Source organism: Lagopus muta, chromosome Z, assembly GCF_023343835.1.
Source record: "Lagopus muta isolate bLagMut1 chromosome Z, bLagMut1 primary, whole genome shotgun sequence".
Lineage (NCBI taxonomy): Eukaryota > Metazoa > Chordata > Aves > Galliformes > Phasianidae > Lagopus > Lagopus muta.
In genome coordinates this window covers 14650657-14794835 of record NC_064472.1, presented here as the reverse complement: position 1 = coordinate 14794835, position 144179 = coordinate 14650657, and the positions used below count along the sequence as shown (strand labels likewise).

At 40.0% G+C, this 144179-nt stretch overlaps 5 protein-coding genes across 13 annotated transcripts; 4 read left to right on the top strand and 1 right to left on the bottom strand.

Annotated features, from left to right (window-relative positions):
- Positions 1–33126: 33126 nt before the first annotated feature.
- NNT (nicotinamide nucleotide transhydrogenase) lies at positions 33127–76892 on the bottom strand. 6 transcript variants are annotated; one of them, XM_048932316.1, is made up of 22 exons: positions 76788–76892; positions 75786–75980; positions 69578–69807; positions 67526–67743; positions 67061–67148; positions 66283–66371; positions 62206–62393; positions 61516–61649; positions 59644–59835; positions 58349–58502; positions 57294–57455; positions 56341–56451; positions 55793–55938; positions 54922–55117; positions 53090–53323; positions 51055–51215; positions 50452–50631; positions 45027–45186; positions 44174–44255; positions 36044–36162; positions 35748–35863; positions 33127–34949 (listed from the first exon to the last, which is right to left on the bottom strand). In XM_048932316.1, the coding sequence occupies exons 2-22, from the start codon at positions 75934–75936 to the stop codon at positions 34800–34802; spliced, it is 3261 nt and encodes a 1086-aa protein (XP_048788273.1). In that variant the 5' UTR covers positions 75937–75980; positions 76788–76892; the 3' UTR covers positions 33127–34799. The 6 variants fall into 6 exon arrangements, with proteins under 6 accessions (XP_048788273.1, XP_048788274.1, XP_048788272.1 ...); XM_048932317.1 differs by having other exon boundaries at positions 76745–76829; XM_048932315.1 differs by lacking the exon at positions 76788–76892 and adding an exon at positions 76652–76751.
- On the top strand, positions 75935–76969 carry LOC125687018 (uncharacterized). Its single transcript, XM_048931736.1, has 2 exons — positions 75935–76032; positions 76291–76969. Exons 1-2 carry the CDS (start codon positions 75935–75937, stop codon positions 76967–76969), a joined length of 777 nt encoding a protein of 258 aa, XP_048787693.1.
- A 2388-nt stretch (positions 76970–79357) lies between these two features.
- PAIP1 (poly(A) binding protein interacting protein 1) lies at positions 79358–99445 on the top strand. Its single transcript, XM_048932320.1, has 11 exons — positions 79358–79702; positions 80780–80955; positions 83889–84077; positions 86606–86718; positions 88518–88629; positions 89882–90007; positions 91373–91479; positions 92528–92645; positions 92773–92827; positions 93452–93545; positions 97952–99445. The coding sequence occupies exons 1-11, from the start codon at positions 79477–79479 to the stop codon at positions 98043–98045; spliced, it is 1410 nt and encodes a 469-aa protein (XP_048788277.1). The 5' UTR covers positions 79358–79476; the 3' UTR covers positions 98046–99445.
- A 3854-nt stretch (positions 99446–103299) lies between these two features.
- Positions 103300–116458, top strand: CZH5orf34 (chromosome Z C5orf34 homolog). 2 transcript variants are annotated; one of them, XM_048932319.1, is made up of 12 exons: positions 103305–103872; positions 104122–104211; positions 106808–107451; positions 108406–108507; positions 109743–109866; positions 111453–111544; positions 111749–111818; positions 112109–112279; positions 113285–113373; positions 114134–114226; positions 115026–115066; positions 115778–116458. In XM_048932319.1, the coding sequence occupies exons 1-12, from the start codon at positions 103678–103680 to the stop codon at positions 115960–115962; spliced, it is 1896 nt and encodes a 631-aa protein (XP_048788276.1). In that variant the 5' UTR covers positions 103305–103677; the 3' UTR covers positions 115963–116458. The 2 variants fall into 2 exon arrangements, 1 of the variants encoding a protein (XP_048788276.1); XR_007374047.1 differs by lacking the exon at positions 113285–113373 and having other exon boundaries at positions 103300–103872; positions 115778–115849.
- Positions 116459–116552: 94 nt separating this feature from the next.
- On the top strand, positions 116553–131128 carry TMEM267 (transmembrane protein 267). 3 transcript variants are annotated; one of them, XM_048932321.1, is made up of 5 exons: positions 116553–116660; positions 117112–117222; positions 118279–118405; positions 120387–120771; positions 127401–131128. In XM_048932321.1, the coding sequence occupies exons 4-5, from the start codon at positions 120448–120450 to the stop codon at positions 127734–127736; spliced, it is 660 nt and encodes a 219-aa protein (XP_048788278.1). In that variant the 5' UTR covers positions 116553–116660; positions 117112–117222; positions 118279–118405; positions 120387–120447; the 3' UTR covers positions 127737–131128. The 3 variants fall into 3 exon arrangements, with proteins under 3 accessions (XP_048788278.1, XP_048788280.1, XP_048788279.1); XM_048932323.1 differs by lacking the exon at positions 116553–116660 and adding an exon at positions 116752–116874; XM_048932322.1 differs by lacking the exon at positions 116553–116660 and having other exon boundaries at positions 116881–117222.
- The last annotated feature ends 13051 nt before the right edge of the window (positions 131129–144179 follow it).

Here is a 144179-nt window from a genome sequence, read left to right as displayed (position 1 = left end):
TAATAAGGCAAAGGCTTTCCAGACACTCAAATCAAAGAAGAATGCAAATCCCTTGGGCAGTTAAAAGATATATCCAGGCTGGGGGAGGGGCTGGGGCAGGGAAATGTGTTTTCAGTAACAGGAGTAAGCTTCCAAAACCATTATTAGCTGTAAGCTGTATTTTCAGATTTTTAGTTCTCACCGAGGTCACAGGGGAGAGCACAGCTGCTATTCATAGCCTTTTTGGTTCCTTTTGCACTCTAGGGGAGAGAGAGAGAGAGAAAGAGAGAAGCACAGAGGAAGAGAAGGTATTGAGTACAAAGTAGATTCCTACCCATTGTTTGATTTTTCACAATTGACACATACAAACGTGCTTTATTAATCATCATTTGAGTGATGCTTTATGCCTAATCAAGATAGAATCCAATTTTTTCAGTGTGGGGGAGACACTGCCAAGGCTCAAGAGCATGGGCTGAGTGGGGAAAGGGCAGGGTGCACTTAGACACACTGCACTGGAAGGTTACTCGACACAGGCCACCTAACAGGAGTGACACTGCTGGAGTTAAACCTGAGCATCCTAGCTCAGCTATCTCTTTCCTACACCATAAGATAACCCTCGATTAATGCAATTAAGCTTTTGGCAGTAGAGAGGGCATTTGAAAAGCAGAATGTATACCCATATGGACAATACAATTTTATTGTAACACAAGATTTAAAGATTTTTAGGAGATTAATTCAAAGATTAATGGTTTTATGCGGGCCTGTCCAACCCAATGTGGCCCAGCCCATGAGCATCAATTAAGCATGTGCTGTGAACCCCACATGGGCTAAAACCAGGTCATGGGTCACAGCGCAGTGCCAGTTCAAGTTATGGCAAATGAGTTTATAGAATTTAATACATTGGCTAAACACCATCCTGCAAACAGTGAAAAATATGCAGCTGTGCTTTCTGTTGTGATAAAGGAATTTGAGAACAGGTTTCAAGATTGCAAAAAAATCAACAACTTTTTTGTGTATTTGTGACTCCATTTCCAGACAACATAAATATACAACCTGCAAATTTTCAAATGGAATGTAATGAGTTGCAGTGAAATTTTCAACTCAAAAATGTGATCATGTCTCTTTCCCAGAATTTATAAGCCATCTCTTAACACAGAGAAATACCCTTCAAGTCACAGTCACGTGTTATTCATGTCATTGGTTTTGGCTGTACATACATTTGGGAGCAACTGTTGTTGGGGTGAAGTACAGGATGAGTAAAATTTTATCAAAAATATCTGACAAACACCTTGAGAGCTCAGTAAGAATGGCTGCTACTGCCATTGATTTTTAAGAGAGATGATTTTTCAATGAGGCATCAGATGAAAATGTCTTAATTAAAGGCATGATTTGGAAGTAGAATAAACAAGGAATCTGAAGATTTATGAGTGATGGATTCAGTAATATTCTATACCAGCTGCTGGGAAGGTCTACAAAAACAGTTTTCCACTGTTCAATGCACAGAAAACCAGCAGATATCACTCAAAGAGAAATACAAGCAGTGCTGTACATTTACACAGCTCACAGACTACCCTGGTCCATCTGCCTGGAGCTTCAGTGATAGCTACCAACAAGAGAAACGATACCATAGCAACACTTGTTTTCAGCATAAGCTTGCTGAAGACGTGATTTCTCCTGCTCTGGAAGAACTCCGTAGGAAGATGCAAAGCCAGTTATTCTACTTAAAAATCACATTATAACATAAAGCAGTAAATGTCATAATTGATAGCAAATGATTTCCACAGATGTGAACAGCAATGTGAGCAAAGACAGAAGCCCGCAGTTCTCAGTGACATTGTATGTTTACTAATTTATGTTTACCTCCTATGGACACTGACAGGTTTTCATCTACAGGACAGGTATTCTTTCATTCTACATGGCCTCTTTAAGTTACACCGCTGCTGTCCATTTCTCTGCTTTGCTTGATAACGAGTTTGCAAACAAAAACTCTTTTTGGTCTTTTTTTCAACACACTATGCATTTTTCTCTTTCATCTCTGGATGTCTCTAAAGAAATTGAATGAGCATGGCAAAGAAAATCAGTAGAGCATAATATGGCCATTAGTGTATCAACTGTAGTGTGCGGGTTTATGAACCTGTCACTCACAGATCAGACTAGACATGTTTCTCTCATCAAAGGCTTCAAAGTCAAGCCTGAATACTCAACTGATTTTCCCAAGATGGGATTCTCCTACTCTCAAAACAAACATGTCATTTATGTCTATGCTGGAGAACCCTCTCATATAATGCCACATCAAGTATAATTAGTTGCATTATTGAATCCAACTGCTCCAGCATCAAATTCTCTGCAAGTTCCAGTGTGGCTGACTTGCTGCCTTAATTTGCTCACAAAAGATATTAAGGCATCATTTCTGTATGTACTAGGACTGCTCTGAGTTCATTTACAGTTCCAGTGAACTGTAATCTAGTGCAGACAAATGGCTTAGAGCATTAAACGGAACGCTGCATTCCCAGGTTGTTTACTATACCGCTTTTGGTGAGTCAATTAACATTTTAAATAATCTTTCTTCTGAACTTAATATTTTTATATTAAGTTTATATTTATATTAATCATCTTGTGAAGTTCAGTTAGTACTTGTTTTCTGGCTTACATAACAAGTTATGTTGAAATGCAAATAACTATCACACCTATTAAAGTCCCTTCTGCATGATACAAAATCTCCATAATGGAAATTTTTTAGGTACTTCTGCTATTCTGTCAATAGAGCATAGACTCCTTGCAAACAGTTGAAGTGCCAGCATGATGAACCTTCCTGAACACAGATTCCATGTTTAAAAATGTGACAACAATTATTTATTTTAGTTCACTGGTAATTAAAGACACAGAAAAGCCTTTCATTAATTAGTATACAAATAAAATTTTTGCTAGTAAGGTTCAAAATTTGTTTTTCTCCAACACAGATGAATGTCAGTAAACAGTTTTGATCCTGCTTTGTACTTCTGGGTTTGTAGTCCTCCACAAAGTTAGAATGAAGGATGAAGCCAGTGGGTTATTTGTCATTATAAGGTGAATGTGTGTGTAAGATATTGAGTTTAGAGCAAAGGTAAGGAAGGAAATTTTCACATCAGTTACAACAGAAATGGGTGTACTTTAATGTCTGTGAGTGTAGATCAGTGCTTACTAACTTCTTGCTTCTTTGCTGGGCTAAGAGGGCAAGGAAACTCTGAGAACTCTGAGCATTGCAGATGTAGGTGTTTATTGGACCTAAGAATCAGAATGAAACCATATTTTTGTTCTGATCTGTTCACTCGTAGTGTTGTGAGTTCCAAGGATTTCACCAAGAATATTCCACCACATGATTTTTCTTGAAAGCTCTGTTTATGAACAACCAACCACAGTTATCTACTTTTAGGCAGAAGTGTACAATATTTACCTGAAACAATCAACTTGCACTGGCATCATAAAGCTGAGGCAGACAGGATCTCCCTCTATAGGCCCCCAAAGACATTTTCTTTTACCCTTTGATGACAAGGGGATCCTGGAGTAATGTCCTTAGAGTTAAAATGAAGCCACAGGTTAGGTGGCCTGCATACCAAATGAAGTTTATGGTGGTTTAAGGATGCATATACATCATGTCTAGAATGCAAAAGGCAAAAGTGTGGTACATTTTATGACTTGCCTCACCATGATTTTGAAACCAACCTCTAGACATTTTAAGTTTGATTACTGAGTACCTAGAAGAACTGTATATGCTCTCAAAAAAATATTCTGGCTCTCAAGTTCATCACATCATGTCTTTCTGCCTAAATGAAGCCCAAGCACCTTCCTTCTCTTGAAGGCATTAAAGGAAAGCCTGCAAGAGACTGTAGGAGAGACTTGTGAGAACAGAAAGTGTTGCAAACTTTGGGCTTTTAAGCTGAAGAGGGATTTTATGATCTTGAATGAGCTGTAGCTATTGATGTTTACAGCTTGTGCTGTGTGAAGAAGCAAACTGGGTTAAACACAGAGGATTTTTCTTTATAGCATCAGTGTTACTATGGGTTGTAGTGCTGCCATGTGGCCAAGTGAATGTTCTTTTTACAAGTATGCACATACGCAAATAAATGCATGTGATGCTTCGGAAAAAATGAAAGCAGTGATTTTACCTCCTTATAAAAATGTCACTGAGCTCACAGGTGCATTCCAACCCCTTCTGAGAGTGTTTCTGCCACTCAGTACCTTCTCAGTGCCAACAACTATGTGTACTACCTACCTTAGTTGTAAAGTACTATATCAGAAAGGTCTACAGTCTCCTCCTTCTGTGATGATAAAAATGCACTGGAGCTAGACCATCTGGCATTATCAAGCAGAAAAACTGAAGAGACACACTGCCCTGAGGTATACTGGAATCCTTCTTTCCTGAAATGCCATGCTGAGGGCTGCACCAGAGACAGAGAACTGTAACACAGTGAAAGGCGCACAGTCTGTTGCAACTTCATTATAAAATATTTTCTGACCAGTTCTTTTATTTTTGTGTTTATGAAATCTTCTCACCAATAGTCTTGAACATCACAGTGAATGGCAATGTTTAGAAAAAAAAATCAGTGTACTAGGAACCTTGAAAGGAATTTGGAACATACTGTTTACTGGATGTTAGCAGCTACTTGAAATTGAACTTTTTCTGTGTGTATACATTACCATCCTCCAATCCCACAGGAATTATACACAAATATCCAGCTCCAGTGATGGAAAACATGACAGGCTGCATTTGGCAAGGATTTTTCATCCAGAACTGACATCCCTGCCAGGAGGTTTCAAAGCTTATGTGGCATTGTTCATATGGCACCTACCCTTCTGCAAAACATCAGTGTGGCTTAAAAAGTTTCCCGATTACATCACTCCTTTTCATTTTGTTACCATCAAAGAAAAGCTCCCTCATAGAGGGAAAAAGGTAGGACTGTTTGTCTCAGTCATATTAAATATGTGACACAGCCTCTAGTCCTAATTCCAACAGATTTATTAGCAAAACCTTGTAGCAGATTAAATGTGAGCAAGAATGGCCCAACACAGTGATTTTGGACTTCTTCTATTTCTGTATCTTCCACAGTTCTGCAGAAGAGGTAGGCCTCCCGTATATCAAACATACGAGGAGCAAAACCTTGATTTCATTGGCTGTACCTCATGGATTCCTCATAGAAAACCGCTGTCTTAAATTGCTAAATCACAGAGCTTGGCCTGTGCAGCTTCTGCCTCTATGAAAGCAGCAAGCTGGTCCTCTGCCCATGATCTGGCTCAACATGCCTTTGCAGGTAGCTTTTTGCAAAATTTATCACAAGATAAAGGAAAAAATGCTTTCTGTTCAAAATGAGATATTTACTTATATGGCAGTACAGTCAGAGTACTTCATTCTGTAAACATACATGCACTGTGCTTGCATTACAGTTTGCATGTAGTACTCATTTAAAAGAGATATTTTCAACAGTGGAGAACAGGAGAGCAAAGGAATAGCTTTTCTGACATGTTCAGGAATGTAAGAGCAGTGGTGTAGGAGCACAACAGAAATGTTTACACAGAAAGAAACAAGTCTTACAAGGAGTGGTGCAAAGCAAGAGGCTTGCATCTGCATTCTAAACACCCTACAGCCCATGGGTGACCCATGCTGCAGCAGAGACCCCTCTAAGGAATTGCTGCCCACAGTGACCCACTACTGAAGGACAGCAGCATGCCAGCAGGCCAGCAGCCCATCCCATATAAGGGACACTCCCTGTCAGGCTGTGGCCCACAGGTGAACCAAACCTGAGCAGGGACACACCTGAGTGACTGCTGCCCACAGTTATCAGAAGTTAACTGGATATAAAACACACACATTCTCATAACAGAGCAGTTTTGCTTATGATGGATGCTTAGATGCTCTTACCAATAGGATGTTCTTCTACAGACCAGCAACACCCTGATTTCTCCCTGTGGAAGTGTTTATTTGTACCAAGTAATATTGACCAGAACCTGCCATGCCTGTCTCCCTTCAGGTGCCCCAGCCAATGGTTTTCTTAACTACTGAAACACAAAACGTCATAAAAAGCTCATTGGTAGGTCAAGTCTAAAGCTACACAGGTACTGCAAAATACTCATTATCATGCAGGAATAGGAGTTATATTTGGTAGTAAAGAATTGCAGCCCAATATAAAAAGAAATAAATAATTAAATAGGCATGGATATTATTAAACACAGAGTTAGGTGATTGTGTTACAGGTAAGGCTCTAGCATTTCATTTTTCTTTCAGTACAGCTAGTAGTAAAACATGCTTTTACATCAATAGAAGCTGAATGGAGCCATTAAGTGGAGCTGAACTGTTAGGCCATGTGGCCTCTCTCCATGTAGTTTTCTTCATGTTGCAGGTATTTGTTTCTGTTTTGTGTTTGTATTTACATTTTCTTGGCCCTTTTAGTGCCTGAAGGAGCCATTTATAAGTGCTCATAACACAGTAACCCACAAAATTACAGCCCTATAAATTATTCCCTCTGGCATTAAAAGCCTGGGAAAATACAAACACAGACAGACTTAGAACTTTCATTTAACAAAATTCAGGCCATATTGGTGATAGGGGAAAAAAAAAAGCCATAATTTCCAAAGCTGGGATACTACTTTGAAATATAGTTAATTTTTACCTACTTTTCTTATAAAGAGACATCATTTGGGGAAAAGATTCACCAATACAATAGACAACAAGGCCTTCACTATTACTTTATTTGTCCAAACTATTATTTTACTAAACTGGAAAAATGTTTTTTTTTTTGCAAAAAAAAACGGTGAATATTACTAAATGACACTATACTTAGTTCACTACATCATTTACAAAGCAAAACACTCAAAAACCAGAAAATTAATAACGGACATGTGAAACTTACACTTGCCACACAAATAAAAGGACAAAACACTGACATCTTTTTCAGTGCTTAGCTAGAATATCACTCTCATTCATGTACTTTTTTTTCAGAGCTTCTCTGAGACAAGGACTTCCTATTTTTAATCAATGGAAAACCAAGGCGTGAAGTAACAGATTGGGAAATAATTTTGCAGATCCAATGGAGGCACAGGATGACTCTAGATTTTATGCCAAAGTCTCTGCATGACATCAGTCTGTATTTTCAGCCCATAAGAGCGCAAGCAAGAGTTCTTAAGTTCTACATGCAGGTTTCTGGAAGCAGAATACATGTAGCTCACCATAAGTAAACCACTATTACACAACAGTTCAGAAAAGTCATAGGCCCTATCCACATTCTTGCCACATAATCTTGGAATTCTCACAGTCAGTTTACACAACATCAACTATATTTTGATGCTGTAGTAAAAACAAAGGTAATGTTGACCCAAAGCATTCTGCCACACCAATGAGCGTAGGAAAAACTTTGTCGCCAAACTCAGACATGTGGCTAGACACTCCCTACTCATAATGAGAAACAAGAAGCCACAAGGAAAACTGAGAGCAAGGCAGGAAAGCTATGACAAATTGGCTGATAGACTGCCAGTTGTTTTGACTGTAACTTCTCAGAAGTTTCCTAATGTGTTCTACCCTACATAGCTTGTGAGATTCGGAAAGATCCCCCCAAAAAGGTGGTATGGCCCTAAAAAGACTCCATTTTAAGCTCTAGGCAAATTATTTTAATTTCCTCACAAGAAGATTTGGACTAGAGATGTAATTGCAGAACAGTTCAAACTAATGTTTGCAAGAAGACAAATGTTTCCATGTTAATCCTAGAAACAATAACAACAAGAGAATGCCTTTGTCAGTTGTTTCCAAATGTTTTTTTGACCTCTTAGTCGTAGTGATTATGAATTTCAGATGGGTGTATTGGATGCCAAATATATTAACTCAAATAATCAGTGCACTGGGGACCCACCTCTCTGGGATACAGAATTCATCAGTAGAATGTACTACAGGACCTGATTTTGGCATGCATTGGTATGAAATCAAGCCCATGGGAAAGAATCTTAGAATTCGCCTTAGGTACATTTATGGACTACATCCTAGTTATATATTATTTTTCTGGATGCAGTACTGCTGTCATAGGATTTCAGGAAGCTTTTCTCTTTTCTCTGAAATAGATGAAAAATAGGTGAGAAACCACATTTTTCACTACAGTGAGCTACTGAAGATGTTTTACATCTGCTGGAGAGGTATATAAAACTGTTTGTCCACCTGCATTTACAGGAACTCTCTGCTAGGTAATATGACGAGTTTAAGTGTCCATTAAGAGCTCCAACTTACATCTGTGGTGAAAGAAGGCCCAGAAGAATAAGGAAAAGATATATCATGATTTCTCAGAAAGGAGTCTTTGGGCTGATCAGGGAGAGAACAGGCTGCTAAAGACCAGCTGTCCACTGAACGCACTTCTCTGCTAAAGCATTGTGCTCTTTTATCTGAGGTATCATTTAGTGTTTTTTCCAGCAAGTACTGAGAAATTGTTCCTGCCAGAAGAAAATTTTCCTAAATACAGAGAGCCCTCAATTAAATCCTTCTAGTTGTTTTAGTTATATTCACAGAGCCCAAAGCCAACAGGCCACATGCAGAGCAACCTATGCAGCCCCTTCCCCATTCACCCATGCAACAGAGTAGTAACAACTGGGACAAGCTCTCCTCCTTCATCCCCTCAGAGAAAGTGTGTGTTGGTTTTGGCTGCAGACAGGAGCTACATAGATAATTTTAACAGTGCCTAGGTCCTTTATCTTACTAATACAGCGATAGATACTTAGCACAAACTTGGACTAAACGAAGGCAAAACAGATCATTTCAAAACACTGATGCTTATGAGGGCACTACTGTTCCATTTATAAGGAGTGAGATAATCACCCTACCCATCCTGGAAGGTAGGACCAAAAGACCAGACTGTCTTTAAAATCTTTTTCTGAGTCCAAAGCGAAATTCTTTCCAGGTCATATTTTTTTTAACAGCAGGAGAAATTCACTATTTTAAAACTCAAGTATTTGCATTCATTGAAGTGAAATGTTATGGGCATCATAAATTTTACAACTTCACTACATAAAAACTTATTTTCATACTGAGTGCAGACTGTGCCCAAGTGTCAAGTATAAATTTTAATGAATATTTTTATAAAATCAGTTGTTTCAGCAGGTACAGCGTATCAGCATTTGAGAGTTGAGTTAATTTTTATTTGCAAGTATGTGTTCAGTAAAATTCACAGAAATGAGATGTGATTTACTGCAGATTGTAGACTGACAGTTTTAAACACCGCTTTCATCACAGAGGTTCCATAAAGAAATAAGTCAACAGTTGTTTGAAATTTCAAAACTGCAGATTATTAATTTTAAACTTTTGCAGAAAAGTTAAACGATACATAGGGCAAGTAATAAATTAAAATACTGACTTCAAAATTTCTCAGAATAGACTTCCATTGATTGTCTTTGAAATGAAATTATCAGTCAAGTACAACAACCTATTTGGTGTTATGCAAGACCATCCAGAATATTTAATTGTAGCCTTCCAGATTATAACATGTATAGTATTTCTCACTGACTACTTCTATGTTCTTTGATTTTTAATAGAAATCCTAAAAGCTATGTAAGTGTAATTTCAATGGATTATGGGGAGAGTTTGTGGGTTCACTACAACAGATATGAATTAAATCTGGCACCTGGATGTGGTCCTAGGCAACCAGCTTAGACATCCCTACTCAAGTAAGGGGTTGGACCATATTTTCTCCAGAGATCTCTTCCAGCCTCAACCATTCAATGATTCCGTGATTTAGTTTCTATAAAATAAAAACTTGAAAACAATTCACTCTCTGAGGAGACTTCAGTCAAAATACTGGATATTCTCGTGCTACTCGGATTCCTACAGGGAACTAGATCACCAAAGCAGAAGGCAACAAAATAGCAGTGCTTTGCTGAAAGAATGCATGCAAAAATAGTTGATTTATCTCCAGAAAGTGAGCTTCATTTAGGTTTTATAACAGCAGAGACACAATTTTAAACTTCTAACTTGAGCTTTTTTGATTTTTAGCAGGATTTTCATTGGCAGCATGAACATGAGCTTCAGTTCTACATCCAGCCAAAACTTGTATGGCTCATCATTCTAGGACACCTAAGGCAATCTACAGCAAACAGTGCACATGAGCGAATTGTGAGAATTGTGTTTGCCTACCTGTGCTGTCAGTTCTTCAGACACTTGCACAATAATGCTTGGCCTTTCATTCCTGTCCTTTGTAGAAAAACTAACTTTGGCCTTCCAACTTTTGGCAGTCATAAATTAAATGGTATTCAAAAGAGATTCATTGAATACTCTTAACACTAATGTGGGCTCTTCAATAGTCTTCTGGAGCCCTGTGTCAGCTGGCTACAGGAAAGAGGTAAGTATACATACTGCACGTGCTAGCTCTCTAGACCAGTACCAAGGCTTTAGAGAAAATTACTCTTGAAGACTGTTCTTAGAAAATGGTCTGTTTTAATTTAAAATGTATTACATATGACCATACCAATTTAAACAACTGGTTCCCATGTCCACATATAAATCTAAGATGATACTGTCTTTAATTCATAGCTGTAGTTCTACTAAGAAAGACAACAACTTCGTACAGAAACCTGAAACCAGTTATTGCCTAAATTTAATAAATATATAATTTAATTTGCCATTGAGAAGTTGTCAGTGCCAGAATACTAGCAATACAAAAAGAGTTCCAATCTCTTCAGAACTCTTTTTTTTCTTATATTTTTACATGTTGCATATATTTACATATCTACTTTCTTTCTCTTTTCCTCTCAATTTTCCTTACCATTCTCTTTCTATTGTCTGTCCCATTCCTTCTCTGTTCTTCTCAGCTTAAGTACCCAGAGATCATGCTAAGTTGGAAAGGATCAAGACTCTATGCAGAGCAAGATAAGAGTTAAGTCATGTATTGAAAACCACTTTCCAGATGCTTCTTGAATGCTGATAGATTTTGCGATGTATCTCAAGGCCTCTGGGAAGCTTGTTCTGGTGTTCGGCCCCCTTGCAGTGTAGGGATTTTCTTAACATCCAGTCTGAACTTCTCTTAGAATAATAGAGTCATAGAACTGCTCAGTTGGAAAAGACCTTAAAGATCATCAAGTCCATCCACAACCTAGCCATACTACGTAACTCTAACAACCCTTCTCTAAATCATGTCCCTGAGCACCACATCCAAACAGATTTTAAACACATTCTGGGATGGTGACTCAGCCACCTCCCTGGGGAGCCTATTCCAGTGCTTAACAGCTCTTTCTTTAAAGAAGCTTTTCCTGATATCCAATCTAAGTCTCCCTTAGCTCAACTTGTAGCTATTTCCCCTCATCATGGCACCTATCAAACAATGAGAAGAGACCAGCCCCTCTCTCACTGCAGCCACCTTTCAGGCATTTGAAGATATTTGAATATTGAATATATTCAGGCATTTGAAGGTATTTGAAGAGAGCAGTAAGGTGTAGGAGTTGCCTCAGTACCGAGCCGTGGGGCACCACTCGTGACCAGCCACCAACTGGATTTAACTCCATTGACCATAATTCTTTGGGCTTGGCCATCCAGCCAGTGTTTAACCCACCAGAGCATATGCCCATTCAAACCATGGGCTGCCAGCATGGTCACCAGCATTACCACTGGTCACCAGCATCTCCTCTCCCCTCATATACATACCTACAGTATTACACCACCCCAAGCGCAGAATCTGATATTTGTTCTTGTTACATTTCTTATGACTTGTGAGTGCCCAGAGCTCAATCTATCAAGTTCTCTCTGTAGGGCCTCTCTAACCTCAATGCAACTAACAGCTCCTCTTAGTGTGGTATCATCCACAGACTTACTTATTTGCACTCAATGCCCGTGTACTCGTCATTGATTTAAAAACAAAAACAAACAACAACAACAACAAAAATGCCCTAAAATTGTGCCCTGGAGAACACCACTGGCTACATACCTGATGTTACCACATTTACCACAATTTGAATCCAATTCTTCAGTCAGTTGTTTAGCCACTGCATTATATTCACATTTACCTGTATTTTCGGCATTTTGTCCAGAATGATACTGTGAGAGAAACCATCAAAAGTTTTGCCAAAGTAAAAAAAAAAAAACCCTCATGTCCACTGCCTTCACTCAATAGACAGGTAAATTGTATGACAACATTATTTATTTAGTTAAGCTATTTCATTTAGTAAGTTATTTAGTTAATAAGTTATGACTTCCTTCATGAAACAGTATTGGATTTGAGCAATGACTTCATTGTCTTTCAAGTGTTTTTCAATTACTTCCAGAGTAATCTTCTCCATAATTTTAGCATGCACCAAATTGAGGAAAAAAAGTCCCATAATTACTAGGGTCATCTTTCTTTTCCTTCCTGAAAGTTAGATTTAACATTTCTAGCTTATAGTCAACTGAGATATCTCCATATTAAAACAAAAAACACACACACACAAAAACTGTAGATACATTAATGAGAGATATCTTGCAATAACACTGGGATGAACTCCATCAGCTTATGTGCATTCAGCTGCAGTAGTAAATTCCACAAGTCCAGTGTCAAATGTCAGCTTATCACTCACTCCATTACAGTCCTTTAGTCCAGGATTCTGATGGCTCCAGGGTCTGCCAGTGCTACTAAAGATAGAGACGAAAAGGACATTAATATCTCTGATTTATCTTCATCCCTATTTGTGAGGTGACAAATCTCAGCACTCTCCTCTTGCTGTTAACTTACTTTAAACAGATTTTTTTGTTATCTAAATGGTCTAGTGATCATAGGACAAAGGGGAATGACTTTAAACTAAAAGATGGAAAATTTAGATTAGATCTCAGAAACAAATTCTTTATTCAGAGACTAGTGAGGCACCGGAACAGGTTGCCCAAAGAAGTAGTGGATTTCCACATCCACAGAGTTGTTCAAGGCCATGTTGGGTGGGATCCTGGGCAGCCCTGTCCGTAGCAGTGGGGTCTGTTCCAACATGTGACCAATATTATTTACCTGGACTTGAGCAAGGCCTTTGACATGGTCCCCAACCACATCCTTATCTCCAAATTGGAGGGATGTGGATTTGATGGGTGGACCACTGGATGGATAAGAAATTGGTTGTGAGGCCACAGACGGAGGGTGGTCATCAATGGCTCCATGTCCAGGTGGAGGCCGGTAACGAGCGACGTCCCCCAGGGGTCTGTCTTGGGACCGGTGCTCTTCAACATCTTCATCAATGACATCAATGTAGGAATCGAGTGCACCCTCAGCAAGTTTGCTGACAACACCAAGCTGAGTGGTGCAGTTGACACAGTGGAAGGAAGGGATGCCATTCAGAGGGACCTCAACAGGCTAGAAAGGTGGGCCCGGGTGAACCTGATGAGGTTCAATACAGCCGAGTGCAGAGTTTTGCACTTGGGCTGGAGGAATCCCAGGCATCCATACAAACTGGAAGGAGCAGTCCTTGAGAGCAGCCCTGCAGAGAAGGACCTGGGGGTCCTGATGGATGAAAAGCTTAACATGAGCCGGCACTGTGCTCTTGCAGCTCGGAAAGCAAATGGGATCCTGGGCTCCATCAGAAGAGGGGTGGCCAGCAGGGACAGGGAGGTGATTGTCCCCCTCTACTCTGCCCTCTTGAGGCCCCATCTGGAGTACTGCATTCAGGTCTGGAGCCCCCAGTATATGAAAGACAGGGAGCTGTTGGAGAGGGTCCAGAGGAGGGCCATGAAGATGATCAGGGGACTGGAGCACCTCCCGTTTGAAGACAGGCTGAGGGAGCTGGGCTTGTTCAGCCTGAAGAAAAGAAGGCTGCAGGGTGACCTCTTTGCAGCCTTTCAGTACCTAAAGGGAGCCTACAAACAGGAGGGGAATCAACTTTTTGAAAGGGTTGATTACAGCAGGACAAGGGGAAATGGTTTTAAGTTGAGGGAGGGAAGATTTAGGCTGGATGTCAGGGGGAAGTTCTTTACAGAGAGAGTGGTGAGGTGCTGGAACAGGCTGCAGAGAGGTTGTGATGTTCCATCCCTGGAGATGTTCAAGGCCAGATTGGATGGGGCCCTTAGGCAGCCTGGTCTAGTATTAAATGTGGAGGTTGGTAGCCCTGCCTGTGGCAGAGGGGTTGGAGATTCATGATCCTTGAGATTCCTTCCAACCCTGGCCATTCTGTGATTCTGTGATTCTATAATTGTTCCATAGTACAAGCCATCTGCAAGCACTGTGCAGTCCAGCACCATATTCACATTCAGCACTGCCCTTTCCCCTTGTCTATCTCTCCTGCCTATCTCTCCTGAAGGCCTTTTAACTGTCCATCACAGCACAGCAGTCACGAGGATCTTCTTGCCAAGTCTCAGTTATGTCAATGAATCTATGGCTCTGATACTGAGTCATAGCATCTCATTTCCCTTGTTTTCTCCTCATTCTGCATTTTTCATTCCCTACAACTGGAAAGACAGAAGATAATACTACTTGATTCCTTTACCCATCCCCCAAGGACATGAAATCTCTTCTGATCACCCTACAACTGCTCATCACTATTTCATCACTTATCACATGGAAAATCAAGAGCAGATAATAATCTGGGATCCATACAAGGCCAGGAATTTTCCTGGTACTTAACCCAAGTGCCAAGGGATCTGTAAAGTTCTCTAGAATGCAGGTCTGGTTAGCAGACCAGACCTTCTTTCTCCTCTCAGAAAGGAGTTACTTGCAGCAATAACCTGCATTTTTTTCTTCATTGAAGTGGTTATGATACTAATGCTTAGCTAACCTGACTGTGCTGACTCCTTTTGCATAAATGGATCATCATCTACCTCATCATGTAAAACCTCATAGTTGTTGTGTAAGAGCTAAGTGTGCAAGGAGAAGTAGCTTCTTCTGCTGTCCTGAGCCTACTGTTTCCATTCATTTCTATCCTGGTGGAGAGGGAGAACAGATCTCCCATATCATCTGCTATGGCTAGCTGACATTTCTGTTCCAGTGCAAGCAGAGTATGGTTTCACAGTCAGTCAGTCTCCTTGGACATCTGATGCTCATGAACTTTTCCAATTCTTCCTGAGATCAGCCTCCAAATCAGCATTTCTTTGCCTGGCCACATGTCCTTCCTACTGCACCTCAGTCACCACCAGTGACCAGGGTGGCCTGCATGTTCCCTTGAGAGTTCTGTCAGGTCCCAGCAGATGATAATGCAGCAGGGGATAGAGAGGACACAGCCTTCCTTTGAGTGGTCACCACTGTCTGAGCTCACTGGGGAGGCTCATGACTAAAATCAGAGGTACAAGGGTTTAGCACCCATCACGTGTCCCCAGTATCTCACGTGCCCCATGCTCTCCTCAGATGGCCTGAGATGCAGCTGGTGCTAACTTCTGTCAGCTGGAACCTGCATTGGCACAGCTAGAACTGCCAGACACCCGCCCATCTCTCCCACACCACTGGGGTGCTGAGGCCCAAAAGCCCCTTCAGACACCTCTCAGCACCTCATCAGCCCAGAGCTGCTCTCCACACACAGAGCCCCTGCAAGGCCCAAGCTGGCTTTTGGGCTGCATTCCTGCCAGTAAGAGCATAAACAGTCTCCTGGTTGTACTTCAAGGGAACAAGGTTAACTGTGCTCAAAATAGACAACATGCAGAACATGAATGAGCTCACTGCCAGAGATGTTAGTTTAGTATCTGTAAGCTGAAGACTGTAGTACCAACCTCTTGCCATTGTACCACATCCAGTCCCCATACAGGCTTAATCTTTTACTTTAGTAGCAAGATGCCTCTTGCTAATTATTTCATTTCCATGGAAACCCATTTTATTATACACTTTTGAACTGCCCTTGAAAAGAATAATGCCATAAGGACCTGCAGTGAATCCTGGTAGTGCTTTCTCTGCAGAAATCACATCCAAACCTCCTACGTCGAGACTTCAGACTTCAGCAATAGTCATCATCTGTGATGATAACGAAGTATTCAGGGCACTTAGCAAACTGCACAATGTTCCACAAGAGAAGACACAGCTCTTGGCCCCCTTACCCTAGCCAGTCTGCTTTGTATCTACCTGACATCCTTTATTTGCATGCACTCTCCTTTATGCACTGTTTAAATATACAATAAGGTTGCTGCTTTTGCAGAAATATAAATATACAACAGGAGAGTAGGTAATCTCAGCTTCAGCTCTTTATTCATTTGCACACACTGGATCACTTTAGGATTTCAGATCAGCAGCTGAGGGGGCATTTTAAAAAGAGCCTTTAGTCTTTCATTTATGATGATTCATAAAAGAAAGTAATATCTTTCTTAGGGCTTCATTTTAACAGTCCCTTGAGATTTTAACCAAACACTTATATGAATCAATGTGCAAAGTTTTACTCAGGGGTGCTATTGCATTGTTCCAGCTAAATTTTGAGGGGTTCTTGGCTTTCTTCCACTGTCAGGAAGAGTTGTTTCCAAAATCGCCATATATTAGAGCAATATCTTCAGAAAGTACAAATACAGGCAAAGAGGTGAACACCTCTTTGTCTTTTTAAAGGTCTTCTATGGAGTAAGTGAAAGGTAACCCAGCCTCTGTCATCATGCCTGGTCTGCAACTTCCTGCAAGCAGCCTTATTGATCTGTATGTCATGGCTCCCCGGAGAGCTGATGGTGTGCATGGGAACCCTCCTGTTATGTAACACATCATGACACCAGAATCATGGACGGCAATGAATCGCTGTGGTGTTATGCAATGTACACTACTGTCCTTGAATCGGGGCTCCCTTATGATGGTCAGCGCTTCCCAGCATTTGGTTTTAGTGCCTGCTGTACTATCAGTCTGCTGGTAACTAAATAATTTAGAACAGTTTATACTGACTCCAAGGACAGCTGTTGAGGAGAAAATTCCGTATTTCAAGCCAAATATGGAGTTCATGGCTTAGCTCAGGCGTTGGACAGAACCCAAGAATTTGTTAGGTTTTTTCCCCTTTGCTCTGAATTGTCCAACATCCCCCCTGCCTCCTCCTCCACGCAAAAAAGCCCTCAACAATAAAAAAAAATTAAAGCACATCCAGAGCACTTACTATATGCTGACATGCTCTTAAAGGGGCAGTGTCTAAATAACTTCGGTGTGCATTCTGGGTTTAATAAAGCTTTTTAAACAGAATGTAAATTTAATACAAATTTTAAGATGTTTTTAAACTGTCTTGGTGAAAAGAGCAGTTCATATGTTAAGAGGCCCCTAATGCCGTTGCGCTTCTAAGAAATGTCTCACTCTATAAAAGCTAATGATTGAAATCAAACAGATTTTTACCAATTCTGACACACCGGCCTGCTCTTATTGCCTGAGCAGATTTCACTTTTAACATTTTACATTAATCACTCAGTGCACAGGTATTAGTTTTTATTACAGCACATACAGCCCAGTAATCAATATCCCTTTAAAGCAAAATACGTGTTTCGTCTAACACTTAAGTTACAGTTGGTAATGAAAACAATAGTATATCTTCCATTTCTACTAGCCAAAAGTCTATCTGCTTTTCCTATCGCCATCCACAACAAATGCTTCAAGAGTATTTCAAAATAGGAAACATTAACTAAATTCTGTAAAATAAAAAGCTGAAATATGTTCATAAAGTGACACTTTGTTACAAGAATGTTTTGATTTGATTTTACAAATCCCATTTTATACATTTAGTTTCTATGAGGTTGTATCTTGCTTCTAAAGCATAGGACAACATTAAAAAAATCGTTACAAATTCTACATGGTGTTCAGAAAACACAGTTCATCAGAATAACAATATGCTCTTCCTACCTAACACCTGACAAGTGTTCTGCAAATTACATCTCACCTGTCACAAATACAATGTCAAAAAAAAAAATGCCACCAGACTTTCGTAAATGATACATCATTCCCAGTAGGAGAGGAAATGCTTTGCAACAAAAGATTTTTGAAAACAGATTTTTAAATTAAAAGGTATTGTCAATAGCAAAAACCAATCTGTAGCTGATAGCCTCCAAGGCAAGGGTGATTCAAAGCAAGTAATGCTTAATCCCAGTGATATGTAAAGTATTTTAAAGATTTGCAATTGGGAGTATCTGTGCAGTTATGAATTTCAGTAATGCTGTTTTGTTTTATTAGGAATTCTTGGTGGAGACGATGCACCTGTGTGATGTTAGTCCAAAAATAACAGCTTGTGACCACTTGCTGGGGGCCAAGGCATATCTTTCTGAGAGGATGGGTTACAGAGGGCCTGAGGTGCTTTCCTTGGTCATCTGCTGGCATCTCAGAATCTGCCTTTAGCACCTACTGCAGACAAACAAATTGGCAGGAAATGAACACTGGGCCTTTAGATGACCAGTGGTAAACAAACTCCCTGCCTGGAGCTCTGCACAGCAGAGTATTAAAAAAAGAGGAGTTGCAGTCCTATAGAGTCCTAGTGCAAAACACAAAGGTCACAGCATGTGGAAGCCCTCTCCACTGCTGCACTACACCTGAGTTATTTGGACAAATGGCTAAGGGTTAGATCTCCAAGGATTTTTATGTCACTGAATCCAGCCTACCTCTGAATGGATTTATGCTTACAGGCACGTGCACGGCCAGAAAATATTCAAAACCTGGACTCGTTCCAGATTGGCGTATCTCCATTCAAGTCACTTGAGAGGTTTCACTCTTTCTCACAGTTAGCATTATAGATGCTTTGTGGTGTCAAATCAGTTTGGGAAATCTCCAGATGCAGTCAACAGAAAGAATAAATGCCATTACAGCACCATACTTACAAAAGGAGAAAATACAGTTCCTTCCTCTCAGCTCTGAGCATCCATCCCTTTTCTATAAGTTTATGCCAGTTAACAGTTTAAGAATAATTAAAAGCAAAACAAAAGCATAAGAAGCTATGGAGGGCCTGTATAATCTGAGAAGAAAGGCTCAGATTTTTATGTCAAAAAAGCAGTCTCTCATGAGATTAGACACAGTGTTTTGGAGCAGTCAAGTGATCTACTTTGGATGGACTTGGACTGCTTTGGAATTTGGTTCTCTGTTACTAGCTCTACATCTCTAAATGATGGACAGCAGAAGAAAGACTCCAGACCAGATGTTGTGAAATACTAAGCAGTGCTTTTGGCCATTATAGCAGAGGATGATCCATAACCTTGAGCACACTCCTACCTCCATGTTTTTCTGGTAACCCCCAGATATCCCGCCAAGCTATAAGAATTACTGAAGAGGTATTATAAACCCCATTCAGGAGCTGAAGGATGTAGCATTTTTGTCTGACTGATTGATTTTTTGCTCTGTTTTGGTTTTTCCATTGCAGAGGGTTTAAAGAAGATTATATTCAATGAATCCAGTGGTGGGTAGTAAGAGAATTCTTGGCACAAGTGAAACTTGCTTTTAGTGCAGTATGCTTCTAAACACTGTTATATGGGTACTCAAAAGATTTTAAGACATTTCACTTCATGGACCTGATGGTCCCACAATCACATCAAGCCTGATCTCCTAGTTCCTGTTCTCATCTCCTCTTCTAATACCAATGCAATAAAACTTTTCCTCTGACAAGACTTGCACCGCTCCTGTTTAGTCAAGTACTTTTCATAATGTCTGTGGGTTATCACCTAATAGTGCTTTGGCTTGCATAAGCACGGGACCATGATAAAAAGGTCACAGCTTGCATATGAGGGAAAAGAAAAACATGTAAGTGTTACTGCAGTTTTTCTAAAGTGAAGTTCTGGAAAAATTCATGTAAACTGTGCAGAGCTGTAATGTGAAAGGGGACATTTGTTTCTTCAGAAGGAATTATTATGGTGCAAGAACTGTCTTGGCAGATACACAGAACATATTTGCCCAGTGTGTAAATAACTTTTTCTTCTATAAAACTTCAAGTGAATAAGTAACTTTTTGAAAGGCAAAAAAATCCATCCCTTTACCTTCTCTACTGATACACATACCTGTTCCTTTAAAAAAAAAAAAAAAAAAAAAAAAAAGAGAGCATGGGAGAAAAAGGGAGAAAAAGCAGCTTTTTAATCCTACCTTTTGACCTTAGTGGTTTTGTTTGGTTTACTGATCAGCACAAGTTTCAAATGTCAAACCAAACAGTATTGCTCATGAAAAGAAATCTGTTGGCAAAGGTGACTCCCCTATTGAGGTCACATTCTAGAGTTCGAAGTATGGGAAAATTGATAGTTTTTCCCCATTTTCCTAAGAGATTAGTCATATAAATATTTTCTAATTGCAGAAAACACTACACATGACTTTGTCCATTGAAATGTATTCATTTGAGTGTCTATTGCGCAGTTTCTCTAGATGGAATGCTTTCCTTTCCCAAATTGCGTGCAAATGGGTCCATCCTTATTGGCTGACCTAGGGAGGAATGAAACCTTTCCAAACCATTGCAGCTGACAGAAATTCCTCTTGAGCTCAATACATGGGGGTTTGTGCTCTTGGAGGTGCTGCATGAAAATCTAGCATTATGTGCAGATCAGCCATGAACTTTTCATCCTTACGCAGTAGCATGCTGACCATGTTAACACTGAACATTAATGCCAAGCTGAAGCTCTTAGTTGGACCAGCTCTGTTGAGACCAGAGTCACTGTTTTCTGCTGGAAAGGGATCTTTAAGACAAACTGCACACAGTGACTGCGCGATTCTCTTATACAGTAAGCTATGGCTATGTCACCAGCCTTAATCATTGCAAGACTTAGAGAGAGGTTGCTCTGACTCTAGGTACAGATTTTTTCCAGTTTAATGTGGAGCGTATCCACAGAACCTAGAGCTTTAGCATAGAACATAAGTGTGCCCACTGTTACACCATAAGTCACCCTGCATTTTGACACAACTCAGAGAAAAAGTCACATCTTTTTGCTTATATTCTTTAGACTATCCACACTATTTCACCTAGATTTTTTTCTCTCTATTTACTTTTTGAGTTGTCAGTTGCAAAACTGCATTATTTTCTGTACAAGAAAGGAAAAAAGATTTAATTCTTATACTTTAAATCTTATCAGGATTTAAAATATACAGACCCATGTTTTCAAAGGATTGAACAAAACAAAACGAAATGACTTTTTTCTCATTTCTCATCAAAATTCATTTTAAATGGATTTTAACATCCAGCAGGTTGGAACTACTTAGTGTTTTTTCATGATTACCAAGCAGGTTCATCCTATACTTTAAAAGAATTAATGAATATATCACCCTGCAGAACACTAATGCATGCATTATTCATTCTGCTTCAGCTTGTTTGAAATGTTTGCTTGAAGAGGAACTCTAGTAGGTACTGTTTCATTTCATCACTTACAGTGCCTGCAACCAGACTGCAGTAAAATTTACAACACTGGGCTCTTGTATGATTAATATACTACTGCCCTAAGAATCTGCTGTACGTTCAGTACCATTACACACATGGGTCTCTGTTGGATACCACTCTTCATGACTTCACATATCATGAATTTAAAGCTAGTAAATGTTTCCTTAAAGCATGTTTTTAATAGCAAATATCAGACATAGGAGGCATTCTATGAGACAGTAGAAAAGCTCCTTTAGAAGAAATGGATAGAACTCTACCTAAGAAAGCAGCCAAAAATTAATCTGGTCATGTCAGCTCATCTGCAGTTTAGACCTAGGTGCCTCAAGCACAAAAAGACCCAGAGGACTTCTTTGCCTCAGTCTCTACCAGCAAGACTGGCCTTCAGGAATCCCATGTTCCAGAGGCCAGGCTGAGAGCCTGGAGCAAGGAAGATGTATCAGGTCAGGGAATGCTTGAGGAAACTGAACATTCTTAAGTCCATGAGCCCTGACAGGATGCACCCATGACCGCTGAGGAATCTGGCAGACATGATTGCAAAACCACTATCTTTTCTCAATCATGACAAGAGGGAGAAGTGTCCCAAGTCTGGAGTAAAGGAAATGACACACCTATCTTCAAGAAGGATAAGAAGGAGAAGCCTGGGAGCTACTGGACAATCAGGCTCCAATCAACAGCTAGTCGTGAAAACTGTTTCCAGGCACATAAAGGGAAAACAGTCATCAGGACTCATCATCGTGAGTTCACCAGGGGAAAGCTATGCCTCATCAACACAATAGACTTCTATAGTGAAATAATCCACCTGATGGTTGAACAGGGAACAGTGGACATTGTCTTCCTAACTTCAGTAAGGTTTTGACACTTCTTCCCATAAGATCCTCACAGGGAAGCTACTGAAGCATGGGTTAGATGAGTGGATAGGTGGACTGAAAACTAGGTGAACAACTGGGCCCAGAGAATAGTGGTCAATAATGAAAAGTCTAGTTGGAGGCCAGTACCACAGAGTACCGCAAGGGTCAAATTATTACAGTGCTATTTTACATATTCATTAATGATCTGGATGATGGGGCTGAGTACACTCTCAGTAAATTCATGGATGACACACAATGGGGGGAGTGGTTGACTCAGAAAAGGGCCATACTGCCATCCAGAGGAATGTGGATGTGGCCTGCTTTAGCAGAGTGGTTGGGTTGGGTGACCTCCCAACGTCCATTTCAACTTCACCTGTCCTGTGATTCTGTCACTCCAAATAGAGAAGGCAAATAAGAAACCAGCATGTGAAGCCATTATACATGCCACTGCCTAGCACTTCTTCTCAAATATAAAATAAAATGTATATCAAATACTAGTGGAGTCATAATGGAAAGTGATGAATTGTGAATGTGGCTTCCTCTGAAAAATGGGATGGAGGTCTAGCATATGCACACTTATCTTCATTAACAGCCACAGGGAAAAGAACAGTCACCTTCTTTCTACAGATTCCATTAGAACATTCGAAATTTCATGCTATGTCTCCTAGAAGAAAATTTTGCCCAGGGGCATAACAAGTTAATGGTGAATTCTTTATTTCTTTGTATTTTTCCATTCATCCCTTGTGCGATTACAAGAGTTGCATTCATATTTTTAATTAGAATATTCAGTGCCAGAAAGCAGTTACACTTCATAAGACAAAATGTTTTAGTTCTTATAACCTGTAGCACAGACCTTTAAGGGCATCATTTACGAAATTTGTCCAATAGGTTTAACTATTAAAATAAAATTAGCAAAGGTATGTACCATACACTGTTTGAATTGTATGTAATTAAGCCTAAACAAGCTTAGTTGTCTCCTCAATATCTTATATTGTCTTATAATAATCAGACTGAGGCACCCTGTCCTGATTGAAAATTAATGCTGTATACAGTAATTAAAGACTGGGACTGAAAACCTCGTTATAGAGTTTTAAGATACAACAAAACTGAATATATTTATTTATTTATTTATTTATTTAAAATATGTGATCAAAAAGCAGACATGAAATACTTGCATTGACTGAAAGAACCTTGGAACAAGATGAGAAGAAGTCTGCAGATTTGGTAAGTCATTCACCTCAGTGAGAGCAGATGCTTGACACCATATCATCCAGTGACTTCTGCCTGAGTCTGAATAGAAGATGACACCAAATTACGGGGGAGGAGAGAGTGGGAGAACTAGAAGGAAAAAATATTATTTCATTTTTAAATCCACTAATGAGATACCACTTCAAAAGCTAAAAAATTTTTATAGAACACTAAATAAATGTTAAAGATATTAATTAACCATAAATAAATGAAATATATGGACTTCTCTAACACCTTTAACATGGTTTCCCATAACATCCTTCCCTCCAAATTGGAAAGATACAGATTTGACTGGTGGACCATTCAAGGGATGACGAATTTGCAAGATTCTATCCAGAGCTCAGAAAACGGCTCAGTGTCTGGATGGAGATCAGTAATGAATGGTGTACCTCAGGGGTCAGTACTGGGAATTATGCTCTTTAATATCTTCATCAATTACACTGAATGTGGGTTTGAGTGCACCATCAGCAAGTCTGTGGATGACACCAAGCTGTGGTGTGCAGTCAACACTCCCAAGGGATGGGATGCCATCCAGAGGGACCGAGACAGGTTTGAGCAGTGGGCCGAGGTGAATCTCATGAGGTTCAACAGATCAAGTGCAAGATCTTGCATCTGGGTTGTGGCAACTACCACTACCAACAGAAGCTGGGGGATGTAAAAATGGAACACAGCCCCGATGGAAAGGACTTGGGGTACCAGTGGATGGCAAGCTGATTGTGAGCCAGCAAATTGCCCTTACAGCCCAGAAAGCCAAATGTATCCTGGGCTGCATCAAAAGAAGCACGGCCAGCAAGTCAAGGGAAGTGACCTTGCCCCTCTACTCTACTCTGGTGAGACCTCACGTGGAGTACTGCATCCAGATGTGGAGTCCTCAGTACAGGAGATACATAGACCTGTTGGAGCGTGTCCAGAGCCACAAAAATGATCCAAGGGATGGAACACCTCCCCTGCAAGAATGGGCTGAGAGCTGGGGCTGTTCAGCCTGGAGAAGAGAAGGCTCCGAGGTGACCTGAGGGTGGACCTGAGAGTATCTAAAGAGAGGCTGTAAGAAAGGAGGGGACAGACACTTTAGCAGGGTCAGCTGTGACAGGACAAGGGAAATGGTTTCAAACTAAACTATGATAAATATCATTGCAATTCACAAACATATTAAAAATGTATTTACATACTTTGCACAGACTCCACAACTGATGTCTTTACATCATAAGTCCCAGGGAAATGGTATGTAGATGCAAAACTAAAAATGCTGTTTGTTAGAGTGGACACATAAAAACTTCTATTTTTCAGAATCAAATACTGAGAATTTAGTGGGATATAGCAAGATGTCTTTTTATTCTGATCAAGAACATTTGGTTGAAATGAATTCAGTGTTCATTTTTGTGAAGGAAGACTTTCAATTTTTTTTCCCCACATGATCAATGAAGAAAATTCTGTTCTGTTTTGTTTTTGTCATTGTTGTTGCTTTTTCTTGATGCATATTAAAAAAAAAAAAAAAAAAAAAAATCCACCTCTTTATGGATGGGAAAAATCTACACAAAATGAATTCATTAAAAGAGGTACAACTCACTTCACCGAAACCAAGATGTCACTGCATCCTGAATACCAGCAAAATTTTAAAAGCAGACAATTACACCTAAACAGAAAACACTGCAGTTGAACAGAACATTCTGACACTATAGAAAGCCTGTCTTACTAATATTGGAACTATAATAATAGTGATATTAAAATCATAAACTAGGAATACTTGATAAACATATATTGTAGCTTATATTATCTGTTTATATAGTTATTATATATTATTCATAGATTTATAAAAATAATTTTATTTTGTTATTTTAGATATTTACCAGAAAGATTAAAAATTAGCCAGGAATGGAAAAGAAGTGATGGGACATTTCTGTTAACTCAGTCTTGTGGTGCAAGTCAGTGCTAACATAACAGCAGGGATCAGCACGGCAGTGGCAGGAATGGGACCTTCCTGTTGACTGTCTCATTACAGGAAAAGCCAACATCTACACCCTGCTTTAAGCATGGCGTAACCCAGGCAATAGCCAGCTACAAGCATCTTGCACTCCAAGATAACGAGATGCTATTAAAAAAACAAAAAGCACAAAGAAAATAATAATAATTTAAAAACTATATATCTGCAATTTGTGCTCATCTAGACAGCATGTCAGCAGGCACACACTTTTTTGACATCGGAATAACTCCTTACATGTGTATATGTGGAAGAAGTGACATCTAGTGGCTGCTACAGCCAATTACTATTCAGCTCTCGAGCCTATACCTTTTCTGCCAGGTGTTCCATCATCTCAATCTTTCTCCTTTCCTTCTTCTGTTCCCCACTTAATCCAAGTGCCCATAGCAAGTCAACCAGCTTTTCTGTCTGAAGATGATTCCTTCAGGACAAAAATCAGATGGGAGAATTATACAAGGATTAGGACTGTAGATGGGAAACCCACATCTCACTTAACTGAAAAAATTGATGTTTAGGCTTGCAGTAGCATTTGGTCACAGAGCCATTTATGATAAAGTTTATCCTAATTCTCAGAAAAGCAAAATTAAATCTGACTTTCCAAAGGTATTCTAACTAAATTTTTTACCTGACTTCGGTATACATTAAAACTCAAAATGCTGTACAGAGTACTCTCAAAAATCTCAAGTTGCTGCAGGAAGTAGATATATTTATTTATTTTCCAACAAAAATCCCAACAATACACTACTAGGGCTAAGAAAAGGAACTCAGAAGTGTTATATATTTTGCCTGAGGAAAAATTGTATAAATATCCAACATCTCAAGGTATTTTTATACGTATAGACTGCTTTCAAATTCATTTTCATTAGCTCAAAAAGCAAGTATTTTCATACTAAATGGCTCTGCATAGATAATGTTAAATAAGGACCTAGAAAATCTCCCCCTTAATCTGCTTGATTGGAACATTTCTCAAAATAACATCACATGGGCAGAATGTATACACCAGGAAGGACTGAGCTGGGCAGATCTCCAACCTGGTAACTCTGGAATGAACCCAGGAAAATGGGATCCTACAGCAGACTCAGCAGTAAGGCCTGGTCACAGTAACAGGGTCTTCCCACCACTTGCCGCTCTTACAACTTACACCAGAACTCGCTGTAAAAAAGCACAGCTCAGAAAAGAAGTGAAAGTCCCATCAGAAAGTACCTGCACAAAAGAGCATTCGTTTTTAGAACACAAAAATACTTTGCCTTTCTTTTCTAACCTGAAATAACTTGTTTACAGGGCATGCACAGCTTCCAATATTTCCTATGACTGATAGTTAGAGGAGGTGTTTTCAATTTTGCTGCAGTAATATTAATATGCACTTCATTTTAAATTCTAATCTTGTAATGTTCAAGATGTTAGGATTAAAAATAGGAAACTAGTACATACTGACACCAGATAAAAATACAAACATGCAAGGTCCTAAATGCCAAAAAAAATTCCATGAAACTATAATAACACCTTAATATTTAATAATTTTAGAACCTGTGTCACTAAGAAATGTTAGAAGGTTTGCCTGACATAGCAAAGTTAAGTTTTGTAAGAAGAAATAATGTAAGATACAGTTGGGATACAATATAGCGGGGAAAAGAGCTGGACAGGCTTTCAGCCTGAAACACCATTCAAAGCTCAGAAAAAGGCCATTTAGAACTAGAAGAGAATGAGGTCTGAAGAATGTGTTTGTTTATTTCTCAGCTACATCAGTTGCCTAATAAAAGATGTCAATTCTCATTTTCAATCTGTTTTGACAGAAACAAGTCACCAAACAATAGCAACAACAAACTAACCCAAGAAGGAATGATCCTTTTGAGAAGACCATGTCATGGCTATCCCACTACACAGTCTGATTCAGTATCATTTCTTAGTGGTAATGGGAAGCCAGAGAGCTGACTTCAACATCTCTGGAAAAACCTTTCAAAAAAAATCCCTAAACATGCAACCAGGAGGAAGGTATACATACATATCATAACTGAGCAAAATGCATTTTTAGAGATAACTATTAGCTGAAGTCTACTATGTAACTCACATTTATACATATATACATACGTATATATATGTATATATATACATATTTATACATGTACATGTTGCATCATTGGTAATTTCTGCAAAGAACGTAAGTCTTCAGGTATGGTAAATTTAATGTCCTAACTACAACTTCTTATCCTAATGTAAAGAATTATTAGGTAAATCTGGCTGAGAAACATCTATATATTTTGGAAATAATATATTTGCATTCAGAACATGTTGCTAAGTCTACTACCTAATGTAACTTAAAAGACAGTGGTTGTCTCTAAGTCACTGTACCGAGATAAAATGATGTAACACAATCAAACAGAAATTTAACCCAAAACACAGAATTTTAAGACCAAAGCCATAGGGTTCGTCCCTCAGTGAAATAGAAAAGAATTTGCTGGTTAGAAAAGTTAAACTTACTCCTCTTGAAAACTTCCTCACTGCTCCTGTCATCAGCTGAGAATCCAAAACTTCAGAATATAAAATTTCTTATCCAGAGGGGTCATTGCAATTCATATAGGAAACCAACTCAGCACATCTGCAGGACCATCAGTGTGGGTCTTTTTATCTCATATGTTATGCTATTTGTTACACTGAGCATTTTGAACTACATCCTTGTCTTCCCCATCACATCAGCTCAGTGCCATATTGTTCAGTCATTTAATAAAATCTATTTAATAACTTGAGAAATTGCAGTGTGTGTCCAAGACGAGGACTACAGAAATCCAAAAGTAATGAGTGCATTTCCCATATGAATGAAAAGTTTCTGAAGTTTCTTATTCATATCACTTCCCAGTCAGTCACATTCACACATCTTTAATGATTTACAGCTGTATTAAGGACCAAGCGAGCAATTTTATGATTGAAATGATGTACTAGAAAGGGCAACATAGTTTAGAACCAAATGCAACAGGCAGCCTACACTCATGGTGGGAATCCGCTTCTCTTTTCTGATGTGGCAAAGGAGGACAGTAAGGTAAGACTACGTTATGGCTTCCTGTAAGATAAGCTCTGCAAGAAAAAAAAGCAGTATTTTTTTGGATAACTGAAATTAGATACTTCTCAATGCTAACTGTTGCAAATATCAAAGACCATTATGATTTCACACACAAAAGGAACAGGTATGTAAAAAAGTAACTGATCCCTACCTTTGCCACATTGCCCTGCAGAAAAACACAGTTCTGAGGTCTACAGACAAAATTCAGCATCTTCATGAGCAATGTTAACACAGTGTTCTCAACCATATTTGGACAAGTAGGAAACCTACTGAAAGGTACCTCTGAAAGTCCAAAAATTAATGAAATTGATTTTACTTTAAGGATTCATCCGCTGCCAGATTCATGAAGACCCAAAAAGCCTCTTCTCAAGCTGAAACTGAACCCCATTCTACAATTACCAAATCTCTCAGAAGCAGAAAGTGTAAAACAGTGAGGCCAAATAAAATGCCTTGATAACTGTGCTATTTCACTACACTGCAGCTCACGGTTGACTGTCATGGCCACAGTTGTATGAAGCTTCTGAATAGCAAACAGGACCAGCAGAGAAAATGTCCCACTGAATGCAATTAAAGCCACAAATCACTTCTTTGACAAAGCGTAGATAAGCTCTGAATTCATGTAAAACTAATTTCAAGTCTAAGAAATAAAGATAAATTCCCACTGACGACCAAAATAACAGTGCAACATGAATACTAGAGCAGTACTAACACATTGCTCTATGTAGATTACACACCTTTGGTTCCAAAATTCAGACATAATCAGATCCCTTTATAACTTATGCCTTACCAAGTGGATCTGTGCTTTACTCAGTGGATACCTTTGGAAACAGAACATTGATGACAAACAAGGCAAATGAACTGGAGGAGAGTCAACTTCCTGTGCTGTGCACACCCATTAACAAACCCACCACAAAGCACTTAAAAACTTCAGCTCATTGTGCCATGGCCTGTGACAACAGTGAACTCTGACAATGTGCAATCAGAAAACCAAATGGTTCTTCCTATCCACATCTGTAATATTTTAATAGAGAGTAGGGGCAACTGCTAGTTATTACTGCATGAGACAGCTTCAACATCTGCTTGATCTTTTTTATGTTCACTAGCTATTATTTTCCATTCTGCTTGGGATTTTTTAAATTATGGGTTAGAATGACCATGTAATAGAATAACTTAATTTCATGCTGCGCTAATGTTCAACCACAATCTTCCTTTCGAAGACACTTCTTACTGGGTGCGAACCTCCTCACTCCTGTCCTCCATCTCTGCTGTTGGTTTCTTCCTTTAACAGGGAAAGGTTTGGAAATAACCCATTTCACAGGTTCTATCAGCAAGGAACAGTAAAAGCGAGTCAAGAGACACACAGAGCCTCTTTCTGGTCAGATACCTAATTGCAAAACATGAGAAAGGAAGCAGCTGTCATAATCAGCACATTTAACAAGTGTTTTGTGTATTTCTTTTCAAGGCTGTTTTTAATATACAAAGAAAAGATCTGATCTTTGCAGCATGGGTACTCCTCTGACACAAAACTTATATCTGTATTCTATATAGATACATATATTTATGCATATATTCTCTGGGCAGCTACAAAGAAGGTGTACTATTTAAGTCATTACCATTTCTTATTTAAGATTTTTTTAAACAGACTTTTTAAAAACCACTCCACTGGTGATATTGTTGGAAACACACACTGCAAGTCCCATTAAGGGAGCACCTGAATTGCACTTCAGTACAGAATAGACCTCCCAGTATTTAGACCCTTCATTGTAAAATTTTCCTGCAGAATGTGGAAGCTTATGTTAAAGCATGTATGTGTCAGCGAACCAAAACACTGCAGTGTTTTTGTTTTAATAAATATATTACAAATAATCAAACCCTGGAACAGAAGGAAGTAAATTAAGTCACATATTTCTTTTATTACAGAATTGTAGAGCTTGGGATGGACCTCTTAAAGACCACTGAGTCCAACGCCCGGCTAAAGCAGGTTCCCTAGTGCAGATTACATAGGTAAGCATCCAGGTGGGTTTTGAGTACTTACAGAGTAGACTCCACAGCTTCTAGGGGAGCCTGCTCCAGTGCTCTGCATCCTTCAGAGAAAAGAAGTTATCTCTCATGCCTCAGTTTGTGCCCACTGCCCTCGTACTGCTGCTGGGCACCACTGAAAAGATCTTGCCCCATCCACGTAACTTCTGCCTCTTAGATAAGCACCAGTAACATCTCCTCTCAACCTTCTCTGGGCTGAACAGTCCCAGGTCCCTCAGCCTTTCGTCATGTGGGAGACGCTCTAGGCCCCTCATGGTCTTTGTTGTCTTTTGCTGTACTTTCTCTAGATGATCCCTGTCTTTCTTGAACTGGAATTGGATCCAGTATTCCAGATGTGGCCTCTCCAGGGCAGAGTACAGGGGTAGGATCACCTCCCTCGAATTTTAGCAAACTGCTGGCAGCGTATTACACCAGACGGTGTGACTGCCAGAGAGCCTTCAGGGGGCTGAATAAACAGGTAGATAGGCATCTCTTTAAGTGCAGTCAAATAGAAAGTGCACTATTTAGGACAGAATATCCCATAAAACAGTGCAGACTACAGCTTTACTGGAAAATAGCTCTGCAGAAAACAAGCTGAACATGAACTTTGCAGCAAGGGCCAGCTGGTAAGCATATAGCCAAAAGGTGAGGGAAGTGATCATTTCTGTGTACTTCGTCCTTGAGATACTGCATTTGGATTAGTGCAGCCAGTACAACAAACCAACAACATTCTGGAGTGACCCAAACCAGAAGCCACTGTGCACACATACCATACCTGTTTTTCTTTGTAAGAAAATGACAGCTTACCTACTAAGAAGGACAAGGGAAGAATCTTCCTGTTTTTGACAGGAGGGTGGGGAAAGGCTGACAGGCACAGTAAAAGGACTAGGCTCGGTAATGCACACAAAAAAAAATTAAGGTAAATAAAATGTAAGGTAAATAAAAAAAAAAAAGGAAAGGTAACAGGCTATGGAATTTCCAGAGACTTCAGTGATATTCATATCAAAGTCTGTAACAATCTTATCTAAGATTGAATCTGCTTTGACCAGAGGGTTGGACTACCTAAATTCTTCTGAAACTTCAATAGCGCAGAGACAGTTAAAACAGAAAAGTTCTGCCAAGTGAACAGAAATTAGTGCCCTTCATGCTTTCCTTCATTCTTGCTGCACTGCTTTGCCATGATTGATCAGAACAGATTTTCATAGTTTGCTTGATGCAGGCTAGCGTAAATAACTCTTAGGTGATAATAAGCAGCAGCAGAGGGCAAAGGACAACTGAACTAGCAGTCAGATCCACAGAAAGCAAAGGCCCAACTGCAAATCTTGTACGTTGGTACATGCTCCCCAAGGGACACTACTCAAAGCAAAGGGAGAGATAATTTCATGAATCAACTCTAGGTTGCAGCTTCTAAAAGATACATCAAGCTGGTAGAAATCATGAAAGCTGCACAACAGACTTGTGCAACTAAAAACTAGATAATCAGATGGCTAACATGGGTCCACATTAAACTAATGAGGTTAAACAAGGCCAAGCGCAAGGTCCTGCACCTGAGTCAAAGCAATCCCAGATACGAGTACAAACTGGGAGAAGTCATCCCTGGTCAGTGAAAAGCTGGATGTGTGGCAGCAGTGTGTGAAGTACCGCAGGCTGCTCAAAAGACAGGGCAGTCAGCGGGAAGAGGGAGGAGATTCCCTCTCTCTGCTCTGCACTCATGATGACCCACCTGGAGTACTGTGAAAGATGTGGACCTGTTGGGGAGGGTCCAGAGGAAGGACATGGAGATGTTCAGATGGCTGAAGTGCCTCATTCAGGTCTCCCAATACTTAAAGAGAGTTTATAAGCAGGAAGAAAATGAACTTTTTTTTACATGGGTAGATAGCAATAGGACAAGGGAGAATGGTTTAAAATGAAAATGGGAGAAATAAAGACGTCAGGGAAGTTTTTCACTAAAAGGGTGATGCAGTCCTAACAACATGCTGCCCAGAGAATCTGTGGATGCCCCATACATGGAGGCATTCAAGGCCAGGTTGGATGGGGCCCTGGTCTCAGGAGTGGCAGCCCTGCCTACGGCAACTAGAACTGAAGGACCCAAGCCACTCCATAATTCTATTAACATTACTCATTTATAATTAATTTCAAAGCTAGATACTGAAACCAGCACAACCACCTTGATCGCCTTGTTAAACTAACAACTGATATCTACTGCTGTAGGTTGTCTAAACTTCTACATTTACTAGAATAGGTTAAAGACAAGTTTATAAGGTCAAGTGATATCATCCATACTTCATATAAATATTTTAAGAATCATCCAGATTTAAAGGGAAATATACATATGCATCTCTATAGACATATATATGTACACACACATTACAGTACATTTTTGATCTTCAGACTACCGACTTCAGGGAACACAGTGGGACAGAAATGAAACAGTGATCAACAGAAAAATAACTGATTTTTTATTAGTACTTCAACAACTACCTGACTTTCCATGTTAAAGCACAGTTTCAATGATCAGACTTGTACCTCTAATCCAATTGTACATTTTTGTCTTCAAATAAAAAGGAAAAGAGAATTTTCTCCATCTCCCCACTTTTTTGTTTTAATACAAAAGCTGAATCTTGTATTAAATAGTTATAAGCAAAGACATGTTGCATACTACAGTTAGATACCTGAAGTTTAGCAAGACAAAAAAACCCCAATGCTTTAAGATGCTAAAACTCTTCATATTCTTTTTTCCTTAACTGTGAAAGAGACAGAGGATCGTTTCTTATTATTCCCCCCTTCTCTCATTTCTATTTTTTTTTTTTTTTTTTTTGCATACCTTAAAGGAAAGTTGAATATAATGATATTAAGATATCACACTTTACATTCAAACAAAGCTGCTGCAATGTTTTAAGTTATAATTTAATTACAAGTACTTTCCTGCAGTGTACAACATGTTAATGCCTATGTGATAATTTTTATTTTCAAATTATACAAAAAAGATTTGCAAAAGGGTAGCTTTTACATACTGTTACATTTCTTCCTACATTACCTGTTTAAAGTCTGTGTTTTAAGTGATCTTCACATAAAAATAGAGGTAGCTACGTGGAAATACTATATTTTATATGAGGTCTCAATACATGGCATAATACAAAGATGTTTGTTCTGTCAGTACAGATGGACTAATTTCAAGACTTACTTGATCGTAAGTTATTATCCCCAAATAATAATGCTTTCTACACAAGTAAAACTATTTCTATTTAGCCTTTGTCGCCATGGACAGTTGCTACATCATTATGCAAACATGATAAATGCATTTCATTAAGCAAATATTTGAGTTCCACTCAAGTACACTTAGCATAATAAAAATAAAACAGCAATCTATGTCATAATTTAATTCTTTGCTGAATTTATTGTGGGAATTTAAACAGTGCTTTAAATTGGATTAAGGAGAAGTCAAATAATCAAAACACTGGATTTTAAGTTTGGTACGTTTCTGTGCTGTCCAAACAATAGCTTATTAAAAAAAAAATCTAATAAACTCCAGCATCTTAAATATGTTTAAAAGTGCCTTCTTCAGCATCACAAAAATATTGATTAAGGAAGCATTACTAAATTTTAAAACAGTAAATACATTTAAATATCTAAGTGAATAAAAACTGAAACAGTGCAGTCCAGATTCTGTTAACAGTCTGGATATGCAATCTGTTTTGGCTGTACAGAACAGGACCGTGTATTCTCCTAAGATTTAAAAAGGCAACAACTGGAAAAGATGGAGAATCTAAGAGCTGCTGCAAATAGTTAAGCAGTGCAGGTGTATATACTTCCTTGTCAGGATTGAAGATCACTCAGTAGGTCCCTGAAATCCCAGTTTTATTCTTAAAGAAGAGTAACTATTCTATGCTCCTGATTCACAGCATCCATACAATCCACAAAAGGAACAGTTCATCTCTTTATAGCGATTTAACACAATATTAAGATTGGAATCTCAAATTATGTAAGCATTTATTTGCATCTGTTCACATCTGGCTGTAATTTTACTTTATGTTTTGATGAAATAAATAGCTATTTTTGTTCATACTGGCCAAAAGACAGCTTTAATGATAAGACAGAATGAATCTTGGCACAGTAATTTTCAGTGAATTTCCATGACAGAAGTATAGATAGCAGAAAGAAGCCAATAACCACTTAAGGATAATAAAAAGTAATTACCTTCTGCTTCCAACAGCTCAATGTTAACCTTAGAAAGCATATTTTCATTCAAATGCATTGTCTCATAGGAAATTTAGTTTGATGGGCTGATATACCCTCCTTTCATAAGGACCTGCATCTCTCACTCAACTATATCTCCTAGGAGTCAATGCTGTCTTCTGCAAACATTGGCTGCATTATGACAGTAAGAGACACTTCCAAATCTTGTTTTCCATGACTTCTGTGACAAAAACGTAGTCATTATTGTGACTTGAACAGAAACTGGTATTTAGCTTTGATATGATTCCCTGACTTTGGCTTGCAAGGCATCACAAGTCTTCTTAGCATCTCCCAACAGCATGGCAGTATTAGGTTTGTAGAAGATTGGATTGTCCACAGCTGCATATCCAACTCCCAAAGATCTCTTCATAACAATGACCTGCATATAAGGAGATCATGTTTGACGTAGCAAAAAACATCCATCACACTCCCCTCAAATGCAGGAAACACAAAACCAATATACTTGATACGATGATCTCTGCTACTTTTCCGGAGTACGACTCCAGATTAATTCACATATATTTATAAAAAAAATTCTAAAAAAGTTTTAGCTATGAAATAGCAAATCAGTAAATCACTGCACTTTCAGGAAAAACAATGAACCTGTATCAACTTCACATTTACAGTTTAGGTCTCAAATTGCAACACATAGCTATGGACAAAACATAGACTAATCTATGTCTCTGACAATGAGTACTTTGTATTTCAAGAATATGTGAGGTCGGATGAGGCTGGGCAAAATTGGTGAAGTAACTGTTAGATCAATCTTAACAGACTAAGTTGTCTACTCAACCCAGCCATTCTTATTCATATTTGTATCAGTATTGAAGTTGCCATCAAATTTCCTGTAAACTTTACAGCAACACCTCACGGCTGCATATGTGAGAAGAATATCATTCATTCCAACCACATCCTGTGGGCAGAAGTACACTCATTGGTCTTTCTGACTGACGTCACAGAATCTCACTAAAGCATTCACTGATCATAAAATCATGAACACTGCATCATAATTGCAGAGTACTGACATTCGTTGGACAAAACCAACAAAAATTGCAGAAAAAAATACAGAAATCAGAACAGTAATAAAATCTCGTTAGCTTCTCATATAAACAATTTTTTTTTTTTTTTAATGAATCTATAGGTAGGAAGGTGCTGACATAACATGGTTAAATCTCACCTGTTTGGACTTCCAGACTTCAAGAACTGGCATTCCAGCTATGATGGAGTTTGGATCTTCCTGAGCTGCTGAATTAACTGTATCATTTGCCCCAATTACAAGGACCAAGTCAGTGTCTGCAGCCAGAAAAAAAAAGGTGAATAAAATTACCTGAAAGTTCAACACTGAGGCTGATGTACGTCCTGAGAAACTGTATGGCTTCACTGAGATTTTGATTTTAAAAAGCTTATACAATGTAAAAACAAAATCAAATAAGAATTTGCAATCTACTAGAAACTTACAGCTTGCATACTAACCTGGGAAGTCTTCATTGATCTCATCCATTTCCAGAACAATATCATAGGGAACACCAGCTTCTGCTAGGAGTACATTAAGCTGTCCAGGCATACGACCTGCCACAGGGTGAATGCCAAATCTAAAAGGAAAGTAAGTCCAGATCCATTAACAAAGATTGGCCACTCAGTTTTATATACTGAAATTATCACCTGTGACCTCAAAGGCCAATGAATCCTTAAAGTGTAAGCATACGTGAATCAATAGAAGGAAATGGTTAAAAGCATTTAATGTTCCAGTGGAGCAGGGAACTGAGTGGGTGGGAAAAGCAACAAGGTCATCTGATCTGACTCTCTATCTAGACAGCAGTTGCTCCTTTTCAGGAAACTTAGAAGCATGACTGACACAACAGCTAGGCAAAGAAAAAAATTACACTGAATTTCCAGTAAAACTGAAGAGACTAGGAGAACATTTTTAATCTTTTCGTCATAAGACTCTTAGAAATCTACCACAGCTGCAAGAACAGCTCTCTTTGGAGAGCCGGCCACAATAGCAACAGCACACACATTTCTAAAAACAACACAGAAGGATCCAGTGGCCACAAATATCAAGAAACATTGCTGCAGGATGGAACAACAATTTAAGTTTTCCACCCAGCAGTAGCTTATAAAAAAAACAAACTTGGTGGGTTTTCTTCAACTACTTCTAAAATAACAGGTCTACTTTACCACTTTTTTTCTGGCTACAGCCACCATCCTGAGCCGCACTGCACACAGCAAGCACTTGCATTCACCTATCAAGTAGTAACACATTTATCTTGCAACTGACATCTTTTATTCTTAATGAATAAGTTTATTTGGGGCAAATCCAACCCTCGCATTAATATGCTTCCCAGGTCCCTCACATCACTGAAAAGTGAACATACTGCAAAGTGAACAGGCCACAATATAAACACCCTTCATTAAAAGGCTAAAAGACTGTAAGCCCTCCTGAAATAAAAGCATTGGAAATAGTAAACCCTTGGATTTCTGAAGATATATTTCTGAGCAGAAATCTAAGAGAGTCAGGAATGCAATAATACAGACAGATATCTTCAGGAAAATATGAGACTGATAAATTAGCTTCCCATGTCTGAAGGACTGCCACTTATTTTTGTTTTCAGCTTCACTGTGACTGAGGTGGATAATACATGACTGGGGGTCCACAAGTCACAGTACAAATATATCCTTAAAAGGACAACTGAATGCTCCATCACATTAACACAGTGTAAAGATGAGACAATTAGAAATCCAGAAACAAAATTAAGGACATACAATTCATCCACATAACACTAAATACACTCAATTTTAAGCAGTCAAAGAGAAGGATAGCAGCTAGCTTAAAATGAACACTTTATTTAAAGAAAGAGAATAGACTGCAATTCAGCTGATAAACATCATGATTCCTGATGCAAAGGATAATACCTAGAATCAGAAAAAGGAGAGCACATACACTGGATAAGACAGAATTAAAGCTCTGCACCAATCACTCAGTAATATAAGCCACATGTAGCTACTGCAATCAGTCCTACACTAAAAATAATTCAATCACTTGCAATACAGTAGAACTCTTATTTTGAAGTATACTCTAAAAAAAAAAAAAAAAAAAAAAAAAAGCTATCACTTCTTTGGCAGTGAAAAGCAATTTTCCAACAAAATTCTCTTTTGTTTCTAATAAAATGATTTGAGCTTCTTTGTGAAGAAAACTGCTTTGGCAATACACTAAACAAAATATCCGTGAGGTTTCTATTAAGTACTATATACATATACAATCTTATTTCAAAGGCTAGAAAGCCAAAATTTAAGCTGCCAAGAGAATGAATTTCACCTTTGACTTTACCATTCCTGGCAAGAGGCAGAGAAAAAAAACAGCAAGGGACAAATGATCTTCGTTCAGGAAGTTATGGCATGAACGATCAGCAGTTAAAAGACTTCTGACAGACCCTGCGTAAAACCACACACTGTGTATTCACGAAGTTTGAGAAAGCCACTCATACAAATGCTTTCCGGACAAATATTGAAATTATTCCCATAAGCCTGTTCTGAAGGCCTGCTAACCAAATAGAGACAGTACTCTGCCAGTACCTCTTGAAACTGGACATGCAAGCGTGTCAGAAAGATTCATTAGAAATATATCCTTATCTTACGGTTTTATAACATCAAAAGACAAGATATACAGACACAGAGGAAAAAAATTAGCTAGTCCCGTCATAAGTAGAATTTAGGGAAGGATGGAAAAGAGCTAAAACCCCTAATGTGTTGCAGAACGTCTAACAAAAGCTGCATATCTTGCTTCTGACTCACAGATCAGCAGTTCTTCAAAGCTACATGCTCTATGGCAAAAACATTGTCACATATGCTCTTTTCGACATTGAAAATATGAACCTTATTGTATTTAAAAATTTAAAACATTAATGACTTTATAAAGAGGTACATTGCATGGTGAAAAATCATTGAATTTCTTTGGTCTGTTTTTATAATCAGTGACACAATAATTCCCTTAGCTTTTTTTTCTTTTTTTTTTACATTCTTGACTTCTGTTTATCTGACATTAAGTTTCCAGTCTACATTTACTTTACCCAGAACAAAGATGCAAAATCCTGCTGTGTCTGACTTCAAACAGTGTTCTGGTAGCTCACCGAAGCACAGATCCACCGTGAATTTTCAGTCTCAGCCTTGACTGAGGGGTCTACTTACCACTCCCGCTGTCAGATAAACTGAAGTTAGCACACACATGTATGCCAGTGATCAATTTCACACCTAGCAGTATGGGTAGCAAATAAGGATATATAGCCTTTTTTCAACCTCTTTCAGAGTCTTCAGCTTCATAAAAACAACACATCGCATTGAACACAAATATATACTTTGAAGCTTTTCTTATATTTCCTTTTACTTAGACTAAAGATCTAAAACTTCTCGCATGCATGGCATATTTAGAATCACAGAATCAGAATCACTCAGTTGGGAAAAGACCTTCAAGATCATCAAGTCCAACCACAATATCACCATACTACCCTAACAACCCTCTGCTAAATCATGTCCTGAGCACCACATCCAAATGGCTTTTAAACACATCCAGGGATGGTGATTCAACCACCTCCTTGGGGAGACTATACCAGTGCTTAACAACCCTTTCTGTAAAGAAGTGTTTCCTGATATCCAACCTAAACTAACCCTGGCTCAACTTGAAGCCATTTCCCCTCATCCTGTCACCAGTGAGAAGAGACTAACCCCACTCTCACTGTAAGCTCCTTTCAGATATTGAAAGAGAGCAACAGGTCCCCCCTCAGACTCCTTTCCCCCAGACTGAACAGCCCCAGTTCCTTCAGTCTCTCCTCATAGGGCATGTTCTTTCTCCAAGCCTTGTTGCCCTTCTTTGGACCTGCTCCAGCACCTCCATGTCCTTTCTGTACTGAGGTGCCCCAAACTGGACACAGTACTCGAGTGAGGCCTCACCAATGCTGAGTACAGGAGCAGGATGACTTCCCTAGTCCTGCTCACCACACCATTCCTGATACAAGCCCTTCCTAGCACAGAAAGCATTTCAAATCAAAACTATTACATTCAAATTACTGAAAAACCTCAAGATGAAAACACAATTTTCTACAGTGAAAGTGACCAGATAATATTATTGTAACTAATACTGAAAGGGCAAGTGTACCTAAACCAACACAGAAGTGTTTCAGCTACGTGAAGTCAGGATTCCTGTCATCACCATTTCAGATATTCCACAGTTTGAATCTTGACATATTACCATCTTCAGTGCAGCACGGGTTTTAAGTACCAAGATATGATTCTCCCATCCCACATCATAGATGACTATGGAGATTACTAGCATCAAAGTACACTACTAGCTCAAGTAAAGCTTATATACCTCGGCTACAGGATATCCCCACAAACAGTACTTGAGAATGGACAAACTCAGAGACTCTGATGGAGTCAGGTTTGCTAAACAGAAGCTGTATTTAGCATACTTAAGTGAAGGCTAGTACTAGCTTTGTATTTTCAGCCACTAATGCTGAAAGTTGTTTAACACAGCAGGGACAAGATCCAAATACATGGCACAGACCTCCGTTAGTGAAACAGACCTGCCAAGAACCCAACAGTAGGAAATACTGAACATATCTCCAAAAAGCCTCACAGACTGACTTAGGAAAGTGACTTCAAGCTGAGCTGATCCATCGGCATACCTAAAACATACCTACAGAAGCATGCAGCTACAGCTACATCCTTGCAGAAGCAGATCATACAGCAAGGTTTGATGGTTCTCTCTAGCTACACAGATACATTATTTGTGATAACAGATGTACTAGACAAGACTTTGTTTGTCCCTCCATCAGCAGTATTAATAATTCAGAACCTGCCTGGTTAATATGTCTAAGATACAGCTGTCTGAACTTGAGTCAGCACACACTGTTCTTAAATTGCCATTCAGCACCATGGAAGCAGTTTCTATTTCACATATACCAGAGTTATGCAATATGTAAAGTCTGTTTAAGACAGCATCTTCACTGTTCAGTCTTTACAATTCCACCAGTTTTTCTTGCAAAGGAACAAAAGAACGGCAACTTGAAATTAAATGATTTTTGTTTATCAGTCGAATGTTATAAATAGAAATGTGCAAGTCGTACCCATCAACATTTTATTACTCAGAAACATACAGCACCATTGAGGAAAAATATATATCTGACTAGAGATCAGCAACAGACGTTACAATAAAAATTCAAAAATGCAGATTCAACGCTAAATCCATCCTGACACATTTTTAAATAAGTAAGAAACCCATAAGTATTTCCATGTGTTTAAAAAAATCAGATTCTCCAGCATCACAAAACAGAAACTGAAGCTCTGCAAAACATCTACTTATAAAAAGGTTAAAAAAAAAAAAAAAAGAAAAAACAGTATTTTAACAGCTAGCCCTAAAGGGTGATAAAGAAGTCATCTGCATTTCCCAACAACTATTAAAGTTTAAAAAAAAACAAAAAACAAAAGATACCTTAATTATGAATTAGTCTTAGAAAGACCACACAAAACAATTTTAAGAATTCTTTCACTCTGAAATTTGATTCTTTTCAGAAGCTCTATATTCAGGAAGTTAAAATACATTTATAGAAAAATTCTTAAGGATGCAATGCTGAGGAAAAAGCTAAGCTTTTTAGAATGTGTACAATTTTTAAGCATATTTTAATGAAAAAAATTAAGAAACTTTAAAAAATTAAATAGTCTGCATAGGAATTTTTTTATAGAATATAATTTATTTATATACTAATAACAAATTATTAAGAATGTTATATTAAAAAAAAAAAAAAACAGAATTTCACAAGTAGGAACCTATACACATAGCACGTAGTCAAAGAAACATGCTATGGTGGGAGCTTTCCACAATTTACTCAGTTGCAATTTAGTGGAAACAGAACTAGTTATAGAACAAGCATTTTCTCTCTAAGTTCAATGAACTTAGCCTATGAAAAGTTTTGTTGTTTTGCCCATCCACAGCAAGGAAAACCTATACTGAAGGCTCACCGATTTTCAATGTGATCCTATGTACTAATGCATTAAAAATGTGATCTACTGCAAGACCATCTCAAGTAAGCGATGATATTAGCTATGCAATGTAATGACTAGAACCATCTGAGGTTTCCAAACTCTCCTGTATTTTAAATTTAAACCCCAGTCATAAAAGTGTTTGCATCATATTATATAATCTGCACTCTTCACCGAGTATGTTGTGGCCATATGCATAGTAAATGAAAACAACAGTGCGTCTGGACCAATTGTGAGCCATGATGCAAAAAAAGACCATATGACAGATGCAGTTTTTCTTGGCACAGTACGGGCACTGCAAATTGATGACAATCGTATGTCCACGCTGGCACCTTTCCATAGTGGATATGTGAGAGTGTCACTACATCTGGATGGTGAGTGTACTGGGGTCCCGAGGCACTTCAACCCTATTGCAACCAGAGGGACAGCAGCTGCACTCAATGAACACCGTGGGAGCTCCACAAAGTGATGAAAGGCCTAAATTACCACAAACTATAAATACAGATTTATTTCATTAAAATACTAGGTAACCACTACAATGATCCCTTCCTGAAGCTGACTCATTTCAAGTATAAGCTGGTTAATTCAAGGATTCATTCTTGCTTCTCCCTTGCAAGGCCAACATAAAAAGGCAAAAAAAAAAAAAAAAAACCAACAATTTTCTATATCACCAAGATTAATTAAAAAAAAAAAAAAGAAAAGCTAGCCCACACAGAAGCTCAGAAAGGAAAACCAAAAGCATACGACACCACCACTGTGCTAGCCAAAAAGGTTTTTCTAGGTTCTGTTTGCGCACCGTTAACAGGTCTTTACAAAATTTAATGCAGTTTGGACACACAGTTTTTGCTAAACCTAGAAACATAAGGAATTAAAGTAACTCCTGTAAGAAGCAGACAGATCAGCATGAACCCCTCACTTTTCATGAATTGGTGTGCAAGTACTTCTTTAAAGCTATGCTACATGCAGAATTGCAACAATCTGGATAAATACCTATAGAGTTGTTGCTAAACTCTACGACAGCTTTGTTCTTATTCTCCACAAGAAGTGCTGTAAAATACTGTGACAACCTATACAAATGTTTTCAATGAGCTTGGAAAAAACAGTGAAAGAAAAAAAACGCAAAAAAAACAATATTTACTCAAGTACTGATTCCAAAGGAGTCACCAGTTAATTGAAATTAACACATGCAAATCAGAGAATGAGTTTTTCCTCTAACCAGCATGCACCAAAATATATTGTTTCAAGTGAAAGCTGAGCTTTAACTAATTTAAAAATATTGAATTACTATAATTAGAGAATATTTTACCAGACACATTGCAAGGCAGGCACAACACTAGCTTTCTCATATTTTCAATACTCTAAGATGCATGAGAATTTGAAGAAGCAAAGAACTTGTGGCCAATACCATTACCTAAAAATGCTCTCTGCTTTTTGGAGCCACACATCAGCAGAATAAATAAATCCATGGCAATGGCCACAGCCACTTCAAAAATCCTTCCATGCTATAATCAAAGACTAATTAGTCTGATTTGCATTAACAAAAACCCAGTAAAAGTAAGTCTGAGATGCTTATGGATCTGAGATATCTGTCATGACAAAAACGCTGAGCAAGATGGGATTCCTCAGCCTGGAGAAGAGAATGCTTTTGAGGCCATCGCTTTAACACAGCGATTCTGTGAAAAATTACATTACATTAAAATAGTGATAGATGTTTACAGACATTTCTATCTCCACTGGCTGCCTTCTAAACCAATTCGACTGTAGAAATGTCAGATGTGCATGAAATTAGACACCACAGCCCTAATGCTTGGAAAAAGTCAAGGGAAATCAAGCAGTACATCCTTTGGAAGTTCTGCCGCAAAAGTAAGATAACCTGGATTGATCCTTGAGGATTCTGGAGGAACATAACAGGGTAGCTATCTACTTTTAACAGGGGGACTGTTTGCAACACATCCTACTCCAAATACAGGTGCCACTCTTGAGCATCTGCATGACAGCCCTCATCAGTAATGACTGAATCATTAGCTCTTTCAGAGCACAGACAACTGCCAGTGGAAGACAAGAAAACAGAGGCAAGTTAGACTGGATTTTTTTTTTTTAACCTCAGAAAGGAGTCTACATAAACATTCCAGTACAAATTGATTTTTTTTTTTTTTTTTTTTTTTTTTTTTTACATCCATGTAGTTTGCTATTGCTGCTCTGTAGTAGTAAGAATTGCAAATAAGTTATCCCAGGAAATAAAGTCCTACATTCTTGGTGCAAAGGTAGCTTGCTACCTGATACACTTTTCTACTACTTGAACTAGCTAGTAGACTAGCTGAAGCAAACATCTTCTCCATATTGCAAAAGGTCTGTATTTCCTGCCAAGGATCCCTTACCATCCCCACTACAGCTCTTCAGCTAATCCCCAACAGCATAACAGTCAGAGGAGATTGAATTCCTTCAGGAAGTTCTCTTAGACTAGCTTAAGAATAACTGATGAAAGAAAAGAAAGAAGAACAATGCATACGCTTGCAGATTATTTTGAAGGAATGAAAAACCTTAATAGTTTTCATATAGAAAAGTACTTACCTAACATTTTTCCCTTGTTCTCTCAACATCTTCACTAGATCAGCTATGGGGTACTGAGCTTTTGCTGCACACAAACCATAGCCTGAAAGAATTCCAAAGTTTTACGCTAATTTGTCATTTCAGTGTAGACAGAAAATTATAGTAAGTATACTTTCCACACAAAAATGGCTATCATAATTAAAATTTTACATATAATGCATATGACAAAAAAATATACACACACACATACACACATATACAAACCTATATATATGTGAGTGTGTGTGTGTATTTAAAATACATTCTCAAGGAAATTTGCAGTCTGAGCACTACAATTTATCTCTTCTTTTTGGGGTACTGACCATTAACAGTACAACAGCTAGGCCAGCCACACTACGTAGTGAGTTCTTTCAGCTTCACAGAAACATTCTTTGCTCAAACAGAAAAGGAAGCTTTATTTCTAGCATTCTTATCATTCCAGTGCTAAAACATAATTTAATATCATAGCTGTGGCCACTCAGCTGAAGAAAGCATGTCTTGAACTACCTACTACTCACCTGACATCCCTGACAACTCCTAACAGGAAAAGTACCACTGAATCATATGCATCTGTGACCTACGCAGGAGTTACACAGAACTCAGGCATTTTTTTTTTTACTTTAATTCCAGTATTTATTGGGTACAACTTAGATTTAGATGTTTGTTTTCAGGTTTTCAACAATTGCAATACAGAGTTGAGCAAGTAAGGCATAAAAAACACTGTCAGTAACTTAAGTGATAGATATTTATTTTCAAGACAACAGGGTGCTTTGGTTTTGTTTTAAGGTATTTGTTTTAACAACACAGCTTCTGGTATGAATCAAGAATGTCCTACCTGGAGTAATAATAATGCTGTTTGCTTCTTTTATCATTTCAATTGCATTGTCCACATTAATTTCTGTGTGGGTTCCAGTTATTTCCATAGGCTTTCCACCAGCTGTCGACGTGGTGCCATAGCCCCCCAGAATCACATTTGCAAGGGAACGATTCATAGCCTGAAATACAAGAGGTTTTTGATCAGCTAAAGATGAAACCCAAAAACAAAACAGAGAAGACATCCACAAAGGAAATGTCTAGAATTACTAAAGCTTTCCTGACAATAGCCTTTATGTGCCGGTTTTGCTTGCTGACATCTCAAAACTTACAAAAAGCTCCTTAAAATTGGCATCCAAATTAAATCAAAATTAGCCAAACATCCGTTTTTAGCATGTAATACTACGCAGATAATGACAGATAATCAGCATTTCACTATGGCAAAAAACAAAACAAAACTCTTTCTGTTCTTGAAGTTGATAGATATAAAAGGATATATATTTACGACAGAATTTTTATACACACACATATAGAGAGGTTCCTCCAAAAGTAATGCCTCATATATCTGCATGGAAAATAAAACAGATTACAAAAAGCACAATAGCAATATTTCATTGAGAAAAATCTCAGCTACAAAATACTATTTTTAAAACAGTCACCCTATGCATTTTCACCAGGGATGAACAAGAGCCTGCAGGCCATGCTCATAAAAATCGGAATCAGGGGAGGTGACCCACAGTTTCACAGCTGTTATTATAGCACTGTTGCTAGGAAAGTGTTGCCCACATGGTCAGTCCATGTTTCACCAGCACAAACAGATGGAAGTCATAAGGCACCAAATCTGGACTCCACAGTGGGTGTAGTAGGACAGTCCAGCCAAGACTGTCAGTTTGCTCCACAATCTTCAGAGCATATTGAGCCTGACAGCATCATCATGCAAAAGCTGCCTTCTTCTCTGGCCTGACTCTAGAAGAGTGAGCTTTCAGTTTGTCAGAGTTGATGGTTTGTCCAGGTTACAGAAAATCTATTACCACCTTTTTCCTATCCCTCAGGACAGTACACATCACTTTACCTGCTAAATGCTGCATCTTTTTCTTCTATGGAGAATTTACATATTGCTATAGTGGACTGCTGCTTTGACTCCAGCTCAGAGCAGTGACACCACATTTCATCAGAAACAATGGGATCCAGGAAACTGTCACTTTCTCATATCGATTCAATAGGTCCTGACAAACATGCATACAGTATTCTTTCTGTTCCTGTGTGAGCATTCATGGGATCCACTTGGCACAATTTAAGTGACATTTGAACACATACCACCACCATTTCCAATGCACTGAAGCCAATATGCAGCACCATACACAGCTCCCTGGTCGTAACCCACTGATTATGTGGAGGATTTGATCAAGATGCTCTTCCTTTAGTAGTGTGACAGCTGTGCAGCACGACCTGGAGCATGGGTTCTTTACGTCACTGTTACCACCACTGAAACGCACCACCCACCACCTCTCTGTGCTTGCATCCACTGTTTGGTTTTCGTCAACGTTCAGCAGGTATCAATGAATGTCAATGGATGCCATTTTTTCTGTACAGAGGAATTCAGTGACACACCTTTGTGTTATATGCTCCTCCATGTCAGACGCCATTTTGTCAAACTGCCCCTCTGCTGCCATCTGTCACACAGCAACAAAATGCAAATGGAACACTGGTGGTAAGGTTCAGCTTCTACTGCCGTACCACCTGTATCTGCTTCTCTAGTGTCGTGGGCCAACATAACCAAACAGGAGGCATTACTTTTGGAGCAGCTCTCAGATATACACACACCACTCTTTTTTTTTTTGAGGTTTTTTTTTTTTAAAGTTCTTAAGCAATTCAAGATGCAAGCACAGAATTCCATGTAAACCATATGACTCTTACAGGCAGTACAGAAGCAAATCACAACAGAACAAAGCTAAGTAGCCACGCAAAACTAACCAAATGCTAACTCAAAACAAACTTTAATGAGCTGAAGGGCCATTAAACTTACTCACAGAGCACCAATGGGGGAACAAGAGATCTTATAATAGGAGCTTTAAGAGAATACATCCTGAAAACTCATCTCTGAAGATACACAGCCAGGAAAAGACACTGGCTGTATGCTTTCACTGGCATGCCTCTTCGTGATTGCGGTCCCAAATACATATCTGGAAGTAGGCAAAACTTGTAACTACAGTAAACAATAGTTTAGATGCAAGAATGGAACAGGCATAAATTGCTTCTTTAATTAAATGTGTGTTGTACACTTGCTGCACTAGCTCATAAACCACAGCAAAATTTAAGAACTGATCTAGGGAGACACACATATGAGCAAGAGGAAAAACCTCACACAAAAGTATGCTTCCACTGACAGATAAAATCATGCAACCCCACAGATTTTTGCTATAGCCTGAGAAATATTCCATTCTTTGAAATGCAGCATCCAGCAAATAAGCACAAGAAAGATGCTAGCAGAGCTTCTGTTTATTTTTACACGTTATCACTGTTCCAGCTATTGCAACAACGATGCACAACAGGGCCCAAACACAGGCTTTGTGAAATTAGCATTTTGTACTGGCTGCAGTTGGTAGCAGTTCATATCCTTTAAGAACACCTTTGACGCGTATCACAATATTAAACTTTTAAGCAGGAAAACAGACTAGTGTACTACAGCAGTTTTAACTGGTAAGACTGTTAAGGCAGAAGAATACGCTTTTCAGATGTTGCACACCAAACTTACAAGAACAAAAGCACTTTCAATTCTTATCTAAACTAAAAGGCCACAGCAGCGCCGCTCCAATTAAAAAAGAAGTTCAAATATTATTAGAAGTCTGAGAAATCACATAAAGCAGGCATGAAATCAATGCACCTTTGCTTGGCTCTGAACCACAGAAGGCTTCAAAGTGAGCCAAGACCTCATTAAGCAACAATTAACCAAAGTAGCAAAGACCTACTCGGCACAGGAACAGCATTTTAAGTCTTCAGTAGCCTTATTCACATTCTTTACCACCACAGATCACACACATATAGTAACAAAGCATGGGCTTCAACATTGCAGTTATTCACAGATAACAGAACTACCAGCAAAAAAAGCCCTATGTGCTGCATACAAAGCAGATAATACTGCTCAGAGCTTCCCCACCAAGAAAAACCAAGCTCTTGAGATCTCTGAAAACTGCAAGTTCTTCCATATCAAACTGTACCCACATAAGGAGCAGAGCTGGAATGCACAGAGGTGCAGCACACAATGTGTAAAATTAACAGTCTGTCCCTTGTCTTGCTCTGTTTCAACCCCAATTAATGGTTCCTCTTCTATCCCTAAGCATAAAAACCAACTATTCACAACAAAAAATGGGGAGAAAGGTTAACTGAAACAACTGTTGTGAAAAAAGGCATGTTTGCACTAGCGTTTAAAAAGTGGTCAGAATCCACAAAAAGAGGAGCAAAGCCTTTGCTTTCTTATTCAAAAGCTGAATTCTTTGTCTTTTTTAACTCATCCTAAATATAAGTACAAAGGGGAAATTGGCCAGAAAAATCGATCAGTAAGATATAAGTGCAAAGATTTTAAAGGATTATAGGAATAGATTTGGTGAGTTTTACCAACTCAGTCACAAGAGATTATCTGAACAAGTTTGGGATTAATGAACTACAGTTTGTTTTTTTCTTGTGGTTTTTTTTTGTTTGTTTGTTTTGTTTTTCCTTTAAAAAAAACAAACAAAAAGCAACCGGAAGAGTTGTAAGAAGAAGCTTTCAGCTATTAAGATGTTTCTGCAAAAACCTTCTCATTTGCACTAGGCGAGTCTCACTTCATTGCTTCATCAGCACAGGTTACAATAGCCCAAAGCAGAAACCTTTACTGGAACTATTGGAATTCTGAAACATATTTTCCTTCTGGAATACAGCTTACGGAAGGCAGTATTACTGAATTCCTTGATTGTAACGATGCCTTTAAAAGTTATGACTTCCTTTAAAGGAAGCAAAACACAAAATAAAAATGCTGAAGATAAACAAGTTATTCTGTTTATTGTGCAAAGTTATGCAAACTGATTTTAATTTTTACCAGCTAATCAACTTTGGTTGTCTAAGCCTGGGTGAAGCAGCACAAGACATCTAGAATGTTATCTCAAAAACTAAATTTCCCTAAGGTTGAGAAATACACAGAGAAAAAGCCCTCTGACACTGAATTTTTTATTTATTTATTTTTTTAATTAAATCCCTGGGTTTCCTAGGGAAATTATGACAAAACTCTCTGCTAGCAATAAAAGACGGAAGAGAAAAAATATTGTTATAAAACGACCACACCTGGGGGAAAATACGTCTCCAGTAGATCCTGTTTTCACCAGGACTTATAAAAATCTGATATTTACTTTAAAGAACATACTTTTCAAATCTGTGTTGCCCTGTAAGCAATATCTTTCAATTGATATGATCTAAACTGTTGACTGAATGCAGGTATTTAAATTTAAACAGATGTTCCATGAGCCACATAATTTTATTTCCTTTTGATAAGTAGATACAAAACATTTAGGAAAGCAAGCTTCTTTAAAATTCATATCTGGGACTGTCTACTTGATCTCTCCTCCATGAAGTTGCACAAATAATATTTTATAAGCTCTCTGAAACTATTCCTCACCCTTAACATGATACCAGTATTGTTTTACTGGAAGAGACAGTAGTAAAAGAAGATGGCCAGGACTGACCATAGGAAAGCTTTAAGACAGCATAACAGCAATAATTATCACACAGGAATGCAAAAGAAATGAAACAAATTCAAAAAAAAAAAAAAGAATCAGAAGATTGGTGGCTGCTGCAGTTTCCTTGCTCTGTCTTGAAAAACACAAGGGAAAAAAAATACAAGCAGAGAAAAAGGATCTGTGTGTAAATTATTCAGGAAAAAAAAAAGTCTATTAATAATAACACATCATGATTACACCAAAAATGGGAGTTCAAGTTTGCTCTGACACACATGTTAGTATCCACAACAAATGAGCGTAAGCTTGCTGCCACCCAGTGCTACTTCAAAGTAACTGTTTTCTGAAGAAAGTACACTGTCCCACACTCCAGAAAACAAACTTTAAATCACTCTCTAACCACTTTTTTTTTTTTTTTTTTTTTTTTTAAGAAGGCACTATGCAAAATACCTTCGGCAGATAAACTTAAATTTAATTTTAACAACACTGTAAAGTGACACAACTACAAAGACAAGAAAACAAGTAATCATACCTATGTGAGTTTAGATTCAAATCGCAGATGCCCAAGTTAACGCAATGGCTTTCCTTTTTAGGATTTGAATTAGGACTTTCTCCAGACCATGGGGTATTACTTCTAAGTATTTAGCACCCCTCTCTTCCAATTACTTATCTTCCTAGTAAACATTCTGAATTAGGTTTTTCACTACCTGGAAAAAAGCACAGTTTCTGCTCACTGCTTACCACACACATGATGTAAGAGAGGATGGCCCCAGAGGATCCAATGAGTGCACCAACAATGGTCAGCAAGTTGTTGTTCAGTAGGAAGCCCTCAGCACACAAGGCCCATCCAGAATAACTGTTCAGAACTGTAATAACTACAGGCATGTCAGCACCTCCAATAGCTGCTGTTAAAGTGACACCCTGGAAAAGAAAAACAAACTAAGACTAAAGAGAACATGCAGAAAGGAGAGCCTGCCTCCAGCTTTCAAAAAAATAAATATGAAGGTACTTAATAATGAATTCATGTATTTTCAATATAGAAGACATCTAGCTTATGCTGGAGCTCCACTGTCCTTATCTGGGTTTATTTAGATATCTTTGCTTGCAAAATCAATGCTTCAGTTCCACGGATTTTTAAAGATGAACATTCTGGAAGTATTTTAAAATACCAGTTTGTCATATGAGTCATATGCTACTATTTACTACTGGAAGTTAACACACAGGCACTACGTAAGACAACAGTGACTCAGGATGGTAAAATACAATCATTACACAGAAACCTGCAAAGCTAAACAACAAACTGCTTGTTTTATCTGTTCTACTTTCTGTAATTCCCCAGCTTACCATTATGGCTGAGAGAGCTGACACAGAACCGAGACAAGTAATCCCTGTAGTGTAGCTAGGATCAATCATGTATGGAATCATTCCACCAAAGCTGGCAGCCAGTAAACCTGCATTCAGTGCATGTCGACCAGGCAAGAGCAAAGGCGCAGAATTCAGGATACCTGCAATCAGATTAATGCGCAGAGATCAACAAACACATGTGGCAGTCTTGTCTCTTGCCTCAGAGAAGCCTGAACAGCTCAACAAAAATAAAATAAGGGAGTGGAGGGTGCAGAGGAAGTGGAAAGAAACTGGGGAAAAGAAAAGCTGAAACTCAGACCCTGTGCTGACTCAGTATCACAACATCTTCAGGCTTACTGTAGATTCTCAAATACTCCTGTCTAAACTCTTGCTGTGTTTCCTATCCTTTCTTTATTTTTTCAGAAAAAAAAAACAACAATTTAATCTTAAGATATATTTTCTTCTCAAAAATACTTTATTCTGTGGCTTTGATCTCTTTCTAGCCCCAAGCCTGTGCATGCCATACATTACATAGCTTCACAGGAAGCTCCTACCTAAAATTTCTTACTACAGGCATAATCAGTCTCTCCAGAGCTGTGTGCTTACAAACAAATGACCCCACATAATCCTGCTTTCAATTGCTTTAAATTCACCAATATCCTCAGCTACACAGACTTCCCACAGCTTCCCATGCTGACAGAGACTTGAAAGGAAAAAAGGCTGGGGTATTTCTGTGATTCACTTCAAAATGACAAACGTATCCTTATTTTTACCATCGTTTGTGTTTTGTTTCTCAGTTGTTTTTTAGCTGCTGTTTTTTGTGACTCTTTTTTTTTTTTTTTTTTCTTTTTTTAACATACCACAGCAAAGACTAAAAATAATGCAAGTTACTTCTGCTTTCCATAATTACTTACCAAGTGTCTCAAGAAAAAAATAACTGACACATTCAGGACTTGGAAGCACAGAGTACGACCTATGACACCTACTTTAATTGTACAGAAAAGCTTACTGTGATGATGTTGATTTATTCAGCTTGAAAATAGAAGGCAAAAAAAAAAAAAAAAAGGCAGTGAAGTCACCAAGGACATATGTACCATCAGTGGGAGCATGTGAAGACAGGGGACAGAGATGGAGAAGAGGAAGAATTCAGAATAAATTAGTAAGTATTCAGCAGAATCCATGCTATTAACAAATATTTCAAAAGATTATTAGAGAAGACAGCTTTTCATCCACGACATGCTTCCTCCTTTATTGGCTGGTCTGAAGAAAGTAAACAGATGTTTCCCAAAGAAACTACTGCAAGGCAGCAAAAGAATTAGCAATAGGAAGCTCTTGGCTGGAAGCTTTTAGGTACAATTATTATCCATCTCTCAAAAGCTGTGTCTTTATAAAACCAAAAAATAAATATAACAAACACACACATGCACAAGAATCAGAAGTTAGTGTGTGTTTAATTTAAAACACTAAAACATTAAAAGGCATGGAGTATGGAATTGGCATGGTAGATAAATAGTGAAGTCTTACATTGCAAAACTAACTACCTAAATGAAGACTGCAATGCTAAGAACAAAATTTCATAAATATTACAATTGCATCCTAAATCAAGAAACATAAAATGAAATTATCCATGCAGAAAGGCAAAGTTGTGATTATATAGCATTTTTAATGATCTTTGAGGCTCCTTTTCAATCCAGGCCATTCTGGATTGAAAAGAGAACTTCAAGAGAGCAACAAATTATTTCAGGTACAGTTGTTTTAACACTCTGAAGTAACACTTTGTTTCCAGACAAGATGAAGTGATGAAAGCTTGTAAGAACTGGAAATTAATACAGGTAACATGCCCAAGCACTGAAAGGAAACCATTCATAAATAAAGTTGTAAACAAGCAACAATTGAATTAAAAAGAAAACAGCACATCCAACATAAACAAGCTTTCTTTCCAGTTACACACTGATCTATGTCAAAGCTAAATCCAGATGGGGAAAAAAAAAAAAAAACCTTTAACAAATACTTAGCTCTGAATGGAGAGTCTCACCTTGCAGCTTTCCATAAGCAATAAGAGAGCCACTGAAAGTCACTCCTCCAATGTACGTTCCAAGGTACGCCACAATCTTGGTAAGGTTTGCAGCTGGATCCGTAGCAAAGTGAGGATACTCAATCATGTATTCTGCTACACAGGTGAGCACAGCAGCCAAACCAACCAAACTATGAAAAGCAGCTACCAGCTGAGGCAGATCTGAAATCTGGATGCGTTTAGCAATTGTCAAACCTATTGAGAGTTAAAAACATAAGGGAACTCTTAAGAACACAATCTGTGAAGTTAGAAGTTGATACATCACTGCACTGTGCAATAAATACACAGTAAATGCACATTTGTTATTGTGAAAAAAACTACTGCTGAGTGTGACAGTTGAAAGCTGTACGCATTTACACTGCAGAGTAAGTACACTGTGTAAGCTGGAAGATGATTAAATCACATGTTCTAGATGCTTCATTAAGTATTGAGAAACTCAGTATTTTCTGAAACTCAGTATTTTCTGAAAAAAGCTCAGTTTGAAAAAGGTAATCTGGCAGCATTCAGTCAGCAACTGACTGTTGACCCACTACTTACTGCATGCTCACATTCCCTAACACAAATGACACTCTTCTGCTTTCCACAAGTCTCCCCATTCTTTATCGTATCTCTGCATTAATAAATGCCCTGGGACTTGTAATTTTCTATTCAAATAATTGCAAAATAACATGAGCAAGTAATAGATGTAAGATAGTGAATTGGACTTATGTAGCAATGTTTAGCCAGCAGTGTTCTACAGGTACACGCTCACAGCTGCCTCATGTCAGATCAGAGCCACAGAATCACAGGTGTTGGAAGAGACCTCCAAAGACCATGTACCTCCAATCCCCCTGCTAAAGCTGTCTCCTCCCCACACTAGACAGAGCCAAGCCATGAACAACACTGGGTTTGATCTTGGAGAACAACTGTAGCAAAGGGAAAAACTACTAGGCATCAGCAGCTGGAGAGTAGCTGAGAGAAGCAGCCCTGCAGATACCAGGTCAGTGCAGGAGGGCAGGAAGTACTTCAGGCACAGAACCATACATCCCTCTCGCCAAAAGAGGCCTCCAGTGGAGCAGCATGGCCCCGTGCCCCACAGGCATCACACGGAGCAAATCTCCAACTGCAGCCACAGTGCAGCAGCAGATGTAGCCTGAAGGAGACCACAGCCCGTGAAGAGCCCACGAAGGAGTAGCCCCAGGCCAGAGCTGCAGCTTGCAGCAGAGCAGGTGGGCTGGGGGAGCTGCCACTGTGCATTGCCATGCTGGAGCAGGGCCTAATGGATAGGCCCTAAGATACGGAGCCATAGTGGGGCAGCGCTTGGAGAGCTGCAGTTTGTGGGAAGCCCATGAGGTTCTGTTCCGGATGGGTGACATCCAGTGGGAGGGAGACTGCTTGCAGCAGGAGCAAAGAGTGACCATGGGGGAACAGCAGAAATGAAGTGCTATGGGCTGATTGCAGCCCCCATTCCCTGTAGCACTCAGGAGGAGAAGTGGAGTGTTTTAGTTTTAGTTCTCACTGGTCTGCTAGCAATAGGCAATAAATTACATTAATCTCTCTGTGCTGCATCTGTTTTGCCTGTGACAATAACGGGTGAGTGATCTCTGTCCTTATCTCAGTGCTCGAGTCCTCCTCATTTCCTTCTCCTGTTCTTTTGAGGAGGCGTAAGAGAGCCCTGTGGTGGAGCTCAGCTATCCATGAAAGTGAAACAACCACAATCAGTCAATTCACCTGACCTACACAAAGTATATTATATCTGGAGCTCATGTAAATGGCAAGTACTGTATATATATTCATTAGAATAACATACGTACCTATGGTGCCACCAAGTGCCATTGCACCTGACATCTGAGCCAACAATTCAGGTGAAGGTTTAAGGCCTCCTAGAGTTGCTGCTAAACCTCCTGCAACACCAATCATTCCCAAAGCATTTCCAAGACGAGCTGTTCCTTGGGTGGACAGACCAGCCAGGGCACCAACACAGCATAAGCCTGAGCCCAGATACATCATCTTTAAAATAAGAACATTGATATGCATGCATCAAGTAGAGGCACAAAGTGTATAACATTATCAGGAACTTTCTTATTACTATAAAGCATGGCAGTTTTCTATAGAACATCAGATGGCTTGTGCCTAACTGAAAGTCTTGACTGAAAATGTGTTGAAGAGATGTGATTTTGACCAATTAAAATGCGTTATTTATTAAAATTTTCTCTGTGTCTTACAAGTTGATGTGCCCCCTCTGCTTCCCTCATGAGGCCAACATGAGATCTCCACTCATTTTCCTCTTCTCTGGGCTGAACAAAGCAAGAGACCTCAGCCCCTCCTCTCACACCTTGCCCTCCAGACTCCTCACCATCTTCATATTCCTCCATTGGATGCTCTTTAATAGTTTTATGTCCTTGCAGTATAGTGCTCAAAACTGTACTCAATGCTAGAGCACAGAGTAGATTTCTGTAGTCACCCAATGAATAACAAGTTACTTGCAGCTCCTGAGAAAATAATAAGCCTTTAAAAATCAGTAGAATCAGTAATTAAAAGTTAATCAACTTCAGATGGGCCTTCTGAAAATATGGAACTGGTAAAAATCTGATAACTAATTTCCAATTTATATCTCTACAGAGTAAGTACTGAAGAAGATATCACACTGGGAACAGCGAGCTAAGCCTCAGGTAGTCTTCTTACCTGTTCAATGCTATAGCCACCACTGAGAGCAGCTGCATAGCCTCCTACAAATACACCACCAGGAAGTAGGTACAAGTAATTGTACTCAGGAGGATCTGTGGGACGTTTGAACATATCCAGCATTCTCTGTGTAACTAGAAACCCACCTAGCCAAAAAAGAAATCAACAATTTAAAAAAAAAAAAAAAAAAAAAAAAAAAAAAAAAAAAAAAATCGAATCTGACTCTCAGTATGTGCCAAGCTACAAGACAAGTACTTGGTTAAATCATATTACCACACAAAGCTATTAATTTCCGAAAGTAAGTAAACTGGAAATAAAGGTGCAATCAGGGTTAGATGCTGTTGTCTTTTTTAATGTTTGGAGGGAATTCATAAAAAAAGAAGTCTGAAAGCTTGGAGGACTTGCTCTGTCTTCATACTCCATGCTGACGATAGCATACAGTCTAGCTTACATTTCCATCCCAAGTTTATCCACTTAAAGGTAAAAAGAAACAGAAGAATTACAGGAGTGCTGCAAGTTATCCTTAAAAAAAAGGCTATAACTCATACCTGCAATATTGACTGAAGAGATAAAGGCTGAAAGAACTGCTAGACTTTGTGGAGCATTTTCAGGGAGATAGGTTCCTCCCATCAATACCAGCCCACCAACTGCAGTTAGTCCTGTTCAAAAGAGAAAAAAAGAAAACTTCACTGAAATTTATAAGATTCTATATCTATAGAAAGCTTCCCTTCGTCTGTCATATGGCAATGAACTGAAATTCTAACCCTTATTCTACATATTAGCATTTAAACAAAGACTGCCATCTTTAAATTAAACGATCTTAAATTAACAATGATCTTCTATTAACAAATACAAACATATTTCTAAAAAAATAATTAGCATGTGAACGTAGTTTTGAGGTACAGTGAGACAAGTGTACAGTCAGCTTCTGAGTATGGGTTCAATAAAGAAACTGCTTTCAAAGGTCGAAGTAGATCAGATTTGGGGTCTGTCACGAAGACACAGACAGCTTCTCTCCCTCTCCTTATCTGAAATATTTATAACGTCACCAATCCTACAAATCCCCATTAGAAATTTTCATTCAGCTCTAAAGTACATATTTTGAGAAGAGAAAATGAAGAAAAGCAGCAAATAAGAAAGACAAGTTATTTTCAGGGCAACACTATGGAGATAAAGAAGGAAAAGAAATGTTGCATGGAAGGGGAGATTGCAGCACCCCAAGATGGCTTAAGAATTAAAAGTCTGTTACAACAACAACAACAAAAAAAAAAGCACTAGAACATGACATTTGTTTTTCTTTTGAGAAAGAAAAAAAAAAAAAAGTATTTTTGGGAATTGTATATTTCAGTCATCCCTGCAATTCATATAAGTAAAGAGATGCAAAGCAGTACTATACTCTTTGGCATTTCAAAAGGCAAATCAACACACTTCTGTCTGAAGTTTACAAAGGAGTTGTTCCTATTTCAAATTGAGAACGAGTAGCTGTATGACTGCTACTTACCTGAGATGGCATTAGTCACTGACATGAGTGGAGAGTGAAGAGCAGGAGTCACACCCCATACTGTATGGTATCCCACTATTCCAGCTAGGCCAAATGTTGTCACCATTTGAGTGAAAGCATTATTAGGAGAAACAATACCAAGTCCTAACATGCTAGCCAGACCTAGAAGAGAAGCACAGTAAAACTTTTCAATAACTTTCAAATGGTTTCCTACGCGTAAACGCTGCACAACAGGAGTCCAGTCTTTAGCTAAAAGCAAAATGAAGTTCTGTGCACAGACTTCATTCAGTATATGCTGGATTATCTTCGACAAGACTCTTCAGCTTTCTTCTGAAAGAGAAAATAACAAACATAACATGGATGTTTGTGTTATGAATGCAGATGAGGATGCTGGGATAAGGTTCTACCTTAACACTCTTGTTTATCCACTGTTTCACACAAAAATAGTAATAATCACGCTGAGAGCATTACTACTCATTAGGCACAAAACATGAAGAACAGAGGTAAAATTTAATAATAATCAATTCATTAATTACCTTACGTAGAAATTCTGACGAGCACAAGATAAAGATACTTAATGACAGGAACAGCTAATATTTGCCTGTCAAGACAGTGTCCTATGCCCAATACTTAAAGGAAGACTGTTGATATTTAAGATTTACACAATACATTATAGACTAAAGAAAATAATGATACTAAAGGTTATTCTGCTGAAAATATATATATATATATATATATAATCCCAAGCAAGAGACCTTCAGAAATTTAACTGCTTCACTGATATTTAAATAAGAAAGCAACACACACGCACACAGCATGAAGTCAGTGTTGTTTGAAGTGTTAATACTTCTGGTTAAGTTTCTAGAATGTTATTCTCCTCTCAAAAAAGATAATCACACATTACTAACTTTCCACTAGATACACCAGCCAACCAAAATGCTCTCTGAATCAATTATTAAAGTCAATGAGTAAGGTGATGAGTCACTTAAAAATATTAGCCAAATCTACTCTACAATGTACTCTACAGTGATTCTCCAACTCCAGAAATTGCCCACCTGTTGTGTATACAGACGCACTAGTCATAGTTTTTCTGAAAGGTGTAATAGTAGCTGCTTTTTCTGCTTCCAGCTCCGCTACAGTCTTTGGCTTCACAGGGGCTCCTTGGGGAATGTTATTTGGTGGAGGTGCTGGAAAAATCACCTTGCCATCCTGGTAACAGATATTTACAGTTAACTCTAACATACTAGATGCTCTATAGATAGAAGAGTCTACTGTTCTTAACTCTGTAACTCTGTGAAGGCTTAAGGACTCAGAGCCATGACACGGAAATATTTTCCATTTTCTACATTAGAAGTTCACAAAGCTGGAGGAATAGCACATCCTGACTAAATTAACCACGCTGCTTCATATATTTTTCAACATGCTGGATGCCAGATGGACACAAAGCTTATGTCTTGAAAGCAGTAACCAAAATAAACAGGGAAAGCTCCTTAAATGGAAAACTCTTAACCAAAATAAAATGGAGTCTAGCAAATTCTGCTACAGATCAGGACTGTAATCACAATCCGCCTAGAGCTCAGGAAGGTCACATACACATGTCTTATATTTCTTCCTGTTCTCAGGTCCTTGGAAGAGCAATTATTGAAGCTGTCAGACCTAAAAGTTCTACACATCCCCTCGATGGTCTGAGAGTTGACAGCAACATAAGCTTCTTCTAAAGCAGATATTTATATGCAAGGCAAAATCTTGGTAATCTTATATAGAAAAGCTCAACAGAAATGGATACCTCTTACCCACCTAACAGAGCTTAATGTGCTCTGCATACAATAAGGAGAGCCCGTACTAGCCCATGTGCAGTTTTTATTATTTCCTAATTGACCTGAAAGTACCCTGAATATTCTAGTTCCTCCCCTAGTTCAACCTCTACTGAGGTTCTCCTGATGTGTTTTTGTTCTTTTAATTCTGAAGTTATATGAAGAAAATACACGTATTTAAGGAAAAAAAAAAAAAGTCTTCTGGTTCTGTAGTAATGTTACAAAAATGTTTTAAATAATTATGTGTTTGTTTTTTTTTTTTAACCACATGAAAACAAATTTAACAGTTTTCCTATTTTCCAACAGTAGATTAGTTAGGTATCTGCTTTAACAAGAAAAGAAGCAAAGAGGTTTCCGTTCACAAAAAAATACAAGAGGAATATTCAACTGAATACAAACATGACTACCTATGCTGTCCAGCAAACCACCTATGAAGGCTATCAGTATGCATTATCTCTGAATGCATTCTAAGGAAACAGGACACATTAACAAAAATACATATTCACAAGCTAAAATGGGAACGTTTACCGACTTACCTTCATTACTACAGTGCCTCTAATTACATGATCCAGAGTACCATAATCAAACTGATCTTTTGGATCAAAGTAGAAGTTCTCTTTGTCAGGACTAATAGCCTTTAGAAGTTTGATAATATTATTGGAATACAGAGTACTGGCCTGAGTAGCCATTCTGCTCGGTAAGTCTGTGTAGCCAATGTGTGTAACACCCTGAAAGAGATTCAAGTAAAATACTAAGCACTAGTTCAGTCTCTAAAGCAGCAGTATCTCTTCCAACACTGCCTTCTGGAAATATCCATATTTTCATTTCCATATCCATAGTTCATTAGTTCATAGTTCATTTCACATATCCATAGTTCCATTTCTTCTGCATTATTTGCAAATCTAACATAATTAGTTTAACGAAAGTTACTTAGGCAATTCAATGAGATTAAATCCAACACATTAAATGCTATTAGCAACAAGCCTTCAAAGAGAGGAGGACATACTGGTAAAATAGCTTATCTTCTCCTACCACTCTTTGCCTCTTAGATCAACCTGATAACAGATTAATCCTACCCAACGTTTGGCATTATCTCAGTCCTTCTTGAAGGCATACTGGAGGCATGTTTATAGCTAACAAAGAAGCAAAAGGAGCTTTCTCAGAGCTACTGTTTCTATCTCTATAAATCTAATCTCTATAAACTGTACAGGAAATATGCTTAAGTTTGCATTTATGTAATTGTGCAGTGTATCCACAACTATTCAAGAGCAAACTTGAGTATATTTGGCTGTCAGGCTCTTGAGCTTTTGGAAGACATGGAGAATGCAAGCTAGCATAAATCCCTCGTGCTCAAGCTAGCATAAATCCCTCGTGCTTAAAATACTGCTTGTGCAAGCTACAGCTAAGATCCTTATGTACTTCCAAGAACTCTAGCCCTCGATGGAATGCTCCGCACATTGCTTGTAGTTCTGCACTGCTGCTCTTTTCCACAGCTCAGTGTTACTGTACTGTACTTCTGATTAAAAGTGCCCCCTATAAATTCTTCATGCAAGTATCTTTTTATTTCTATCCTACACACTATAAGTTCACTTCTTAAGCAACATCTTCAAAAGTCATAGAAAATCAAAAGCCAAATACAATGTGTTATTCATGTTATACCCACACAGGCCTGTACAGATACAGCACAACAGTATTATGCCTTTATATTAACAAATAACAAACTTGGAAGTGTGCTACTTTAAGCTTTAACACATGTATCTGTAAGTAGATTTCTTGCATGTACTAAACAACAAAACAGAAAAAAACATATGAATAGAAAACATGCACTCAGAGGCAAAGAATATTGGAGCTAAACCAAAAAAAAGTAGTTAATTCAGTTTAGGTCAAAATTACTTAATTTAATGCTACTTTTGTTTGGGTAACAAGTCGTTCAGATACTCTAAGAGAGATACATTCATGCTAGTGAGACTTCCTGAAGTTTAAATTATGTTAAGCTAAGCCAGAGACTGCATTGATATAAACACTGACAAAGTCCGAATCTGTTTAGCTGCACCAGTTACAACCTCTAGTTATAGAAAGTAATGAACAAGTGCAAAAAGCTATTGCTACTGCTGTCTCTAGGTAGATGAAGACAAAGATAATTGACCACACTCTCAGATAAGCAGAGACAAACCATTGGTCTTGGAAAACTAACTCTTCTTTACTTACCAGCCTAATTACTACTACACAACTGCATTTGTTTCTTTAAAAATCTTCAAGTTATTAAAGAAATAGATGACTCACAATCAAATGCAAGCATAAAGGACTACTTAAGTCTAGACAGCAGCCACTCGTTTTCAGCATACACTTCATCAAATAGGACAAATGTGAATTCACACAACAGAGAATGATGCACATATGATGCTCACCTTATGAACATACAGTTCTCCAGGCTTTGTTGTCTCAATGTTTCCCCCAGCTTCTGCAGCTAAATCCACAACAACTGAACCTTCTTTCATAGATTCAATCATATCTTTCTTAAACAAGACAGGAGCTTTTTTACCTGATGAGACAGGATGACAAAAAAAATACAGCTTTTATTTGTAAAGCTCAGGAGCAGGTTCTCCTGTGCTATCTCTATAAACTTGAAACAACATTTTTAATACCTACGATGAAATGTCAGAAGGTTTGTTTATATAAATATCTTGCTCCCCAGCATATAAATAAAGTAAGTCCTCAGTAAACAGACAACATCTAATCCTACAATTCAAGTCAGAGGGTGGAGAGGGAGGGGAGGAAATAACACATCATAAGCTATTAAAAGACTGACATTACATAATGTAGAGCATTGAAACCTAAGCACTGTCTCACTGCATTTTAATCACAAAAGACACTGCTGCTTCAACTGGACTTGTTTCAGTGCACAGAAGCAGGTGAGATGTAGTAAACAAGAGAGTTTCATCTATTTACTTTATTACTATCTACTCCCTACAAATAAGAAAACATGATGTTGTTGAGCCAAACACTGATAGTTTGTGAGAAAAAGATAATTTCTTTAAACACAGGTATTCATCAGAGAAAAGGTACGTTCACATAGGGAATATGTAAGTCTTCCATACCTGGAATAAGTGCTGTAGTGATGATAATATCAACATCTTGGCACTGTTTGGCAAAGAGTTTCATTTCAGCTTCAATAAACTCCTTAGACATTTCTTTTGCATAACCACCCTGACCCTCTCCAGATTCCTTTATGTCTACTTCCAAGGGCTCAGCACCAAGAGACTTAAACTGTTCCAGAGCTGCAGCCCTAAGAAGAAAAAATTGAGAGGGAAAAAAAAAAATGCATATATATAAAACACAAAAATGGAAATCCATTTTTAGAAGTAGCTCAATCCACCATGACATTTCTGATCTGTTTCAGTGCACAGAAGCAGTAGTACAGTTCAGACAAGAAATCTAAAGCTTATTCTAGGTAATTTGCATCAGTAAATTTAGATCCCTAATGACGATTCTTGGTTGAGGAATGAAGGCAGTCAAACAGGCAGGCTTTCTGTACTACCAGCAGAGTTCTCCAAAAATAGAATCAGAGCTGGGAACTTAACTGTTGACTGCATCTGTTCACTCATTCCTCTTGCCTCGTACTAGCTTATAGCCCAAAGTTAGGTGCGTAAGATAGAATCATAGAATCACAAGATTGGAAATGACCAATAAGATCATCTAGTCCAACCGTCTCCTCATCACCATTGCCACCACAAGCACTCAACCATAATCATGCAGCACGTCATCCAGACACCTCTTGAACACTGCCAGGGACGGAGACTCCACCACCTCCCTGGGCAGTCATTCCAGTGCCTGACCACTCTGAGAGAAAAAGTTCTTCTTTATGCCTAACCTAAACCTCCTCTGATACAACTTGTGGCCCTTTCCTCGAATCCTGTTTGCTGCCTGGGAGAAGAGGCCAAACCCCTCCTCATCACAGCCTCCCTTCAGGAAGTTGTAGAGTGCAGTAAGGTCTCCCCTGAGCCTCCTCTTCTCCAGACTGAACAATCCCAGCTCCCTCAGCCGCTCCTCATAAGACTTGTGCTCCAGTTCCCTCACCACTTTTGTTGCCCTTCTCTGGAAACGCTCCAGGACCTCAACATCTTTCCTGTAGTGAGGTGCTCAAAACTGAACACAATACTTGAGGTGCGGCCTCACCAGTGCTGAGTAGAGGGGGATGATCACCTCCCTGCTCCTGCTGGCCACACTATTTATAATGCAGGCCAGGATGACATTGGCCCTCTTGGCTACCTGGGCACGCTGTCAGCTTATGTTCAGCTGAGCATTCACCAACACCTCAGGTCCCTTTCCTCTTCACACTCATCCAGCCACTTGTCCCCAAGCCTATAACGCTGCAGGGGGTTGTTGTGCCCAAAGTGCAGGACCCGGCACTTGGCCTTGTTGAACCTTATCCCATTCACCTCAGCCCAGCGATCTAGCTTGTCTAAATCCCTCTGAAGGGCCTCCCTACCCTCAGGCAGATCAACACCACCTCCCAGCTTGGTGTCATCTGCAAACTTACTCAGGGTACACTCAATCCCTCATCTAGGTCATCAATAAAGATATTAAACAAGATGGACCCCAGTACCGACCCCTGGGGGACACTACTTGAAACGGGTTGCCAGCTGGACTTAACTCCATTCACCACGACCCGCTGGGCATGGCCCTCTAGCCAGTTCCTTACCCAAAGGAGTGTATACCTGTTCAGACCACGGGCAGACAGTTTCCCCAGAAGAAGCCTGTGAGAGACCATGTCAAAGGTTTTGATGAAGTCTAGGTGGACCACATCAACAGCCCTTCCCTCATCTACCAGACTGGTCACCCAGTCATAGATGGAGACAAGGTTGGTCAAGCACGACCTGCCTTTCACAAACTCATGCTGGCTGGGTCTGATCCCCTAGACACCATTTACACGACGTGCAATCTCATCCAAGATGATTTGCTCCATAACTTCTCCTGGTACCGTGGTCAGGCTAACAGGCCTATAGTTCCCTGGATCCTTCTTACAGCCCTTCTTGAAGATGGGAGTCGCATCAGCAAGCCTCCAATCCTCTGGGACCTCACCAGTTAACCAGGAGTGCTGATAGATGGCCGAGAGCGGCTCAGCAATCACCCCCGCCAGCTCCCTCAGCACACGAGGGTGCAGCCCATCCGGTCCCATGGACTTGTGACAGTCCAGATGGAGGAGGAGCTCTCTGACTGTCTCCACCTGAACTGTTGGGGGCATATTCTGAGCAGCATCCCAGACTTCCAGATCGGGGCATAAAAAGCCCAGAGGATAACTGATCTGGCTATTAAAGGCAGACATGAAGAAGGCATTGAGGACCTCAGCCCTCTCCTTGTCCTCAGTGGCCACATTCCTTGCTGCATCAAGTATAGGATGAGAATTATCTTTGGTTCTTCTTTTGCCGTTGATATATTTATAAAAGGATTATTTATGTCTTACTGCAGTGGCCAACCTGAGTTCAAGTTGGGCTTTCGCCTTCCTAACTTCCTCCCTGCATACCTTAGCTACTTCTCTGTAATCTCCCCAAGTAGCCTGTCCCTTCTTCCAGAGGACATAGATTCTTTTTCTCCCTGAGTCTCAACAGTAATTCCCGGCTCATCCACACCGGTCGTCTTCCCCTACGGCTCGCCTTAGGGCACTCAGGGGCAGTTTGTTCTTGTGCCTTTCAGATTTGAGGAGCGTCCAGGCTTCCTGGGCCCCTTTACCCTTGAGAAGCGACTCCCTAGGGACCTGTGCTACAAGTGCCCTGAACAGATCAAAGTCCGCCTTCTGAAAGTTCAAGAAGGTAGGTTTGCTGGTCACTCTTTTGACCACTCTTCCTCCCCAAGAACGGAGAATTCTACAATTCTGTGGTCACTCTGCTCAAGACAGTCCCCAACTTTCACTTTTCCCACCAGTCATTCCCTGTTAGCAAAGACCAGGTCCAGCAGGGCACCGCCCCTGATAGGCTCTCCTACCAGTTATGTAAGGAAGCAATCTTCCACGCAGTCTAGAAACCTCCTGGACTGCTTCCTCTGCGCTATATTATTTTTCCAACATTTATCAGGGAAGTTGAAGTCTCCCATGAGAAGAAGTGCTGGCGATCACATGACTTCTGTGAGCTGCTCATAGAATGCCTCATCCAACTCTTCGTCCTGATTAGGCGGTCTATAACAGACCCCCAAGATGCCGCCCCTACAGGCCTTCCCCCTGATCTTTACCCACAGACACTCCACTCTATCATTCCCAACCCCAACCTCTTCAACCTCGAAACAGTCTTTAATATAAAGGGCCACACCACCACCCTCCTTTCTTCCTCTATCCCTTCTGAAGATCTTGTAGCCGTCTATCACAGCACTCCAGTCATGGGAGTGGTCCCACCATGTTTCGGAAATAGCAACAAGGTCACAATTAGCCTGACTTGCAATCGCTTCCAACTCTTACTGCTTGTTGCTCATGCTGCATGCATCGGTATAGACACATTTCAGACGAGTCATCTGCTTCACCCCCAGCTCAAGCATCGTTCCCCTAGAATGCTCATTCCCCCAGAGAGGCTCATCTCTTGAGAGGCCTGTTTTGAGGGCCCTTCCCCCTTCATAGCTAGTTTAAAGCTCTTTCAATACGCCCCACTAGTTCCTGCGCTAGTATTCGTTGCCCCCTTTGAGATAGCTGGGTTCCATAGACAGGCAACAGGCCAGGGGCCGAGTAAACTGCCCCATGATCAAAGAACCCAAACTCTCTGGCTCGACACCAGCCTCCAAGCCAATTATTCATCACTTGTGCTTTCTGAAAGATAGGTGGCATATATTCCATAGCTCATGATTCTGTATTTAATCTGTGAAGGGGAAAATACCAAAAAGTCTGTTTTTCATAGGGAAAATTGTTTTTAAGAGTTATCCTGTACAACTGTAATTTATGTTACATTACATGATAGCCTTATCGTTTCCATAAAGCAACAACTTTTGATTCATAAAGCACTGAATGATTTAATGAGATCTTTGAAAGTTTTGCTCTTTGGAGGAATAAAAAGATTAATAAACAATGTAGGAATAAAAAATGTTAGGAGAAGAATTGTCATTCAATGCAGAACAACTGCTTCCACTTAATACTGCTTCAAAATGCTTTAACTTAGAATAATTTCAGATTACTGTTACTTTTCTCACAAACCCACCTGGTATCAAAACCACGAACCACTGCACCCATTGATTTAGCTGCTCCTGCAGAAGCCAGGCCAGCAACTCCTCCTCCAATGATCAAGACCTAAAATGACAACATTATCCAGATTAAAGCAAAAGCTAGAAGTAGGACTGGTTAGAAAAGAAGCAACAATGTGCCACTTTCATAACAGCAGATAAACTCCATTATACGCAGTCATTTCAGGGATTTACCTTAAGACATAGAACCAAGAATTGCTTCAGTAAAGTTGCCCTGTAAATGTCAAGTTTAGAAGATTTAACTCCTAGCTTCACCTATCTGGGAGTCAACTCATTTGTGGCTAATAATTCATGTAACTAGATACAGGTTTCCCCCATTTCTCCTCTTTAAGTTTTTTAATTTAATGTATCTTCATCCCACAGTCTACCTACAATTCCAATGAAACTGGAATTTGAGCAAAGACTTCAGCACACCAAACATCTCAACATCTCTGATTACTCCTACCTGCATACTTGCCTTTTCCAATCTGTCAAAAAAAAACAAAAAAAACACATATATCTAGTCTGAAGTTCAAAACTAAGCAAACATGAATAAAATTTGAATTATTCTATTCTTTCCCCACAAAAAACCCACTATAATCAATCAGCAAAAACCTACATGGAAATAGTAACACAGGTTTTCTCAAGTTTCTACAGTTAGTCTCAACGAAAGAAAAAAAGACTCTCACAATTTTCAGCAGTGGTTAACTGTGTTCACAAACATACTTATCATACTGGTACAGCATCTGCACATACCTTGGCTGGAGGAACTTTACCAGCAGCTGTGATCTGACCCGTGAAAAACCGACCAAAGTGATTTGCTGCCAATACAACAGCTTTGTAACTGTCGAATAAGGAAGAACACATTTCAGTATTTTCTCAGGCTAACTACAGTTCCATTCACAACAGCCATCAAAAGGACACACATTTGCCTACAGCATGCACACAATGAAGAAAATTTACTACTTTGCAGAAAGCTCACTTAAGCAAGCAAGCACACATTCAGAAAAAAGATGATCTAACTCTTTGGATATACACAGCTCAGTGCAAAGTGCTTAACCTTGCTATTTCTTTCATCACATCTGCTTTTATATCCGTCCTGGAATGGGTGACTGGACACCAAGTTAACATCAGCAGAGTTACCTGAAAATACACATCATTCTGCAATTATGTCTTCTATTAACAACAGTAACAACAACAACAAAATAAAATGCTTCATACCCAGCAATGTTCGCCATGGAGCTAAGTGCATCATATCCCTGAGCAATGGTGACCCGTGGAACTTGATCCATAGCCAAGACAGTAGTTCTTTTTTCTGCAAGTTTTTTCAGGAGGTCTGGATTTTGTGCTGGGTAGATAAAACTAATCAGGGTAGGTGCTGTCTTAAAAAGGTCTGCCTCGTGTACACCTAAGGCTGGATTATGCATAGGAGCTCTCACCTAAAAAAAAAAGAGAGAAGTTTCCAAACTAACCAGCGCACAATTCACTTCTTTTCTTCTAGCTTGCAGTTTGTTCATCCCTGTCCACAATGTACACAAGGAGGGAAGTATATCAAAGACTGTTCACACAACTAATCTGAGTAACTGTACTTATTAGCTGCAGTACATTTAGTGGGAACATTAGAATTTAATGAGGTTTGACAAGGCAATCCCAAATATGAGTACCAACTGGGAGAACTCATTGACTACAGCACTGCAGAGAAGGACTTGCAGGTCCTAATGAACTCAAAGCTGGACATGAGCCAGCACTGTGCTCTTGTAGGCATGGATACAGTAGGCCTTCTGGGCAGAATCAAAGGAGGGATGGGCAGCAGAGACAGCTGCCCAACCCTCCTTCTGCTCTGTTCTTGTGAGGCTCCATCTGAAGTTCTGCATCCAATTCTCAGACCCACAGTATAGGAACGATGCAGAGCAGTTAGAGTGGGTCCAGAGGAGAGCCCACGAACATGATCAGAGGGCTGGAGCATCTCTTCTACAAAGACAGGTTGATGGAGTTGGGCATGTTGAGCTTAGAGAAGAGAAGGCTCCAGGGAGACTTCACTGCAACCTTACAGCACTAGAGGGGAGTTTACAAGCAGGAGCGGACTGATTTTTCACACAGTCTGATAGTAACAAGACAATGAAAAATGACTATAAACTAAAAGAGGAGAGACTTAGATTAGATGTTAGGAAGACATTTTTTACTCAGAGAGTGATGAGGTGCTAAACTGGTTGCCCAGAGAAGCTGTGTGTGCCCCATGTGTGGAGTTCAAGGCCAGGCTGCGGCCCTGGGCAACCTAATCTAGTGAGTGGCAGCCCTGCCTGTGGCAGGGGGTTGGAACTAGATGACCTTGAAGATCCCCCCAGCCTAAGCCATTCTATGACTTATTAGAATTAGCTCCAGGCAAATGGATGATAGAGCAACAGTAGTCAGGACATACTTTCAAAAACCAATGCACCCATTGCTTCTAACCAGCAATTACACGCAGCTGTTATAAAAACAGCCGTTTTCAAACAAAATGTCTAAATATAGGTTTTAATTAAGCTCAACTGGCTATTCTGAGCTGGTCACTAACATATCAGATACAGGAAATTTCAAGCATGAAGTCCAGCAGATAATTACCTTGATCTGTTTATATTTAATTACCACTTATGTTTAACTTACCACTTTTCTTATAAACAAACCTACTTAAGATAGCTGTTCACAAACTGTGAGAAACACCATATTCATTCCTGACAGTACAACTTCAAATACAACTTTAAAGGAAGCCTCAGTGTGATTAAGATCCATTTTTTCCTCTCAGGACTCTGCAAAGCCTAACACATCTGAAGCAACTTTACTTGTAGCAGTCCTCCTTGACACTCTAGTTAGAAATGCTTCTAAAATACACTGCTTCTGAGTGATTGTTGGACTTAGACACCCGCATCTTCAAAATTCTAAGCAACTCTCTTTGAAGACTTATTTGGAGTTATATGTTGATAACCTCAGTGCAGAAGTATTTTAGAGCACGGATCTTATCTGATTAGTATCTTGAACTAGTAAACCTTTCTCTATAAGACACAAATTCCCCAAGTTAAAACTTGGTAAGAAATTTTTCAGTGCTGCTGTTTACCAATTTTGTATCGTAACTGTACAAGCAAGATATAGAGGCAGAATTAAATTAGAATAAATAAATAAATAAAATGAAAAGACTTTGAAGGAATTTATATACTGAGCTTTCAGAAGTCCATTAGAAAGGTTTGACCTGTGAGTTTCAGAATACAAATGCAAGAAATATATAAACAAAGCACTTACTTTTACAATCACATCAGAGGCCAAGACTTCCTTGGTCCCCTGGATTTTTGCTCCAACTTCTCTGTAATGATCATCAGAAAATTTGGAGGCTTCTCCAGCACCAGACTCCACCACAACATTGAAGCCCTGCTTAATCAAGGCTTGAACTCCAGCCGGCGATAGAGCCACTCTCTTCTCATTCTCAAAAATTTCCTTGGGTACACCTACAGTCAGCTGTTTGTAAGGGATTCCTTTGAGAGTGGATAGGATAAGATAAGATAGTGTCAGCTGCACAGAAAATAACTGAATAGCTATTAACGGCATTCTTCACTATTGCACAGAGACATGCAGACACATCACATGTAGTCCATCTCCTCAGGGATGGCAAAAAAGAATTACTGTTTTCTAGTGGTGCAGTTTACATTTCCTCAAATAAGACTGACTTTCTAGACATCCTTTTTATTTCAGGCACCAGCAAGTAAGTACAATCCACCCAGTGCTAACAACAGTTTACTGTGGTTCAAAACCATCAGACTTCATACAGTTCTACAGTTACAGAACATGTGGTATCCCGGTGATCATTCATTCTAACCGGGCTAAGACAATGTGACTACAGAGGGTTTTAGAGGGTTTTTAACTTCACTGTGAAGAAGTAAATAAATGAGTTAAAGCAGCTGAAATGCATTCTAATTGAACTTTTTTTAAACGTATACCAAAACCATCTTTCAGTTGTCTTCAGTCATTATTTACAAATGTGACAAACATAACACAAAAGATCATTGAAAGGCTGATGTACAACTCTAAAAGTTGCTACAGAAAATTAAAAATGTGAATTTATCACTAGCTTAAGAACCATGGAATAACAGCCAACTGGTTTGTTCAACTGCACTTCTCTTCAATGTTATCTCCTCCTTTAATGCTCTTGCAAGTTTTGCCTGACAGTTAAACTCTTCAGATTCCCATCGTGGTTTATATGGCTTATATACATTATTCATAACTACAGTCTCAGGCAGGATAATCAGATATCACACTGCTACATGTTTGTGTTAGATAGTATGCACCCAGGTCCTGTTTGTAACAGCTTTCACAAATATCTCAGAGAATTTAAATCTAGGTTTATATAAAACAGGCCTACAGTGAATACGCATTAATGAAAAGTAGCTCCAGCAATCTAAGTGGGCACTCATACTAGAAGTCAAACGTACAAGACTCAAATTACAAATACACTTTTAAATTGGCCACCAATACCCTGCATGTTATCACATCAGTTGTACCAGACTAGTAAGTAACATGTTGCAAGTTTTAGTAAGGCCTGCTTTTTGCTTTTTTGTTTGAGATTGAAACAATCAAAACAAAATCAAAACCACTTCATACTATGAGAACATTGAGGAAATTAATTATTTTGATGTTTCTGATTCTAAACCCATCAGTGACATATAATTAGGACTGCAAAGGCTGAAAGTGTAATATAAAAATTTCATTTGTTAAAAATCCTCGAGATAGTACAGTTTGTAACATTTTGAAAATACTAAGTGATCTAAGCAAGAATTTTTAGCAATTATCTGTACTTCTCATCCATTAGGAAAAAGAAAGTTAACAAATCAATATAATCAATAAGACTACACCATGGAAGACAACCATACAACAACCTGCTTTACTTCCTATTTTTATTTTTATTTTTTTTTTTTACCAATAACTGCCTTACTGGCCGCTTGGAAGATACAGTAACTGTTGCTGTCATTCATACAAATTATTCTTGCCTCTGAAGAGAACTCTTCCCTCATCTCTTTTCCTCAGTATTCAACAATTAAAAGCCCTGCTCATGATTTTCACTAAATCATCTCAATGAAAGTAAACTCGTCTTTTAAAAGCAGAAGTGAAACTACTGGAATTTACTGAAATAACAAAAAAATAATGATTTCAGAAAATAAATAGCTCCAGGACTAAAGGCAAAAAGCTTTTCATGAAGCACTGAGAAATATGAACTAAAATGCTACCTTCCTGTTCACCTGTTTTAAGTTTTGCAGTGAACAAATACGCATGGAGGAAGAAATAAACAGCATACAGAGAACAGAAGGATGGTTATAAATTTAAAGACACACAAACATTTAGTAAAAGCTTATACACTTCTCAAAAATGTGTGTACGTATTTTCTTAGCTGCTAAGACCCAAGGCTGAATGAGAAGTGATACTTACATTCTATTTTTGTTCACTTGCTTTTGTGTGGAATAGCAGAGCAGAAAAGCAAATGGCTCAGAAGGATGGGACACAAATACATACTATGAGACAAATGTGTTTCCTCATTTCCTTCTTTAACATTATGATGTGTTGCATCCAATAAACACAGGTAAAGATTTTTCACATTTGCACCCTCTCCATTAAGAAGAACAACCACAGACCAGCACTGAAGACTACATCCTCCTCCAGGCCTTTCAGAGACAAACATTCAATAAGTGCCATTCTTCTGTCCTATTTTCTACTCTGTCTCACTACCAAATATCTAGCAACCAGAACAATGAACCAACCAGATGTCAGTTTGCTTTATCTAGAGAAGGAATAGGATGCTTTTCAAGGAGATTCCTCTGATCTACTACATCATTGAACAACAAAAAGGAGCAGACATCTACAACTGCAAAGCAAAGATCTGTGCTAAAACTTCAGGTGAGGGTATGATGAATAAAGTATCTGAAGGAATCTCAACTATCAACACAAAACACAGATTTGAATTTAGCAGTTTCATTTAAGTCATCAGTTCCAAAAGGCTGAAATCTGCAATTTATAAACTTAGGATCTTGATTTAGTTTTCACCTCAAGAAATTACATCTGTTATCTTTGTTGGGGATTAAAGCTGAATGAATGAAGCTTCCAAGTTTCCAGGCCTCTACATGAGATAACCTTTTTAAGAGCCATTTAAAATATGTTTTAATAACTTACTGCTTTATGACACCCATAATATTTTCCATAGGCAAATGGAGTTACAGATTCCTTGACCAATTTTTGAGTTGTATGAAAATTATGAATTTGTTAATTGAGTAAGAGATGCACATACTTTTTCTGATAAGAAGAATCTATGCAAAAAGAATGTTGCCAATTGCAAAAGTAGAATCATTAACTTTCACAGGCCTTAGAAACTTAGTATCCCATATATGTATTGGAATTTAAGAAAATCAACAAGAATAAAGTAATTTTAAGTAAGTTGCTCTTATTACTATACCTTCTCATCCTCTCAATATAATCTCCATTGAGTAAAGAGAAGAGGTGCAAAGCACAGATTCAACTTTGGGTAAATAAAATCTAGATCTCCAAGTTTCAAAAGGCAAACAATTAAGATGAATTATAAAAGAATCTTCTCCACTTAGATTATTCCATATCCAAATCAAGTGTTAAAAGAAGATCCTAAATTAAAACTATCAAGAAAGTTCAGAATATTTTGTGAAGAAAATGAAAGAAAAATCCTTTTTTTTTTTTTTTTTTTTTTTAAATCTCCATAACCTGATTTCAGGAAGTAGCATGTAAGAAAACAGGATCAAAAAATACCAGAGACTGTCCCAAAGAAAAGAGAAAGGAGAAATAAGCTACATTTTCTGAGATAGTAAAATGAAACCTGCCTAAATGCTAAATTTATTCCCCCGTCAGCTTTAAACAAACCATCTCACCTGTTCTGAAGACGAGGACAAATTCCGAAGAACAGCAATATGATGTAGGCAAAAAAAAAAAAAAAAAAAAAGAATGATACAGAAGATTAAACAAACACTTGAGCCCTGTTCTTACACAAGTACCGAGATTTTTTAAAAAATGTTAGGAGAATGTATGTGGTTTGTGAATAATGTGTACCTTATCTATAGAATTAATAATGAACTGTTGTGGTTAAAAAGATACTCAAGACTTAGAAAAAAATAGAAAATTTTAAGAAGGAAACATCAAAATTGAAAGGACATCAATAATCCCAAGATAGATAGAGTGAAAGTTACAGATTTGTGGACAAACCAGTCTGGAAGTGCAAGAAATATGAGAGCCAATTACTCCATAAGCACCTATTACCAGGGTTTGGAAAAGTTCTGCATCTGTTTCTGAAGCATCTGATGCTGGCAACTGGAATACTTGCTTACTCCTGCATTAAAATCCCTATGTTTCCGAGAAAGAAAGAAAATAGTAGCAAAGTAAATAATAACGAGACATATCCATGCTCCAAAGTCTACTATTCAACTGACTCCATACCTCCTCATTGCAAAGGCAGCTGTTACTCCTGTACATAAGATATCAGGGACAAAATGTAAGCATACCTGAGAAACTGGAATGAATAGCTACAGGCTCAACAAGAATTACAGTGTGCTATTCTTTTACAAGAAATTAACCTACTTAATATTACATCAATTTTCCCAAGTGTCAGTTTAAGGAAACGTAATTTCTAAAATTAAGAAAAAAATGTAGCTACCTCATATGCTATTGGAGTTTGTTTCAAAAGCACGTAGAAGTTTACACAGGCTACATTACTGCTAGTCATTTGTCATTCAATTACTGTTTTATCCTTGATTTGCCCTCTACTGAATGACAAATCTCATGTTACCAAAATGAAACATAAGGACAGCTTAATTATCAACCAGAAGATTTATCAACCCTCATAATTTTCAGCATTGAACAACTGCATTGAAATATTATAAACAGTACACAATGAAGCTTCTACAAGAGGTCAAAAATGACAGCACTGAGTGTTTAAAGATATTACATCATTAGATTTCTCACTTCATTTTGTGAAATCAATTCCTAAAAACTAGAGAATAACCCCATAGACACACTCAAAAAAACTGAAGAGATATTTCAATTTCACAATCAAATTTGTTGTTAAAGCCATCACAAAACAAGAGCTCCTTCCTGGGACGTTTGAGAAAGAACTCTGAACTTCGTTCCCTACATCCCAGGTTAATATGCTCAACCAAGAGACAATTTACAGTGATAAGATGGACAGACACCTCTCACATTTAAATACTGAATTGGAAGAAGAGGGGTGTGGAAGAAGCATCACACATTAATGGGATATAATCCTATGTTCTGATCAGTTTTGATAGATTCCAGATTGCTACAGTGTCAGTCAGATGGAAAAAAAAACTACCACACAACTTTAATAAAAAGGTATGTAATACTGACTATCAGGAGCTGACAGAATAAACAAACAATCTTCTCTCAACGCATTTTTTTCAGAAGCCCCAAACGCCATGTCACTTATTTGAAAGGACTCCAAACACAACACCCACTGTCAGAATTGGCAGATACCTGAGTTCTATGGTATGAGATCTATGGTATGGTTCTTACAGCCTTCGTTGTCAAAACAGAAAACATCTCTACTTTTCTGTGCCTCCAAAAGACCTGATAATGCGGCACCTATGGTGCACTGCATGCACAATCAGCCTAGCTCTCCACCTTATCTGCTTCAGACTGAGGACCCTGGACTAGCATTGAAGAAAGGTCCCCACTGTCTTTCAGGGATACATGACCTGTACAAGATAATGGTCAAAAATACCATTAAAGCTGTCTTACATAACCTCCAGTCTTCTGCTTGTCAGACTACATATAGGGTAGGACAGAAGAAAAAAAAGAAGAAATAGATTTTCATACACCACGCTCACGTCAAAAACTAGAACCAAGGACTCCCCAATCCTACCCTCCTTCTTTTCTTTTTCTAAGAACATCTGAACTTGTCCATTACCAACACTGAGTTGAATTTATTTAATCTATTTAAACATACGAACAAACCCTAACCATAAAGATGCAGTCCAGAAATTCCTCAGAGTGCTGCAACATAAATCAGTTTCATGGAAAAAACAAGTCATGATTTTTCTTAAGACATTATAATTATATCTGCATGCAACTATGCTTTCAGATGCTCCCTTTGTGAGGGATGTATTTCCCCCTACATTCACACAAAGAGCCACACTACCAAAACTCATGGGGAACTCAGGCTGGTAATAAAGAAATACATTCGTTTAACTGAGAGAAACATTGTGTCAGCAGAAGTTCTGACCACCTACCTCTGAAGAGTATTTGAATCCACTGCACTCAAAATAAAGACAAATACCTTGGATAAGGTATATTATACAATAGCCTTGTAAACTAGCATAAAATTGAACTGCCAGCCACTGGCATGGCTTAAGTGTGTCCTTATTAAGGTTTTTCTATGCTAACATATCTAAATGAATTTTAAGACAAGGGATTATTTGCAACAGCCATTTACCTGGCTTCAGGGCTGCCTGGGACCAGAGTGCCTGGTGGGTTCCAAACATTCGCAAACACGGCATCTTTGTGGAGTGTACCTTGGGTGGAAGCACAGCACCAAGGGCAGGCACTGAGCACCCAGTGACAGCAACGCGCAGAAGGCTCGCCATGTCGCCCCGACCTCCCAGCCGACTCCTTGCCACGTATGGAATCCCTGCCGCGCACAGGGAAACAAAGCGACAGTTAATAATGACAGGAGGCAGAAGGTATGTAAACTCAGCAGCTGAAGTCCGGAGGACCGCCGCCCGCCATAAAACAGTCATTTTTCTCTACCTTTTCTTGCCAGCTGGAACACAAAATCAACTTTTTCGAAGTGAGGTAACAGAGTAAAGCTGGGGAGGAGGAAGCGAGTAAAACTATCGAGCTAAACAAGGACACGACAGAACTGACCTTGCAAGCTGACCCACACGTTGGCATGCCGCGGCTTAGAACCGCATTCTCTTCAGACCATCGCTCTAAACAAGGAGCTCCGACCGCCCCCGGGACCCAGACCGAGTCGGGCCGCCGCCCGAGCCCCCGAAGGGCCGCAGCCCCCCGCGCAGGAGCCGCGCCCGACCCGGACAGGACCGTGAACGGCGCTTCGCTCCCAGACCCACCGCGCGCCCTTGCGAAGGCAGCGAAGCAGCCAAGTCAGCGTCCCGCCGCCTCAGTGGCACCTCCCGCCGACATTTTATACCCGGTGGCTCCCGGCTGACCTCGGCCCAGCCGCTCGCTCCGCGCCGCAGTCCCGGCTCCCGCGCAGGGCGCGCCCCCAGCCCACCAGTCACCGCCTTCCTCCCGACCTCCTCCCGCTCCCGCTGCCCTTCCTCGACTACGGGAGCGCACCGCCTCCTCCCACCCCGCCCACGCTCCTCGCGGGAACGAAGCGGAGGTCTCGCGGCGCCGTTCCCGGCCCCAGCTCCTCCGCTCCGCACCCACCGGCCGTGCCGCCGGCGCCGGCCCCGCCGCGGCACTGACCGACCTTGGGGTGAGGCGGCGCAGCGGGCCCGGAGAAGGCGGAGCGGGGGTGGAGCAGGGGTCGGGGGGACGACCCGGAAGGAGCGGGGGGAGCGCGGGAGCCAGTCACGCGGCGGCCCCGGCCTCGCGCGCGGACGGGGCGTGTGTCACGTGACGGCGCTGAAGTCGGGCGCGGGGCGGCGGTGAGGTGTTCCAGGGCGCGCGCGCCCCGTCCCGCCCGGCGCTGAGGAGAAGCCTGCAGGACGTGGCGGTGGCCCCAGGGCAGCTGTTGGGCCGGCTGTTTATAAACACGTTTCTGTGAAAAAAAGCCTGTTAGAGCTCATCTTACGTGCTGCTGCGCCCTCTGTGTCTTGGGCCCTGCTGACCGCGGCGGCGAGGTACCTCACGGGTGTCACTTCCTGGGGATCACTGTCGTATTGAAGCCAGTCCTTCTTTAAAACCAAAGAGCGATTGCCCCATCTTCTCCCTAATTAGAAATAACGTCAAAAAAAAAAAAAAAAAACAGCAGGTCCGTGCAGGCCTGCGGAGCTCCGTGTGAGGCTGCCAGGGCGCGGCTGGGCGCTCCGGGAGCGGGAGTTGCGATGCGGTTGGTGCACCCAGCCTGGGACACGCAGGTGGAACTGCGGGCACTGCTTAAAGAGGCTGACGATTACGGGTAGTATCTGGGGATTACAGTTTTGGCTTTCATTATTATCAGTTTTGGTTTTTAGTTTTTTGGGTTTTTTTTAAGATTCCTGCTTTGGGATGAAAACTTGGATTCCCGCTCACTCTGACGCAGATTTCGGTTGTGTCTGTGAAGGAAAGATGAATCTGAGATCACATTTTGCTCCGCAGTGTAAGTAGCTGTCAAACACTCCTTCTAGTAAAGTGAAGGGAATGTCTGTTAAGTGAAAAGAACTCACGTTTGTGACCAAAGGTAAAAAGTTGTCTGGCATAGTAATGATAACCCAAGGAGCTTAATTCCTCACGGATACACATCTTAATTCATGAGATTTGCTTTACTGAAAGATGGGTGCATTGAACAGTGGTGATGCCTGTACTATTATGTTTCTTAAAGCCTCTGCATTCGGAAACCAAAGATTGAGAGTCTGACTTCTCTTTTCACATTGATCTAAGCTTTTCTCTCTTCCCAGATTTCCAACTGTGACCAGAAGTCACACACAGACCTTAAAACTAGGACTGAAAAACAAACAGAAAAAGAAAACAAACAAACAAACAAACAAACAAAAAAGCACTGAATAAACTTAGTTATTTTAGTAGCTTTTTTTTTTTTCTTGAAAGGTTTGGCAATTCTGCTCACGTCTGCTTTTGTCAGTTATTTACAAAAGTGAAGTCTAATGCTTTGAAAAATCAAAACTTCCAATACTTGTTCTGGTTTCAGTTGTTCAGTTTAGATTGATTTCTTTGTCAGACTTCACTTTCAGCAGTAGTTGCATAGGGTCAGTTTTTCAATGTACCCAATTAATTGTAAATGTGTCACCTTCACTATCTGGCCAAGTTTGTCTTGACAAAAATCAGTCCAGTACATACCTTGGGGAAATAATATATCTTAACTGTGCTTTATACTCTATAACCTACATTCAAAATAGTAAGGTGTAACAATAAACAGGGACATACCGTCTGAGATGTCACAGTAATTATATTTTGAAAACGGGACAGTGCTATTTTGATTTCCTACAGGTTTTCATATGGGCTCACATATTTTCCATCTTTATGAATCATCACCTGAGCTGGAACCAGCACGTGAACCTTTGGATTGGGCTTTGGAAACACCAGGTGGGAAGGTCAGGGTCAGGCTGTTCTGGGAACCAAACTACAAACACTGCTGGGCTGCCAGCGGCGGCATGTGCTGGACAGCCCAGCGCAACTGCTCTCTCCCCGAGTGCAAAAATCACAGAGCAAACACAGCAGGACTCTGAACAAAAATAGGCGAATTAAGTTGCAAAGGGGTGTGTGAATTGAATCATTTGCAGTTAGTGAGATAATATAAGAAAAATGCATTACATAGCCTGTCTTGTAGAGTGAGTTCTTGCTGGCATTGAAGGCTGTAAAACTAAACTTGTTTGTTGTCACATCTGATGTAGAAATTATGCACAGAAATTCACCATTCACGAACACGGTTTTATTGTCACACTGGAGGCCTAACTGTTGGCTAAATTTTACCTTCCAGTTCAGCCTGCAGCTTTTCCCCATGCCGCAATTTTCGAGGAAAACAGCCATCTGTGCAGGTGGTGGTGTGACGCTTCAAATGAGGCGCCTGCAGGTGCGGTTTGCTATCGTACTGCCTCTGCGCTGTCATAGAAATCGATAATTTCTGAATCGAGATTTCCGAAGCGCTGCTGGAGCGCCCCGTGCGGGCCGCTACGACGGTAAACCCGCTCTTGTCGGCCGGCGGCGGTCAGCCTCGCGCTGGGCCGGGTGCCCGCCCCACGGCAGAGCGCTGTGCCGGGCGAGGCGGCCGGCCGCCAGGCGGCGCCATTCTCGGCGCGCTGCTACTTGCTGCGGGGCGGTGCCGCGGCGGCGCTGCGGTCGCTATGGCGACGTGCGGCCTGCTGGCGGCCGGCAGAGGGCGCTGCGGGCGGGGTGAAACTGAAAGTGGAGGGCTCGGGCCGCGGCTAGGCGGGACCCGGCGCCGCGCCGCTCCGGCTCGCATCCCCGCCCCGTTCGAAGCGCTTGAGCGTCCCGGGCCGAGTATGGCCGAGAATTTCGACCGAGCTCCCGGTGCCGGTCGAGGTCGGGGCCGCGGAAGTAGCGTTCTCGCCGGCGCGTCGGAGAGCTGCGGTGGGGCCTGCCCCGGAGGCGGTGGTTCGCACGGCCCCGGCGCGGTCGATCAGCAGCAGAACAAAACGAGCGGCTTCCTCCCCCAGCAGGAGCCCCTGCGGCCTCCGAGGACGGCGCCGCTGGGCACTGGAAGCGCAGGTACCGGGCCGCCGCGCCGCGCGACGGGCCCCCGCCCCCGACCTCGGCGCCGCGGGAGCCGGGAGCCAAGCCCTGTCGGGCCGCGCTCGCCCCTCTTCCCCGTCCCGCCGAGACCGGGGCTTCCCCCGCCCCGCTGCTCGGCCCGGCTCGGCCAGCAGAACGGCGCGGCCTGAGCTGAGGGCCTGCTTTTCGCGGCCCGTTCTCCTGGCGAGTCCGGGCCGGGAGGGGGCCTGTCCCTGCACCTCTCGGCCCCTGTCGCGTTTCTGGGTTGTGGGCCTGCACCCGGGGAATGGCGTAATGCTGCATCGTAGCCTCTGCACGACGCCCCCTGCCCCCCTTTTGTGCGCGCACATCTGTGCGTGCGTGTTATCCGTCTATTAATCCGACCGCAGATGGTCTCATCCTTCCTTGCATCGAAGTCTCAACTCCGGCCTACAGGTTTGAGAAAACATAAACCAAAGGCAAATGCAGCCCGAGGCATTGTTGATTGGTTAACTTTTAAGGTCCAGGTATCAGATTTCCTTTTCAATAAACTTGGGAGCTATTCTAATTTGCACTTCTGGAAATGTGCAAAAATATGGTTTTAAAAAATATGATTTTTATGCGTTTGGTTCCTTTTGTTTTTGCAAATTATTTATAAGAAGGACATAATAGCTTTGAGGAATGTGTTAAAAATTAGTGTTGTCTGCTGTTTATTGATCTTTGAAATCTTTCTTTTGTATTTAGAAGCTTTGAAAAATCCAGTAGGAAAGCAGACATACCAGAAGTAGATTTACTGTTTTCTCGTTAGCGCTCAGAAAATGTGTTTGCGAGGGAGGGGGTCATCCCTCTTTTTATTTGCTTTTCTTTTTTTATCACTGTCACGTGAAATCAGAGTGTAATGTGAAAAGGCATCAGTTTCCAAAATTGAAAACTTAACCTATATTTCAAAAAAGCAATAAAAATATCTAAGTAAGATTAAGTATGCTTGCAAGTATGTACTCTAAGTATATTCAAGGTTGAAAAAATTGCATATTATGTGGGAGCACATAGCAATCAAGCAATGTCTGAGAGAAGCTGTTAATGAAACCTTTCCAGAGCACCTGCAACAGACAAGAATCCCATCTGGATCACGAGTTTCAGTTCCTACTGCTGGACCAGAAATGGCAAAACCTCAGGTGGCTGTGACTCCTGTGGCAATGTCAAAGTTGTCAGTTAAAGCACCTGAGTTTTATCCATCAGGATACAACCCAAACTTCAATCAGAACTTGGCAGTAAGTGTTAATCTTCTGTTCTTAGCTTATTGCAATTTACTTCTATGCCTTCTTGATATCTTCAAGGCTACATTTGCCTAAAAAAATTCCAGAAATTCAGATGATAACCTCCGGAGTCAAGGTAGTGATAGTGATGGTGGGTATTGTGGTGTACATGAGTTAGTGTGGGGTGTTTTTCTAAAGTTTGCAGTAGATAACCACATTCCTTGTTGATTACACCAGACATTGACTCCAGAAACATCTGAATAAGCTATCTTTGTGGAGTCTGAGTTGCATTTATGTCGACAGTGTTTTTTAAGTAAAAGCTTGCTTGTGCTTTTATGCAGATTTCTCAAGTGTTTGAAGCAGAGATGAAGGCTTAATTTAAACTTTAAAAATATACGAAAACAGTGACGTGATAATAAGCAACTACACTGAGACTAGGTTTTGAGTAACTAATAGGAAAAAAAACTTACGTTGGATACTAAGCATGGAGTTAGGTGTTTTCAATTCTTTTTTTTCTTATGAGCAAAATCATGTTGCTTGATATTACCTACTTTGCCAGCTTACTGAATAAAGTGGCTCTCCTGGATAGTACAAGCTTATGGCCATTATACAACTGTAAGCAAAAAGCCAACACAGCGCTCTTCACTTAATGGCTGAGACAGGGGAAAGAGTATTACATTGCCCCAGTACATTGCATGTTTTCTGTGAATACTACATTTCAGTTTCAGGACCCAAAAATAAATGCCATTTAGATTGTCATGTGTTTGCATGTGTATAATTGCAAACTCCTGGGGCCGGCAGTGTTGCTTTTCAGCTATTCTGCAAAAGCATGTAGGCATGTGGGAGCTCCTCATTGCTGTGTTGTGGGAATATATTACAAGTGATCCAGCTTTTAATAAAAATAACTTCAAAATCCTAGCCGAACCTAGACTGTTTATTTGAATATGTTTGATATGTTGCAGGAACCCTAATCAGTGTATACTGTGCATGGAATAGTGATCTTTTGTACTGAATTAACTTCATAAACAGAGTTAATCTGCAATAACATGTAAGTTTAGAGCACCTTGTTTCTGCGCAGGTTTTACTCACGAGTTTTAAAATTGAAATCAAAACAAAGTTTTGAGAAACTTTGATTTCTTTGAACTAGAATTAATACAATTCAAATTACAAATCACCTTTGTAATGTTCCCAGGAGTTTCTAGACCTGAAAATTCACATTCCTCTTATAAAGTACACAGTGCTATAGACAAAATTCAGTCATTCTGTTTGTCTCCAGTTAGGTGATGCTTCTGTGCCCCTTCACCTCATACAAACAACTCAAATATGCGACCTTGTACATGCAACATTTCTTATACTTAATTTTTCACTAACTTTGTTGTAAGCTTGATATATGTATATAATCTGAAGGAGAAAAGGCTTATTCCTAAAAAGTCTGAAGAGAAATCAAAACAATGATAAATTGTAATTGTCTGAATGGAAATGTTGTGAATACATCTTAGGTATGGGAAAATGGCATTTGGCCTACTAGTTGAAACAGCCTGAGAGCAGGTTTGGCTAATGGATCTTCCCTATAGACTTCCTGATTTTTAAAGTTATGTAAATCAGAGGGTTATTTGCCGTCTGCCTAGCCTGTGCATTGTTAGTTCTTTAAGTTTATGAACTGACTCCTAATAGAAGAGAGGCAAACTGCTGATTTTTGGATTAGTTGCGCATCCTTTTTCATTGTGAATAATAACATAAAGGGAAGGAATTAGACTGAGAAATCACTGAAATTAATGGAAAGCTTCTATTTGACTTTCAGGGCTTTGAAGCATAAATTTGTAATGAATGTGTAAATAAGTGTACAGCCTTCTGTTTGCCTGCTATTTAAAAATAACCAAGAGGAATTTGCTTTATTTTCATTTAGTTGATATAGTATGTGGTGCTGTATTCTCTGTTAAACCTTAAAGTCTGCCAGTAAGAAATGTGACTTACATCTAGAAGTTACTGAACTAAATCTGTTCAGTTTTTAAAGTATATGTTATTACTAGTGAGTTACATCACAAAATACATTCTTCCTATGCTATTCCTCTCATGTACTTGCACTGTAATCATTCGTAACTGTATTAAAATGCTGCATTCATTTTTTAGTGAACAAAATTAGCAGTCGTCTGTTTCATCACTGAGAGCATAAACATTGGTTAAGTATTATTGTGCTTGCTCCTTCATTCTTTAGGGAGCAGGTGTGTTTACTGTCTGCTTTTTAACTCAGTAACTGCAAATTAATGCAATACCACTTAAGAAGACATGAAACAGAACTATTTATCTTTGATCCATTGCCAAAAAAAATGCAGCTTCACTAGCTTTAGAAAATCAGTTTTCCTGGCCTAAGTTTTTGCATAGGAATACTTTACTGTATTTATTATATTTCTGCATTTTCTCCCTCTCTTGCTTATTTTGGAGCACAGTGGCACTCTCTGTAAGTGCAAAATATTTTGTTTCCAATTTCCAGTTACTTTTCTTTCTACAGTTCATTTATCTGCAGCACAGTATGTGTACACAGGAAGAAAGGTTTTGAGTCTCAATTAGGTAGTTTCTATTCTTAGAAGGTATACTGACTCCTTAGCTTGTTGATCTTACATCCATTATAGCAAACCGTGTAATTTGGTTGTTCTTTGTTTTGTGTTATTCCTTATTTCTTTTTTTAGTCTATTGGCATGCTTGTCTAAGAGACCCTAGTCTCTGTAAAAGCATGTTACTTAGTTCTTCTCATAGCACTACTGAAGCTTTCCGAAGTACTGAGGTTTATACTCTCTAAAAATGTTTGTGAACCAGGTAGTAAGAATTGCTATCACTCATGCCCAGCATCAGGAGTTACTGGTAACTAAGGGCTGTATGGTTGCTTCTGGAGTTGGCAAGTGTAACAACTCTAGGTTCGTATTAAATATTATGTTTTTTCATTGCTATAGGATTCTTCCTTTGAAGATGGATATGGTGGCTATCTGACTTTGGCAGAATATGTACAAGGCTTCCTAAACCATCTCACTGAGCAACCAGGTTGTTTTGAAACTGAAATAGAACAGTTTGCTGAAACGCTGAATGGTTGGGTCGTTACAGATGAGGCTTTGCAAGAGCTTGTTGATCTCATCTATCAGCAGGTAGCCTGTGTATTCTACTTGATATGATGGATTGGATGCCTTTTGTTTCTTAGTGTCCAAGATATGCATAAATTTGTTATGTAATTGTATCTGTAGCATTTTAATGGTTTTCAGTCTCTCTTTGGCCTGCAACATGCAGTGCAAGATTTTGCTGGATATGCTGTAATGATAGCTCAAGTGTAGGATGTTTGACTCATTGATAAATTTACAGTTTCTCAGTTGCCTTTATGGTGTATCCTAATCTTCCAGGTTACATGCTAAATTGCAGTTGCGGCACTTAATTAAAGGAGTCATCTTTGCTGTATTTGCATAGCAGGTATCAAAGTAACTCTTAAGCCATGTCTGAGTAATGTGTTTTGATTCTTTCCTGCAGAATATATTCATAGAATTATAGAATGGTCTGAGTCGAAAAGGACCACAAAGATCATCTAGTTTCAGCCCCCCTGTTATGTGCTAATGTGGGTTGCCAACCACCAGACCAGGCTGCCAGAGCCACATCCAGCCTGGCCTTGAATGCCTCCAGGGATGAGGCATTCACAACCTCCTTGGGCAACCTGTTCCAGTGTGTCATCACTGTCTGAAAAATTTCATTCTAATATCTAACCTAGATCTCCCATCTCCAGTTTAAAAGCATTCCCCCTTTTCATATCACTGTCAATCCATGTCAACAGTCATTCCCCCTCTGTTTATACACTCCCTTCAAGTACTGGAATGCACAATGAGTTCTCCCTGGAGCCTTCTCCAAGTTAAACAAGCCCAGTTCCCTCAACCTTTCCTCGCAGGAGAGCTGCTCCATCCCTCTGATCATCTTAGTGGCCCTCCTCTGGACTCACTCCAAGAGCTCCACATCTTTCCTGTACTGGGGGCCCCAAGCCTGTATGCAGTACTGCAGATGAGGCCTCACAAGAGCTGAGTAGAGGGGGACAGTTAATATTGTTCATAATGCTTAGATACTTTTAATTCCTTGAAATTTTAACTAACTAGTCACCTCTGTATATATCACCCTTCAGGAAATATACTTTTACTCACAGGCTTTGATTTCACTGTTGATCTAATAGTAACTAGGTCCAGTCCCATAATGGCCATGGAAATGAGGACACAGACCTTAAACTGAACTCTGCACTAATTGGGGAAGCCATTGGAGAGAACAGTTGAATCCAATCAAATGAACTGTTGTTCCTGTCATTTGGGCTTGCTACAGAGAATGCAGTCACACTTGGGCTTGCTATTAATTACACTGGATGTCTCCCACCTTGCTGAGTTGATTGCTTTCAAACACTTGAAGAACATGAGCAACTCTTATATTCCTCATCTAAGTGCAGATACTTGCAGAATTTTTATCTGAAATACTATGGACTATGTAGAGGCTGCATGACTGGTTGGTTCTCATACAGGACTCAGTCTTGAGTTTCTTACTATCATACAGTTTCTTATTATACAACTGCCAAATGAGTGCTGTGTTTGGCAGTGTCTTTTTCTCATCCTTTATTTGAGTACCTGGAGGACAGTGAATAAACAACAGAAGTATTCAGTATAATTTTACTGAAAGAAAAAAAAGAAAAACAGAATTCATCTAAATAGCAAACATTTGTATACATTAAATGAACTGACTCACATTTAATGCAAACCTCTAATTTTGTCACCTCATCTCCTAGTTTAAGAGGCCTGGTATTGTAGTTGGCTGTTGCTTCGTCAGCTGAAAATTGCTGAGTGTAACAATCTGAAACATAAGTTTATGCGGGAAGTGAAATTCATCTCAGTGGTTTTTTATTGTATGTTTCGATACTAGTCCCGCTTATCACAAAATTCTTACTACATTGCCAAAGTGCGTTTGTAAGTATCTGCTTCAGTGATACTAAATGAAGTCCAGTTGAGAAGATCTGTAGATAGTAGGTCTATTTAAGGAAAAGGCTAAAATGAAAGAGGAGGAAAAAAACAAAGAAATCCTGTGCAGTTCTCCCTTCTTTTGAGGGTCAGGTATCTCGCAATCTATAAAGATTAATCATCTACTTCCCTCTGTTCTTCCTAATTCATTTACGTATATAACATTCCTTGTCATGTTGTACTCTTTCCCTAGGCATACTCTACTGCCAAATGTAGATTCTGGAACAGATAGCTCTGAAACTGCATCTGTGTGGGATTATTTTTGTTTAATCAGTCCTTGCTCTTTGAAAAAGTGCATGTCCCTGAAGAAGTCTTAATGCACTCTTTGGATTTATTTTACCTTTTTTTATAAACAGTTTGTAAGTAAGTTTTAGACACTCTTTGAGATAGGTTACAGTGGAAAAGTAGAGTTGAATACTCAAGGCAAAAAGCTACAGAATCACCTATAGTGAATATTTGTGTTCTGAAATGCGCGTAGCAGAGTGTTGAAAATTAATGTGCCAAATAATAATTAATCTTCTACTTCTCAGTGGTCCAATCAACTGTTGTTAAACAGCATTTTCTAAAATTATTTTAAAGGTATTTCCTCACAACCTAATCATTACCTGTACAAATAATTTTTTTATTCACTTTTATTTTGAAAGGCCACATCTGTCCCAAACTTTTCCTACATGGGAGCAAGGTTATGTAACTATTTATCTCACTGTCTAACCATTAGTCCACAAAGTGGGAACTTCCGACAGTTGTTACTTAAAAGGTGAGCATCAGTGTGTCCTTTTAACATCTATTACTTCCTGTGGCTGGATTGTATGTCGTCGTCTTTTGTATGTAACTGTTAAATTAGCATCCAAACAAGTATGTATTCAAAACAGAAGGATTTTAAATTGAGAGCTATTAAGGCAGAGGTGCATACTGGATATTGAATATATGCACATTTTATTGTTTTAATACAAAAACAGGATTCAGTTCAGGCTCTATAGTTTCTTCTGAACTCAGTACCAAATTATAGAGTGAATTTGAAAGCTAGTCAACTTCAAAAGTATCCTAAAAATTTACATAGTATACTGACTTTCTTTGTCCTGTCCTTGTTCTTTGACTCTTACTGGAACTTGTTTTGTTTTTTTTCTTGAATTACTTATGTGGCTGGACTTGCTGTGTAAAGATTTTTCACTGATCGTCTAAGTTGCTTTTGCTGTGTTCATTGATCAGCCAAATCACTTTATCACACCAAATAGATGCATAAAATGCAGAATGATCCACAATTTTCAGAAATGTGGGGGATTACAGTTCAGTGATTAGACTTCGTAGATCACATGATGCAACATCTTTTAAATGATTGTGTCTCCTTTAAAGTCTTAGCGTATGACATTTGAAGGATTAATACATTTTACTTCAGGAGTGTTTAAAAATAATCCTTTTTTCTTTAAGGACTTTTGGCTTTTTAAGCATAAGGCTTACTTTAAAAGTTTCACTTAGTATGTGGATACTTACAAGCAAAAGCATGGTAAGCTTAAAAGATCATCAAAATGAATTTTTGAAATCGGAAAGAGTACCTTATGGAAAAGCTGAAAATACTCTGTTGTTGTCCTTGTTGCAAAGGAAATAAGCTTTTCTCCTTCGTAGTGACACTACAAATCATCATTTTTATCTTGTCTTTTAATTGAACAGTTGGAATTGTTTCTTGAATGAATGAAGGAAATCCATAGTAATAGTGATCATTGGTTTTAAAACCAACCCAGTGATAAAATTAGCATCCTAAAAATGCAAATTTGAGGTTGCTTATGCTTTTGCATCTACTATGGATGAAATTGGGATGGAGTGAGGATAAAAAGGCTAACTACATGAATACATTTTCTCAGTCCAAATTTGTACGTAAGATGTGATATCTCAACTCCTAAAATTGTTTGGATTTCTCAAACATTTCCCAGTCCATTTCTTAATCTCAGTGTGTAGATATTGAGAATACGTTTGAGATTGTCTTGTTTTCCTTTCATTCTGAACTGGTTTCAAACTGCTGTGTAAACTAGCGCAACCCTTGACACGCTGGTTGAAGACTAAAATACTGTGTCACTGCCATATTACCTCTAGTTATAAATGCTGTTAAATGTATTCAGCTTACACCGCCAGTTATAACTAAGTTATGCGTAGCTGTCATTTAAAATTGTGGCATAAAGAATTTATCAAGTGTAAAGACATACGTGGCGATGTGAGCACTACCTAAAATGGGAAGAAGCATTTCGGTACCTCCTGTATTTCTGTTAACATTTAGATACCTGTGTTAAACTTGCATTCATATTGTATTAGGTGTATTTTTGTCTTCAATATCTCAGTGTTTGAAACCACAGTCATATCATCATATTTATTTACTGAGGACAAAAAGCACTTTGCCTTTGTGAAGTCCTCTCATTTCCTTCACAGATCATGCTTTCCAAGATTCAACATGGAACAGTTTTAACACAGTTCATAAGTTCTTAGCACTGTACTATATCAGTAGCATATTGTATGTGTTGGGATGCTTACAGACAATAGCTATATGATTTTGTTTAATGTTTTCAGGTGTCGAGCAGAGTTTGAAAATAGAGATGAAGCTGCAAAAGGAGATGAAGCTACTCAAAAACAATTTCATGCCTTTGTATTGTTCTTAGGTGAACTTTACCTTAACCTAGAGGTAGGAAGAAAGTTATTTTTCACATGGTTCTTCATTAATTTTTGTTGTGTCTAAGCAAATACTGAAATGAAAGGCATCATTTGGGGTATGGTTTGTGTTGGCTTTTGTTGCTTCTTTATGTAGAAGTGAATAAGCCAAAACATTTAGAACATTTTATGTGACGAAGAAACAAGCAAAAATGGACAGGATCATTAAAAGAAAAAAGCGTATAAAGATGCCTTTTTTAAAAAAAGCATAAGAGTTCATTAAAAGAACCAACGATAGACTACCTTTCCCAAAACCTGCCTGGTCATACCCACTTTTTTTTGGAAAATTTGGAGTGAAGATTTTTGATATTTTCCTTCCTCTTGCAAAACCCTCAGATGTTAAAATCTATCAAAAGCAGATTTGGCCACTAGCTGGAGCTACTAAATGCTTGAAGAAGGGGTGGGAGATTTCAAAATAAGCAATTAGAAATTGAGACCTTTAGTGGGATTTCTTCTTAAGGTTTGAATCCTTGGTTTATACATGAAACACCTAGTCTTTTCTTTAGACCCGTTTTTTCTATCTGTAGTGCATACATTCTATTTTTTTGTACAAGATAACCTTACTTGACTCTTATACCTGTGAGTTCAGCAAAGTCACCAACTGTAATATGCTTGACAGTTTTGTGGTTTTTTTTTACTGGAGTATTTCAAAGATATAATCTAATGAGATAAAAATGTTCTATCATGAGAAAAGAAAGCAATTCTCCAACTCTTCCATTTTTGTACATAAGTGGGCTTTGAAATGTACTTTTTGGTTTCTGGAAGTAAAAAAGGAATCTTTACAGTAAGTATGAGGGAAGAAGGAGCTGTCCAGTTTTGTGGAGTTACCCCTCTTAATTTCAAACACTTTTCTATAATTTTAAAATACATGAAGAATGCCTTACAGAAGTAAGTTATTACAGCTGTAGGAAGAACCTGAGATTCCAAGAGTTTGGGATGATACAGACTATTTGCCAGGCATCTTGCATTTTTTCTCAGCAATTTAGTAACAAAAAAGAGAAAGCTAGAAATGCATTCTTAGGCTTCGGTTAGATTTGTAAGAATATCTTTCAGCCTGTGTTCTAAAATAGTTGCGCTAGTTGGTGAATTCTTCCAGCTGAAGAGTTAAACTGCAATTAATTACCAAGTAATTAACTATGTTAATCACGCAGCATTTAGGAGAGAAAATATAACTACATTAATTTCTGAAGCTTAAGTTTTTTAAGTATGTTATTAATGTCTTGCAGATTAAGGGAACAAAGGGACAGGTAACACGAGCAGAAATTCTTCAAGAAGGCCTTCGGGAATTACTAAATGCGCTTTTCTCTAATCCTGTGGACAGTAATTTGATATGTGCTGTGAAGCTGCTGAAGGTGAGAGTAGTTTTAAATGAAAAAAAAAAGGAATTTCACAAGTGAGGACAAAATTCATCGGCACTGTTCCTTTATGTAACTGTGTGTGCATCATACTGTAGTTGAAATACAAATATTAGAATGCTTTGATTTTTCTTCATCTGGGGTAAGTAAAAAATAGAGTACATCAGTACATATAATGGGAAGCAAAGAGAATGACATCTGGTCATCTATGGTTCCTGCTGCTGAATCCAAGTGGGGGCTGGAGTGGAGAGAGGAGAAAAGATAGGAGAAAAAAAAAAAAAACAGGGAAAGTGAAAGAAAAGTCAAGAGAAAACCTATTTCTTCATGCCAGAGGCCAAATGTATTCCTTGGTAACAGATTTGAGATCTAGGCTAGCAGAAGTATCATATCACAATTTGTTTTACAGACCAGTGATGTGATATAAAGAGATTTATAATCATGGGTAAGTAGAAGTTCAGAATTGGTTGGGTGAAAGGAGAAGGTTAGTTTCCTATTCAGCATAAACATCAGTGGAGTTGAGCAACTGTAGTTTTTGGGTATCCTTGCTGTGATGTTTTTCCATGCCCTGTGAATGCTTGAGCTGAATGCCTCAAAAGAGAAAGGAACATTGCATGAAGTCAGTGGATTGAGCTTCTGTAATGCATAGAGTGAATGCAGCATGTTTTATGGAAATCTTTGCTTCCTTTTTTTAAGTGCTTGAAGGTTGGGAAGAGAAAAGGGAGTGGTTTTGGATAAGTGGAAGAATATTACTTTTAAAATCCCTGATAGATAAGGAAATGTTTGCTTAAAGCATTTTATTTCTGAGATAATAGATGTATCTCAGCTTTGAGAGTGATGAGGGAAACAAAACTGCAATAGAGGAAACGTGTACGGGCTTTTATGCCTTACATTGTCAGTTACATAAAATGAGAGGGAATCTGTATGGGCTTTTATGGCTTACATTGTCAGTAACGTGGAGTGTAGTTTTTTCATTAATACCATTATGAACTTGAGCAAATAAAAGAAAGCTATATACTATTCAAAAGTATTAAAATGAAGGACCGTATACAAGAGCAATAGAATTGAAGCAAAAGGGTAAGCAATCCCTTCAGGTCATTTGCCACTTTTGTTGTGGGAGAAAACAGTAATCAATTTCAATAAATTGTAGGGTTTGGGGCATGCTTTCTGTTTTAAAAATACTGAGAAGATCTATCGCTTTCGTTTTCTTGGGGGTTTTTTTTGTTTGTTTTTTCAGCAAAATGTTCTATCGTATATCAAATCCTACTTTATTATCTGAATGTTACAGAACCTATTATATTGACAGTTTCTTAAAGTTTTCTGTAATTTGCCTTTTAAAAAGTTGTACTCATCCCTTGTCTTTAGTTGACAGGCTCAGTTTTAGAAGATGCTTGGAAAGAAAAAGGAAAGGATGATATGACTGAAGTGATTCAGAGAATTGAAAATGTTGTATTGGATGCAAACTGTAGCAGGTGAAAAGATAAATTTGTTCCTTGTTCTGTTTGCTTCACTAAACAGAAAAGCTTGAAAATCCTCAGGAGTACTGAACATGTCCAAAACATGCCTTCACTAAAAAACTTTTGTTCACTAAAATTGAGGTCCTTTTGGGTAACTTTGTATCTAGTATGTAGTATTTTTCAACTGATAGTCTTGGGATTTTTTTTGTTTTTATTCTCTATCTGAATAGATGTGGTTAACAACATTTATGCTCTCTCTTAAGTTCTTTAGGCTTTAAAAGCAAGTATCAATGTAATGATGATGATATCTCCTTGTTCATACTTTTAAACCCGAATTTAAGCCTTAAATATAGTATTTAAATCACTGTAATTGAAGGTGCAAAATGGAATACAATTGTATTGGGTTTTTTTTTCCTTTTTGAACATACCTTTTTGGCAAGGTATTACTACACGCTGCAGAAAGTAGAGGAAACAACTGAAGATACTTTCTTTCCTCTCTCAGTAAGAACTCTTCTCCGTGAAATTTCTTCAAAGAAGAAAGCAACTTCTTTTATTTTAGGGAAGTAAGGAGAGGTGATACTCAATATATTGAAGACCTTAATTTTGCCCCTTGAGTACAGAATTTCAGTTTGAAGTAGGGAGCTAAATTCAGAAGCATAAACTGGATGTTTGAATATCGTTCACCCACCCTCCTCTCTGTTCTCCCCACTATACTAACCTTTTACAAGAAGATGTGTTACTCTAGTTGTGCTGCAGATTTGTTATGTTGAGAAAAACTATAGCAGTTTCTGTATAACATGGACTCCCTACATCAACACAGAGGAAGTGGAGAGAGTGAGTATCTCTTAATTGACACACAGAGCATTTAGATTTGCCAGGGGAGTCGGAGCGGGGAATGGGGGAAAGACTCAAAGTTACCTGTAGGTTGGAACAAATTTTTTGTTATTTTTGGAGCTTATTCTGTGAGGTATCCATCTAGCATTCGTAGGATAACAGATGCCAATTTCCTTGCTTAGCAAGAGAACATTCTAACTTCTATGGTGTTCCTGTTTGGTATTACCAGAGATGTGAAACATATGCTTCTGAAACTAGTAGAACTGCGATCAAGTAACTGGGGTAGAGTTCTTGGAACTTCTTCACATACAGAAGCTACCCCTGAAAATGACCCAAACTATTTTATGGTAAGAATGTACTTCAGTTCCTTAATTTATATGAATTTAATTTGATTCATAGACATCTGTATCGCTAAAAACTTGAAACAACTGCTTCTTTGAATGTATGTGATTTTCTCTATAACTTTATCCTTAGAATGAGCCAACATTTTACACTTCTGATGGCATTCCTTTCACTGCAGCAGATCCAGGTACATCCTGTTTAACGTATACTTTCTTTAATAAGTTGTAATTAATTGTAATCTTGCCTAAGTACACATGAAGTTCTTTGTAAAACATCTGAAACTCTTGAAATTTAAAAGACAAAATTATGTATGAATTTCTGGCTTTGAATTGTGCAAAACATCCCTTACTCAGGATTTAGAAAATGAAGATATTTGAAATCAAGGATATGTATTTTAGTTCAAAGTATTCCTCAGCACTTGGTCTCTTTTCAAGGCCAGGAAACTTAGTTTTATACACTGTTAGAATCATGGAATCATTGCTGGATTGGAAAAGATCTTCTAGATCATCAGTTCACTAAAATATGACCCTTACTGCCTAGCATTTGTTTTCTAACATCTGGATGCAGCATAGTATGGTGTCATTTGAGATGAAGGTATCTGTGACTACCTTTACAGTTCTGTGGGATTATGGATATTATTCTTGGAGTTTGGTTGATGTCTTGAAAAAACGCTGTACTATTTTTTTTTTCCTACTGTTTCATTCCATTTATGGTTTCATTAAATAACCTACTTTCAAACTGTGTAGATAATTGTTAATTTAGGGGACTAATCTCACTGTATATATCTCCGTCTGGCTTTTTACTATGTCAGATTACCAAGAAGAATACCAAGAGCTGCTTGAAAGAGAGGATTGGTTCCCAGATTATGAAGAGAATGGAACAGATTTATCAGGAGCTGGAGATCTGTATGTATACTTCTAGAATAACTTCCTTAAAGATAACTTTCTAGATACTAGTTGTTCTTACTGCAAACTTAATGCCATCTTGACAAAAATTAAATAATAACTATTGCTCAAACCTACAGTAGAAGTTAAATATTTGTTATGGTATATGTTGGATTATAATCACACAAGCTCAAAACAAATATTTATCCTTCTGAATATTGTAATGAAGTTTCAGTTATTTCTGAACAGGTGCAAAGTTTGTGTTTTTTTTCAGCATTAAAAAAAGTGAAGCACCTGAGCTTCAAGCATTGTGAGGCAGCCTGAGTTGGCATATACTGAGTTGTGTGTATGTCATAGCCAGAGATTATGACAATAGTCAGCCTTTCACAGGGTAGGTTGCTAGGTTTTTCTTTTAAGCATAAATTGTATTCCCCAGTCACATGGCTGTTAAGTATTTTTGTAAAACACAAAAAGCAACCTCATAGCAAAGGAGGAAGCAGTAGATGAGAATATAGTCTGATTTTCTGATATTGGTTTATAAGAACCTAATTGGAAGCCACTAGAAAGAACAGGGTCTAAAATAGAGTTTAGAGAACAGGGTCTAAAGGTTGAGCTTTGTAATCATATTGTTGAAAGAAATTTGAATCTAGAAAGTATTGTCAGTGCTGGCTTCATGTTTGATAAGAGCTCTGGCCTAGATCAATATTTTTCTTAGTAAATTGGAAGACTTGGATGGAAGCTAGCTAAGGGTACTTGCAGAAATTATGGGTGAACATAAATTAGAGATGCCATCAGAAATCAACAGGCTAATATTGAAGTAAAAATATCTATTTGAACGGATTGTGCTTGTAAGATCAAATTAAATGCAAAATGAAGACAGATAGCACTTTAAAAAAAAAAAGTGTATCTGAATGTGGAAGACTGTCTCAGCCTTTATGAGAACTGACTTCAGAACATTCTTTGCTGAAAGCTTAAGAAAAGCTTATGCAATTGTATAGTATTGATCTTCTGTCAGCTATTTCTCGCAGCTTTCATGCAGTAAATGGGGTCTCTGTGCATCTACACTACAAGAGAAAGAGGACTGATTATTTAAGGCAGTGCTCAAGAAATTATTTTTCTATATATTTCCCTGACAGTTACCATGATTTTGTGTGAAACCTAACATTTCTGGCCCTAGTACAGATAAGAGGCCAGGCTGGATGTGGCTCTGGGCAGCCTGGTCTGGTGGTTTCGCCAACCAACCAGCAGGGGGTTGAAACTAGATGATCTTTGTGATTCCTTTTCAACTCAGGCCATTCTATGATTCTAGGAGGATATGTGATTGCCTTCATTGGAACTCATGCACAGAAGATAATAACTTCAAACAATTGCACACTTACTGAGAGTCATTAGCTGCTGACTTTTTAAGAATTACATTCCCATTCTATCATACACAGAATGACTTGGGTCGGAAGGGACCTTAAAGATAAACTAGTTCCAATTCCTCTGCCTTAGGCAGGGTTGCCATCCAGTACCTCCAGCTGCCCAGGGTCCCAACCAACCTGGCCGTTAACTCCTCCAGGGATGGAGCATTCAAAACTTCTCTGGCAGCCTGTTCCAGGGCCTCACCACCCTCCAAATAAAGAATTTTCTCGTACTGTCTAATGTAAATCTCTATCATTTTAGTTTAAAACCATCTCCTCTTGTTCTGCCACTATCAAAGCTTGTAAAAAGTTGGTCTTCCTCCTGTTTATATGCTCCATTTTGAGCAATATGGTCTCCCTGAAGCTGCCTATCCTTCAAGCTGAACAAGTCCACCTGCCTTAACTTTTTTCATAGGTACTCCAGCCATCTGATCATCTTTATGGCCTCCTCTGGATGTGCTCCAACAGCTCCACATACTTCTTGTTCTGAGGGCCCCAGGCCTGAACATAGTACTGTGGGTGGGGCCTCACAAGGGCAGACTGGAAGGGGATAATCACCTCCCTCTGCTGACCTCTCTTTTCTCAGAATCTTTTTCATAGAACCACTGAGGTTGGAAAAGACCACTAAGATCATCTAGTCCAATAATCATTCCCTCACCATCATGCCTGTTAAAACATGTCCCTCAGTGGCAACAGCTACCCTGCTTTTGAAAACCTCCAGGGACAGCAGAAGGTTGGGAAGACTTCCTGGGAAGCCAGTTCCACTGCCTGAGCACTCAGAAGAATTCTTTCTTTGGACACATTCCCAGGCCCTAATATCTTTCTTGTAGTTAGGAGCCCAAAACTGAATGCAGTACTCAAGGTGTAGCCTCACTATTGCCAAGTACGGAGAAATGATCACCTCCTTATTCCTGACTACTGTATTTCATAGAATCACCAAGGTTGGAAAAGACCTTCAAGATCATCCAGTCCAACCGTTCACCTATTCCCAGTAGCTCCCACTAAACCATGTCCCTCAACACAACATCCAGCCTTTCCTTGAACACCCCCAGGCTCGGTGACTCCACCACCTCCCTGGGCAGTCCATTCCAGTGCCTGACCACCCTTTCTGAAAAGTAATACTTCCTAATGTCCAGCCTGAATCTCCCCTGCCGTAGCTTCCATTCATAATAATTCCATTTCCATTCATAATAATCAGTATTGCAGAGAGGATGCCATTGGCCACCTGGGCACACTGCCGGCTCATGTTCTGCTGTCTGCTGATTAATACCCCCAGGACCTTTTCCTCTGCAGTCTTCCAGCCACTCTGCTCTGAGCCTGTTGTCATGCATGGTATTGTTGTGACCAAAGAGTAGGACCTGGCAATTGATCTTGTTGAACCTCACACAGTTGGCCTCAGCTCATCAGTCCAGCCTTTCAAGATCCCTCTGTAGGTCTTTGTATGTGCAGGCACATTAACACTTCCTTACAACTTGGTGTTATCTGCAAATTACCTGAGGGCTCACTCAAGCTCCTCAATGCAGCTCAGGATACAGCTGGCTTTCCAGCTGCAAGCGTGCAATGCTGGCTTGTATCCCTTTTTCTGTCCTCTAGAACCCCCAAGCCTGTCTCTGCAGGACTACTATCAGTTAGTTCTTCTTCCAGGCTGTACATGTCTGGGATTGCCCTGACCCAAGTGCAACGCTTGGCACTCGGCTGCATCAAACTCTACTTCTCAAGCTTGTCAAGGTCCTTTTGAATAACAGCTATTCCTTAAGGAACATTTGGATGTTGTGTTGAGGGATATGGTTTAGTGAGTACTACTGGTGATAGGTGGATGGTTGGACTGCATGATCTCGTAGGTCTTTTCCAACCTTGGTGTTTCTGTGATTCTGTGATTCATCTGCAGACTCGCACAGAAACCCACTGTGTGTGTAACTGATCAAGATGCTGAAGAGCACCACTCCCAAGGAGATTCCTGAGGGAGACCACTCATTTCTGGCCTCCACCTGGAGAGCCACTGAGCACAGCCTTCTGGCTATGACCATCCCATCAGTTCATTTTCCACTGGATAGCCTACCCTTCAAATCCATCTCTTCCCAATTTAGAGATAAGGGTATCTTGTAGGACCATGTCAAATGCCTTACAGAAGTCTAGGGAGGCAATGTCAGTTGCCCTTGCTTTGTCAGCTGATGCTGTGATTATAAAAGGCCACCACATTGATCAGGCATGATCTGCCCTTGGTGAAGCTGTGCTGGCTGTCTCAGGTCACCTCCTCAGCTCACATGTACCTTCACGTATCTTCCAGGAGACTGTGTTCCATGGTCTTTCTGCTAGCTGTGGGGAGTAGAAAGCTGTTAAGTGAACCCCGTCAGTTTTCAGTGCTGTTTCGAAACTCTGTGGTAGTCTTCACTCTCTGCAATACTTATTACTATTAATGGAATCGAGTCTTTCTCCGACCTAAGTATAACAGGTCTTTCCTGAAGAAGAAAAAAAAACGGGCAGGATATGATTTAATAAAAGGTACTATAATACAAATACAGAAGAGATGAATTGAGTGCCTTCTTATGTGTATTAGCAATTTGGAGTATAGGTTGTCCATATAATAACTTCTTCCAGCTCATGTGCAAACATGATAGTTGATGCAGTGTTTGAACTAGGACGTTGACTAACTGAAGGTGATGCTAATTAACCTTTTTTCAAAAAGATTAGCACAAATTCATTGTGAAATTTTGGAAGGAAGTTGTTTTACATTGTATTATCCACTTTGTCTGTCATCCAAGATACTTCTTTAACCTAGTAGGCGACATGATATGATCTAAAATGGTGTCAAACACTGTAATGATTTGTACCTGTGCTGCTTAGAGGTTTTTACTCTCCATGCCATTGCTTTTTTTCCTCTTCATCCCCTTTTAATTAATGTTACAGTTAACAACTACTGTAAAGGTCTGTTTTGTTCTTGACGTCTATATGAATATTTCACCAACATACTGTTGCTGAAACTGTATACTTAAGTTTACTTTTGGTGTTGTGTTTTTTTTATAGATACTTTGATGACATTGATGATGAGATGGATCCAGAAATTGAAGAAGCGTATGAAAAATTCTGTCTAGAATCTGAACATGGGAGAAAACAGTGAGAAGTTACACATAAATATTAAATATGTTTGCTAAAGCAGTTTAGGTATGGTTAGAGTGTAAGGGGATGCATAAATTGAAACATTTGTACCAAAATAAGGAAGTTAAGTTTCTCCAACAATTGAAGATACAGTTTCCCTTTTGTTAAACAGAATCTGCCAAAAATTGTAATCACATGCCCTGTATCTTAAAATGTTGTGTATATATCATAGTTTATTTTATGTACAGGTATACGGACAATGTTTTGGCTGCAATAAAAATTCAACTTAAAAATATCGTAATGGAAATTAAATTTTAACTAAAGAGGAACTGTCCCAGGAAATTTCTCTTGTGGGAGAAAGGAAAGAACAATTTGATCTTTTAATTGCTTGCTTCTAATATGCAGTAGAACTCTCCCATCTCTTTTATCACATGCAAGCTATCCTTTTTTTGTTGTTTTTGTTTGTTTTGTTGCTTTTTTTATTGCTAAGGAGAGTATGATCCAAATACAGATTATCTCTGTAGATTTCAATCATGGAATCATGGGAAGTAGTTTGTGAAGATTTTGTGTCTTGTGGGTTGTTTTGTGGGGATATCTATATATAATCATATATATATATACACACCTTTTTTTTTTTTTTTTTTTTTTTTTTTTTGCTTTGTTTCTTCCCTCTTTCCTCTACCCTTTTGTGTGAAGTCTGGACACATTAACATGAAATATGGGGATATTGTGAAAAACTAAGCTGTATTTTATAAGTCAGGTGCTTTCAAGATCTGTGGTTCAGATAAGCTTATTTCTAACTTTTACGAGCAAAAACTATCCTTTAAATATCCTTTAAATTTGCCGTGTTCTTCAAGACTACATGAATATAGTTATGGTTGAACCAGTGCTCCTCAAGAGTATGTGCAGTGCTCGATATATTTTTGAATGTATCTAACATGTCTAACCTTCTGGCAACATGTGTAATTTTCTCCATCCTTCTAATTATTTTATATAAGTTGTCTTAATTTTGTAGTTTGAGTATGTTCATGTATTTCATAAATGTTAACGTTCTGAAACTGACTGCTCTTTTTTGACTCAATATAATCATGTTAGTCTATAAATTCCATTGTTGCTGTTGTTGCCAAACTCAGTTGTACTGTTTCTTGTTATCTGTTTCTGGTTAGACTAAGTAGAATCCCTTACTACACAAATACACACACACAAAAAAAAAAAAAAAAAAAAAAAAAAATCCTAAACAGTAGCTACTGTAAAGAACATGTTGTTGTAAATATGCATGTAAATAATTCTGTTAATATTTCACTGTAATACGTTTGGTTAAATGACTTGTGCGTCTGCTAATACAGTGAGCACTGTTTTCTGGGTGTTTATTGAACATTCATTTAGGTTGGAGTTTTGGAAAATAAAATTTAACTAGCTTTGTTTCCTTTGTTATATTTTCACTGTTTTGCCTTTTTGCTTAAAAAAAGAAAAAAAAATTTTTGATTCTTCTGTATTTCTCCTACCTGCAAAAGTCCTTTTTTTCTTTAAAGTAGCAGCTGCAGAGAGGATGCAAACTTTATAGAAGGATAGTAGCAGTCAGCAGATCTGTATTAACATTTCAGAGTCTCTAGATGAAAACCCAAGAAGCAGAAACGTGTAAATTAAATTATTTTCAGATGAAGATACTTAACATGTGCATTCTCTGACATTAGATTGTGCGTAATTTTCTTTAAAAATTTCAATTCACATGTAGGTCAGTCTTCTTAGGACTTTACAAGCAGATTTCTTGTGGAAAACATATTTCTGAAAATGGAATTCTCAGTAGCATGACAAAGGAAGAAGGATTTGCAAAATTCATTACAGTAAATTAAGAGCTTCTTCAGGGGACTCTGCCTTACGTGTTCAAATGTGCACCTCTTGAGCAGCGTGTTTTTATGAAAACCAGGATACATACACTACCTGTACAAGCTGATGTACGTGTCTCACATGTAATTAAGAAAATACCCCAAGTCATCTTGTACAAAAATGTGAATTAGGAACTGTATATTTTAGGCAATCCAGATCAATACTTACAAAATAGGCTTTTTCTGTTTTTCCAGGAAAAATAATGAGAGCTGAATATTGGGACTTTCATTCAAGGTAGTGGAGATTCTACGTACACAAGGTTTGTGAGAGCTTTAGAACAGCTTTACTACAATAAGGAAAAACTGGCTTGAAGTCTCCTTTACTCAGTAAGGAAGACAATATTGTGTTTACCATAAGAATACAACAGTCTTTCCTGCTTATCCTAAATCTCACAGGAGTCTAATACCAATTACTGACAATGGAATGAGATGTAAGGGTGCAGAAGAAGGAAGCGGGCTTTGCTTTGCAACAGTCACCATTTGCTGCTTATCTGACCAGTTTTTAACAGCCAGTAGCTCTTCTATGTATCATAGAGGTGAGCCTCCAGATGTTTAAGGATGATTTCACCTATGCTTCAACATTTACAAATTAGTAGTGTACTGTGTAAAAGTGCTTTTTATCTATAAGCTTCTAAACATCAACTTGCAGGTGAACAATTCTTTAAAGAGATGCTTTCTTTGTGGCACAGTGCTAAGCCAACGAAGTTAATGGTAGCATGGAAACTTGAAGAGAGAAGCAAAGCCAACTTTTTACGTACAGTTCCAACAAGAAATGTTCATGGAATCTGAATTGTTCTTGTGACCAACTGATTAACTTCACGCCACAGAAAGTATGCACAATATTTGACACTCTTGGCAAAGAGTGATTTTTGTGATTGAGTGAAAGCGTTTAGTACTAAATCTCACATTGCTTAAAGTCATTTAACGCTGGGCTGCAGGACATGTTGCTTTGCATGCCATCTGCTGTGAATAAGTTTCATATTCAGAAACTTTCTCAGCAATTTCTTTCTGCTAAGAACTTTTGCTATTGGTCTACTTTTCTTTAATTAGGAAAATATCGCTAAGCTTTTGAATTTTGCTTTTAAGAGTAATTGTAGTGCTACAGAAAGAAGTCTGGATCAAGTAGGACAGGTGCCTATGATTATGCACAGTTAGGATTATTTTCAAGTGACATCCATTGTGGCACTGAGCTTCACTGTCACTTGTTCTGCATTGTTAGTTATTTTTATTTCTCTTGGGACTGGTATTTCCATATCATGTTCTGCCTTTCTCTCCTTCCTACACAGAACTCACTTACTGAATTAGTAATAACTCAAATTTGCAACTTTGCTTCTCTTTGACACAATTATAGTTCAAATCATCTCAGTCATAGATCCTTCCAGTTGATATAGATTTTCAAAAATGATGTTCCAGCCAAAAATCAAGAATGATACTGCATATTTGTACTTCCTGAATTGCTGATGCCATGTCTACCTACTTCAGTCTGCTTGACGCACTTCCATAGTTACTAAGTTTTGAGTTGTGACCCTAGCACTGTAGTTGCCAGCAAAAAACTACGCCAGCATAAATTCTCCAATATTTTAAAATATAAGAGATGTACCATTATTTGTATTTTTAACAGATAAAACCTGAATAAAGACTAACCAAAACTAGAATATGCATTTCTGAACTATAATCCAGTTCTATCAAATTTTACACTTGTTTGCTTTAAATCAACTATCTTCCCACGTTTAGTTTGAAACTATTTCCCCTTGTCCTGTCACAGAATCATAGAATCACTCATGTTGGAAAAGACTTTAAAGATTGATTCCAGCCATGACCTCACCATATTACCCTAACTAACAACCCTCTGCTAAATCATGTCTTGAGCACCACGTCCAAACGGTTTTTAAACACATCCAGGGATGGTGATTCAACCACCACCCTCGAAGCCCATTCCAGTGCTTAACAACCCTTTCTGTAAAGAAGTGTTTCCTGATATCCAACCTAAACTTACCCTGGTGCAACTTGAGGCCATTTCCCCTCATCCTGTCACCTGTCACCAGTGAGAAGAGACTAACCTCGCCCTTGCTGTAAGCTCCTTTCAGGTATTAGAAGAGAGCAATAAGGTCTCCCCTCAGCCTCCTTATCCCCAGACTGAACAGCCCCAGTTCCTTCAGTCTCTCCTCATAGGCCATGTTCTCCAAGCCCTTCACAAGCCTTGTTGCTCTTCTTTGGACCTGCTCCAGCACTTCAGTGTCCCTTCTGTACTGAGCTGCCCCAAACTGAACACAGTACTCGAGGTGAGGCCTCACCTGAAGTACTGCTGAGTACAGGAGCAGGATGACTTCCCTAGTCCTGCTCACCACACCACTCCTGATACAAGCCAGGATGCCATTGGCCTTCTTGGCCACGTGGGCACACTGCTGGCTCATATTCAGCCAACTGTCCATCAGTACACCAAGGTCCTTTTCCATCAGGCAGTTTTCCAGCCACTCCTCCCCAAGCCTGGGGTTGTTGTGACCAAATTGCAGGACCAAAACTTGGCCCTACTGAAACTCATACAGTTAACCTTGGCCCATCGATCCAGTCTATCCAAGTCCCTCTGTAGTGCCTTTCCACCCTCAGGCAGACAACACTGCCTCCCAACTTGGTGTTGTCTGCAAATTTACTGAGGGTGCACTCAATCCCCTTCTCAAGATCATTAACAAAGATGTTAAATAGAAGTGGCCCCAGTACCGAGCACCTGGGGGATGCCGCTCATAACTGCTGCTAGCTGGATTTAACTCCATTGACCACAGCTCTTTGGGCCTGGCCATCCAGCCAGTGTTTCACACAGCAGAGGGTATGCCCATCCAAATTATGGGCAACCAGCTTCTCCACGAGAATGCTGTGGGGGACAGTGTCAAAGGCTTTACTGAAGTCCAGGTAGACCACATTGACAGCCTTACCTTTATCCACTAAGTACATAAAATGCAATCAGGTTTGTCAGACAAGATCTACCATTTGTAAACCCATGCTGACTGGGTCTGATCCCCTGGTTGACCTTTAATTGGTCCACGATGGCTCCCAAGATTATCTGTTCCATAACCTTCCCGGCCACCAACGTGAAACTGATAGGTCTGCAGCTACCAGGATTGCATTTATGGCCCTTTGTGGAGATGGACATCACATTTGCCAGTCACCAGTCTGCCGGGACATTTCCAGTTAATAACAGACCAACAGTCTGTCCCCTTCTTTCCCATAGCTCCTCCTTAGATACTGAAAGGCCGCTCTCAGGTCACCTCACAGCCTTTTCTCCACCCTGAACAGCTCCAGCTCTCAGCCCATCCTTACAGAGGAGCTGTTCCATGCCTTGGATATTTTTGTGACCCCCCTCTGCGTGCGCTCCAACAGGCCCATGACTCTCCTGTACTCCCACGTAGGCTGGGCATCCGTTTTTATTTCTGTATTTTAACCAGAAGCCACTGCTTTACATGGCAGTAATTTCCTTTTCAGGAGCTGTTTTCATTCACGCCACTCCTGAGCACTTCTCACTCAAGTATGGAGGAATCATTACTTAATGATGTCCTGTCCTGCGCAGCCTGAGTGCAGACACGAGCAGGGAGACTGCAGCAGACGCAGCGCACCATCAAATCGTGAGAAAATACAAACAAAAATCACAAGGATCTTTTCACTCCACACACCGGAGCCGCCGTGGCAGCAGCCCGCCATGCCGCAGGGCGCGCCGGGGGGGGGGGCAGACAGGGCCCTGTTCGGCAACCCGCCTCGCCGCCCGCCTCCTGGGCCATGGCCGCGGAACGGCTGATGGTGCTGTACGAGGACGACTCCGTGGAGGTGCACTACGCGGACGGGGCCCGCCTGCTGCTGTCCCCCTGCGGCTCCGAGTACCTGTACGAAGAGGCGCTGCCTGCCGCCGCCCACCCCCTGCAGCCGGCGGAGAGCACCCGCCAGCGGGTCGCCTTCGTCCTCAGCGCCTACAGGGTACGTGGCGGCCGGGGGCCTGCGGACCTCGGGGAGGGCTGGGCGGGTAAAAAAAGAAGTCCGCCGGCGGCGAGGCAGCGAGTGCCTGCCGAGGAGCCCACGTTCCTGCGGTGCGAACCCTGCCGGCCCTGCGAGCGCCGCTTCGAACTCTGCTCCGTAACAGCAGCGCCTGCGCCCCGCTGAACGGCTTTGGCTGCCTAGGAAAGCGTGTGATGCTACGATTTTATTTTTGTTTCCTTGTTTAACTAGGAGCAAATTCTGCGAGCTCTCGACTTCCGGAACACGTTTTCTTCTCGGCCGTATTTACCCTCTCGTATTATATCTCCAGAAAGAAAAAGAGTAAGTTCTGCGCACATAACGCCTGCACACGGACCTTCCCCAGCTGCGACGAGCGGTGCCGGCGCGGCTCCGTACGCCCCTGTGGGTGCGGGCCTCCACGGCCTCAGTGCAGGCTGCGCCTTGCCTAGCTGACTTGGTTGCAATACAGACGTTTTAAGTTACAGATGTAAATTTTAGTTGATCCTTTGCCCATAGTCCTGCATATCTTTTATAGCTGAACAGCACAGATTTTAATTGCTCTAAAACCCCAAATATTTCATGAACTATCTTACATATTGTTAACTTTCCTTTCATGAAAAATTGCCCAGGTTAAATCCACTGAAATACCATTTTCTGAAGGGCTGTGAGCTGTACCATCCTATCACAATTCCCAGTCAGTCCTTACCTCTCCTTCCAGATGCGCTGTGCTCATACTGATGCTCCATGGTGTGCAGCAATGGGTGACCTCCCACCTTCCCCAGGCTCAGCTTCTCGTAGAAGATGGGTGACTTTCCACTCAGTTTCTAATTACTCCTGCTTCAGGATGCAGAGGATAGCTTCCCAGAGCCACATCTGCCTTATTTGTTGCTGTGCTTTTTTTCTTTTGGTTTAGTTTCTGCTGTTTTTCTTCAGGCAAGAGTAGTATTTTTGTAGTTCGTGAGATAGCCCTCTCAGAATGAGACCACTGGTTTATCATCAGTTACTGTTCTGTATTGAACGTGTACTGTTCTACCAGTGCATGTCTTCAAGGCCTTTGCTGTTTCCCACACTTGGGCTGTACGGAATAATAAGAGATAGCATTTACCAGCTGCCACATACTCACAGCAAAATCTCATAACAAGGAGTTACCTACATCGGCCAGCTGAGGTCTTGTGAGAGTGAGCATGAAGTAGCTGGCTAAAGGCCTGTGGCTTTTATGGACAGTACTATTTTCACTGGGCTGCATCCACAGTTACCTTGTTTTACTTCACTTGTGCTTAAATTCAAAACAGTATAGCTCAGTTAGGCCATGGTTTTGTATGCAAAGTTAGGATTTCTTTCTCATTTATACTGCATTACACTTAGCTCCAAAGAATTTTTACCTGCAGCCTTATTGAGCAGTTTCCTGATTTTCTGAGGGCAGATCCTTTTGCAGTTCTTTTCAACCAGTTTTCATCATTAGCATCCAAAATACCTTCAGTGTACTTTGTCACCTTGCTAGTACACTCATGTTGCCATGTTTCACGTTTAATGGATTCTGTACTTTTCCAGTGCTGGGCTGATGTATGCTCCTGACATGATTTGAGTATTGAGGCTTAACCCTGCTGGCAGCTCAGCACCATGCAGCCATTTACTGGCTGCTCTCCAGAATGAGGATGAGGAAGGGGGAAAGGTAAAACTCACTATTAGAGATAAAGACAGCTTGATAGGAAAGAAAACGGTTACAGGAATTAAAAAATGCACAAAGCAAGTGGTGCATAATGCAGCTAATGGCTGCCTGCTGACTGATGCCCACCAGCCCCCAAGCAGAGGGCCCTGTCTCTGGCTCCCTCCCAGCTCCTTTTACACCCCTAACCCTTCGCTAGCCAGACAATGTGAGAAGCTGAAACATTGTTGGCTCTGTATAAGCACTGTTCAACAGCAACACACTCAGGTGTGATCAGCTGTATTCTTATCCTAAATCCAAAACACAACACCACACCAGCTACTGGGAAAAAAAGTTAGCTCTATCCCAGCCAAAACCAGGATGGTGAAGTGAGGCAAAGCTAATTAAATTGGAATAAAACATATTAGGAGCATGAATATTCTTCCGCTGAAGTATTTTTCTGAATTTATTTGAGCGAGTCTCTGCTTCTTTTTTAGTTTAGGAGCCTGTACTTTAACAAATAAAATCGGGCTGGATGTTTTCTGTGCAGTGATCAGTTGTAAAGACAACACAAAGGAAAATGGGTCCTTTTAGGGGATAGCCTGCATATGAAAAGTACTCTGGACAGAATTTTCTGTTTTCAGAATGTAATTACTGTATTTTCTAAGTTGTATCTAACATACATATATACATGTATAGCACAAGGACATATACTGTGAAAATGTTTCACATTTATTTTGTACAAAACTACTAACTGAGGCAGCAAGCTGCACTAGGATATCACTGGAGTAAGATGAGAATATTTTTTGAGGCTTCTCAAATGCTGTATTGTAAGATTCTAGAACCTTCATTATATTTCAAGTACTTGTTCAGAAGTACATCCTATCCACATCTCAGCAATAACTGTGTTGTAACTTCAGTATTTCTTAAGAAGCATGTCTTAAGAGGTCTTATTTTCTTAAAAGCATTTCTGTTTCTTTGAAATAGAAATACCTGCTGTCAGTGGGTAGTTGTACCTGGTCAGTCAGTCATTAATTTTCATAGTTTGCATGAATAGATATTAAATTACAAGCTTTTTGTTAGATAGTATCCTGTTGAAACAGCAGAAGATGATACGAAGTACAGATATTCTGAGTTCATATGTACAAATAAATACAGAGTAAAATTTATTGCCAAACATTAACTTGCAGAAGGACTGGATAATTCTTCCACTGTAATTTCTGGCAAGTAATGTCACTGTACCTTACAGCTCATTCCAGTCCTTTATCTTAGATTATTTTCAGTGATATCTCAGAAGTTAGATGGCCTGACCCTGTTACTGCTGATCTGACAAGATGCATAAGGAATGGCAGTGTGAAGATCTCATCAGTAGACGGTTATGCCCACCTTTATCTGCCTGAATTGCAGCAAGAATTTACTGTGGAGTTCTTATGTAAAGTCAGCCAACCATTTGCAGCATCCTCACACTTCTCTCCAAAGAACAGCAACTACAAAACCAAAGATCAGTATGGAAAATCAAAAAATTCTGTTCCAGAAGTGTCATCAAAACAAATGAGACTTGATAATAAAAACAATGAAGACAGTCATGCTGAAGATAAACACAGAGAAGCAACCAAATCAAACAGCCAGAGGGACAGAGATGGAGTTCCTTTGTTTTATACAAATTGTTCTTCTGAATACACATGGGTTACACAGCGTTGGTCAGTTTCCTCATGCCCAGAAGAATGGAAATACCCTCTGTCATTGGCATTGATGTGCTACAGCTTACATACTGTTAACAATGCATTAAAGTCATGCGAGGAAAAAAGCCACACATCTACAGGAGCAGATGTTTCACAAGACCCCAAAACATACGAAGCAGTATCTCGTCTGCCTGCAGCTTTGCCGATCAGCTGCAGAGCACCACATTTACACAGGTAACTGTATAATCAGCAAGTATACAGATGTATAATCGACAGGTATACAGAGAAGTTAGGCTGGTCTTTTAGAGAGCGTATAGCTGGAAAGACTATCATGTTGGAAAGGGATAATCAGAAATGAATGGAAAAGCTGTTCCATCTCCTGGGCTCACAGAAGAAGTCTCCAAGAGGAACAATCTCCAGAGAGAGATCCTTCCTCAGTGGCAGTCAGCCCTTACATGGGGTCCAGGAGCCAGGCTGCACCCCTTCCAACACAGCTGAACTGTGCTCCCATGGCTGACTCAGTGCTTGCCAAAGGTGATCAATTTGAGGTTCAGGCAGTGATCCAGGAGTTCCCATACACTAACTTTTACTGTTTGTCTTAACTATATTACGTACATACATACGTTTCCAATTCTACAAGTATGGACTTCAACCTTTAGCAAAACAACTGATTTCTAGCTATAAGAAATAAAAAATACAGCACTGTACTGTGGTTTTTTTTAGGAACTTCTCAAAATATGATATCTGTCAAACCAACATTCTTATCCTTCAGTAACGACTAAAGAGTAATTAGTCCAGAGGGAAAAATACATTTTCTGACCTGCTTTGTAAATGAAAATGAGAGTACTGAAAACAGCACCATATTGTTTGAGGTTTTTTGCTTGTTTGCTTTTTCTCATTTTTGAGAAGGTAATTCTTCTAAAGTAAGCCAGTGAAATAGATTCTCTGTCAGCACTGCTAAAAATAATTGAAAATTTCATTGTAGGCTCAAGAAATTGAATTCAGTAGCTAACATGCATAACTAGGAACTAGAAGGCATTTAAAGTATGTGGCCTATTTTCTTCTGAATAGATGTGCATATATCTGTTTTGATCTAGAAATATGTTCCTATCTAGGATACAGAAATTATTACCAGAAAAAAAAAAAAAAAGTTGAATTTTACTGCAGTTTTTACTGTATTTTTTACAGGTGGAGTTTCTGTGACTTCTTTCTACAAAACAATCAAGATTCTGAAAAGTTTTCATACCCTCAGCTAATCCAAATTGTGTGGTGCAAGGGTGTTTTTTATAGGTAAGAAGGGAGTCCTCCTTATCATCCTCACTTGTGTGGGAATTAAACTTTAGGACATCATACTTCATTCCTTTGCAATTTTGTGATAAATGGTGTGCTGTCTTTATGTAAGGTTCTGTTCATTTCTGCTGTTTGTACACTGGGCTTCAAATTTGCTTCGCGTTTCCTAGTACAGTATAGTTCCAGGTCTGAAAGTAGGTATGCCTAAAACAAAGAGTTTGAAATAATGTTTGTGGCTTGTAAAGAAGTGATCTAATTTCTTAGAGGCTTAAATGGACAGCTGTAACTGCCACAGGCTTCACTGGCAATTGCAGTGCTTGATTTCTGTGCAAATTACAGCACTCATCTCAAAGCTGAAATCTTCACATTTTATAAACTGTTGTTTTGGTGACTATGCAACTCCTGTGTTGTAGGGAGCTGAATTCTACTGAGTTCTACATTTTCCTATAAATGAGTTTGTCCGTGTGGTTTTGATTTTGTTGTTTGTTTTTTAAATAAGAATTTTTGCAAAATAAGCTTTTTAAATCTGCTCTACAAACTTTACAATGCTATAGTTACTATCAAAATTTAGAAGTCTTCAAAGCTTTGATCTTTCTCCCCATGCCCTTCTTTTCCCTCATTCTAATTCCTCAATTTTGATCTCATAAAAAAAAAGTTGTTTATCAGCTTTTTCAGTACGTTAATTCGTTTCCTTGTAAGTCTTACATCTCCCTTTAATGCTTCCATTCCAATCCAGGCATACGACCACACTGTTAACTGAATCATTAAATGAGTATTAAGGCTCCAGAATATCATATAATCACAAGAAAAACACAGGTGATCTTAGTAAAAAAAAAAATAGGTGCAATGTAAATGAAGATTTCAGGCCTTTTGGAAAGCATTTGGTCACACAGTTTTTTTTCCTGCGCACGCTAGTTAGAACATGTCCAACAGAAAGAACATTCCTTCTCTCTTCAGCATTGCTATATTTTTGGGCCAGTGGCATGGACATGGAACAACTCCTGTGAGATACCTCAACCCAAAAAGCTCTGTTTAGTTTTTCGAACACGCTAATCCTGCACCAACCTCCAGCCCATGAAAATAGAGCCTGGTAATGCTCATCACCTGTTTAATATAACTTTACTGTTTGGGAAAGAATAGAAAAATGTTCTAATGTTTTTGAAGTTTACTAACCTATAACTTCTGTTGATGGAGAATTTTAAGAACTTGTTAAAAGCCTAGTTTTTCTCTTTTAGATTGGTCCATGGCAGAAGAAACATCACAGAAATTTATCCTGGTGATGAATCACTTTTCAAGTCAGAAGGAGATTTTTTGGGAAACTACTTTGTACATTATACAATTCAGAAAGGAATAAGAAAGGTAGAAATAAAACTGTTCAAAAATGTGTTCTGAATTCCTTCAATTTAGCGTCTTTGCTTTAAGACATTTGGATATGCAGTCTGTAGTGAAAACTGCATTGTTGTTCGGATGATTGCTGTATAAATGGATCAAGCAACCTGTCATGAAAATAATTAGATTATTCCTTCTGTTACAGAATGTATTTTCCATAGGTTGTAGGCAGAATAAGAAAAATATCTAACATTGTAATATTTATTTCACAAGCTCAAGTAAGTATTGTAATGAGATTCTATAATATCCACTTTTCACTAATATCAGTGAGTTTGCTTTTTAACCTAATATTGATTAGAGTTTAATCTTTTTAAAATTAAAATATTTTAAGCATGTTCTTTCTTGCAGTAGTGTACTATTTGGAGTCATACACTTTTTGGTTCTGTTCAGTCCTTGCCAAAGACCAGCTGTTCCATGTTGGAGAAATGATTTTGCCTCTCTATGGTTTGTCCTGATTATCTGTTGTTAAGTTTTCCAGAGTAGGTGCTCTGAGGTACTTATGCAATTCTTGATGTAATTTATTGCACATAGCTGCAAAGATACTTAGAAATGTACTAAACTGCTGTTTTCATATTGGAATTCCTGTGCTGGAGAAAAACGGGTAGTACTTAAATCCAGTCAGCAGCTGAGATATTCTAATGGATGTTTGGGCAAATGAAGCAGTCTGCGTGGTGAGGCTGTATCTTTATGAAGGCACAGGTTTAACATTCTACCATCCTGAAATGTTACAATCGTGCAGTTAGATTTATTTGGAAAAAATACATATATTTTAAGAGCAATATCCAAATCTGAGCATCACGCTAAGGAGAATTCTTTGAAAATAAGAGAGAACTGTGGCACTTCACTGAAGAAGATGCCTGTAAATCCGTCTACGTGTGGTGGCATGTGGTCCTTTCTAGTAGGGTCAGAAAACATTTGAAAATTGAGAAGGAGATGCAACAATCCTTTAATCTCTTCTGTTCCATAACATAATATCTGCTGTCCAGTAATAGCCATGCTTACTGGTATGGCCTTCTTAGATTAGGTGAAAGGGAAACAGAAAAAAAAAAAAAAATAGATTGCTGATTAGTATGTTATGTATGACCAGAAAAATTCTATAAGCATAGTAGCAGAAATCTTTCATTGTTTTCAGTGATAAATTTCTTTAGCATGGCTTTTATTCCACTTCTCTTTCTTAACTTTATCATTTTTTTTCCTCTGTTTTTTAAATATAAATGCATGTTTAATTTTTTTTTCTTCTATCTTTAGGCTCGGGTATTTGTATTTTTAAAGCAACATTAAGGATTAATGTTGAATTATTTGAAGCTAGCCTCTAACTTGTAGTAAAACTTAGTTACTTAGCAATTAATAGTAATTATAGTCTGCTTCTTCTCTGATAAAAGAAATCCTTAGTCCCTACTGAGTGCATGGAAACTGTGGATGTGTCTTTTTACAGAACTAGACTTAAAGGATCCTGCTGGTTTGCAGTCTTTTTTTATCTTTCAAGCTTATAAATATTCTTTCCATGCTACAGTGCCTTTATAAATAAGAAATGTTCCTTCTGCTCTTTAATGCAGAGAGAAGAAAAGATGTATTGGGTAAATAGTCTACCTCCTGATGTACCAGGAAGTCAGTACTCTATATCTTCCATTATTACTGAAGCAACCAAGTAAGTTATTTTTCTCATTTATTTTTGATACATGAATTCCTCTGACTTTGAGAGGACAGTAATTGAAATTACATCTATTATGTACTTAAGTAATTAAACAGATTCATAGTAGCAAAGAAAACATCTGCAACTTACAGAATGTGGAGGACATACTATAGTAAGAACAAAAGGCTTAATATTTTATGTTGACTTTTTCTTCCTCAGAATGCTTCAGTACTGCTACAAGACTAAACTATCATTAATTCATAACTATCATCTCTGCTGCTGGAAAATGGTACGTAGCTGAAGATGTATAAATCTTTCTGTGTTACAAAGATGACTATATGGGGTACGGGACCTAGTCTAGAGGGAATGGTGGTGATCAGATCCTACAAAGAAAGCTGAAGAGATTTGGGAACCAGAAGCATGCAGTGTTGATTTGTGTTGGTGAAGCGGAAAGAAATTAACTGACAAAGAGAGATGCACGTTGTCTAGTAAAACATGAAAATCTCAGAAAGATACAAACAGCTTTAATGATGTAAGTGACCCTTCCTCATTATTTTTAATGTTTTTGTTTGGCTCGAGGTACCTGAGACAGATGGACGAGAAACTTTGCCAGTTTTGCTGGACGAGAAGGTTATTCCTGGCATAGGAAGACTTCTTGTATATTCAGACCATAAAGTCCATGCTGTTTTCTGGGATGGTGTCTCCTTGAATATGGTCTGGGATTTCAGCTCTTGCTATACAAAGATTCAGGTAACTGAAGGGATAGAGAAATAACTATTCTTAAAAATCTTCATTAAAAATGGTAATTATGAAACAAATGAGAAAAAAGAAAAAAAGAAAGAAGAAAAAAGATGTGATGTGAATGCAATACAAGCTGGGGTCTTTTCAGAGTCATAATTCCACGCAGTTTTCTACTATGGCTTACTCTCAAGCTGATACAGAAACTGTGGAGATGCCGCCATGTATTGTAGGCACGTTACTCAGATACTGAGGAGGAAAAATATTTTAGGGCACAGCTCACGCCTAAGAAATAAGTGAAACTTTATCCTTTTGAGAGGTTGCTCAAATTGGTGAAAGAAGGGAGTGGTATTTTTTTCCTTTGTTGTTGTTATTTCAGATTATTTATGGTTGCATAAATAGTGAAAAAATACTTTGTGGATATGAGTCTAAATATTTTTTTCTTAAAATTTTAGATTTATTTAGTATTGCAGTAAAAAGATCATGTTGACTTGTGCACTACAGAGTGCTGAAATACAAAATGGCACTACAGAGAAAATTATGTCACAGTAAAATTCAAAGTTGGCTGCTAAGACTTTTGGCTTCCATGTCTTTTCTTTTTCTCTGAGATGATTAACCACAAAAAAAGCTGTTAAAGTGCCTGAGGATATAAACAAAATAAATACAATACTCAGCTTGCCAAAAGAGTAATAGCTGTATGATGTGATTGAGCTGAAGTCTTTACACTCAGTTGTGATGAAAGTAGGAAGAAAAGAAAACAATACAGACCTGGAAACATTCCTACAGACATTTAGAAATAAATAACTCTAAAACAGCACAAAAAAGTGTCAGATCATGGCAGGTTTTTCTTCCACCTTCCCCTATGTTTGTGATAACAGACTGTAAGAAATTGTATCCTTCTCAAAAAGCACACTTCAAATGTTTAAAGTGTTCACATATAGTTTATTACTAAAACAGCAAATGGTATTACTGTCCTTTACTTATTCAGACAGCAGCAAAATAATTTTCTTTCCTAAGGTAAATGAAGATGTAGGCTGGTGTAAATTAACTACTCCTGATGGGGCACAGCAGCTAATCCAAATAAGGCATCCTGGAATCTATGAAAGGTATAAGTAATTTAAACAATTTGAAGTGAAATACTAAAAAGTTTTAAGCAAACCCTTTTATATAACGAAATGGTAGTTACTGGAAGCACATGGGGGGGAAGACATGCCCAAATATGTAATGATAGATAACGCATAGCTGGCAGGATTTGAGACTTGTATGACTCAGGATTACTGTATATGGTCATTCCAGTAAAATTGCTATAGAAGTGTAATGTCTTTTAAAAAAAGGAAGCCTTAAGCTAGAGCTGCAGCTTGGCACTTAAATCAGAGGGTAAGCAAAATTAAAAAATCTTTGTGCTGTATGAAGCTGGCATATAGAGCTGGAGTAGTGCTTTATCCAGTTTTTGCTTTATTACTGATACTGACCTCCACCCCCATGGTCCTTTTTCTAATCCACTTGCTCTATTCACAGCCTCATTATGGGAATCATCAGAACCTTGCTGCACTGCATTTTAGCAAGCTGATAACCACACACAAATTAACGCTTGTATACTGTTCATTACAAATCAGATGGCTTTGTTATAATTTTCTGTAACTGCACAGATTTAAATGTTAAGGATATTCTTGGCAGAAAAAAAAAAGGGAAATTAAAAAAAGGCAAAGAATCAGAGAAGAAGCTAGATTTTTTCAGTCATGGCTTTTTCTTTCAAACAGATTTTTTTCTTTGCACTTTTTACATGGTGGGGGGATGTAGCTTGAACTAGGAGAGTTTGCATTTCTCATCTAAATAACTACTTTTTGTCAAATTTCATGTTAACAGGTACATCAGAACAGTAATAGGATGGTGCAGCAGCTTGAATGAAAGCAAGGAGACTCTTGAATTTACCACACACACTGTAACTGAAGAAAATTGGTACTCATTTTTATGCTAAATAAATGACTATAAATAACACTAAGCATAAAACTCAGTAAGACTACAAACGCTGAATTTTATAGACTGCATTTCCTAAGAACCAGAAATGAAAACTGTAAATCCATTTATTTTGTGTAGTTTCATATTTTTCATTCAATATTTAATGTACAGAAAGTTGAGTTCTAGACAGAAGTAGATAAGAGTTCCGTGGTGTTTCTTCCTGCCTTACTTAAAAGTCAGAATGGTGATTGCTCTGCCAAAGAAAGAATCATGTTACCAAAATAATATCTTACAAAGTGAAAATGAGATTCCAGACTGAGAAGGGCAGTTCATTTAACAGAACACTGAGCTGTCCGAAGTAAGATGTAGAACTTTTATAAGACATCTGGATCTTTTGCAAACATATTTGTCCTTTACAATATATGCTAATGGCCAAAGGACTACTGGCATAATATGCAACAATATTCGTGTCATTACAAATGTGATAACTGAAACACTTGTTATGCTTATTAAAGCAGATAAAGTAGCTGATAAAATAAGTGTGTATATCTATATATATGTTTGTACATACATACAGGAAGGAGGCTGTTTACTGAACTGAGCCCTGATTTTTGGAATTAATGATTAGTATTAGTGATTGATACGAATTAAAAAATGTGGGGTTTTTTGTTTCTTTTCCACTTGAAATTCTCTATTTTTTCAATATTTCTGAGAAACTACTCAGATCTGATGTACAAAAACATGGTTGAGAAGTTTTTTGGATAATATTGTAAATAATAACCTTTCTTTTCTTGGACAGGTCTGCCGATGCTGAGCTTGAAAAAATACAGAGATTCAACTGTATCCTTTTGAAAGCTATGAACATTCATACTCATACGAAATTCATCTCTATATTCAGAGCTGCCTTTTTAGAGCATCAGAGGCTCTCTGTTCTGTTCTCGCCTCCTTTTATTGCTTTACTTGCTTCCTAAAATTACCTTTTGAAGTTGCATTTCTCATTTATCTTGACCAATTTTTGTACAACAGCACCGGAAACAAAAATAGTAACACAGTACAACATGAAAGTAAAAAACAAAAGCGTTAACCAAAAATCCAGTAATGGGTATTACATCCATTTGGATAAAATCATCTGCTAATCTGCTCCTGGGGGATCAATGATGCATTTGCCTCTTGGTGTGCTGCAGTGAGGTGTCATCCTGTTTATCAGCTACCGGAGAATTGCCCAGGCAGCCAAAAAAGCATGCAGTGGTTAATTTGCTGAAAGCCATTGTGTACTTCTCTTTATGGCAGTGGTTTACTTTACTACCGTGAAAGTTAATCCTGTGAAACTCCATTCTGACATCAAAAGTTTTATTTTTAAAGCAACTCAGGTAAACAGAGGCCTTAGATAATGGTCTTCTCTAGAATTGTTGTAGATGTTTTAATTTTTTAGTTTTGTCTAACTACTGTGGTATAAAATGTGAGCCTCTCTAATGCAGAATGATGGTTAAAATACAGAGAAGCATTTTTTGTCAGTATTGGTGGAAGACTATTTTTCTTAACTACTGCTAGTTTTATTGGATAATAGCAATGTTCTGGAAGGGACATCTGCTGCAAGAAGCAATCTGTCTGTCAAAAGAACAGAAAGTGGGAGTGATCCTGAGGAAATCAGCGAAGGACACGTTTTGGAGGCTCTGCAAAATACCTCTAGAATAATTCAAGATATTGAATCTCTTCTTGCTAGTGCTGGGAAGTGAAGGCCTTTGTTGTGTGCCTATGCAGGCACTGTCCCAGCTGTCCCAACAGGCCTGGGTGTGTGAGGGGAAGGACGGGGCTGTGGCAGATTACAGTATGGCCTGACCTGCCCTGTGTGATATGGTGTGGATAGGTGAGAATGGGCTGAGCGATGGGGCACAGTAAGTGTGGCAGGGCTGGTCTGGCAGCGCTAGTTTTACTTGTAGGAGTGTACTGAATGTCCACTGGAATCGTGTATCTTCACTGTGGGACTGACTTGTTTCAAGTTGCTCAAATGATGGCGGGCAAGGAAGGGCAGTTTTCACAGTAAAAGCATGCTTTTGTTCAGAAGTTTGTACCACGTAGTTAAGGACTGAATAGAGTAAAAAGCTGTCCAAACGGTTCCTATTTATTGTTTTCTAATAAAATACGTATCCAAAAAGTGCTCAGCCCGTCTTTGTGTGCGGCCACCCGTCCCAAGTGATAAAGCATCAGCCGGTCACTGTAGTTTCGTCGTGCGGCGCTGTACTACCCTCAGCTGGAACTGGGAACGCAACGCTGTCCGTGCCGCCGCGGAACATGAGCTGCAGGCGGGGAGCAGCCGCTCTCGAACCGCGCTCCCGGCGTGCTCCGCGGCCACGCATGCCTCCTCGCTCCGCGCCTCTTCGCGCGGCGGAGGCGAGTGGGGGCGGTGCGAGCCGCGGCGCCCGCCGCTGCTCAGGTGGGTGCCGAGGGCGGCCGGGACCGGGCGTCCCTCGCTGCGCGCGGAGCCACGCTGCGCCGGCCGCCGGCTCCGCGGCACGTCGGACTTCCCTCGCCACCCGCCGCGGGGCCGGGGCTCGCTGCGCCCCGTGCGGGAGGGGGCCCGCAGCCCGGTGTCGCGGATGCGGCGGCGGAGGGCGGGGCTGCGACCGTAGCGTTCGGACGGGAGCCGGGTGAGGGCCGGGTTCCGCCGCCGGGACCGCGACTGAAGGCGGGCGCTCTGCGTTCCTCTTGGCGTTTGTTCTGGTGTTGCTCGCCGGACGGCTGCATCCGTACCTCTGGGTGGCGGAGTCGAGGCGCGGGACGCGATGCCGAAGCTCGGAGTGCTGTTGTTTCTGTTGTTTCTGTGGTGGTTTTAATTCAAGAGGTGTGCTGACGCTTTGTCCGCTTTTCTCTTCGGCCTCCTCCAGCCTGGGAGCCCGGCGTGCGTCGGAGGAGCGGACCGTTGCGCCCTAGCGGGCGGCTGGATGCTCACAGCTGCTTCTGCGGGACACAGCACGGCTCAGCTCCTGTCTTCAACGGTAATTATATGTCGTGAAGCTTTTTGTATAAATTAGCGTCAGATCGTGTTTTCAGGCAGACTGTAGTATTAAAAGTGGCCTTCTGACTTCTTGTATAAAAGAAACAGTAGAGTTCTGTTCATTCCTGTCGTGCGTACCTATCCATGTATCCAGCAACGTCTTGCTAAATCAGAGCAGAAATTTTGGAGGGTGATAGTATTTCCAAATGCTGCTTTTGGCCATTGGATTATTTTGATTTTATAGCGTGAGCTGAAAGGCATCTTTGAGTCAGATTTTTCCCCAGATGCATCTTTTGCAGCTTTAGTGTGAATATCTACTTCTGTCGGTAACTTACAGTGATAGCAATGCATTTATTATTTTCTTTTGTAATTTCCTTAAATGAAATTAAATTTACAGTCAGTATCTCATTTTGGCTGAATAGGCAGAGGTTATGATGAATGCTTTATCGCCTATAAGAGAGTGAGAAGTGACAGCTCTGAACAACATTGTGTAACAGCCGTGCATGGGCTTTATGCAGACCCAGCCTGCTTCCAGCATGCTAACTGCTGAGCCTTCAGCTGGGAAGTTAGCTTCCTAAGTATTCTGGTGATGTACCTCCATTTCCCACTTTCTGCTTTAAGAAGTGTGTACACTCCATAACTGTGCCTTCTGAAATTTACAGAACATAAGATTTTTATTGCCATGTTTTGTGAAGTCCAAAAACCATTCTGTCTTCAGGCAAAAGAGATTTCTAGTTAAATATTAGATATATAATTTCGGAGATAATTTTGATTGAACAGAATTTTGCTTTTTCCAGTTAGATCTTGCTGCTGGCCTGCAGAATATTTATACTTCTGTACCTAGGATGTGGCTTGATTTTTTTTTTTCCATGGGGAGCAGTCGTTTTCGTTTGTAAGAGGTGGCAGAGACTGTTAAGAAAGTTTTGCTACAGACATACTTGGCTATGGGTAATCTGAAGGGAAAGCTTGTTTTGTATTTTTGACTGTTGTTCTATCATAGAGTTTGCAATGCTTTGTGTAGCATTGATGCTTTTAGTGCCTGGTTTCTTTTACTTAGGCATGGAAGAAAGTGGTCTTAACTGCACTGGACACAGCTGGGTACAGCAACTCATCCCTACTGACTGCACAGACCACATATTCTACTGAAATAAGCAACTGCAACAATGTGTTCTCCTAGGCCCAAGGTGAATTTGGTTCTCAATATTGACATGATTTTTATGGATATGTTGCTGCAACAGTTCTTCCCAAACTGGTTTCCTGGAGAAGTTTCGTGACAGTGATAATCCAGTTTGACATGATGGCTATGTAAAATGAACTTTTTTAGGTATTGCTCTTTGTTTCTTCAAATGGAATTTATACAGAAATGTACAGAATATTATAAATCCCTCTCCAAAAAATGGCAGTTCCAGTGTTTGAGGAAATATTTTGTGTCTGCATGTTTATTCAGAAGAGGCACAGTACAGTCATGGTTAACAAGCTCTAAGCTCCACCTGCTTTTTTACATGTTATGCAAAGCCCATGTATTATTCATATGTCCTTTGCTTTTTTTAACCTTTTCCAAATAAATGGCTTGGTGTGCTTTTTTTCTATGAAGATCAATGTCAGTCATGCCTTATGAATAATTCTACAATATGCACGCATGTAAATAAGCCAGAAAAAATGTTTTACATTTTCTGGGGCTTATGACTGATAATGTGTTTAAAATCATAAAACACTGTATTTTAACATTGTTAGAAATATGCATTTTTAAATTCATTTTTAAAAGAGGTCTGATGCCTTCAGGAGAAGCCTTTTTAGAACAAAAATTCACCTGGTGTAGCAATAAGATGAGCAAGATTCCATGTGTCTCTGAGAAACAGCAGCCTATTAGGATGTGTGCTTTGAAACTGTGCTCAGTCTGCCCAGAAATGCAGAAGAGCATAATAGATGGTTGGAATTGATGCTGTGCTCTAAAATCTCCTTTCGCTGCTTTTTTAACACAGCAAAGCTACAGTGTGTATGTTTTATGGGACGATAATTTTTTTTCCAAGTGCTTGCTTTTTTTAATATTCTCACAGAAATAAGTACTCTGTTTTTATTATCCAGGTATCTTGTACTCGTGTCTTTGCAGGTAGGGGTCTTTTGGACCTTGGAATCCCCTTGAAATTTCTTGTGAGGCGTCAAGAAGTCATTTAAGGGCAGGGGCTTTTGAGAAATCGCCTTGTGCAATTCAAAACAGAGTTTCATAAGAATTACAGAGCATAAATATTATTTAAGGACTTTTGAATGATTATTATTACTACAAGCAGTGCCTGTGTTTTCACATTAGAATGGTCAGCTTTTGAAAAATAACATTACTGGGATTAGTTTGCTTTTTATTTTTATTTTTTCTATTTAAAGAACTGATATAAAGTTAATGCAGGAAATTGTAGGTGATGCCTGGAAGTAACAGCTGTTGTGAAAAGCATATGTAGTTTTGTTTTGTAAGAGGTCAATTTGGGTTACCTCAGGTTGATTGAATAGTGCTGCCTTTGTGTTTATGATAGTTATTATTAGTTGTTTTTTTTTTTTTTTTTTTTTTAAAGTTATTTTAGTTACTCTGGTTTTCTTAATGCTTTTTCTGATTGCCAGTGTCCAAGACAGAGAAGAACTAGCTCAGAAAAGGGCATTGTGGTGATAATAAATACCTTTACAGAGTATATAAATGAAAATAGTGGTTTAGGATACTAGTTCAGAAAGTCAATTTTAACACCTGTGGCATGGAGGGATTAGAGATTGTTGAGCATCAGTATTAGGAATCCTGAAAACTGAATCTTCTTCTCTGTTGCTATAATGGAAGGTATTCAATTTGATGAGTAACTTTGAATGTAAGAGCAGGAGGAATCTTGAAATATATTCATTGTCATATCATAGACATGACTCAAATTATTTTGTGAAACTGGAGATTTCAGAAAGCAGTTAGAGCTACCTCTGTTACCAAGCTGCATGTTCTGAGTGGAACACGACAAGCATTTTAATTTAGATCTGTTACATAGATTGAGTTAACTGAAACCAAAGGTTCTCCAGAAATGTTAAACATGAACATGGAATTTGTTTTCTTGTGCTCATTTTAGCTGAGGTGGCAAATGCTTTGTGCTATTGGCTTTTTTTTTCTCTTTAATACTGTGTTCTTTCTGACATTTTCAGAACTGAAGATACATAGGACAATGCACAGTGTATACCCTGGTGACATTTTGCATGCTGTCACATGGTTTTTGCCATGGCATCTGAGACTGAAAAGGCCCATGCTCTTCTCCAGACTTTCAGCGCAGCTTCAGTTATTTCTAGTCTAGGTTTGGGAGTATTCTGCTTTGCAGCAGACAGACTTCTGCAGGTTTCCTTCATTCAGCAGAATGACTGGCTCCGAGCCTTCTCTGATAATGCAGTGCACGGCATACTGGGCATGTGGTCCTGGGCCATAGTGATTGGACTCAGGAAGAAAAGTGACTTCACTGAAGTTACGCTGGCCGGCTTCCTTGCCTCTGTCATTGACGTGGACCACTTCTTACTTGCTGGCTCCCTGTCGTTAAAGGTGAGTGAGTGGCTTGGTGAATGCATATTTTCTTTATTGCTGTTTACTTTACTGTTCTACTGCATCCTGAACAAAAAAGCCTTCAGTGATGATACAGTCTGGTAATCTTTTAAAAGATATATGGGAATTTTTATTTTTATATAATTGATGCTGATTTTAGAACAAAGAAATGCCAAGTTCTGCCCTTTAAAAGCCTCTGAAAAAAAGAAGTTCCGAAAGCCTCTTTAATACAGTATCCTATTGGTGTCACATAGGTGTTTTGTTATCTGAGTTAAGCAGGTAAGTGCTGCCATACATGCTCTGTGTGTAAAGTGAATTATTCCATTTCATTTTACAGTAAGAAGTAGAAATCTGGAAAGTAGCTTGTCCATCTGCTAAGCTGTCCTTTACCAGCTGTGGAATAGGAGCTTTCAGTATGAATCTTGTTCTGAATCTTCTGAAAATGTTTCTCAGTGAGGGTTATGAAATGCTGGAGCAGGTTGCCTAAGGAGGTGGAGAGTGCCCTGTCCCTGGAGACATCCAAGGCCGTGCAGGACACGGCTCTCAGTAAACCAGTCTAGCTGAGGATGTCTCTGTTCATTGCAGGGGAGTTGGCCTAGATGACCTTTAAAAGTCCCTTCCAAAAATGATTCTATGATTCTATGTTCTGTTTCATTCAACTAGTCATACTGAGAAGTGGTGTATTTGGTTTTAGTCATCTCTAAACATTTTTCCCATCCCCAACAGTGCACTGAGTTTGGCCTTAAATATAGTTGATTGTAAAAGAGAATCAAGCAAGTGTCAAACTTGTTAATAAAAGGGAGAAAAATGAATTGATTCCTGCTAGTGAGTATGTGTGACCTTCATTCATTTGGAGAACTGCCTTTTAGGACACAGTTTCTCAACAGAATTAGTATTCTCAGGTGTGCATTACCAGATTTGCCAGTTGTTCTCCAGCGTTTTGTGTCCTGTTCTATTCCCTGATCTTATGGGCTTCAGGGACGTATTCCCAGCTTTTTGAGAAAACATCACCTTTCAGCACTGCCCTCTGGATCTCCTAGCGCAGCCAGACACTGCTTGCCCACAGCAGGCTCATATTCCCTGTAGATGAAGCCTTGCCACTCTGCTGCTTGTTACAAGGAATTGGTTGTGCTCAGCAGCACAAGTCCTTACCCTGAGCTGATGTTTCTAGCATGGGTATTGGTACATGTTACTTTGCACAGGAGTCTAAACACTTTTCCAGTCAGCCAGTGGAAAGGTTGTTTGACTGTCTTGCCTTCTTTTTTTTCTTCTTCTTAGCTTGGAGTAGAATTAAATTATTCTTATGGATGACAGAGGAAATAACACACAGCAAGTAGAGGCAGAAGAGGAAGGAAAGGGATGGAAGAAAGACTGCTGTTCTTTTTAATCCCTTAATTAGAGAACAAAAGTCTGAAACCTTTTCTTCTTTTTAATGTGCAGAAGACACGTGTATGCAAGAAGCGCTATTGGTTATAGCTGGGATGTAAAAATTAGACTTCTACTGGAAAAACAGTGTTGTTTTTTTTTGTTTGCATACAGTATCGGTATTTGTTTTAAGACTTGTTGGTGAGTTTGGTAGACGTTTTAATGTGATCAGTTTTCCCTTTCTCTTTGACAAAGAAGGGGTTTTCACAGAATTCCAGAATGACTGAGGTGGTAAGCTGCCCTTAGGTCTGTGTGGCCATCTCTGAGCTGGTTCCCTGCTCCATCAGGGCCATTCCAGATCAAGTTCCCAAGACAGTGTTCAGGTGGCTTTTGAAGATCTCCAAGAAAGAGACTGCATGGCCTCTGGGCAGTTTGTGTCAGTGATCTGTCACCACCACAGCAAAGAAGTGCTTCCTGATATGCTGATGGAACCTCCCTGTGTTCCATTTTTCGCCTGTTGCCTCTTGTCCTGTCACTGAACACCACTGAAAAGACACTGGCTCCATCCTTCTTGTGTCCTTCTTTCAGATTGTTGCAGAACTTGTTGAGATCTGCCTCCCATTAACTTCTTCTCCAGACTGAACAGTCCCAGCTCTCTCAGCCTTTCCTCTTCTCAGAGGGAGTTTCTTCTTTTATTACCCTTATGGCCTTTCACAGTCTCTGTAGCTCCATCTTTCCCTTGTACCAGGGAGCCCAGAACTGGATACAGTAACTCCAGAGGTGGCTTTAGCAGCACTGAAGAGAGGGAAAGCATCACCTCCCTTGATGTGCTGGGAATGCTCCTCCTGCAGCCCAAGACACCATGAGCTTTCTTTGCGATGAGGACAAACTGCTTGCTGGTGTTCAACACAGCATCTACAGGGACCCCAGCCCCTTTTTTGCACAGCTGCTGTCTGCATTGTTGGCCCTCAGCATATACTGCTGCACGGTGTTGGTCTTTCTTAGGTAGTCACTGATTCTCCTCTTTTCTGTGCTTTTTGTATCTGGAAATACCACAAAATTTAAAAAATGTAAAGAGAAAAAAAGGAAAGTTCATTTGAATTATTCTCACGTATATTTCTTATTTTAAAGTCAATAAACACAAGTAGTGTGTGATTTTAGACTAATTATTAAGAAATATTTTTTTAAATATTCATGCTGCTTTTTCTGGTAGTTGAGATTAGCACTAATATTTTTTACTAATGACCACTAGGTGACACTCTCCACCAGTGATGGTTTAGAAAACAGAATCATATCATGGAATGGAGAGGTAACCTGTTTTATTACTGCCTTCAGTGAGGCGAGTGGAAATCTGTTCACACTTAATGTGATGGAGAATATTTATGTATCCCAGAGTAAATTAGTGAAATCTTATGAGTTAATTGAAAAAATATAGGAAGAAATTTCCAAACAGCTAGATTTTTTTTTCTAATATTCAGCTTAAATTACCAACATTGGATCTTGTTGGTTTTTTTTAAGGCCTTTTTGGGAAAGATGTCTGGTTGCTTTGCTCTTTCCGAATTTCTTTTTAAATCACAAAAACAAGCACTGCAGGCAGAAGGATAGCCCTTGAGTAGCCACAGTTGCATAGCTGAAAGTAAGAAAGCAAGATGACCAAAGGCCTTGTCATAATCACTTGCACACTTAGCTCTTTCTTCCTGCATAGGTTAATTAGGCTAATAAAGGATGCTTTACCTATAAGCTATACCCTGTCTAAAGTCTCCTTACAGTAGCAGCGTTGATCTTACAGCTTCAAAAACATTTGCACTTTGCAGCGGGTTTCTTAACTAAGCAACTCACAAAACAAAGCTAATGCACCCAGATTTTCTAAGTCTTCTGCCATTTATTTGGCCTCCTTTGAATTGCTAAATTGTCTGCCTAAATTATCTTTAAAGGATCCTGTCCCAAACTATATACAGAATTTTCCAAAAACAGCTTAGATTTGAGTCAGGTAGTCTAGATTAATTCTTTTTACTATCACTTGCAGTTCTGTCTTTTTAAAAATAAAAAATCTGTTACAAGTTTTAAGTCTTCTTATACATCCAACAGTCTTTTTAGTTAGTGATCTGATGTCATCCTCATAAACTTTTCTGCCTGACCAGCTAAACTTGATTTTTAATATGTGATTTTTCCTTCTGCAGCTTAATATCATACTACTTTCTGTTTTGTGTTGTAATTCAGACTGTTGCCTGTGCAGCTCATTACTTCATGGAACGCCTTTTTACTATTTGAGTGTTAGTTCCAGTCCCACTCTCCCTCCTCATATTTCTGGATCGAGAGCAACTGATTTATGAGACTACAGCATTTATTGCTTAAGCAATACATAACCAAGGAACTAATAAATTAACAAATCTAGTTAAGTAACCACACCACTATTACTGATTTATAACAGTAATATCTTTTGCGTTGTTATACGCCATTTATTTTAAAGCTCTTAATCATCATAATTAAATCTGATGATTGGTTACTTTTTTTTAAGTGATTCTTGTAAGCAGCACAAGGCAGTATTAGCATCTACTGTGAGTTGCTACCATCAGCTTCCTCCTCTTGTTCCTGCTGACACTGCTTGTTGGGTGATCTGTTTGGCTGTTGTTTCATCATTTTTTCTGGAGTACTTAGGGTAAACAGTCACCTGTGTATTTATATGATTTATACTCAGTACACTGATAAATACTTGTGTACCAAGTAACATTTGGTATGACCTTTTGCCCACATTGTCTTTGGTAATAAGTGCGAAGCCTACAAAGACTTCCTAGAATTTGTACTCCAGCATATTCCAGGTAGTTTTCACTCTATAATCACACACAAAGGTACAAAAGTCTGAGAATTACTGAACCTGCCATCGTGTTCAGCTTTGCTGGTAAACTAGGGTGACATTAGGGGTTAAATGTGATACAGGCATGACGTGCATGAGAAGTCTCCACCAGTCCTGTAGTTCAAATACTCGTGTTGCAGAATAGATGTGTGGAAATTGCTAGCTTGCTAATTAAAAATTACCAGCTTGTGAAAGTGTAGAAAATGCAGCTAGTGACACATAGGCTTTTGTACTGGCAAACATGCATAACAGATGTTTATTAAGCCACTGCTGACTCAGTCCAGGCTGCAGTGGAGCATTTCTGGAGAATAAGCTTTGCACACACACAATTTTAGATTGAATTTACAAATATGGACTCGATACTAATGACCTCGGGCTTCTGAAGAATCACAGAATATGAGTGCTGAAGCCCATGTCATTAAATAAATTCATTGCTATCCTCATGAGCATTAAAGTAGAGTTTCGTTGGGTTGTTCCACGTGTGCTTTGAGTCTCCTGTCTCCACCTCACTGTGGTTGTGAGAGGGACTGGGGGAGCCGGACTTCAAGGAAGATTTTGCAACTAGCTGAACGTTAGATATATGAAAAAGGTCATTTATGTTATGAATAGATCCTATTTGCAACTGCAGCCCAGTCTCTCTCATGGCAAACAACTGTCTCAATCTGGCCAACTAAATTGACTGGTAGGAGAAAAAGTATAGTAGCTTATATTGCCAAAGAGAACATTTCTCTCTCTCCTGGGCCTAGCAAGTTAAGGGTATTAATGTAAAATCATAGAATCACAAAATGGAATGGGTTGGGTTGGAATGGACCTTAAAAAAAATCCAGTTCCAGCCCCTTCCATGGGCATGGCTGCCGCCTACCAGCTCCGGCTGCCCAGGGCTCCATCCAACTTGTCTTTGAACATCTCCAGAGTTGGGACATGTACAGCTTCTGTGGGCAGCCTATGCCTCACATCCTTCTGAGCAAAGTTTCCTCTTCACATCTAACCTGAATCTCTTTCAGTTAAAAAATGTTTCGCCTTGTCCTCTCACTGTCTGCCTATGGAAAAAGTCAGTCTTCCTCCTGCCTTGAAGCTCCCTTTAAGTGTTGGAGGGCTGCAGTGAGGTTACCCCAGGGCCTTCTCCAAGCTCAATAAGTTCAGCTCCCTCTCAGCTCCCTCAGCCTTTCTTCATAGGAGAAGAAGAACGAAAGAGATAACGGACTGTTCTTCTCTGAGAATTTCAGCTACAGCATTTTGGGAGCCTAAAGACTGTACTGCAATTACAAAATAGGGGTTTTTAGTCAGTAACAAAAATCTGACTGTCTTTATAGGGTAGATGACAGTTTCCCCATCACAAGATGGTTGCACTTTAATCCCCTAGCGGTCTGCTTGCATGAAACAAAAATAAATCTGTAGAAAACATACCCATTGTACCAACTTAAAGAATTTGGGCCTACACCCTTATAATTAAAAGGTTGAGATGTTTTTTGTTGTTGTTCTGCTTTGTATTTGTGAAGTTTTTAGTCCTGTCATCAGTCTTTCAGTAAAATGTTATCATTTCCCTTGTACTTACATAATGAATCAACTTACTCGTTTCTGAAATACAGAATTTTTTTGTGTCCTTTGAGTTTGTGGAAGTGATTATAACTGTTGCTAATAAGTACATCCATAGTGTTTTCTCGGGTACGTTTTTAATTGATAACTATCATTTCTTAAATCTGATATCTTCAGTAGTATGTTATCTCACTAGCTGGACATCATCTTAATTAAAACCCCAAATCAGGCTTTCTCCTGAATTAACATTAAACAAACTGTTAATTAAAATCAGAAATGATTCACATAATAGATTCTGATTGTTCCATTTCTCTGCTTATGAAGAATGCTACGTCAAGGCAAATGAAATACATATAACTTCAGTATTTTTTATTATATTGGAAACTGTGTCTCTATTAGATATAGTCAAACTAGAACTTTACAGGTAGTAAATTAAATGTAATACAGGATGTGCTTTTTGAAAATAAATACCAATAGATCACATTAAATATTTCAAGCCCATTGTATGGTTGTCTTCCTTTTTATTATCTTAAGTATATATAATCAGTACAGTGCAGCCTACTATATAGGTTCCAGTATGCCCTGTGACTAAATGACAAATTGCATATTTTATACCTCTCCCTTCCTTTTTCCATTAGTATATTGCTTAGCAGGATGTGTGATCCAGACAACAGAGAAAAGCTTGTCCCAGCACCTTCAGCCCTGCTGCTTGCTTGACTGTTCACGTTGTTGATTTTGATCAACCACAGTGGAAAGGAATGATACGTTTTTCTTTGCACTTCCACTTAGCCATATGGCATTACACATGTAAGCGCACATGAAATCTTCCTTGTCATGACTGTAGCCATTGCAATTACATTCTTCTTTTCTGCAGGCTGCTCTGAGTCTTCCCCGGAGACCATTCCTTCATTGTTCTACTGTGATTCCTGTTGTGGCTCTGACATTAAAGCTTATTATGCACCTTTTTAGGCTTAAGGACTCATGGTGCTTTCTTCCTTGGATGTTGTTTATATCCTGGACTTCTCATCACATCCGTGATGGGATTCGTCACGGCCTCTGGATCTGCCCATTTGGAAAAACTCCTCCTTTGCCATACTGGCTCTATGTGGCAATTACAGCGTCTTTACCTCATCTATGCTCATTTATTATGTATTTAACGGGAACTAGAGAATTAATGTCTATAAAACATGGAATCCACATTGATGTATAAGGATGATGTATCTTAGTCTTCTGTAACACACTTGAAACAGGCCGTGCTTGTCACTGGAATGGTTTCCTTATGTTTCCTGCAAGTTCCAAGTCAGGCATTTGAAGCCATTAGAGCTCCTATGTCAGTTCCTTGTGATCACAGTAACTTGTTCCATAGGTGGCATTAACATTTCGTATCTGTACATTCCCCTTGTAAATTACCTGGTCTTCCATTACTATTCATATATAGCTAGCTTCTAATGAAGTACTGATTAATGAAGTACTTAATGTCACTGTAGTAATTACATTATATTCTGCTGGTGCCATTCATTTGATCACCATACATTCTGGATTTGGAGTCTGCCTACATTTCATCTAGATAGCATTTGTATTGTACTTTAAAAATGAAAAGTTATATATAGATGCTAAGTACTTGAATTTGGTAGTTTATCACACTTCTGAAAAACACCATTAGGCTTTTGAAGTAAGTTATTTGTTTTCCTGCTGGGCTCTGGTATTCAGCAGTTTTAAAAGAAATGCTATTTGTATTTCAGAACATGAAGCTGTGGGTCTACATCAATTTGAGCACTATTATAATACAATGTTTATAATAAATTCTGTTCCACTGTTGTTACTTGACCCAGTTTACAGACAGTTACTGGCTGCTAATAATTAGAAAGGGAGAGGACAGTGGTTACATTATTATATGTGTCAACTGAAGTGCTTAATTTAAAATATATTATAATTATGAATACTTAAATTGGAGGTAGGGAACTTAAGTAAATATTTAAGGCGTATGTAGGGGAAACTTGCTTATTATAGTAAAACGTAAGCTTTAAGGAAGATTCTGGAAGTTGCAAGAAAATAAAAATCGCTTCAAATTTTGACTAAAGACTTTACTACTTTACTAATACACTGCATTTTCCCTTAGGTGCAGTATCAACCTTACTGCAAAGTAAAATGCATTATTGTTACAGCAAAATAGAACTTTCCTCATAAATAAGTTTCTTAAAGAAAAATATGCGTATGTTGCAGATTGGTAACAGTAGCTATGGTTATGCAGCAGGGTCATAAGTTGACACTGTGAGCTATTCCAAGTAAAAGTGTTTTTCTAACAGAATTTTTCAGAAAATGTCTCAAAGTAGAAGGTTGTTTGAAAGGAATTGGGAGCCCTGGTGGATGAAAAGCTGAACATGAACCAGCAGTGTGTCCTTGCTACCCAAATGGCCAGCAGTACTCTGGGCTGCTTCAAAAGAGGGGTGGACAGCAGGGACAGGAAGGTGATTCCCTCCCCCCCCAGCTCTGCTCTGGAGAGGCCTCACCTGGAGTACTTCATGTAGTCTGAGGCCCCCAGAAGAGAGATTTGGAGCTGTTGGAGCAGGTCCTGGGCAAGGTCACAGAGATGATCAGGGGGCTGAAACACTTCCTATGAAGAAAGGCTGAGGGAGCTGTGCTTGTTTAGCTTGGAGAAGACAGGGCTCTTGGAGGCCTCAATCATAGAAGTATAGAATGGCTTGGATTAGAAGGGACCTCAAAGATTATGCAGTTCCAGTCCCTGCTGTGGGGAGGGTTGCCACCCATCAGATCAGGCTGCCCAGCCCCCCATCCACCTTGGCCTTCCATGCCTCCGCAGGGTTGGGGCATCCGCAGCTTCTCTGTGCAGCCCGTGCCAGTGCTTCACCACCCGCTGAGTAAAGAGTTTTGCCCTAACATCTGATCTAAATATACCTTATTTTAGTTAAAACCATTCCCCCTTGGTTATCACTATCTGCCTGTGTTAAAAGTCAATTTAACTCCTGTCTATAGGATCCCTTTAAGTACTGGAAGGCCAGAAGGAGGTCTGTTCTTTGGTGTCACTGGTTTTGACTGGGGTATTTGGTTGCACCAACTTTACAGGATTGTCCTTTTCCAGTTCTGAACCATCACCTCTCATCTTTCCATCCCCAGAGCTTTGTTGCATAAGGGACACCCGGGGGACAAGAGGGAGACAATGACTCCTGCTCCCAGCAGACAGGAGGTTTCAGTTTCCTTTCTCATGCCTGTTTTTGCTGTTTGTCTCCTTAAAGTTGGAAGCCAGCTTACCTTCCTCTTGCAGGGACTTAAGACAGGGTTGTCTGTGTCACTGAACAACACCATACATCAGTCTGTCTCCGATTCACAGAAACTATGCTGCCTGGTGATTTCCTCACACAACCTGGCCACTTCCTCTGAAAGTTCATCGAGCTGGGCACACTTGCAGCTGTGACATTTCCTTCCCTCAGGCTCTAGAAGGACTCTGGATTCTGGAGTTTGCCACAGCTGGAAGTCTGTGCAGCTCTGTCTTTCCTTGGAGCTCTGTCTGGGTCCATGCGTCAGCCCAGAGAAGCTGTGGCCCTCCAGCCTGTGCTTCTGCCTGAGCTCAACCATTGTGGCAGGTGGTCACCACGTTTGTTTCAACGGAGCGCAGCTCCCTGCTGCTCTCAGAAGAGACAGGGAGCGGGCTGCCTGCTGGGCTGTGGCCACACTTCCTGCGTGAACTGCCACACCATGCCTTCTGTGCCCCTTAGGGAACTGCTGTCCTCATTGAGGCCTTCAGTACTGAAAGGGAGTACAGAAAAGTTGGGGAGAGACTTGCCAGCGAGTGTAGTGATAGAACAAGGAGTAAGGGCTTTTAGCTGAAAGAAGGTAGATTTAGACTAGAAACAAGGAAGAGATCTTCTGCTACATGGGCGTTGTGGTGCTGGCTCAGCTGCCCAGAGAGCTGTGGGTGCCCCATCCCTGGAGGTGCTCGAGGTCGGGGTGCCTGGGGCCCTAGGGAAGCCTGAGCTGGTGGGGGGCAGCCCTGCTCATGGCAGGAGTTTGAAATGGGTGGGCTGTAAGGTCCCTTCCAACCCAAACTAGTCTGTCATTCTATGATTCCAGAAATGTCTATTAAAAGTGGGTTTAGTTTGGTTTTCACTGAACTTCATTGCCCACTAAGGAGATGGGTCTTAATTATTATAATTAAGTTAGTGATCAACAGGTGGTGTAAGGGAATATTTTTATGGAAGAGCTCAGGTGGGCTGGCATGTGCTGAACTTACCAAAAGGTACAATGATCAGGTGATGTGTTTATGTTTAGCATTACTTAACTTATACTGGGTTTATATTAGGACAAAGTACTAAAAATTAAAGAAAAAAAAAAAAGAGAAGAAAGAGCTGATGGCTAGCTACCAGAGACCTTGTAAGACTACAGAGTTCTAAAGGCTCTCTGGAGCGCACTCAGCTTTGTATGGAAAGTGTTACACCATTTTAAAATGTGCCTTCCTTCAAGAAGAGCAGTTGCTGCCCTGTTTGTTTTTCTCAAGCTGGAAATCTATGCTTACAGAAATTTGTGTGACTGTACAGTAGACCTGATTAGCCTCTGTTCTGCAATTAATAAAGATGGTGGGCTTTTTGTTTGTTTGTTGTTCGTTTGTTTCTTGGAAGGAAGAATGCAAAAGCAGGACAACCTTCAAGGGAATATTGTCACTGTGGATCTCTGTCCTGCTTAGTGTGTGAAAGTTTCCCAGAAACAGTGTCAGCAGTGTCTGGCATTACAGCTCTCAAAGCAGGAACTGAATATCTGTCCTTTATCCAAAGGTGTGGTGATTTAGTGGAGGAGGAGTGCTGCATGCTCATTTACTTCTGAACTCCATTTTAAACTTCAGGCTGTGAAACACAAGTAATGAGTATCTTTTCTGCCAGAAGTGATCATTTCAATGCTGTAGAACAAACATCTTCTGTGTTCCTGATTCCTGTCTTATTTGTGGTTTATCCATGTTTGCTGCAAAGTGAAATGTATATCGGCATAAAGTAGAGAATTACACTTTCTCTTTTCTAAATTACAGCTATACTGACTGATGCTGTACTGTGAGATGCTTGCTTCTCACTTGAAATGATTTATCATTCTTGCTATGCCGAAAGAACTGATGACATGTAGATCTCAAGTGATTTAAAAGTACATGTTTTGCTTTTCTGAATTTCTAGCAGATTTTTTAACAATTATTTTCAGCTGCATTCCAAAACAGTTTTTCTAATCGTGCTCTTACACCATTTCAACTGCAGCAATACATGAGTGCCACATAGAGAAATGAGTTCAGGACAGTACAGAGCACTTGTCACATGTGACCTCTTTTCCCTCTGCTCTGAACAGACAAGTCAGTCTCCTGCCTTTATCTCAGGCCATGGACAGCTTGTTAAGGTGAGCTGACTTGTAGTTTGTGGGCAGCCAGATTTGAGCAGGGAAGAGAAATATTTGTTTCAGTCCCTAGGGCACCTCCTTATTACAAATGAATTTCTGCGTTTTCTTACGTATTTTGCATTTCAGCTGTACTGATTTCTCAGCTCAACACCGATAACCACCAAATGTAGCAAAACTATGGCAAAAACAAATCAGCTCTAAGAATGCATCCTAATGAATTTCTTTTTGACCGCATACAGTATAAATGAAGTACCAAAATTATGTGAATTATACCAAAAAGTTCTTACCAAACTCAAGGTAGTAATTTCATTTGCAATATGCATTACATATCACTAAATTATTGTTCATCTGTTGCACTAATCTGAACTATTTCCACATGTTAGGAAGTTGTACTTTTGAAGTTTAATAAAGCGGTGGTGCTGATTTCTTTTCCTGCTCTACTGAGTATCTATCACAAAAAGTAGGTACGAACCAATGCCAAGTTTAAAATGTTTGAATGTTTCTTCTCCCCAGTGCCCCAGAAACAAGATGGCTTTTAATTTCCTGGTGGCCTTCTCAGACAAAATGAACATGTTTCTTATCAGGCTACATTCTGGTTGAAAATCTAATCTTTATTTACACAGAACTGCTGATACAGTTTTTCTGCAGTAAAGTATGTTGTATTAATGACCATGTACCTTCAATCAGTTACTGATAAGTGAATTCCTCATCATAGATGCCATGCTCCAAGGAACGTTCAAATTAAATCAAAACATTTATTTATTTATTTATTTATTTGAGGATGGAAAATGGAAAATGCAGATGGAAATAAAGTCCAAGAAAGAGACATGGAGGGAAAGGGGCTAAAATTCAATCTGAAGGAAATAACAATCACAGAATTGTTTGAGTTGAAAGGGAGCTTTAACGGTCATCTAGTCCAACTGCAATGAACAGGGACATCTACAGCTAGATCGGGGTGCTCAGAGCCCTGTCTAGCCTGATCTTGAATGTCTCCAGGGACAGGTTGTCTACCATCTCCCTGGGCAACCTGTTCCAGCATCTCACCACCCTTATTGAAGTAAACCTCTTTCTTACATCCAATTTAAGCCCTCCCTCTTTTAGTTTGCTCATCCTATCACAACAGACCCTGCTATCCCCTTCCTTCTTCTGCCCCACTCTTCAGATTCTGAAAGGCCACTCTCAGGTCACTTTGCATCCTTCTCTTCTCCAGGCTGAACAGCCACAGCTCTCTCAGCCTGTCCTCGTAAGGGAGAGTCTTCCATCCCTCGGATCGTTTCTGTGGCCCTCATCTGGACACACTCCAACAGGTCCATGTCTCTCCTACTGTACTGAAGACTCCGCGTCTGGACACAGCATTCCAAAATGTTAGCATGCTGTTAATTTTGAATGTATACGTGGATGTGCTACATCAGCTGCTATCAAAATTGAAGTAGGTGATGAAATACATTTGAAGAGTACATTTCATGTTAACTAGTTCAACTGATCTAAATTATGTCAGTTACATAAATTTAGCCACAGCGGAAGAAATCTGGTACTGTGAGTATATGTGAGACTGTGTCATAACACAGGCTTTGGTCAGCAGTAATTCAAGCCCACAGGTTGAGTTTTGTTTTCTGCTGCAGGCAGACCTTGTGCTGGAACAAAGGAAGTACTGTGAGAGTAGTATTTATTACAAAGAGAAAGAAAGGAAAAAAGAAGAAAACAGGAGTAAGATTTTCCTCAAAATATTGAATTTGTACCTTTGGATCTTATAATTCCTCAAATTCCGTGTTATCTACACTGAGTTGTAAATTGGAATGTTGCACTGTAGAATTGCTTTATTTTGCTTATACCTTGTAACATTAAAGATAAGCAGTGCTTGCATTTGTATGTTATACTACTACTTAGCAAAACGTTTAATCCAATTTTAAGGAAATGTTCAGAATATTGAGAACTAATTAAAATAAATGATGCTATATTCCTTTCAACAAAAGTTTTAAATCTATTTGTTTGCAAAAATAGATATGTTTAACCAAAACCAACTGGCAGAAAACATCTGTAGCAGTAGATCTGCATAAGCAGCCTGCTTCTGTAAGTCAGACTATACGCTCTGCTGCTATTTACATCACAGACACTGTTTCTTTGCCCAATAAATGTTGTCAGTGTACCTGGGGCATTCCTCGTGCTGCCAAGGTTGTGATCTTATTTCAGTTTTAGTCATTTTTCCCCCTAGGAACTGCAAAGCATTCAGCAGAGGTTCCTGAACAGGTATGTTTCACAGGGTGGTTTCTTAGATCTCTTCTCTGTTCCTTCACAACAAATCTCAAAGAGAGCCCAAAAGGTTGGTGGCTGAGAGTTCTGATAGAGGAGCAGTGCGAAAGAAAGAAGACCAAGGCAGCTGACATAACAAGGCCGTCAGTTATTTACAACATCCATGAAGGTCGGGGTCACTCTGTCCTTTACTTCAGCAGACTCACTCTGCCTATTCTCAAGATGTATGCAGGATGTGCAGCTGCTGTCCCTACGCACGCAGTGCACAGAAGGAGCGGGCAGCATTAACAAAGGGGAACCCTGACTTTGGTTTGTGGTGTGGGGTTATGTTCTTCAGCACTTCCTGAGTGCAAAAACTGTCATCTGCTATACAGAAAATTCTGTCCTCTGGAAAAAAGGAGAAGATTCCCTATGAGGCATGATATCCCTGTGATTTCATCTCAGATAAGAATACCAGTCTGACTGTGACTCAGTTTAAAGGAAATGACACTCTCACTGCTTTATTTCAAGAAGATTAATGTTGGCACATTTCTTTGGTTCCCTGATGTCTGGGTTGGCAAAAAAATGCAGTGTCTTTGTAGTCATCAAGAACACTGGCATTCCCTCTCCTTCCAATGAACAAATGGCTGCAAAAAAAGTTGAACAATGTTTTTTTGTCTTCAGCAGCTGTTTACAAACGTGCTATCAGTTGTGTACAAAAGGTATTTTGTTGAAGGTAGAAAATGCCTTGAACTCAGCACCTTCTGAGTATTCAATGAGAATCTGCCCAAAGTGATTATGCAGAAGACCATAGGTGCATCTCCCATGGAAGACAGTGACATGATGGAACAGGGTATAAAAAAAAAATCCAAAATATCAAGGACAGAGTCACCTTGTGTACTTTTCTTATACCTGTCTGTTCTACCTCTCTGGCTTGCTGAGGACTGCCCTTTAGAGAGTGTTTGCATTGCCAGATAGTGTACACACAGTGCTCCCATGAAGGATGAAAGGTTTCAAGTGCATAGGTGAAGGTGAGTGAGGCGATGATAGCAGAGTGCCCTGCTAGTGACCTCCTGCTGCTGCTGCTGCTGCTGCACCATGCGGTGCGGGGACACATCTCAGAAGGAGCAGCACTGATTGAGGTAGGGAGTGCTGTTTCTCTGGCACAAAAGGAGTTTACTCGTGCAAGGACAGCATGCCAGTTTCCCTGGCAGAAGTGACCTTATTGATGAAGATGAAAGCTTGAGCTTTCAGTTCAGGTTCTAGCTGATCTGGCGCACTGACGTAATTACATCTGGAAAAGCAACAAATAGAGATTTTCCCTGTGTAATGAGAACAGTTTCCAATAAAATTTTCCATGTTTGTATACAGGAGAAAATGCATTACCAATCTGTCTGCTGCCTGACAGCCACTTCTTTTGAGGGCGTGAGTGACAGTGGCTCACGGTGTTAGTCAGACCTCCTCTGTTAGTTACTGCTTGCTCTCCAAATACAAACAGCTGAACAGAAGTGTCCTGGGATGTGCATAAAGAACATTTTAATGCTATCAGAAGTTGCATACCTTCTTAATTTATCACAGTAAAACTGAGAGTAAAACTTCTTCCCGACAAGTGCTCTTTTCTCTCTCGATTGCTGTTTCCATGAGTCATCTGCACTTAGCTCAGCTACCCTGATCTTCCAATGCTTTACATGCATTAGTAATCTCACTAGGTGCTTACTTAATCTTCAGATAAATAAAGAAATAAATAAATAACAATTGAAACATACATTAAAAGGTGTAGTGTTGCTTAAAAAAAAAAAAGAGAGAGAAAATGGGCCAGATAAGTGTGCTCAAAGATAAAATCTTCAAAGTGGAAGAAGTAGAGCTAGATGGGGAAAGCTGGGATGAAATGCAGTTTTGTAAGAAAAAACATGGTTCTAGAGAGGAGCTCATTTCAAACTCGGTGTTTCCAGGCAGGGAATTGCATGGTTAAATAGCCAATCACTCACTTCCTGCTAGCTGGCCCAAAATGATGAAACAGTCCAGGGCTTAAGAGCTACAAAAAGAGAGCTGCTATTGCAAACAGTTTTCCAGAGCCAGGAAACAGGTAATGCCAGGAACTAAGGTAATAAATTCACTTGCCAAAGTAAATGTCCTTGCTGCCCCACATTGGTAAATACAAATGTGTGATAGTGTTGTCCCATCCAGGTACCCAGTGGACAGGAACCGCTGGACAGTGTGAGGGCAGGCAGTGACAGAGGCGATGACAGTGGGGGTGAGAGATGTCCTCTGGAGAGCAGTCAGCTGCATATCCACCTGGGGAACGTGTCAGGGTGCCCATCCCCAGCATGCAACTTGCAGCAGCGTGTCCGAGGGAGGACTGGATGGAGCACAAACAAGGAATATGTGGTGACTGCGTTCCTTTTAGTGGAATTTTTTACATATATATATATATATATATACATAAATAAATAAAAATCTTGAAAAAATCAAACCAAACTCAGCAAACAAAACTCTTCCTGGTATAAGTGAATAAGAGCTGCAGGTGCATTATTATGTAGAGCAGGAAGATTCCAATCACATGTGTGGGCTGTTGCGTAACAACTACAAATAACACAGCCCCTTACCAAGTGATCTCACCAACTACACAGTCTGTTCTACGTCTGGTAGGTAACAAGTAACATTTCAACATCTTAATCAGTGACAGACAATGGCATCAAGTGCACCCTCAGCAGGTTTGCAGACAACACCAAGCTGAGTGGCGCAATCAATACATTGGAAGGAAGGGAAGCCACCCAGAGGGACCTGGACAGGCTGGAGAAGTGGGCCCATGAAAACTTAATAAAGTTCAGTAAGCCAAGTACAGGGTGCTGCACTTGATTAGGGGCAATCCCAGGTATTTATACAAACTGATCTCCTTGAGAGCAGCCCTGTGGAGAAGAACTTGGGGGTCCTGGTGGATGAGAAGCTGGACATGAGCCAGCAGCGTGCGCTTGCAGCCCGGAAGGCCAACTGTGTTCTGGGCTGCATTGAAAGAGGAGTGGGCAGCAGGGAGAGGGAGGTGATTGTCGCCCTCCACTCAGCTCTTGTGAGGCCCCATCTGCAGTACTGATGCCCCATGTCAGTACTGATGCAGTTGTGGATGCCCCATCCTTGGAAGCATTCAAGGCCAGGCTGGATGTGGCTCTGGGCAGCCTGGTCTGGCGGTTGGCGACCCTGCACATAGCAGGGGGTTGAAGCTCGATGATCATTGTGGTTTTTTTCAATGCAGGCCATTCTATGATTCTACAAAATTATTTATTTATTGTCTTGTTTAAGAAACAGGCCTACAGGACTTTTTTTTTCCCCAAAAAATTTTGGTAATTCCCATTCTCCTTGGACTTGTGAAACTCATGAAACTCATGGAAGAAGCTGCCCAGGGAGGCAATGGAGTCACTGTCCCTGGAGATGTCCAAGGCACTGAGTGACATGGTTAGTGGGCATGGTGGTGATGGGCTGCCAGTTGGACTAGATGATCTTATAGGTCTTTTCCAACCTTAAGGGTTCTATGATTCTTCAATTTTATCAGATCTTACAGAATGAGTTGCCAAAAATTGCCCCACACAGATCATGGTGTTGTGGACAAGGATAGCTCAGTACCTAGCTCAGTACCTAGCTCATACATCTTTTCACTGCCCAGAATTTTGGTCTGTCTGCCTTCCATCATTTGATGAAGTATTCATCTTTGTAAAAAGCTGTGCATGGTCTCCAGAGAGACCTAGAGAGGCTGAGCAGTGGGCCCAGGTGACCCTCGTGACATTCAACAAAAGCAAAGTCTTGCTCCAGGGTCACAGCAACCCCCACTGTTGGTAGAAGCTGGGTGGCGTAAGAATCACAGAATTTCAGTAGGTGGAAGAGACCTTAGGAGATACTGAGTCCAAAGCTCCTGCTAAAGCAGGTACCCTACAGTATGTCACAGAGGTAGGTCCAACTGGGTCTTCAATATCTCTATAGGAGACTCCACCTCTCTGGGCAACTTTCTCAAGTGCTTCATCACCCTTACCATAAAGCAGTTCTTCCGCATGTCAGTACAGAACTTCCTATCTATGTTCAAGTTTTAGGTTATTACTCCTTGTCCTATCTCTATGCACTGCTGAGAAGAGCCTGGCCTCATCTATTTGCCTCCCACCTCCCTTTAGATATTTATAAACATTTATCAGATCCACAAAAATGATCCAAGGGATGAAGTAGTTCTCCTATGAGGACAGGCTGTTCAGTATGGAGAAGAGGACAATTCTCTTGAGAGAAGACCTGAGAGCAGCCTGTCAGTATTTAAAGAAGGTCTGTAAGAAGGAAGGAGCACACACTGTAGCAGGGTGTGCTGTGACAGGACAAGGAGAAATGGTTTCAAACTAAAAGAAGGAAGATTTAGATTGGATTTAAGGAAGAAGTTTATTACAATAAGGGTGATGAGGCATTGGAACAGGTTGCCAGAGATGGTGGATGCCATGTCCCTGGAAACATTAAAGATCAGGCTGGATGGGGCTCTGAGCACCCCGATCTAGCTGTAGGTGTCCCTGTTCATTGCAGCTGGACTAGATGACTGTTAAGGCTCCCTTCCAACTCAAACAATTCTGTGATTCTTTGATGCTATGATTCTGTGATTCTATTCCCAGTGAAGCAGACAGCTGATATCACAACACAAACCCTGCTACAGTACTGCCCATGCATTCCTGTATAACACATTGTTGAATTTCACCCTGAATTTCTTTTGTGTCCTTTTAGAAAGAAGGAATGGAAAGTCAGAAAGGTGTGGGGAGGATATGTTTTGGGTGAGCTCTCCTCAGAGGAGGGGGCTAGTGACCATGGGCACAAGTTCACCATGGCAGCAGGAAGGTCCCAGTGCTAGCTGTATGCTGGAGAGGTAACACAGAGCACGATGATCATAGAATCATAGAATCATAGAATGGCCTGGGTTGAAAAGGACCACAAAGATCATCGAGTTTCAACCCCCTGCTATGTGCAGGGTTGCCAACCACCAGACCAGGCTGCCCAGAGCCACATCCAGCCTGGCCTTGAATGCCTCCAGGGATGGGGCATCCACAGCCTCCTTGGGCAACCTGTTCCAGTGCATCACCACCCTCTGTGAAAAACTTCCTCCTCATATATAAACTAAACTTTCCCTGACTCAGTTTAAGACCAATCCCCCTTGTCCTATCACAATCCACCCATGTAAACAGTCCTTCCCCATCCTGTTTATAACTCCCTTCAAGTACTGGAAGGCCACAGTGAGGAAAAGGCACCCTGGAGCCTTTTCTTCTCCAAGCTAAACGAGCCCAGTTCCCTCAACCTTTCCTCACAGGAGAGCTGCTCCATCCCTCTGATCATCTTAATGGCCCTCCTCTGGACTTGTTCCAAGACCTCCTTGTCTTTCTTGTGCTGGGGGCCCCAGGCCTGGATGCAGTACTGCAGGTGGGGCCTCACAAGAGCTGAGTAGAGGGCGACAATCACCTCCCTCTCCCTGCTGGCCACTCCTCTTTCAGTGCAGCCCAGAACACAGTTGGCCTTCCGGGCTCCGAGCACACACTGCTTATGTCCAGCTTCTCATCCAGCAGGACTCCCAAGTCCTCCTCAGGGCTGCTCTCAAGGAGATCAGTTTGTATAAATATCTGGGATTGCCTCGACCCAATTGCAGCACCCTGCACTTGGCCTTGTTGAACTCATTAGGTTTTGATGATGTACAAGGGAAAATTTAATTTCCCAGAACAAACAGTGGCTGAAAGAGATCAGGGTTCAACTGTTCATGGTCAGCAATGACTTCAGCAGCCACACCGACAGGCAGGGGGCTTGGTCAGGAGGGAGGGGGATCACAGTCTTTTCCACAGGCAGGTGCCCGGCACTGACCTGGACCTAGGATGAAAATTACAAAAACAAAGCAAAGTTCAGTAGAGACACTTCCAGATATAATGCCTAATAGTACCAGAGCCCCAAGTGCCAGCCCACAGCAGAGGCTGGGATACCTCAGCTCTGCACAGAAAGGAGGACCAGGGCCGGGGCAGCATTACCATCAGGGACATTTACCTGGAGCAGGAGATAAGGCTGCTAGGTGAGGAAAGGGGTTGTCCCAGTCTGCACTGCGTTGGTCTGGCCTCACCTTGAGCACTGTGTGCAGGTTTGAGGAACACAGAACCAAAAAAATGTTCTAAAGTTAGAGAGAAGCCCACAGGATCTATCAGTAAGCCAAAAACAAAGGTTTGAATTACATCTTACTGAACATAGCTGCAGTCCAAAGTTGTTTTAACATGATTTATCCCAATTTCACAAACTGAGTTACTGGCTTTACTCTTCATCAGATATCAGCCCCTCTGCTGAGAGTTCAGCGGCAGACTGAAGGCTGCTGAGTCCTGGTTTTCCCTCCAGTGTTGCAGAGGGCTTGGGATTTGGAGTTGGGCTGTGTTGGTGGGGCAGGGCACAAGGTGCTGCTTCCTGTGCCACACCATCACTGCTGTGATGGAGGCTGAGGGGGCAAAGAGTGAGCTAGAAAAGGCAGATTGCTTGAGTGACTGGAGAAAGGTGTAAGACATTACGCTTCACTCACAAGTACAAGTTAGTACTTGTTGGTCACCTAAGAAGTGACCAAACCAAGAATTAGCTTTATTTCTCAAGGCAGAAGAATGACTGCCTTCTGCCTCCAGGTTAGCAGTTTCATTTCAGCTTTGAATTCAATCCAGACCAATATGTCAATAAACCCCTCCACTTTAGCTATAATTGCAGCTAATGCCACTGTCAACTATGTCAGTGCAATTCTGGGAAAAGATTTTCTACCAGGTCTAATCTGGTATTTATTTGTGTGCTGGATGGTTGTCTGTGTAAGTGGAATCATAGCAAAATATTTGCTATTGTTTTCTGGCTTTATTATTATTATTTTGAATTTCCCGATGTCATAAAATGGAGTTGTTTCTTCAGCTTACCTTTTGCCTTTTTTCTACTAGGTTTCATACTGTAAATTACTGGCACATAAAGTGGCACATAAAGTTGTAAAACACGAGCTGAAGTTGTGCGATGTGACTGCAGAGGAAAGCTTTATTGAGGATACTGCAGCTGGGCTTGTTCAACCGGGAAAAGGCTCTGGGGAGAACTCATTGCAGGTGACAGGACACAGTGAAATGGCTTTAAACTAAAAAAGGTAGATTTGGGTTAGATGTCAGGGAAATTTTTCACTGAAAGGGCAGTGAGGCACTCGCACTGCTGCCCAGAGAAGCTGTGGATATCCCATCCCTGGCTATATTTAAGGTCAGGCTGGATGGGGCCCTGGGCAGCCTGAGCAGACAGGTGGTAGCCCTGCCCAGAGCAGGCACTGGAACCAGGTTATCTCTGGGATCTTTCCAATGCAAGCAATTACATGATTCTAAGATTCTGTGAACCTGCACCAGCCTTTTAAAGCTGCATCTGGAGATCCCATGCAGAGCATGTGTCAGAATGAATGCCTTGGCTGTCCTCGAGGATATGTAACCCAGTGCTGCAGCACCGAGCAGCTGGAACACAGAAGCTAATACGTACTGACTGAGGCAGTTTATTTAACATATTGCCTCAGTAACACCTGTCTCATTGTGTTTATTTTTATTCAGCTTGTTCCTCTTCATGCTACCTTGAAGTGCATTAATGCTGTTAACAATCTCATCATTACCTAAGCTCAGGTATGAATGAACCGTGGGCTACTTTAGCTTCTGCAGTGGCAGTTGAGTTTTTTAACAGATTTTTCATTGTAATTAATTACTGACAATGAGTCAGCCTGTTGATTTCAATGCAAATGACTTCCTTGAAATTGTGCTCCAAGTAGCGCATGTAATCTTCCCCTCTTGACATAGCTGGCTCTCATCTGAATGCACAGTGCTCTGCAGGCGTCTTGCTCTCTTGCCCCCGTAGATAAGAGCATCAAGAAGGAACCAAGAGTGACAAAGTTAAACCATGATAGCCCATCAGTTTGATTGCACCATATTAATTTATTATTAGGCTGAATTGTGAAACTGGTGTTGGGAAGTTTCAAGTGCAGATTAAAGTCTCTGAGGCTGGCAGTTCCTTATACCTTGTGATCTGGGATTTCGGAAGCTAAGAACCGCTGCAGTAAGCACTGCTGTGCTGTGGTGAGATGGAGCGAAGGTGAGCCTGGCTGGGAGCCTAGGGCCTCCTGGGCTAGTTTTGCTGTTCAGCCCCAGGAGGTCGCAGTGGCAGTGGTGCAGTGTGGCTGCAGTGGTTACAGCCCCCCGTTCGGAGGCGGGCACTGGAAGATTGGAACCTGTGAACTGTGTCAAGCAGAGGAGAAAACTTTCCCCGACTTTCCCGTTGCCTGCATGATCCAGGCCTTTCTTGACACTGCCCACAGAAGCACCCCCAAACACTGTTTTATTTTTCTCCACGGAAAGCCATGCCCACGGAAGGTCACTGAGGCACGGAAAATTACTGAAATGGGCTGCAGAGATAAAAATTGGGAAAGAATGGAGGATGTACATCAGCTGCGGTTCCTTTCTTGCCGTATTCCCCCAAACTACTCCAGAACCCCAGTGAGTCAGAAGGGCTAGGGCACAGACAGTGCAGCCCTGGGAATGCACACACTGAAGGCACAGCTGTCCAACTCAAGCCTGGCACAGGGCTTCTCCAGCTTGCGCCTCTCTGAATCACAGAATGGTTGTGTTGGAAGGGACCTTAAAGAACATCTATTTCCACCTCTCTGCCACAGGCAGGTCTGCCAACCACCAGCTCAGGCTGCCCACGTTCCCATCCAACCTGGCTTTGAATGCCTCCAGGGATCAGGCTTTTCTGTGCAACCTATGCCAGGGCCCATCATTCCCCCTTGTCCTATCACTATCAGACTGTGTAGAACGTTGACTTCCTTCATGCTTACACACCCCCTTTAAGTGCTGGAAGGCCACAAATAGGCCATCCTGGAGCCTTCTCTTCTCCAAGCTAAACAAGCCCAACTCCCTCATCGTCCTTCACAAGAGAACTGTTCCAGGTCTTTGAGTACCTCTGTGGCCTTCTCTGAACCTGATCTAACACCTCCATGTCTTTCTTGCTCTGGGGGCCCCTGTACGCAGTACTGCAGGGTGGGCCTCATGAGGGCAGAGCATAAGGGATGGTCACCTTCCTCTCCCTGCTGGCCACCCTGCTTCTGCTCAGCCCACGGTACAATTGGCCTTCCAGCCATAAGCACACTGCTGGCTCAGTGTGACTCCAGCTTTTCATCCACCAGGACTCCAGAATCCTCTGCAGATTGCTCTCAGTGGGTTCTCCCACTCTGTACATATATATGGGACTGTCCTGACCCAGGTGCAGCACCTTTCACTTGGCTGTGTTGAACCTCATCAGATTCACATCGGCCTACCTTTTAAGCTTGTTTCTGCTGCAGCCAGCTGTCCACAGTGCTGCACACACAGCTGTTACACAGACACAGTATCTAACAGCAAAGGTGCTTTCTTGTTTTGTGTTTTTTTGTTTTGTTTTGTTTTTTAATTCTGCAAGTGTTTGTTATGGAGACGTTTCCTCTGCTGCTGGAGAACAACCCTAGCAAGGGGAGCACGGAGGGCCCAAAGCAAGCATGAGGCTACAGACAGCAGGGATACAGGTAGTAGGTAGTGCTGCTGCACAGCAGGGCCAGCATCGAGCTGCTGCAGGGTGGGGCCCTGGCAGCCACGCTCCCTGGCAGACAGGAGCCACAGGACATTTCCTGAAACACCTGCACCTGCCTGCAGTGTACCCGTGGCCCCGGGAGGAATGGATGTGAGCTTTGTCACTGCGTTGGCTGTGCTGGCGGCTGCAGTGAGCCTTACATCCCCAAGTGAGTACCATTGCACTTACCTACTTCTGTGATTTAATTTCCTAAAAGAGGACGAGGGTATTCCCGAGGGGTGTCTGCCTGGAGCTGTGTCTGCTTCAGTCTTTGCAGCTCTGTCTGGGATCAGAGCTGTTAGCTTAGAGGTCTGTGGCATGAGAAGCTCTAAAAGTGAAACTCGGCTCTCCCACCCACAGAGAGCCGCCGGTATCAGTTTCACCTGAGTGTTTCCTTCATGTTTCCCTAAAA

Bases quoted from the DNA above. Each gene is read 5' to 3' on its own strand.
- NNT (XM_048932316.1), bottom strand. From the start codon at position 75,936: ATGGCGAGCCTTCTGCGCGTTGCTGTCACTGGGTGCTCAGTGCCTGCC. The intron at 67,744-69,577 runs GTAAGTGCTTTG...TTTTTTTTTTAG, and splicing joins CCTCTGATGTGATTGTAAAA to GTGAGAGCTCCTATGCATAA. The intron at 56,452-57,293 runs GTAAGTAGCAGT...TCTTTTGAACAG, and splicing joins AGTGACTAATGCCATCTCAG to GACTAACTGCAGTTGGTGGG.
- TMEM267 (XM_048932321.1), top strand. From the start codon at position 120,448: ATGGTTTTTGCCATGGCATCTGAGACTGAAAAGGCCCATGCTCTTCTC. The intron at 120,772-127,400 runs GTGAGTGAGTGG...TCTTTTCTGCAG, and splicing joins CTGGCTCCCTGTCGTTAAAG to GCTGCTCTGAGTCTTCCCCG.
- LOC125687018 (XM_048931736.1), top strand. From the start codon at position 75,935: ATGTCGCCCCGACCTCCCAGCCGACTCCTTGCCACGTATGGAATCCCT. The intron at 76,033-76,290 runs GTATGTAAACTC...GCTCTAAACAAG, and splicing joins ATAATGACAGGAGGCAGAAG to GAGCTCCGACCGCCCCCGGG.
- PAIP1 (XM_048932320.1), top strand. From the start codon at position 79,477: ATGGCCGAGAATTTCGACCGAGCTCCCGGTGCCGGTCGAGGTCGGGGC. The intron at 86,719-88,517 runs GTGAGCATCAGT...TAATGTTTTCAG, and splicing joins CGACAGTTGTTACTTAAAAG to GTGTCGAGCAGAGTTTGAAA. The intron at 92,828-93,451 runs GTACATCCTGTT...TTACTATGTCAG, and splicing joins TTTCACTGCAGCAGATCCAG to ATTACCAAGAAGAATACCAA.
- CZH5orf34 (XM_048932319.1), top strand. From the start codon at position 103,678: ATGGCCGCGGAACGGCTGATGGTGCTGTACGAGGACGACTCCGTGGAG. The intron at 103,873-104,121 runs GTACGTGGCGGC...TTGTTTAACTAG, and splicing joins TCGTCCTCAGCGCCTACAGG to GAGCAAATTCTGCGAGCTCT. The intron at 111,545-111,748 runs GTAAGTTATTTT...TTTCTTCCTCAG, and splicing joins ATTATTACTGAAGCAACCAA to AATGCTTCAGTACTGCTACA.